A 110,617-nucleotide genomic window follows, 5' to 3' on the forward strand; every position below is an offset into this window, starting at 1 on the left:
ACAACTCCGAAACCACCTTGGAAACACACTAAGGGATAAGTAATCTTTGCTTCTTTCACTGATTCTAATTTGGACTCTCAAACACATGTCTGAATTATTCCTTACCAAGAGCTTTGTGTAAAAGGTTGTTTTGAAACCCACCTTTATAAATGGAGAGAAGCATTTTCTTAGCTCTTGAGGCGGATTCATCCGTGTTTCTATTCTCCCCCCCCCCCAATTGTCTTTGAATCCCTGATGAGTGATTAAGATAATTGCAGAGTAGATAATAATGGCCCTCTTTAATATTCTCAGCTATACAGTGGTTCCCCTCCTTTCTCCTGGGCCATGTCCAGAAAGTGGTGGTAGGGAATGAGTGGTGGTAGGGGATGAGTGTCCAGACCCCTGGGCTCTCACTTGTGGGGTGCCTCAGGGTCTGTCCTCTCCCCCATGCTTTTCAACATCTACATGAAGCCACTGGGAGAGATCATCAGGGGGTTTGGGCTGGGTGCGGATGATACCCAGCTCTACCTCTCTTTTAAATCAGAACCAGTTAAGGCAGTGAAGGTCCTGTGTGAGTGTCTGGAGGCAGTTGGAGGATGGATGGCAGCTAACAGATTGAGGTTGAATCCTGACAAGACAGAAGTGCTATTCTTGGGGGACAGGGGGTGGGCTGGTGTGGAGGACTCCCTGGTTCTGAATGGAGTAACTGTGCCCCTGAAGGACCAGGTGTGCAACCTGGGAGTCATTTTGGACTCACAGCTGTCCATGGAGGCACAGGACAATTCTGTGTCCAGGGCAGCTGTTTACCACCTCCATCTGGTACTCAGGCTGAGACCCTACCTATCCACAGACTGTCTTGCCAGAGTGGTGCATGCTCTAGTTATCTCCAGCTTGAACTACTGCAACGCACTCTATGTGAGGCTACCTTTGAAGGTGACTCAGAAACTGCAATTACAGTGGTACCTCAGGTTACATACGCTTCAGGTTACAGACTCCACTAACCCAGAAATATTACCTCGGGTTAAGAACTTTGCTTGAGGGTGAGAACAGAAATTGTGCTCCAGCAGCACAGTGGCAGCAGGAGGCCCCATTAGCTAAAGTGGTGCTTCAGGTTAAGAGCAGTTTCAGGTTAAGTACGGACCTCCGGAACGAATTAAGTACTTAACCCGAGGTACCACTGTAATCCAGAATGCAGCAGCTAGACTGGTGACTGGGAGTGGCCGCCAAGACCATATAACACCAGTCCTGAAAGATCTTCATTGGCCCCAAGTACGCTTCCAAGCACAATTCAAAGTGTTGGTGCTGACCTTTAAAGCCCTAAACGGCCTTGGTCCTGTATACCTGAAGGACCATCTCCACCCCCATCGTCCAGCCCGGACACTGAGGTCCAGCGCCGAGGGCCTTCTGGCGGTTCCCTCGCTGCAAGAAGTTAGGTTACAGGGAACCAGGCAGAGGGCCTTCTCGGTAGTGGCGCCTGCCCTGTGGAATGCCCTCCCATCAAATGTCAAGGCAATAAGCAACTATTGTACTTTCAAAAGACAACTGAAGGCAGCCCTGTTTAAGGAAGTTTTTAATGTCTGATGCTGTATTGTTTTTAATATTCGGTTGGAAGCCACCCAGAGTGGCTGGGGAAACCCAGTCAGATGGGCGGGTTATAAATTTATTATTATTATTATTATTATTATTATTATTATTATTATTATTATTGCAAAGAAAAACTTTTTTATCTACTTTCTAATGGAGACCTGATAATCAATGACTCAGTGCTGGAATTCAGAGCATTTTGGGTGCTCAGGACTCCACTGTTGAGTGCCTGAGGCCCCTGTTCCTGCCTCTCTCCATCTGGCCCATCTGTTTGTAATTATGTAAATCATATTTTTCATATTGCAAGCCGCCTTGAGCATTGTTTTAACTGTGGAAAGGCGGCATACATACAAACATAAAATGGGATATAAATGCACGTGTACATATGTACAAATAAAATAAAATAAAATAAAATAAAGGTAAAGGTAAAGGTACCCCTGCCCGTACGGGCCAGTCTTGACAGACTCTAGGGTTGTGCGCCCATCTCACTCAAGAGGCCGGGGGCCAGCGCTGTCCGGAGACACTTCCGGGTCACGTGGCCAGCGTGACATCGCTGCTCTGGCGAGACAGAGCCGCACACGGAAACACCGTTTACCTTCCCGCTAGTAAGCGGTCCCTATTTATCTACTTGCACCCGGGGGTGCTTTCGAACTGCTAGGTTGGCAGGCGCTGGGACCGAACAACGGGAGCGCACCCTGCTGCGGGGATTCGAACTGCTGACCTTTCGATCGGCAAGCTCTAGGCGCTGAGGCTTTTACCCACAGCGCCACCCGCGTCCCTAAAATAAATGTACATACATACAAATAAAATGATGATGGTGATGCTGAAAACAAATTTAGGGTGCATGTGGCCAGTACAATTATGTTAATTTTAGCTAATATTTATACATGTTTGTGTATGTGATCCTTTCTTGGAGCATTGATTTGAAAAGCAGAGTAGAAAAAAATTTCAATTAATAAATAGCTCTCAAAATGACTCTTGGCATGTGAATATTTGGGGGGGGGGAATTGAGGGAAAAGAGCACACAGCAGGGCATGTTGAATTTTTCAGCTTTCAAATTTCAAAAAGGAGGGGTGGTTAAAAAGTTGTAACATGACTTGGGAATTCAAAAGTTATTTTGGTTAAAATAATATAATTGAGTTTTGCTTGTTAAGTAAAATGTGTGTAAAATTGCGTGGAAATCTCTTAGAATAGCAGTGGTGCCCATCTGAGAGGTGCTGGAGCTGAGTTCCTGTGAGTTCCCCCTGAAAAAATTATCTACCAGTGACTGTCAGAATTGAAGCCCAGAAAGTGAGTATCTTCTGGATGTTCTGGAAGCAAGCAAAAGGCACTTTTGATACCACATTTTGCCAGCAAGGCACCCCTCCCACAGCTCCAGGCAATTTTTCATTTTTATTTTTTCATTGTCAAAGGAAGAATACCACACTGAACCACACTTGTGTGGAATGACATCATTCACGGAGCCTACCCCCCACCTCCCACCCTTGGGTAGAACATATTATGAATCATCCTGAACGGACCAGGTGCCTTCTTTGGAACAATGGCCACTGGGGAAACATGGAGATTCTCAAAGGGAAGGAAGACAGAGAGTTCCTTAACAATTTTTTGGCCATCAATTTCAAGGTATTCCCTGATTGTCAGGGATTGGACAGAGGAGGAATTGTGGAGATCGCCAGAGAAGAGGAAGACAGTATAGATTTACCACAGTGGCTTGCGAGAGGTCACAGCTCAGAGGCAGATGAGGGGGAAAGTTGGGAAATAATGGAAGAGGAGGAAGAGGAGGAGGAGGCAGGGTCAGAGCAGCTGGCTGACACGTTATCACTAGGAAGCATTCCAGACCCCCCTTCTCCCAGAACCCAGGGAGCATTGAAAGTAGGAGAGCAAAGGGCTAGGAGACAGATGGCCCTAAGCGGCAACTGTAAGGTGGGTGGTGCTGTTGAAGAATGAGGAAGTAGGAGAGAAGGGGGGTGGAGATTTACTCGGAGCAACACCATTACTCCAAGAGGCTGCACTTCTAAGCCTCACTGTGAATATTTATTAAACAACATTGGTAAGAACTTTCCTTGTCTTATCCATTCCTGGCAATCTACCGTGGGGGGTTGGATCCTCTGACGCCTGACACTGATTTTTGATTAGCGGCTTCCTGAAGGGTCGCTATCACCTACAGCTGGAATTCAGATACCTTTTTAGAAACCTTCTGCAAGATATTTGGCTCCCAGCTGATCAGGGCAGCGTGTGAGAAGCAGGAGGAGGGTTGCTAGATAGGCGATGGAGGCAAGGAGTAAAAGTATTTACTTCTTGTTTCCATTGCCTGATTAAATTTTATTCGTACTGGTGTATCCTTTTGTTGGTCCCTGGGGATAAAGCCCTGGGAACCTCAAAAGGGGGAGCAGCCCCTGCTGCAAGATATCTATGGATGTGACGCGAGACACCACTCACACTCATGTGTGAATCTGCAGTTTGTCCTGCTACAGGCACCCCAATTAAAATCCCAGCAGACCCTTTGAGGAGATCCAGGACTGATATTGTTGTGTCACTTTTCTTCTCTATGTTAGGGTCCACAGGCCCAAACCATGTACCTTAATTTCTTAAGTCCCAATGGAAGCAAGGGTAGAGGCCCTGTTCCTGGCTTCCGGTTCTGGTCTGCCTTAATGGAGGCAACTCCCATGACAGCAGGAGGTCATTGGCGAAGGGAAAGCAAGGATGGTTGAGGGTAATTATTCTTTCAAGTTCCTCCCAGAGACAGGGGAGAACGGGCTTCACTCGCAGTTCATCTCGGTACCTGGCTTTCGCTCCGGCATGGAATGCGGGAGGCAGGGAGGCGCTGAGTGCAAAAGCACTTCACCTGCAAAAACCCTCCTACGCTGCCATTAAAAAGCCGAGGTTCTCCTGTTAATTAGAGCTTAATTTGAACTAAAGTACAGGAGTGTGCTAGAAGAGATGAGATCACAAACTGTGGAACAGAACCAGCTGCAAGGTCATTAAGGTTTGAACCTGAGAGAAGACTTGAGTTGCCTGCCATGGCCTGAGCTTTTGGAATTAATATTGATAGTCATGGTAACATTTCAAGCTTTTAGCACAAAAGATGACATTTTTTTATAACCTATAAATTTCTAAGCTACTAATGGTTGGAACATATTTGCTACTCTTCTTAACTAGAAAAGCACTCCTGTCTTCCCGTTATGCTACAGATCCCAGCACTGACCAGTTCATTAGCAGGCATTGGATATGAAAAAGTTAATAAGCTTTCCTTAACTTTGCTGACAGATGAGGATATTGGAAAAGGTAATTATCTGCTCTGTAATTATCATGATCACTGTTCTCATGTAATTGTACAGAAACCCCCCTGGTCTCAGGAAGACGGAAACAGATGGATTTGCTTCAGGAGTTGATGAAATGCTGCCTTCCATACATAAACACAAATTTCAAAGCAAGCTTTTATAAGCAGCTCCTTGGAAGCATTCTATCAAGCCAATGCTTGATAAGCTGGAATGTGATGTGTGAAACAACAACGTTTGTTTAAACTTTATGGGGTTTTTCAAGGTGGTCTTGGAGCTACTCCTGCTCTGAGTATCTGCACAATGAATATGTCCAGCTGTGGTAAAGACTTGTTGGTAGCGAGATGGACTTCATTATTGCTGCTCCTTCTGCTCCTGCAGTTCCCTGAGATTGTCAGCACAAATGCAGAGAGCAGATTGGGTCAGCAGCCAAAACCTCAAAATGGCTTTAGCATTCTGGAGAATCTTGCCATTGCTGAATTTGCCTCTATTGTTATTCCCGAGTTTCAAAAGTTCCCATATACGACATATCCTAAGCCACAAATGAGACTCCGGTAAGTCAATTTATTGACATTATCAATAGTATCTATATGGCAGAATTTGTATTTCAGTTGAGTATCTTAGTTTGAATATGGCAAAAACTACTCATTATTCTAGGTTGTGTGTGTGTTTGTGTTAGCACAAGTTGTACAAATGGAAGTTAAAAGATTGATTACTGCTGTTCTCTATTAATAGTAACACCTAAGCTATTGTTCCCACTCTTTCTTCAGAAAGGTTGATCTATATGTTTTATGTATTTACATACCCATCAACTGCCCTAGAAAAACTGGAACATTCTGTTTTATTCAATGAGAGCACAGTGGCCATTTTGGGTGCCTTGCTCTTATGCAATTTTGGGCAAAGATCTTGCCTTGGAAAAGTGGTTGGGGGGGGTTGTGATCTCGTGTGGTGCCCCAAACTGTGCATTTTTGGCCACCATACCAGAAGAAAGTGCTTTTTCTGGGTCTGTGATCTCTCACAGAGAGAAGACAGCACCACTTCAAACCAGGCTGTTTCAAAGAAATACAAATAATGAATCAACCATTCTTAAGAGCACATGGCTTCAGACCAATTTCAGTAAGGGTTCAAGCACAGTTTTAGGACTGAGACAGCTTTGGTAACTCTGATGGATGGTCTTCATCAGGAGAGATGCAAGGGGAGTGAGACATCCTTGGCTTTCCTTGTCCTCTTGGCAGCTTTCAACAACTCTGATTATGGTGTTCTTCACGAATCAGAAAGGGTGATGGGATTTGGAGGTTCTGCTCCTAACTGCAGGATCATTGCCATAAAGTAGCAGAGAAGGTGGCGCTGTGGGTTAAGCCACAGAGCCTAGGACTTGCCGATCAGAAGGTTGGCGGTTCAAAACCCTGCGACAGGATGAGCTCCCGATGCTCGGTCCCTGCTCCTGCCAACCAAGCAGTTCGAAAGCACGTCAAAGTGGAAGTAGATAAATAGGTACCGCTCTGGTGGGAAGGTAAACGGTGTTTCCGTGCGCTGCTCTGGTTCGCCAGAAGCAGCTTAGTCATGCTGGCCACATGACCCAGAAGCTGTACGCCGGCTCCCTCGGCCAATAAAGCGAGATGAGTGCCGCAACCCCAGAGTCGGCCACGACTGGACCTAATGGTCAGAGGTCCCTTTACCTTTACCTTTAGCAGAGAAGCAGTTGCTTGACCTCACTGCTATTGAGTTGTCAGTTTACGCAAGGGCGTATTCTGTCTCCTGTGTTGTTCAACAAACATATGAAACTGTCGGGGTGTTCTCCAGGGATTTGCAGCATGGTGTCAAGAGTATGCTGGGGACTGAATATTCTATTTGAATCAGAAGAGAATGTGAAATTGTTGGAAGCAGTGATAGGCTAGTTTTGGGACATTAAACTGAAAATGAATCATGATGAGGCAGGGATTCTTAATGTGAGCAATTCCTGCGTAAGAAAATTCAGTGGACTAGATAAAAATCTTGTAATGGTTCAAAATGTTTTTAGTTATAATTGTTTTACATACAGTGGTACCTCAGGTTAAGTACTTAATTCGTTCTGGAGGTCCGTTCTTAACCTGAAACTGTTCTTAACCTGAAGCACCACTTTAGCTAATGGGGCCTTCTGCTGCCACCATGCCACCGCCGCCCAATTTCTGTTCTCATCCTGAAGCAAAGTTCTTAACCCAAGGTACTATTTCTGGGTTAGTGGAGTCTGTAACCTGAAGCATCTGTAACTTGAAGCATCTGTAACCCGAGGTACCACTGCATATTCTCATTTCATTTTTTTATTATATTGCTACATTAGCATTTGTCGCATGAGCTCTTTGGGAGGAAGGAAGTGGCAAAGGAATAATAATAATAATAATAATAATAATAATAATAATAATAATAATAATAATAATGTGTGAAGTAATGTAATGTTTCTTCTTCAAACAATAACATTAAATTGCTAATGATTTATAATATCTGTGAAACTCAACTTAAATTGCATTTGCATTAAATTAACTCAACGGTCCCATGAAATCCCTCAGTCTACATTGAAATATCTCCGCAGCTATTTGCCAAATTACTACCATCATGTCCTTGTTTTTGTGTTTGCCATGGTTGAGATCAAGAGGAATCCCCGACTCTTACCCAACAGCACAGTATTTGCCACCATCACTAAAAATGCTTACAATGAAATGGGCTCCTGTAAAGGGACTATGGATCTCCTTTTCCTAAGACAGGGGAACCCCCTTAACTACATCTGTGACAAGACATACAAGCTAATGGCCATCATTGGAGGGCTCACCCTTCAGAACTCCAAGCAAATGCCCCACATCTTAAATATCTACAAGATACCACAGGTGTGTCTATCTGTCAGTATGCATAGTATGTGAGAGCTTACCCCCCACCCCCTGCACAATGAAAGATGATAATTTGTATTTGATATACAGTGGTACCTTGGTTTACGAACTTTATCCGTTCCGGAAGTCCGTTCTTAAACCAAACCATTCTTAAACCAAGGCATGCTTTCCCATAGCAACGGGGAACTAAATGTACAAGTGGAACACACTCAACAGGAAGCGGAACATGTTCTGCTTCCAAGGCAAAGTTCACAAACCAAAACACCTACTTACAGGTTTGCAGCGTTCTTAATCCAAGTTGTTCATAAACTAAACTGTTCTTAAACCAAGGTACCACTGTATATGCTTTATATGTACATGTGTGCTCTTTCTCTTTTTTCTTTGCCTCAGCACTTTCCCCACGAAAGCCTGTTCTTTATCGTAGTAATGGAGCAAACAGCAAACTGTGGAAAACATGAATTGCTGTTTGTTCCAAATCAGCAGTAAAAAGCAGGGTTTTGCAGGGAAAGCACTGAGACAAAAGAAAAAAAGAACTTGGACACGACACTTTAAACGTGGACCTAGAAAGTACAGGGCAAAAGGAAGTGTGGCTGAGCCCTCACACACACTTAGCAAACTGCTTCCTCCTCCGACCCTGCTCCAAATCATCCCTTTATATGATCCATATCCAGTGCTCTTTTTCTAGAAAAAGAGGTGCCAAAACTCACCATAAACGCCTCCCTTGTTCTCTTATAATGGCAATGGCACCCACTTGAGAGGTGCCGGAACTGATTTCTGATAGGTTCCGGCTGGGGGAAAAAGCCCTGTTCATATCACATGCACTCATGTTTGACTTCTTACCTGAGTCAGAAAACAGAAACAAGTTTGGAGTTTTGAAAAAAAAGTTTAATATGTGCCATAAAAAGGGCGAAACCTGTCCTTTTTTTTCTTCATTAATTTTTGGCTCCAAACTCTCCCCTCCTCAAAAATTTCCTTTGATTTTTTCAAAGTGATCCTGGATCTGATTCATGTTTTTGTGGTTGTTTGTTTGTTTGTTTGCTTGCTTGCTTGTTATTACTACATGGTAAAAGGTAAAGGGACCTTGGACAGTTAAGTCCAGTCGCGAATGACTAGGATTGTGGTGCACAATTCGCTTTACAGGCCGAGGGAGCTGACGTTTGTCCGCAGACATGTGGCCAGCATGACTAAGCCGCTTCTTCTGAAACCAGAGCAGTGCACAGAAATGTCATTTACCTTCCCGCCAGAGTGGTACCTATTTATCTACTTTACTTTGACATGCTTTCGAAGTGCTAGGTTGGCAGGAGCTGGGACCGAACAATGGGAGCTCACCCCATCATGGGGATTCAAACTGCCAACCTTCCGATCGACAAGCCTAAGGCTCAGTGGTTTACACCACAGCGCCACCCACATCCCTTGTTACTACTTAGCCCATTGGTAATCTTCTCTAGATTGTTGTACTGGAGAATTTACAGTCGCTGCTGTATTAGAGGATCAAAAGCAATATTAGCACAACCTTCTATCCTACCATACATTTGTAGAAGTTATTGAAACTGAGCAAACATAAGAGATTGTTTTGGTTTCTTAAAAGGTTATTGTCCTTGTTCTTAGCTTAGTTATAGCTCTTTTGAGCCTGCCTTGAGTGATAAAACACAATTCCCTTCTGTCTATCGGATGATCCCAAATGAAAGTCCTCAGTATGCTGGGATTGTTCAGCTGCTTCAACATTTTGGATGGACCTGGATTGGGCTCATTGTTTCAGATGACGACAGTGGAGAAAAGTTATTGAGGACTCTCATTCCTTGGTTACTCCAGAAAAATATTTGCATTGCTTTTAAGCAAGTTATTCCAACCCTGGAAGGCATCCACAGAGTAACATCTACGAATTTAATTAATAAAGTAAGATCTATTCTTTTATCATCCAAAACCAATGTGATTCTTGTTCATGGGAATTCGCAGTCTATGGAGGTCTTACGGATGGTTCTGCATGTCGATGAAAATGGACCTAAACCAATGGAGAGGGTTTGGGTCGTAACAGCTCTGTGGGATTTTGCATCTGTGTTGGATAGTCGGGCCTTCACACCAAAATCTTTCAATGGAACCTTGTCCTTCTCACTCCACGCTAATGATGTTGCAGGATATAAAGAGTTCCTTGAGATTTTAAATCCTACTAAGACTGTACTTTATGATATTCATCATTTCTGGTCGAGTGCATTTTTGTGCTCATTCCCCACCTATAACATTTATGCAAAAACCTCAAGAATCTGTACTGGGCAAGAGAAGTTGAGGAGCCTTCCACAGATTGTGTTTGAAATGGGAATGTCTGGCCAAGCTTACAGTATCTACAATGCTGTGTATGTTATAGCACATGCTCTCCATGCGATACTTTCATCAAGATTAAAGCAGAAGCTTATGGGGAAAGCTGCCAGACGGAATCTTAACGTCCATCCATGGCAGGTAAGAGTCTCCTTTCTGTCACAACTGTAATGTGTGTACAGTGGTACCTCGGGTTAAGTACTTAATTCATTCCAGAGGTCCGTTCTTAACCTGAAACTGTTCTTAACCTGAAGCACCACTTTAGCTAATGGGGCCTCCTACTGCTGCTGCGCTGCCACTGCACGATTTCAGTTCTCATCCTGAAGCAAAGTTCTCAACCCGAGGTACTATTTCTGGGTTAGCGGAGTCTGTAATCTGAAGCGTATGTAACCTGAAGCGTATGTAACCTGAAGCGTATGTAACCCAAGGTACCGCTGTACTCAAATGCATTTCAATGTCCAGATTAATGTCCTTTGTTGTAGTAGATTTTTGAAACTGATTGGAGGTCGGACTTCTTTTCTCTCTCAATCCTTGGTTTATGATGAGCTGTTTCTTTGAAAGTTTTGAATTTTTCTACAGCAATTTCTCTAACCTGGTGGTGTTTGGACTACAACTTTGATCACCACAAGCCCTTATGACAAATGATAAGAAATTGTGAAAATTGTAATTGAAAACATTTGGAAGGTTGGAGGTAGGGGAAGGAAGCATGTCCACTTTTAACTTAAACACCAGAATCAGTCACATTTTCTGACATCAAGATATGAGATATCTACACCATAGCCTTCACTTTTCCAGGCTCAGTCAATGGGAGATTTGCCAGTCCTATCATTGCCAGTCACTTCTGGGTGATGGGTGGTAGCAAAAAGTAACTCTTTAATTTGTTTTTAAAAATATGTTATTTGCTTTTTGATTGATTGGTGGGTTGGTTGGCTAAGTTAACTGAATGCAACTTTAAGCAAAAGTTGCTTAAAGTTTTGAAATTTCATGCATATCAGTTAATATCTCGACCCTCCTCCACAATAATAGTTGTATACTTGGCTGTTTTCCTGTGTTGTGAAGGCTGAAATTTCAATCCAATGGAGCAGGGTCAGTATATTAACTGATTTGCATGAAATTTCAGATAGAGCTCTATAATCCCTAGTGTACTGAGATAAGACCTTTGGAGCAGGCATTTTTTTTTATAAAGTTTTTTATGAACCTCCCTAACCCGCGTCCCTAATATGCATTGCTGCGTGTTTAAAGTGGATTGGTTGGTAAATGAATTCTGGAGAGTTCTCTAGTAGATCTTATGTGATTGGCTAACATTGGTCACATGGGAGGTATCAAGTGAAAGAGAGACTCCATTTTATGTGAAGCAAGATGATGGTGCTTTCGAATCCACTCCACTGTGAACATTGCTAAGTTGAATAGAGTGTTGGAATGCTTCGTCTTGGCTTGAAAGAAAGAGAGCAAAGCCTCAATTCATGTCTTTCCTTCTCCAATCAAGCTTCACTCCTTTTTGAAGCTCATCCACTTCAACAATAGTGCTGGAGAAGAAATATTTTTTGATGAAAATGGAGACTTGGCAACTGGATATGATATTGTCAACACTGTCACCTTTTCCAATCTGTCCATCCATAGAGTCTGTGTTGGAAGGGTGGACCCACAGGCTCCTGAAGGGAAGAAATTCACCATCAATGGAAGTGCTGTTGTGTGGAACCACAAGTTTAACCAGGTGAAAATTACTATTTTTTCCCAGAGCCTACTGATCTCTTTATAGGTCCAGGACCAAATCTGGCTGTTTCTGATTCCACCAAGGAATGGTTTAAAGGTCATACTGTGCAGATATTTTAAGAATAAGCATCAGAAATCCTTTTAAAAAACCTGCTTGGAACCTCTTTGAACCAGAGATGGTCTGAGTGATATAAAAAAAATAAGCAAGGCTGAAGGATGCTGTTACTTCTGCTAATAAGTGGCTAGCTAGACCATAAGGCTGCTATTGTTGGGAATGTACTCAATCTCTGCACAACCTGAAATAATTATGTGATAACCTTATATGGGGAGAATTCAAAATGCAATGTTTATTGAATACAGCTGAGAAAACAAAGGTAGAGAAGTCTCATTCATAGTCACAAACACACTTACAGCAAATCTACAAGGGATGTGTCCTCTGACAGCAAGCCAGCCAGTCTAGCAATTGGCTAGATCAGGCATCCCCAAACTCGGCGCTCCAGATATTTTGGGACGACAACTCCCATCATCCCTGACCACGGTTCTGTTAGCTAGGGATGGTGGGAGTTGTAATCCAAAAACATCTGGAGGGCCGAGTTTGGGGATGCCTGAGCTAGATGTTACCAGTACAGTCATGTTATCCAATAAGTCCACCAATAGAGTCCATGTGGGAAGGTTAGGCCCACTGCCTTCTGGAGAGAAAAAACCCATCATCAATAGAAATGTGATTGAATGTAATCAAATTTTAACCAAGTGGGGAGGACAATCATTTTCCTGTGCTTTAAGTTTGACGATAGTCCTAAGGCCAAATTGTGGCTGGTCCTGGTTCCAAAACATGCAGAAATCCTAACTAATCCTAATACAGTGGTGCCTCGCAAGACGAAAAGAATCCGTTTCACGATTCTTTTCTTCTAGCGGTTTTTTTGTCTTGCGAAGCAACCCCATTGGCGGCTAAGCGGATTAGCGCTATTAGCGATTTAGCGCTATTAGCGATTTAGCGCTATTAGCGGCTTAGCGGGCTTAGCGGCTAAGCTGTTAAAAGGCTATTAACAGCTTAGCCGCTTTGAAAAAGGGGGGGGAAGCGGGGGGAAATGGCGAGACTCGCAAGATGTTTTCGTCTTGCGAAGCAAGCCCATAGGGAACTTCGTCTTGCGAAGCGCCTCCGCGACGGAAAACCCTTTCGTCTAGCGGGTTTTCCGTCTTGCGAGGCATTCGTCTTGTGGGGCACCACTGTAAAATTAAAGACAACTGATTGAATAGAAAATATGACTGGTGCATAGGATATTAAATTATACAATTATAGCAGGTGGGGAAAACATCTGCCATGCCAGGCAAATGTAGCTTTCCCCTGGTGCCCAATTGGTCTGCAAGAATCTTCTGCCCATTGGCCAAATTTGATTTGCTAAGGGTTGAAATTTAGCCCACAATACTGCTTCACCCAAAATGATGCTTCGTCTGCTTCACATCTGCAGAGATTGGGGGCTGGGAGCTCTGACTGCAACCATTTTGAGCTAAAGCCCATCAGAGTTGCGATACTAAGCAAAGGTGTCCAAGGGTCTGACAGCATTGTATGTTTCATATGAGGTTTGAAGCTGACATGGAAATGGAGATGAAGGAAGCATTTGAGATAGAGAAAGCAATAAGACAAGGAATGTGATGGAACATCTGAGGGATGAAGAATTCTAAGAAATGAGTCAGGATTAGCTGTGACTGTGTGACTGTGCAAAAAGGGATAAAATTCAATATGCAAGCTAAAAGAGAAAGTAGTTTATTTGCATCTGTTTGTATAGGCCTTGTAGGCCTTGCCTTACTGCTTCTGCTCTTAAGAACCTTTGATTCATGACATGGGACAGGTCAAATTAAGAAACCTGCCATTTTAAAGTCAGCTCATCATTGGTCTACAATGTAAATCCATTCTTTCTGGATATTAATAGAACCTACCACAATCCACGTGTGTTGAGAGTTGCCGTCCTGGACACAGTAGGATTTTGCATCAGGGGAAACAGATTTGTTGCCACGATTGTTCCCAGTGCTCTGAAGGAACAGTTTCAAAACTGATGGGTAAGTAGAGATTTCACACTTCCATGAGTCCAGAGTCCAGTAATCTTAAATGGGCTCAAAGGGCTGATTTACACATGCGTGTTCATCACTTACTGCTTACAGCATTACACTATTTATTTGATGTGGATACAGATAATTTCATATCACGTCAGATGTTTCATAGAGTCTATGCACACGTTGAGCTATTTGGACAGTGATCTGTGCTATAGATTTCTCTCTATCTAGTCCAGCGGTTCTCAACCTGTGAGTCCCCAGATGTTGCTGGACTGCAACTTCCATCATCCCTGAGCTCTGGCCTTGCTAGCTAGGGGTGATGGGAGTTGTAGTTCAACAGCATCTGGGGACCCACAGGTTGAGAAAGGCTTCTCTAATCAATAACCAAGTGAAGGCATTTATTCACTTATTTTATTTATTTATTAAAATAACTAAATGTGCTTTCAAATATAATAACTTCAATTCAGAAACAGACTTGGATAAAATCCTGATTTAAAAGGATTACTGGAACAGGAAGAAATTCAACAGGGATTGAAAAGGTAACAGAGATGAGTCCTGAGTGATAGGAGGGGATTCCAAAGAGTAGATGCCAGCACACTAAAGACAATGAGTATTAAAACAATTAGGATTAAATTTTATAATCTCAATTAATTTCCTATTTTGCATGAATGATACAATGTGCCAAATAATATTCTGGGCAGAATGTGTGCTGTTCCTTATTATGAACACCAAATAAATTGAATAATTCAGTGCCACTATCATCCCTGTATTATACCCCAAAAAAATCTAAATTAGGATTATCATGCCAGATCTTCTGTAATGGAATGGAGCATTCCATTCCTCTTTTTCTGGAGGAATAGATCCAAAGTGTATTAAGCAGTTGATGCCCTCTAGTTTTAAGGAGATTCATTTCCACTTTTACATTCTTGAGACTTATAACTTTCAGATGCAGACCACTGCAACAAGTGCCCTGAGGACCAGCATCCAAACAAGGACCACGACCACTGCATTCCTAAGCATATTGTCTATTTAGCTTATGGAGAATCCTTGGGAATAATTCTGGCTTCATTTGCTCTGTTCCTTTCTCTGATCACACTAGTGGTGATGTGGATCTTCATTCAAAACCAGGAGACTCCCATTGTCAAGGCCAACAACTGGAACATCACCTGCACCCTCCTCATTTCCCTATTGCTTTGCTTTCTGTGCTCCTTCCTATTCATTGGAAAGCCTGGGAAGGTGACCTGCCTTCTCCGTCAAACAGTCTTTGGGATGGTCTTCTGTCTTGCTGTTTCTTGTGTCCTGGCAAAAACCATCACTGTGGTTCTGGCCTTCATGGCCACCAAGCCAGGAAACAGGATGAGGAAATGGGTGGGGAAGAGGCTGGCAGTATCAGTCATCATCCTTTGCACTCTTATTCAAACTGGCATCTGTGCACTGTGGTTGGCAACCTCTCCTCCCTTCCCAGAGTTTGACATGCATTCACAGACTACCCAAATCATTGTGCAGTGCAATGAAGGATCAGCCGCCATGTTTTATACTGTCCTGGGCTACATGGGTCTTCTGGCCATCATCAGCTTCACTGTGGCTTTCTTTGCCCGGAAGCTGCCTGATACTTTCAACGAAGCCAAGCTTATCACCTTCAGTATGTTAGTGTTCTGCAGTGTTTGGGTGTCCTTTGTCCCCACCTACTTAAGCACCAAAGGAAAATACATGGTGGCTGTGGAGATCTTCTCCATTTTAGCCTCTAGTGTGGGTTTGCTGGGCTGCATCTTCTTCCCCAAATTGTACATTATTGTCCTGAGGCCTGAACTGAACAGTAGAGATCAGCTTGTAAAGAAAAAGAATCATATCTGAATTTTAAAAAGCTACAAGATAAGGATTCCCCTTATCTCCAGATTGATAGTAATTCAATCTGGTATTCAAATTACTTGCAATAAAGATTAGGGAGGACGAGAAAATAATGGGCATATGGATAGGACAGAGAACATATAAACGTAAAGCCTTTGGGCAGGAATAGAATGCTGGGACTGGAGAGGAGTTTGTGTGTATTAGAACCAGTCAGATATTTTTCCATGAAAGACAGTGGGAGAAATGGGTTGTATGTACAGTGGTACCTCGGGTTAAGTACTTAATTCGTTCTGAAGGTCCGTTCTTAACCTGAAACTGTTCTTAACCTGAAGCACCACTTTAGCTAATGGGGCTTCCCACTGCCGCTGCACCGCCAGAGCACGATTTCTGTTCTCATCCTGAAGCAAAGTTCTTAACCCGAGGTACTATTTCTGGGTTAGCGGAGTCTGTAACCTGAAGCGTATGTAAAAGGTGAATTGTATGTAAAAGGTGAATTGTATGTAAAAGGTGAATTGTATGTAAAACGTGAATTGTATGTAAAACGTGAATTGTATGTAACGTGAATTGTATGTAACCCGAGGTACCATTGTATGTATTATTGATTTATAACTAAAGATTTATGTGGGCTCACAAAGTGACAAGTAACTCTTCTTGATATTTGGGAATATGCTATGCTTATTGAAATTGAAAAAGAGCAGCCAATGGAAAATGAAGAAGAGGAAAATAGAAAAATTAAGGACAAAATGCTAAAATGTGTTAAGTTTTTTGAAATGTATGTAATACTGGGCATCAAATAAGGATGGGAAGTGAAACATCAAGGTAGCAGGGGCAGAAAGTCAACTTTTAAATTTGAATTAATTTCATGTTAATTAGTTTGAATTTTTTTGAAAAACAATTAAAATCAGTTGGCAAAAAAAAGGTTTGCACTGTTATGTTATCTGGGTTGTGAGTGGGATGCATATGTGGTCATTAAGCGACAGTTTTTTTATTATTCCAAATATGTTGTTGGCCCCAAGTTCCCATGTTCCTATAATACCCAACATGCCTTGAATTTGTGCAGTGGCTTTTTCATTAGCAAGCACTGGATATGAAGTTGAGAAATAAGTTTTTGGTGACTTTGTTAAGAGTTGAGTATCTTAGAGAAGGAAATTATCTACCCTGCAATTATCAAAACCACTATCCTCATGTAATTGAGTTGGGATCCCATTGCTATAAGAAAAAGAAAAACACACAGATCAGTCTACCCCAGGAGTTCCTGTCATGCTGCTCTCCATGTATAAAGATAATTTTTCAAACCATTTTTTATACAAAGCTTTTTTGAATGGGTCTATCAAACCTAACTTTGATTGGAATCAGTGACTCTAGAAAGTTGGTGGGTTTGCCCCCGTTCAAATTATTTTTTTTTTATTAATTTCCCAAAATACAAATCAAACCAGATTAAATTAATTTAAGACAGTTTCTTAAAATCAGGTTTCCTGCTCCGGTTCCAAACATATCATCATCACCATTTCCTCGCATAGCTGCATCATTTCTTATTTAAAGTCCAGTTGACATCCTTCAGTTGCCATTAAACCATTCTTCCAGCTGGCTGCTTTTCCCACCTCCGATACATCTTATAGACAAGTAATCCATTTCATGTGTGTAGTCTTTCACATACATTTTTGTTCCAGACCTAGTGTGCTGGGGAGAGTTCATTACCATCTTCCATTATTCTGTTCTTTGCGGTGTTTATCTGGATGATACAAGGTCACATTCCATTTCTACCACCGTTTACTGACTAGCTTACGAGCTGCAGCCATAAATAAATCACAGAATGCATATACAAACTCCCCCATTAGAATCCCACTCTGGAGTTCTTCCTCAGCACACAATTAGAAACAAGATTTTTCTTCAAATTCAGCCTCTTTGCCAGATCTGCTTGGCAGCAGTTCATTCTTTTGTCACTGCAACTCCATCAGGACTCCTAGTCCGGTCCAGGAATATTTTTAAATAAATCCATTCAGCCTCGGTCTGGGGCAGGAGGGGAGGGCATATAAAAACCTTGTTAAATGCCTTGTTGAAGGCTGGTTTAAACCCCTTGTACCATTATCAGGGGGGTCTTGGAGCTCCTCCTGTTCTGTGTATCTGTCACAATGTATGTGCCCAGCTGCGGGCAAGATTTAATGGTGCCCAGGTGGATGTCACTGCTGATGCTCCTATTGCTGCTGCAGATGCCTCAAATTGTCAGCAAGAAGGCCGACAATGGATTGGGTCAGCAGACAAAGGTTCGTGATGACTATGGCATTCCAGAGGACATTTTTGTGGGTGAATTTGTCTCTTTCTTTATTCACGAGTTTAATGAGATCACATATGAGACAACTCCAGATCCAGATATGAGAGCCTAGTAAGTAAACTTTTCTAGCAAATAAGTCCACTGACTGAATTAAAATAACAGTTCAGTAGCTTAGTGTGAATATAACAAAGTTATTCATTGTTTGAGGCTTTGCCTGCAGCAAAATTTTAAGAAATGGGAATTGCAACAAGACCAATGAATTTAAATCCTTGAAGTTCTGTCCTCTATGAATGAAAATCATGACTGGGAATATTGAAACCATTCATACATTTTTCCCCATTCTGCAAAATGTATGATGTGTATAGGTTTTCGTTATTTGCTCGATTATTATACTGTTTTGCTTTCAGAATAATTGTATTGCAAACTAAGTTATGGTAATACGCATGACATAAGATGATGCCTTATATACTGTACCTAGTGAGGTTATCAGCAAATCTAGTTGCTGATTATCAACACTGATTGGCAGCGGGTGTCTAAGGTTTCAGATAGGGGGTATTCCCAGCTCTTCCTGCAGATGCCAGGAATTAAAGGTGGGACCTTCAGCATGCAAACCAGGTGCTCTACCATGGAACTACAGCAATTCCCCAACAGTCAGTGCAATTTATCAATTCTGACTTAATTACTGATGACTTTTGAAGCCAACCTTTCCACAGTACAATCCAGCAGCCTTGCTGTAACATTACAAGGCTTCCAATTCTATTTCCCATTCAGCAAATAATGGCGATTGTGCATGAGATGAAGTCTCTTGAAAATGGCATAATTTTTATATGCATCTGGTACCAAAGTTTCTCCCTTGATGGAGAAGCTGCGCCTTCCACACCTACATTTAAACAGCACAGATGCTACATCACAAGGCTTTGAAATGAAGTTCCCTCATCAGGGAAATTCCTACTAATCTTAGCTTCCTTAAAAGTAATCCACAGCTTTCAGTGAGTTTCAATTCAAAAGGTTCAACTTGGAGAAACAAGTACAGATAATGAGAAATGTTACAGTGTAAAAAAAAAGTGGACACTTTCATGGGATAGTTTCACAGTAACTCTTCTGTTTAATTTGAGGGATTTTCATTGTAGGGGAGATTGATCAGTCAGGCAAGACCCCATCTGTAGTACTGGGAAGTGTCTCCACCCCCATCGTTCAGCCAGGATACTGAGGTCCACCTCCGAGGGCCTTCTGGCAGTCCCCTCACTGCGAGAAGTAAGGTTACAGGGAACCAGACAGTGGGCCTTCTTGGTAGTGGCAACCGCCCTGCAGAATGCCCTCCCAGCAGATGTCAAGGAAATGAACAGCTATCTGAAGCCAGCCTTGTTTAGGGAAGTTTTTAATGTTTGATGTTTTATCGTATTTTTAATATTTTGTTGGAAGCCACCCAGAGTGGCTGGGGAAACCCACCCAGATGGGTGGGGTATAAGAAATTTATTATTATTATTATTATTACTACTACTACTACTACTACTACTACTACTGGCTTACTATTCTACTTAGTATAAGAGCTATGAAGAAGGACAGCTAAAAATGATCTACCAGTCCTTTTCTAATGGCAGAAAGCAGAGAAAGTTTTGTGTGTCTTTCCCCATTCACTCATTTATTATTAGACAGAAGGAAAAATGCTGAGGAAGAGAGCGCTACAGTACTTCAAAGCAGAATACTTCCATTTCACGCAAACACAGCTAAGGAATCACTGTCTTCAAATAAAACACATGAAATCTGAAAAAGAAACACAATGAGGGGATAATATTTAAAAGGCTGAAGATATGTGAGACTTAAGCAGGTAATATCTGCTGCACACCAGTAGTTCTAAAACAGCATCTACTAGAGAATTTAGTTGATTCTATGTATTTTAAATTAATGGATATGTGATATTCCTGAGTCTACATTGAAATGTCATTGCAGCATACTGCCAAATCACTACCACCAAGCTCTCGTCTTTGCGTTTGTCACGAATGAGATTAACAGGAATGCCCACCTCTTACCCAACACAACTATGTCTTCCATCTTTGCTCAAAGTGCTCGCAATCAAATGGGATCATGTTCTGAGACTATGGATGTTCTATTCAAAAGACAAGGGAGTCCCCTGAACTATATCTGCGGCAATACATACAATCTAATGGCCATCATAGGTGGGCTCACCTCTCATAACTCCAGGCAGATGCCCCATATCTTAAATGTCTACAAGATGCCACAGGTGTGTCTGTATGCAACCTACTAAGGGGATTAGTGGAGAAGATATATTTTTCTTGCTATTCATATCCTTCCCATGCTCACAACTGGAGTGGCCAAATGACTCTGCTAATAGCTTTGCACAGATCCTGAGGCATATCATTGCATAGGAAGATGTATCCTTTGCACCCTGGATGTTGTGTACTACTTCATTAAGAGGCAAATCCAGAAGGACTCACCATTAATCCATGTGAATGAACAGGAAGCAAGTTACACTTTTACAGCAGAAACCTGTTTGAGCGGTTTGGCCAGCATAATCTCTTCCTTTTTTTACCAGTTAATTTTTTATTGAATTTCACAATTTTAAAAACAATTTAACCTCAAATTTCATACACATTTAAAAGCTGACTTCCCATCCTTCTTCAATGCTGCCTTTATTCCCAACCTTCTGTGCTGCTTTATTCAGAGTGTGTGACAAAATAGCCAAATTTTTGTTTCTACAATTTGTAAACTGCTTAATCACTGTAAGTGATGTATAGGAGACTCAATACCATGGAAATAAAAATATATGAAAGCTAATCACACTCCAACCAAATCATGACAAGCCTTCAAGGTAGAGATCAGGAAGTAGTTTCCTGCCCATCTTCCAGTCTTCAGAACCAGATTTCCTTCCCCTAAGTTATTCTTTTTAAACTGTACATGGTTCTGTATATAGGATCAATCTTTTATCTTTCTTGACTATTGACTATTGACAGAAATAATTTAAATGGATGAATGAGATTGCTATTGAGTCTAAAAAAATATTATTGTCATTCTTCCTAGCTCAGTTATGGCTCATTTGACCCTGCCCTGAATGACAAAACGCAGTTCCCTTTTGTCTATCAGGTAATCCCTAGTGAAATTCCTCAGTATGTTGGGATTATTCAACTTCTTCATCATTTTGGATGGACCTGGATTGGTCTTATTGTTTCAGATGACGATAGTGGAGAAATGTTATTAAGGATTCTCATGCCTTCCCTGCTGCAGAACAACATTTGCATTGCTCTTAAGGAAATAATTCCAACACTGAAGGGGAGCAGTAGAATTACGATGCAAATTAAGAAGACAATGGAAAGCATAAAATCTAGTCTTTCATCAAGCAAAACCAATGTGATTCTTGTTCACGGGAATTCACGGTCTATGGATGTCTTACGGATGGTTCTGTCATTACAAGAAAATGTTGAAATGAAACCAATAGAGAGGGTTTGGATCATTACAGCTCAGTGGGATTTTGCATCTGTACCCATTATTGATATGTTCACACCCAAATCTTTTAATGGCACATTGTCCTTCACACTCCATGCTACTAATGTGGCAGAATATGAGCAGTTCCTTAAGACTTTAAATCCTAATCAAATGATGCTTTATTTCATCCATTGGTTCTGGTCCACTGCATTCAACTGCTCATTCCCCACTTACAACATTTATCGAATAAATGCAAGAAACTGTACTGGGGAAGAGAAGCTGTGGAGCCTCCCTGGAGCTGTGTTTGAAATGGAAATGTCTGGTCAGAGCTACAGTATCTACAACGCTGTTTATGCTGTAGCACATGCTTTCCATGCCATGTTTTCTTCAAGATCTATGCAGAAGGCAATAGGAGACGGAGGGACATGGAACCTTTCAAATGTTTACCCTTGGCAGGTAGGATTCTCATGTCTCTCGTGTCTCATCTAGTCTAGCATCCAGTTCTCCCAGTGGCCAACCAGTTGCCTATGGGAAGCCCACAAGCAGAATGATTTCATTAGCACTCTCTCCCACTTCATCTGCCTAAAACACTGGAGGGGTGTGTTCACAGGGGTGTGTTCACCCTAAATTACTACGACAATTGGGAGGGGATTGGAAAAGTTTGTCATATTCTCAATTCCTGTTGCATTGGTGGCGCTGTGGTCTAAACCATGGAGCCTTTTGGGCTTGCCAATCGGAAGGTCAGCAGTTCAAATTCGTGTGACAGGCTGAGCTCCAGTTGCTTTGTCCCAGCTCCTGCCAACCTAGCAGTTCGAAAGCAAACCAGCGCAGCTATGGGAGAAACAAGACCCTTTTGTTAATGCTGTGAACCCCTCCATCGTAGCCTCAGGTTGTATATATGTGTAAATAAACCACATATCATAAAGACACCACAGTCTCTACTGTGCCTCATTCCCAAAGGAAAGATGAACCCTTGGTAAGCGCTTGGAACCCCTGGAATCGCACACCGCTCAGAGATTGGGTGTGGGTGCAACAATATGTAGTTTCCTTTTTTAATCCCTCAGGTTACACAAAATTTGAAAAAAACACACAAGCAAATTTGACGCACTGTGTTTTTGCATCTCTTGGGCAGGAAAATGTGGGGTGGACAAGGCTCCGCTTCTGCTGTTCAAGGCGGGTGTCTCACCCTGTCTCATGCGTGGGCTGGCTCTGGGGTGTGTTCAGTGTTGGGCAATGTGTGTGCATGTGGCATTTACTAAAGAGTGGGGTGTGTAAGGGGTTGTAGTGTACAGGGGTCCCCTGCTGCCAAAAAATGAGATGACTATACTTGATGAGTCCTCTATCAATTGTACCACACAGTGATATTCACAACTAAATGAATTAACATTCCAGATACCATCTAGCAGGTGGTTCCACTTTGTAAACGTTGCGCTCTTGTAAGAATCATTGGCTTCATATTTACTTTCTGCCATGAATTACACTCTTTTGCCAGTATTTTCTAGTTCAGCGCATGAAAAACCATAACTCTGTCAAATTACAGCTTCCTGTCAAATATGCAAGGTGGGAAGCATTTTATTAAGGGACGCAAGTGGAGCTGTGGGTTAAACCACAGAGCCTAGGACTTGCTGATCAGATGGTCGGCGGTTCGAATCCCTGCGACAGGGTGAGCTCCCATTCCTCGGTCCCTGCTCCTGCTAACCTAGCAGTTCGAAAGCATGTCAAAGTGCAAGTAGATAAATAGGTACCGCTCCGGCAGGAAGGTAAACAGCGTTTCCGTGCACTGCTCTGGTTCGCCAGAAGCGGCTTAGTCATGCTGGCCACATGACCCGGAAGCTGTACGCCGGCTCCCTCGGCCAATAAAGTGAGATGAGCACCGCAACCCCAGAGTCGGTCACGACTGGACCTAATGTCAGGGGTCCCTTTACCTTTACAAGCATTTTATTATATATAATCTGCATCCATCATACGTGAGTAAGAACATGTTGAGTATGATCTTAGTGTGGCAAAAGGACAAGACAGAGAATTCCAGGGGAACCATAATAACCCTTTCCCCACACTGGCCTGAGTGTATGTTATTTTCTCATCCAATCTAGCTTAACTACTTTCTGAAACAGATCCGCTTCAATAATACTGCTGGGGAAGAAATATTTTTCAATGAAAATGGAAAATTAGTAACCGGATATGATATCATCAACACAGTCATATTTCCCAATCAGTCTATCCACAGAATCCGTGTTGGAAGGATTAACCAACAGGCTTCTGGAGGGAAACAATTCACTGTCAATGAAAGTGCTGTTGTGTGGAATCAGAGGTTTAAGCAGGTGGGAATAACTAGTATCTTCCAATATCTTCCTGCTTTATGGATGGCCCCCAAACCAAGTTCTGCCTAGTCCTGGCTCCACATAGGAGTGGGGTAAATCCATGGCCAGCCCAATACATTTTGGTATCTGAGGCAAACCATGAAATCCACACACACCCCACACACATACACAGCCAGGAGAGCAGTCCAAATCAGGACCCCTGCAAAGCCTAGCTAGGATTGTGGGTTAAAGGTGTCACATCACTGATCTACATCCTAAATTCTTTATTTCTGGGTATTAATAGATCCTACCTAAATCCACATGTGTTGAGAGCTGCCATCCTGGGCACAAAAGGATCGTGAAACAGGGGGAACAGATTTGTTGCTATGATTGTCCCCAGTGTTCTGAGGGAATGATTTCAAACCTGACAGGTAAGTAGAGACTGAATGGGTTTGGAATTATAATGCAGATTTCAGTAAAAGGATCTTCTCAAAAGGGTTTGGGGACAGGCTACTTGAAAGATCACATCCATTCATATGTATCTACCTGAACCTACAGATCTTCTTCAAAGGCCCTGCTCTGCCAAATTAGTACAGTGGTACCTTGGGTTAAGAACTTAATTTGTTCTGGAGGTCCATTCTTAACCTGAAACTGTTCTTAACCTGAGGTACCACTTTAGTTAATGGGGCCTCCTGCTGCCACCATGCCACCAGCGTGAGATTTCTGTTCTCATCCTGAAGCAAGGTTCTTAACCCGAGGTACTATTTCTGGGTTAGCGGAGTCTGTAACCTGAAGTGTCTGTAACCCGAGGTACCACTGTAAAGGTGGGCAATCATCAAAGAGGGGGACTTTTCAAATAGTGGCAGGCTGGCAAGGCAACAACCTCCCAAGGGAGGCTTGTCTAGTGCTATGTTCAACTTTGCACCCAAGGATATTAAATTACTTAGGCTACCTGGAACTTTTTAAAAAATAATAATAATTAAATACATTGTTTAAAATTTTGGGAACTGTTGGAAGTTAGTTTTGATATATTTATGTGGATCTTCTTTATATTGCTACTGCTTTTTTCCCTTTTGGATTTCAATTGTGTGTCTTTTTGTTGTGGGTGATGCAATAAACTTACATTTTAAATGGATCTATACAATGTTCTATCCCCTTTTAAGCATCCAAATTTTGATTAATGGTACAACTTGTTAAATCAGTATTCAAGGGGGATTAAACACCCAATGACATCATCAGCCATCTGTTTACAGCAAAGTTCTGCTTTATAGGTGCCATAAAAAAAATAATTCAAAATCTCTTCAATAGAAATATGTTCACAGACATATTTCATGCAACTATATTAAGTGATAAATGCTATATAAGTTAAGAGGGTGCATAAACATTTTAAACTATTGAAACTCTTTTTTTTCAGATGCAGATCATTGTGACAAGTGCTCTGATGATCAGTATCCTAACAAGAACCAGGATCAGTGCATGCCTAAGCATATAATCTACCTATCATACAGAGAACCCTTGGGAATAATTCTGACTTCATTTGTTCTTTTCCTTTCTCTGATTACTCTTCTGATAATGTGGATCTTCATTCAACAGCAAGAGACTCCCATCGTCAAGGCCAACAACTGGAACATCACCTGCACCCTCCTCACTTCCCTATTGCTATGCTTTCTCTGCTCCTTCCTATTCATTGGAAAGCCTGGGAAGGTGACCTGCCTTCTCCGTCAAACAGTCTTTGGGATTGTCTTCTCCCTGGCTGTTTCTTGTGTGTTGGCGAAAACCCTCACTGTGGTTCTGGCCTTCATGGCCACCAAGCCAGGAAACAGGATGAGGAAATGGATGGGGAAGAGGCTGGCAGTGTCAGTCATCATCCTTTGCACTCTTATTCAAACTGGCATCTGTGCACTGTGGTTGGCAACCTCTCCTCCCTTCCCGGAGTTTGACATGCATTCACAGACTACCCAAATCATTGTGCAGTGCAATGAAGGATCAGCCGCCATGTTTTATACTGTGCTGGGCTACATGGGGCTCCTGGCCATCATCAGCTTCACTGTGGCTTTCTTGGCCAGGAAGCTGCCTGATACTTTCAATGAAGCCAAGCTCATCACCTTCAGCATGCTGGTCTTCTGCAGTGTTTGGCTGTCCTTTGTCCCCACCTACTTGAGCACCAAGGGGAAATACATGGTGGCTGTGGAGATCTTCTGCATTTTAGCCTCTAGTGTGGGATTGCTGGGTTGCATATTCCTCCCAAAGCTCTATATTATTGTACTTAGACCAGAACTGAATGCCAGGGATCAACTAATAAGGAAACAGAATTTTGCCATCTGATTGATTGCATTTTGTAGTTGTTCCAGTTTGGGTAATTATCCATCATGCAATTAGACTTCCTGTCCTTCTGCAATTGTAGTGGGATCCCAAGGCCCTCAGGGAGACAGAAACACAAATCTTATCCACCTCAGGAGTTGATGAATTACCCCTCTTTATTGATAAATAAAAGTGGATGTACCAGGGAATCTGAACACAAAAACACTCTGCTAATTTTGATTCCTGTTGATTAATATTCAGAGGCATATTGCCACCAACACTGGAGGTGGAACAGGACCATCCTGGGTAGTAGTGATTGATAGTTAAACTCCAACTCTTCTCTCACAAGTATGTACAGTTCTGATGTAGGCTAAGTCTTACTACTTTGCTTGTGAGTTTCCTGTAGGTATATGTGTGACCAGTATGAGAATAGGATCATGACTACTTATGCAATTGGTTACAGATAGGTAGCCGTGTTGGTCTGCCATAGTCAAAACAAAACAAAATCCTTCCAGTAGCACCTTAAAGACCAACTAAGTTAGTTCTTGAGAAGGGTGAGGAGCCATTTTTCACCTTCTCACCCCTTGCTTTTTCCTGTAAGACCTATTGCAATCGTTAAGAGTCGTCAACAGGCTCATCACAGCTATCTGCCAATCACCCATTCCCACCACCCTTCTGAGTAATACCCCTCCCCACCTTCTCACTATATAGAAGGATCTGGCAACTTCTGTTTCAGTGTATCTGAAGAAGTGTGCATGCACACGAAAGCTCATACCAAGAACTAACTTAGTTGGTCTTTAAGGTGCTACTGGAAGGAATTTTTTATGCAATTGGTGTGATCCATCAGGGATCTAATGACAACTGTTTAGACACTGCAACATCTTTCTTGAATAATACTGACTTTCATCTTAATGTGAAATTTGATGTGGGGAAAATAGGCTGTTAAAAAACTGAAACCCAGCTATTGAATGAAAATTGTTGTTGCTCCTGCTGCTGTTATTTTGCAATAATTCTGGCCTCTGTTCATGAGCTTTCCTTCTCCAAACTAGCTTCACTCATTTCTGAAAGGCATCCACTTTAACAAAACTGCTGGGAGAAGAAATGTTCTTTTATAACTATGGAGAGTTGGCAACTGGATATGATACCTTCAGCCCAGTCACATTCCCCAAGCAGTCTATCAACAGAGTCCATGTGGGAAAGGTGGATTTGCAGAAACATGAAGGGAATAAATTTATCGTCAAAGGAAGTGCTATGATATGGAATCACAAGTTCATACTGTGCAACTGTCCAGTTTTAACTGGGAAATCACAGATTTGTAGAGTTGGAAGGGATCAAATGAGTCATCTAGTCCAACCCCTTGCAATGCAGGAGTCTTTCACCCAACTTGGGACTTGAACCCTTGACCCTGAGATTACGAGTCTCATGCTCTACCAACTGAGCTATCCCTCAGTGCTCTGAACTGTGGCTCTGGCCCTTCATGGTCACCAAACCAGGAAACAGGATGAGGAAAAGGGTAGGAAGGAGACTAGAAGCCTCAGTCATCTTCCTCTCTATTCAAATTGGCATCTGTGCAGTGTGCAACCTCTGCCCCAACCCAGAGTTTGACATGCACTCCCAGACTACCCAGATCATTGTGCAATCGGTGAAGGATCAGTCCTTATGTTTCTTCTTGTAAGCCATTTCCTATTTCCTGTATTTTCTTTTTCTTCTATTTTGTAATAATCTAATCTAGAGTACCCAATGTTCTACTTCTCCAGATGTTGTTGGAATCCAACACATATAAGCCAAAGCCAGTTGCTACATGCCTGGTATAAGACATTTCTGCACTACTAGGGGTTGGACTAGATGATCCTCAGGATTCCTTCCAACACTGTGATCCTTTGACCTATCATCTTAGAAAGAGGTTTCATAGAACTTCCAATTCATTTCTTCCCATGTCATCTGTTCATACATGTGTATTCAACTGTACAATGATCAGATGCAGAGAATTTTCCATATAGATAGACAGATGCATTCATTTTATGAATAGTTTATTATTTTTTGTTATTTTTTGTTGAATTTATATACCGCCCTATACCCAGAGGTCTCAGGGCGGTTCACAGAACAAAATCCAAATATAAAACCACATAATGTATAATCAAAATAAAGACAACAACCCAATAACCCCCCTCCCAGAAAAGCCAACATTTTATAAGGGCACAGGATGTCATGCAAATCAACCAAAGGCCTGGTTAAAAAGGAACATTTTTGCCTGGCATCTAATGAAGGTGCCTGGTGAACTTCCCTGGGGAGAGCATTCCACAGATGGGGAGCCACTTCAGAGAAGGCCCGTTCTCATGTTGCCACCCTCCAGACCTCTCAAGGAGAAGGCACATGAAGAAGGTGCTCAGAAGATGATCTCGGGGTCTGGGTAGGTTCATATGGAAAGAGGTATTGCAATCCTGAGCCATTAAAGGCTTTATAGGTCAAAACCAGCACTTAGAATTAGGCCAGGAAACTAACTGATAGCCAGTGCAGTCAGACTAAGATTGCTGTAACATGCTCAAACTGTTTTGCTCTGGTGAGCAACCTGATTGCCACAAATCTGCACCAGCTGAAGTTTCTAAACCATCTTCAGAGGCAGCCCTCCATATAACACATTGCAGTAATCTAATACTGCAACAGAGTATTGACAACAGATGGTAGGCTATCCCTGTTCAAATAGGGGTGCAGCTGGGCCACCAGCTGAATCTGATGGAAGCCACTCTGTGCCACTGAGGCCACCCAAGCCTCAAGCAGCAGCAAAGGGTCCAGTAGTATGCCCAAGCTGCGTACCTGCTCCTTCAAAGGGAATGTAACCCCATCGAAAGCAGGACACCTTCCATCCACCTGGTCTTGGGAACCACCCACTAACTGTGCCTCTCACTTATCTGAATGGACTAGATGAGCTTCCATTTCTTGGCTCTCATCTAGTCCATTTCCAAGGCAAGTCAATGGCCCAGCACATCAATTGCCACAGCTACAGATGTAAAGGAGAAGTAGATCTGAGTGTTATCAGCATATTGCTGACAACATACTCCAAAATTCTGGATAACCCCACTCAGCAGTTTCATGTAGATGTTAAACAGTGTAGGGGGCAAAATTAAATCCTGATGAACATCACATTAAAGGATCCACTGGGCTGAAGAGCACTCTTCAAGCATCACTCTCTGGGAATGACAATTCAAGTAGGACCGGAACCACCACAAAGTGGTGCCCCCCCCCCAAATTCGGACAGTTATCTGGGTAGATAAACATTTTGTCAAAACAAAAATGTTTTTAGCAAGCCTCCCTGATGTCAACTGGCAGGGAGTTCCAAAGTGTAAGTGGTCCAGCCTATAACATTTTTATCATATCTGTTTGAAATTTGGCATTTCCAAAGTGGGGCCATTTCTATAAGCTCCAGCATTCTGAAGTAAGCACGACAGAGTGTTTTTTCTTTACTTTTCTAAATGTATGGGGCTCTTGCCCTCCTGTGGTGTCCATCACACCCAAAATTCAAACCCTCACCTTTTCACTGGCAGGCATTGGGTTTGAAGGGAGCTAAATAAGTTTTCCTTAACTTTGCTGATTGTTGAGAATCTAAGAAGGCCTTATTATCTATGGTTTAATTATAATCCCTGCCCTCTTATAATTGTATTGGGATCCCACTGCTGTCGGAAAGAATCCACTTGTGATGGTTCCTCTCCATTTATAAAGACAAGTTTCAAAACAATAGTTTGCATACTGCTGTATGGCTCTGCCACACAGAAGTGTTTAGATCCACATTGCGCTCTGAAATAGCATAGTGTGTTTAACTCTTATGCAGTTTTCAGGATTGTTTAGGAAGTACTCCTGTTCTGTGGTTCTGCCACAATGAATGGGTCTTGCTGGGTGTGTTTGCAGGTAACCAAATGGACACCTCTGCTGCTGCTCCTTTTCCTGCTGCAGCTGCCTCAGACTGTGAGCCAGAATTTAGGCAACATATGTTATCAGCAGAGAAAGGTTCAAAAGAACCTTGGCATTTCAGAGAATATTGTCATTGCTGAATTTGTCTCTTTTGTAATTCATCTTTTCAATGAGATTGAATATAGGAGCCATCCATCACCAGACTTAGAGATGTAGTAAGTACATTTTTATGATACGAAATGAGTCCATAGGACTGAATTAAAATTCTGGTTGAATAGATCACTGTGAATATAGAAAAATTATTCAGCATTTTGTGTCTTGTTTTTTGATATGACTGGTCCTGATATCACAATGCCAGGAGAAAATAGGAGTCACGGTTGATAAAAATGATACTAAATGTATTTGGGAGCATGGAAACAATTCATGCAATCCTTTCTCCAGAAAGTATGAGGGGTAGATGTTTTACTTATCTGTTCAATTTTCACCCAATTTGTTTGCAGTGGTAGCTATTGTATTTTGAGGTGAGTTATGTTCAGTTCAATTTCCCAGCTCTGTCTTGATACTAGTTTCATAACTGAGAATATCTGAAGCTGAGCCTCTCTACATGAAAAGCCAACAGCCTGGGTATTCCATCAGAGGGCTTTCCATTAAATTTCTTATTCCCTAATAACTGAAGTTATTCATGGAGACAAATTCCTACTAAAACTAACTTGAAAATAAATAATAGCTTTCATTGTGTTTCAGTTCAAATAATTTCAACCTGAAGGGAAAAGGCCCAAATGATCAGAAATTATATATTATCTGTTAGGAAAATGAGTTTTCATTGTAAGGAGGTCATTCAGTCATGGGAGTCTTCACCTGTAATCAGAAGCAGTTCAGTCCAGTAACTGGCTTACTATTCCGGTAAGAATAAGAGGCATAAAGGAAAGAATTTAAAATGCATACCTAGGCTTTTGGTAGTGGCAGAGGGAGAAAATATGTGTGATTTCATCCATTCACTTACCAGTACAAATTGGATGATAGATGCATAAACAGCAACACAGAAAAGATTGCATCAGTTTCAGAGAACCGCAATCCTCAAAAAGCATGTGGCTTCACTTAGAAGACCCAGGAGCTGTGGGAAATGAAACCTGACAAAGAAATATAATGAGGTGACAATAATATGTAATAAGCGGAAAATAAGTAACAGTTATAAGGGTATTTCCTACTGTGCTACTTCATGCCAGGTATTTCAATAATAGTTTTTGATGGTCAATAAGGCCAGGGTATGTATATTAATGGGACGTGGGTTAAACCACAAAGCCTAGGGCTTGCCAATCATAAGGTCGGCAGTTCAAATCCCCGCAACGGGGTGAGCTGCCATTGCTCGGTCCCTGCTCCTGCCAACCTAGCAGTTTGAAAGCCCGTCAAAGTGCAAGTAGATAAATAGGTACCGCTCCGGCAGGAAGGTAAACTGTGTTTCCGTGCGCTGCTCTGGTTCACCAGGAGCGGCTTAGTCATGCTGGCCACATGACCTGGAAGCTGTACGCCGGCTCCCTCGGCCAGTATAGTGAGATGAGCGCCGCAACCCAGAGTCATCCGCAACTGGACCTAATGGTCAGGGGTCCCTTTACCTTTACTTTTATGTATATTAAGTCAATGGATATGCAACAACCCTAAATCTACACTGAAATATCATTGCAGCATCCATCCGAACTACTACCACCAAGTGCTGGCCTTTATGTTTGCCATGAATGAGATCAACCAGAATGTCCACCTACTACCCAACAAGACACTGTCTCCCATCTTTGGTCACAATTATCAGAATGAAATGGGAGACTGTAGCGGAACTATGTATCTCCTTTTCCTGAAACAGGGAAGCCCTCTTAACTATATTTGTGGCAAGGCATACAAGCTGATGACCATCATTGGTGGGCTCACCTCTCATAACTCCAAGCAGATGCCCCACATCTTGAATACTTACAAGATGCCACAGGTGTGTCTGCCTTTCTATGTATGTAGGTGCAACCAGTAAGGGAATCAGAGGAGGAGACTCATTTGTGTTACTACTCATGTATTTCCTGCTCCTCAAAATTGATCTGCTTAAAGGGCTTCCTCCTCAAAATTGATCTGGTTATAGGGCTCTGCTCTTAGCTCTGCACAAATGTTTTCGAACTCGGGGAATAACTATACTTTATGAGGAAAAGTGTGCATAGCAACCTGGGTGATAGGGCAAGAGCAGAAGGTCATACCATTAAGCTATGTGGGTGAACAGGAAGATGTTCACACTTTAAATAAACCTGTTTGAATGAGTATGCAAGGAGAATCTCATCAGGATCCAAAACAAACCTGGAACAATTTTTTTGCATTAGTTTTTCCAGACTATTTGGAACAAGTCAGGTTCATGCTGCTGTCCAAATTTACTGGGAATGCCCTGTATAAAAGAGCACTCACTCTCTCACAGGGTTCATAGTCCAGATGCCCATTTTGGAAAATTAAAGGAGATATTTAAAACCCCAAAATCCTGAATCCCTCTTTTCCCAAAATTTCAATCTTTATTTTACAATTAAAATTGGGAAATTTAGAGGATATTACACAAGTCATAGAAGTTTTCACCTCATCCCTTTTCTCCATTAATACTCAGTTTTAAATTCTCTTTGTCCATGTTTAATTAGCCGGTTGGTAATCCTGCGCAGATTGCTGTACTGTAGGGTTTAGAGCCTTAGCATCTTTTGATGCAGGATCAAATATAAAATGAGATCATTCATTATGTTTTTTTGATGTGCTGTAAGCTGCCCAGAATGGCTGGGGAAACCCATCCAGATGGGTGTAAATAAGTATTATTGCTGCTGCCCCTGCTAAATACTGCCAGACTGATGAAGGCAGTAACTTTAAGTAAGGCTGTATTCTTCTCATTTTATATTTCTATTTTCCTTGCCCTTGTGTTTTTTAATACTTTTTTTTTAGTTTGGTATATTGTCTACTGTATTTTAGAATTGTATTAAGTGTTGGGAGGGTCAAACAGATACAGGTATTGATAATAGGAGAAAACAAATGAAAATAAAATGAGCTCAAATGTCTATCCCACTGGGAAAGTAATTTCAGCTGAGGAGCTGTCATAAATGGTTGTACAGTCTAAAAAAGTCACTGCCATTTTTCTTAGCTCAGTTATGCTTCCTTTGACCCTGCATTGAGTGACAAAGTACAGTTCCCTTCCCTCTATCGGATGATCCCCAGTGAAAGTCCTCAGTATGTTGGGATTATTCAGCTCCTTCAGCATTTTGGATGGACCTGGATTGGCCTTGTTGTTTCTGATGATGACACTGGAGAAATATTATTGAGGACTCTCATTCCTCGGATGCACCAGAGCAATATTTGTACTGCTTTTAAGGAGATTATTCCAGCAGTGAAGAATTTATGGGATAAAACGACTGAAACTCAAAGGCTTTTGGAAGAAATAAGTTCAGTTCTCTCATCAACCAAAACTGAAGTGATTCTTGCCCACGGAGCTTCACGGTCTATGGTGGGTTTGCAAAGGATTCTGATATTACAAGAAAGGGAAATGAAGCCAATAGAGAGAGTTTGGATCGTAACAGCTCAGTGGGATTTTTCATCTGTATATGATAGCGGTGCATTTGCACTAAAATCATTCAATGGCACCTTGTCCTTCACACTACACACTCGTGATATGGGGGAGTATGAAGAGTTCCTTCGGACTTTAAATCCTAATCGGTCTAGGCTTTATCTCATCCATTGGTTCTGGTCCAATGTATTTATGTGTTCATTCCCCAAATCTAATTTTTATCAGATGGAAGGAGGTACCAGTATTTGTACTGGGGAAGAGGACTTGGGGAGCCTCTCTGAAATAGTATTTGAAATGAGAATGTCTGGTCAGAGCTACAGTATCTACAATGCAGTTTACTCTGTAGCACATGCTCTCCATGCCATGTTTTCATCAAGATCTAAGCAGAAGGCAATGGGAGATGGAAGTGCATCTAACCTTTTGAATGTGTACCCATGGCAGGTAGGATTCTCATGTCCATCTCTTGCAATCTCTGCACCTGCATCCAATCTACATTCCTGGCTGCTGCACCGGCTACAAAACAGAGACACTGTTAACTGTTTAAACAGTTTTTAATTGTTTTGATTTTTTTCTTCTCCTTGAAGGACATGATGGCTGGGGAGGACGGGGACAACAGCAACAACCTCTCCCTTGCACACTTCCCAGGGTGATGCAAGCAGCTGAAGGGAGGGAGCACGGGGAGGAGGAGGACCAGGGCTGGGCTCTTGGCGGCTACCGATTGTTTTAATGGTTTCTCCTTTGTGTGAAGTTTTGTTGTTGCTGCTGCTGTTTATATTGAAAGAGGGCAGATGTGTCTGGGAAGAGAGAAGCAAGGCTGAACATGGTGGGGGCTCCACCATAGTGGTTCTGTGTAGGTGCAGAGTTGGGGCAGACAACTGAAGCAACATGAGTAGGAAACAACAATTTGACTATGATATTAGGATAGTAATACCATGTCAATAGGGTGAAACGTTGAATTTCAAGGCAATCACATGGCCTCACTGGACAAACTTTCCTTCTCCAATCTAGCTTCATTCCTTTCTGAAAAACGTCCGATTCAACAACACTGCTGGGGAAGAAATATATTTTGATAAAAATGGTGCGTTGGCAGCTGGATATGATATCACCAACACAGTCACATTCCCCAATCGGTCCCTCCATAGAGTCCGTGTTGGAAAGATAGACCCACAAGCTCCCGAAGGAAAGAAGTTCTCCATTAATGGAAGTGCTATTGTGTGGAATCACAAGTATAACCAGGTGGGAAGGACTACTTTACGCAACTGTACTGGGATTGGCCTAGGAACAAATCCTGGCTTGTCCCGGTTCCACACAGGACTGAAGCAAAGCCCACATCCTCTGCCTCTATGCAGATACTTTGGGAGGAATGCACAGCAAACCTAAAATAAAAATAAAAAAAATGCATAAACCCCTTCAAAAGAAATGACCTGCACACCTTTTAAAAACCACAAATCTGCAATTTTGACCAATGACTAGATATTTCAATTCTGAGAACAACAGACTGTCAGACTCATCAGTAACTGCTATATAGATGTTAACAGATCCAATACTGTTAGCACAGATGGAGAACTTCTGCCACCACATCAAGGAAAAGAACAGCATCACTTAGCTTTAATGAATGAAGCCCTTCTGTACATACCATCATTAAACACTGTAGCTGTAACCTTAGAAACAACATCATTTCATTTTTACCGTAGCTCTTTCAGTGTGCGTCCATCGTTTTTTATTTTCTTGGTAGCGGACCAAGTGGTTTCTCCTTATACGTGTGTACCAGGGGTGAGAAACAGAATCTGACCTGTGGGCCTGATCTTGCACTCACCCTAGGTGGGTCACAGCTTCTCAGCTGACAACCACCTGAAATCACCATGTTGTCTATTGTCCCAGTTTTTTTCTTTACAGAGTAGTTTAAACTCAAACTGCACCACAAAGGAACTGATCTCAGTGCAACTTGAAGTCACTAAAAAAGCTCGTTTCCACTTGGGAGCTCTGACTGAGAGCTACCAAGTTGACCCAATCATAGGAGCCAACTCCTAGGGGCTGAGGTCCCTTCGTGCCCCCCTCCAATAAAATATGGACATTGCCATTCAAATGGTGTATGTGCGCACCATTGCACCTGCATCTTTACCTGCCCCACACCTGATGTAGCACATGAGATCAGCTGTGCTGTGAGTGGGCATAACTTGGGGGAGATGGTCTTGCAAGCCAAATTAGGCTCCCTGCTGGACCTAGTTAGATGTGCAGGGCAAAGATTACAAACCACTGGTCTACTTCCTAATTTCTTTCTATCTGGATATTATTAGAGCCTACCCCAATCCACATGTGTTGAGAGTTGTCAACCTGGACACAGCAGGATCTTGCAACAGGGGAAACAGATTTGCTGTTATGATTGTCCTCAATGTTCTGAAGGAATGATTTCAAACAAGACAGGTAAGTAGAACACAGTTACAAGGGGGTGGCAGTCCATATGTTTGTAACAAATAATTCCTTAAGGGCCTGGTTTATATATATGCATCATTTATTGCCAACTGCATTCCATTATGACCTGGGTGAATGGGCCACGGTAAATATAAAACCTGTAGATGAATTTTCATAACACATTCAAACATTGTTCAGCAATCTGGTGTATAGTATTTTCCTCCAACCAACATCTATTAAAGAAATATATATTGCATTGCTTCTAATATACTATTTTCTAGTGATTTAACCAGTGCTTTTTTCAGGGGGGGATGCAGGGGTACACATACCCCTAAACATTTTGTGTATCTTTGTACTTTGGTCCATTTACTGTATTTATTTTCCCCGATATGAACTATAAAATGGTGATTTTCTGGAGTCAAAATGAGAGTACACCTAAACACTTTTTTGGGGGGGAAAGCACTGGATTTAGCAATAAGAATCAGCATTCAAAACATACATTTTAAATATTCAATTCCTAATACAAATGTATACTTGGAGAACAAATTACTTCAAGTGGTGCCAAAATGATAATGAGTTCCATTCTCTTCCCCCAAGAAACATTTGTTTACAGCCATATTTCATGCAATAATATTCAGTGGGAGATGCCTTCTAGGTTAAGAGGACACATCTTCATTTTTTTTACTGTTGAGACTTATAATTTTTAGATGCAGACCATTGTAAGAAGTGCCCTGAGGATCAGCATCCAAACAAGGACCACGACCACTGCATCTCTAAACAAATTGTCTACCTATCCTATGGAGAGCCCTTGGGAATAATTCTGACTTCATTTGCTCTGTCCCTTTCTCTGATCACACTAGTGGTGATGTGGATCTTCATTCAAAACCAGGAGACTCCCATTGTCAAGGCCAACAACTGGAACATCACCTGCACCCTCCTCATTTCCCTATTGCTTTGCTTTCTGTGCTCCTTCCTATTCATTGGGCAGCCTGGGAAGATAACCTGCCTTCTCCGTCAAACAGTGTTTGGGATTGTCTTCTCCCTGGCTGTTTCTTGTGTGCTGGCAAAAACCCTCACTGTGGTTCTTGCCTTCATGGCCACCAAGCCAGGAAACAGGATGAGGAAATGGGTGGGGAAGAGGCTGGCAGTATCAGTCATCATCCTTTGCACCCTTATTCAAACTGGCATCTGTGCACTGTGGTTGGCAACCTCTCCTTCCTTCCCAGAGTTTGACATGCATTCACAGACTACCCAAATCATTGTGCAGTGCAATGAAGGATCAGCCCCCATGTTTTATACTGTCCTGGGCTACATGGGTCTTCTGGCCATCACCAGCTTCACTGTGGCTTTCTTTGCCCGGAAGCTGCCTGATACTTTCAATGAAGCCAAGCTCATCACCTTCAGCATGTTAGTATTCTGCAGCGTTTGGATATCTTTTGTCCCCACCTACCTGAGCACAAAGGGGAAATATATGGTGGCTGTGGAGATCTTCTCCATTTTGGCCTCTAGTGCTGGGTTGCTGGGTTGCATCTTCTTCCCCAAATTTTATATTATTGTTCTGAGACCTGAGCTGAACACCAGGGATCAGCTCATAAGGAAAAAGAATGATAACATCTGAATTAATTTCTCCTTCCATCTTATAATTTATTTCCTACCCTTTCCTCCTATGTTGCATTCTTTTTTAAGGATATAAATCCACAGACAATGATGTCTCTACTTTTATTTTGGTAAAATAATAGGCTCTCCTGTTACACAGGCTCCTATTATAACACACTTTTAGAGTTGTTCCACAAAGCTATTTTGTACCTGCAAAAGTTTGAAGGCCACCCCCCTGCTTCATTTGTTACCAGATCATATCCCTTAACTTCCTCCTGAAATCCCATAACTTTTTACATTACAAATGTTCTGGTTTATTTTTGTCCAATTTTTGTTACACTTTAGCCCATACGGATAGCAGTAATGTAGTAGCATTGGGGAAGACCCACAAACCAAACTAAAACAAAATAAAGCTGCCATTAATGCACTATTGTTATGTTGAGACATGTTTGCATCTACATTAATCTTTGTAAAATCCTTGGGTGTGTACACATGGAATGATAATTGACAAAGGCATCTCTTTTTGTCAAGTCCTTTTCCTTCTGCTCTTTCCATATTGATTTACACATAAGAACTGCATTTCACAAATTTAACCATGTTGGGAGGGCAGTCAAAATATGCTCCTTGGAAAACTTGTAGAAGTAGAATTGGAGGGGGGGAATCCAAAAAAGCTAAATACACTTTCCTTTGTTAGGCATGAGTGGATTTTTTTTTATTTATTTAAAAAAGTGAAAGAAAAAAGAAGTTTAAAATGAATTGTTTTTCGTCCAATCTATATGAAATTTGGAAGGTCTCTTGGTCCAGGTTTGGGTATTATTTAAATATCTCCAATAGGGGCAAGAAGTGAAATGTTATCTGTTTTGATCTTAGAGGTGACCGAAGGTCAAAGATGGAAATCCTTGAAATACCAAAACAACGAAGGGCTTTCACTTTGGCCCATTGTCAGGCCCTCCTTTCGGCAATTCAGGAAGGCCGTTATAGGAAGATACCACACGAGGAGAGGAAATGGCCATGTGGCTCTGGGCAGCAGGAAACAAGGGAACATGCCCTTCTTCAGTGCCAGTATTATATAGACATTTGAGCCAGGTTTATCCAGCCCATCCTATATAAGTTCCCCGGGCATTCAGAACAACACAACATCTACCAGGACGAAAGCCCAGAAGTCACATATTCAGTCGCCAGATTTTGCGCTGCCATGATAGATATTCGCCGAAGGATCGCCTATGCTAGAAATCAGTCCTCAATTGAAGGCCCATATTGTTAGATCCACACTTCTGAAGCACCACCCCACACAGATGTTTTAACTGGTCTCTTTTAACTTTTATTATCAGATTTTACTTATCCATTATTTATGCTTCATCAAGTATTCTATGTATATGTTTTAATCTATGTTTGGTTCTTGCTCCCCCGTATTTAATAATTATCTGCTTAGATTCATACTGTTATGCTATTTATTTAGATGTTTTGCTTATGCTGGTCTGTGACCGTAATAAAGTAAATTCATTCATTAAAAAATAAAAATAAAAATGGTATGACTCAGTAGGACAGTTTACTATATTCCTTGAATTTGTCACACAGTGTCCTTTTGGATTACAGTACCTACTGGGCACTATATTAGCATCATTGAATGTGAATTTGCAATAATTTGTAGTTTGAAAAATGCCACACTTTTATAGGGACATGGAGGGACAGATGGACACTATCTAACATATGAATTATTGCACCAGGAAAATCTAATCAGGTGGCTTCCAAGTGTGGCTACCTTGAGAAGATGATGCACCAGGGTTCCTGGTTTATTCTATTTCTAATAATAATAATAATAATAATAATAATAATAATAATTTATTTATTTATTTATACCCTGCCCATCTGGCTGGGTTTCCCCAGCCACTCTGGGCGGCTTCCAACAGAACACTAAAATGCAATAACCTATTAAACATTAAAAGCTTCCCTAAACAGGGCTGCCTTCAGATGTCTTCTAAAAGTGACACATGAGAAATTACTCTATAAGGGTGGGAATTGAAGATGGCCACTTTCGTACATGAAGACCTTCTCATGTGAATATCCAATTGGACTACAATTTGTATGGCGCGGTTAAGTAATGACTTTCTAAACTGCAGTAAGTTAAAGCTGTATTCAAACTGAAACAATGTCCTGTAAAATCATAGTACCATAGAATCTTGGAGTTAGAAGGGACCCAAGAGTCATCTAGTCCAACTCTAGTCCTGCAATGCAGGAGTCTCAGCTAAAGCATCCATGACAGAAGGCCACCCAACCTCTACTTAAAAAGCTCCAGTAAAGGAGAGTCCACAACCTCCCAAGGGAGACTGTTCCACCATCGAATAGCTCTTACTGTCAGGAATTTTTCCATATGTTTAGTCAGAATCTCCTTTCTTATAACTTGAACCCATTGGTTTGAGTCCTACCTTCCAGAGCAGGAGAAAACGAGTTTTCTCCATCTTCCATTGACAGCCCTTTAGATATTTGAAGATGGCTATCATATCTCCTCCCAGTTTCCTCTTTTCCAGGCTAAACATACTGAGCTCCTTCAACCATTCCTCTTAAGGTTTGATTCAAATAGTAAAGGAAGAACAGCAGAAGGGAGCATTGAAAAGAGGAGGACATAAGGATTATTAGAAAGTCACTGAATCCAACCTCATTTCATACTACATCATTACATTTTGAAAACTCAAACTCAGATTTGCTCCGTTGATGTATTTGGTGATTCATTCATATTTGTTCAATTCCTCATATCAAAGTGAAGAAGATTCTTTTAAAAAACTATTTAAAGATATGTATTTCAGGTGTCAAGAATCTAGCATATACAAAGCATAAAGGAACTGTATGTTTAGTGGATTGTATTTGAAATACTTCCCCAATTGTCTTCATCCATTTCAAACACAGTTTTAGGCAGCCCCCCCCCCAAAAAAGTGTCTTGAGTATATCATACTTTGTAAGTGAACAGGAAAAAGCACTGCACCAGAATTATTGGATAAAAAAACTGAACTCATATGGATTTATGTTTTCAGTAAAATTATGAAACCCTGGAACTGCATTTCTGAGGAGAGCAAAGGACAAAGTACCGCTGAGGGATTTTGCTGAAAATTTATTCCAAGTTAAAATCACTTTTAATTTTAATTAAATTAAATTTTATTTTTGAATTTTATGTTTTTGCTCTTAATTCTGACTAGCCATGAGGTGTTGACGAGAAGCAGAGTTCAGTTATAGTGATTTTGATTATTACAGGGCCGATAATCCCCAATACAGATTGCTCTTGGTTGAATTTGTGCCAGAGGGGAGATTACTTTTGAAGATACAGTTTGTTCAGGTTTCTAGTTATCTGTACCCCTTGGTATCCGAATTTAGAGCAGCAGACTTTTATTTTTGTGCATTTGCAAAATAAGCTATGGCAAACTATGGCTACCCTATGGTTAGCTAACTATCAACTAGCTAGCTAACTAGATAAATGTGCTTGTTCTGAGACTTGAGAATCTTAGCAAAACAGATCACCCACCCTGTAATTTTTATAATTATTGATCAGCATCACTACTTCTAAATGTCACATGGGAAATCAAAGATGAAGGCACAACAACATAGTCAATATAGGTGCCTGTCCTATCAGCTTACATGAATCCGGTTGTGGATTTGACGCACATACATAGTTCCATGCAGCCAGGTTTCCCTGTAACTTCAGCCAAGACTGAAATTGTGACTACAGGCAAACATGATGGCTTCCTGTTGCAGTTCAGCACAAGAATGGTTAGCGTTCCACCTGCTTTTCCTGCTGTTGATGCTGCATTGTTCTTCTAGCAAGTATTTGAACTCCTCCACAAGCAGATTGAGACAAACAATTCAAACCAATTCACTCGGTCCTCCAGCAGACATGATCATTGGTGAATTCATATCCATTATGCAAGGAAACTTCAGAATACATGAATTTACAGAAAAACCCAAAACCTCTTCGTTTACTGCTAAGTAAGTAGTTATTTATTTATTTATTTATTTATTTATTTATTTATTGGAGAATTGTCTGCTGGGCCCACTGATCATTCTTGATGAAATAAACGACTGCATCAGCTTCTCCTGTAAGCCTTATGTCCCACCACTCGAGTTAGCAGAAATAAGGCCATTATCAGTCTCAGGCACCACGTGTGGCTCATCAAATCATCTGCACCACAGTGTTAAAAATGTTTTTGGAAGTTGGCATGAGGGTAGGATATTCATTCTTGTGAGAAGAATCTAGAAGTGCTTATTCCTAGTCCTTCCATTAAAAGTCAGACTTGCTTGAAATGCCACTCTACTCCCCCTCCCCACAGTGCACTGGGGTGTTTCTGTCTACGTATAAGGATAGATGCTGTATGGCAGGTCTGCCACTCTGAAGTGGCTCTCCCTACAAACTGATATTCTTTTAAATGATACCCAAAAGTTGACCTTTTTGTTCAGAATGCAGAAATTTATAGGTTACCACAATATTCTTCATCAACTGCCAAGTAAGTAGTTCATTATTTATTGAAATGTTTTCTAACCCAGCTGAAGTTCTTAAGCTTCTTCAAACCCATGGAAGTTTCAATCCCTCCCTCTGCCAAAATTTGCGCCTCGAGGCCCCCAGGACCCACCTCCAAAAATAACTTCACTCGGACACTAATTTTAGTTTTAAGTTTTGGGGCAAATTCTGGGCACAACTTTATTGAATTACAATCACGTGAGCAGTATTGGCTTAGGCATTGACTCCCGATTATAACTGACTCCACCTCTCTGGGTGGCAGTCCAATGGGGTCGATGCGGACCAACCAAAGCTCACCCCGGGGTTCCTGTGGTCCTGGCATGGCCCTAGCACCTCAAGCAGGCTTCAGATGAGATCCAGGACCCCCAGCTTCCTTTAACAGAATGCCCAGTTCCTGGAGGGACAGGTTATAGCCACACCTCACCTCCCCACAATCCAACTGAGACAATGCCTAACCGCCACCTTACAAGTTGTGACGATTGCTAAGGGGTAGGCAACAACCAAGTGGCTAGAGCCAATTTGAAAAATGGGGGAAATTCCTACCCAGCCCCTGTTCCAAAACAAGCGACCCAAACCAAAGCAAGGCCAGACAAAACTACCTAATTCTAGGGAGGGAGGGCCAGTGTTCGGCAGCGAGAGGCAAGTGCCCCTCCTGTGTAACGCTGCCGCCTTTTAAAGCCCCTGGGATCACGCTACCCTCTGGGGATTGGCTAAAACAGCCTGGCGTGATCCAGGGGCTATGGCCAGGGCTTAGCTACTCCCCCACACACACCAATTAACCCCTAGGAGGGAAGTCCCAGAAGCCCGCACGCAACCAGGTCCTCTAATAGCAGGATCCCATTTACTTGCAAGTAAGCTCTGCACAGTTCCCTGGGCTTCACTTCCCCCCAACATGCATGGGCTTTTAACCTGACAGTGCAACCCTATGCATATCTATCTGATGTAATCACCACTAAGTAGCATTTAAGGTAAAGGGACTGCTGACCATTAGGTCTAGTCATGGCCAACTCTGGGGTTGTGGCGCTCATCTCGCTTTATTGGCCGAGGGAGCCGGCGTACAGCCGGTGTCATGTAGCCAGCATGACTAAGCCACTTCTGGCGAACCAGAGCAGCACACGGAAACGCCGTTTACCTTCCCGACAGAGCGGAACCTATTTATCTACTTGCACTTTGACATGCTTTTGAGCTGCTAGGTTGGCAAGAGCAGGGACCGAGCAACGGCAGCTCACCCCGTCGCGGGGATTTGAACCGCCGACCTTCTGATCGGCAAGTCCTAGGCTCTGTGGTTTAACCCACAGCACCACCCCAGGTAAATGGCTGCAACCGGATTGCAGCATAAAACAGATTTGCGTGAAAGCCAGTTCCATCAAGGACAATGGGATGTTTCTTCTCCAATACTTGGGATCAAGGACAGCTTTCATTAACACAAGTTTACATGCAAGGAAAGAATTTCCAATGGAAGCTTGTGTGATCACAACCTGTAATCCTGTACATAATTATTGGGGAGTCAAATCTCATTGAATAAAAAAAGAAGAGGAAGGTTTTGCTTCCAAATTTGTTTTTTAAAAGAGAGGCATGCAGCAGCATCAGAGCTACAGGTAGGACTTTCCATCTGGCAGGAGGACAGAGCTTAGCTGGTTTCCACAAATGGATCATCATCTTCCAAAGCACAACTCTGAGCCTAGGTGACACAGACCTTGCATTTCCCAGAAACAATGCGCCCTTGTCAGGTGCTAATGGCTTGGGCTTGCATTAAAGGAGCAGTTTAAAACACCAATCATACAGAAAGTAGTGAGGGGGAAAGACAGTAAAGAAAGAAAGGGGGAGAGTATGAAAGAACATCCCACTCCTACAGTCTCATCTTTATATCTGTCTTAGACTCAGATTCAAGGGACACTAAAAAAGGCCTTGTGGCCCGCAGGTTAGACCCTTGTATATTGTTTAGTTCTTCTCCAGGTTCAATAGGGAATACATTCCCATGAATATTTCATGTTTCAGAAATGGAAGGAAGGTGGTGGATGATGAAACTAAACAAGGGGTAGGCATGGACACGGTATATAAGAACCTAGTTAAATGGGGACACCAATAGAGCCTGACTGAACTTGGCAGGTTAAGAACTTCTGGTTCTGGGATTCCCATATTGAAACCCACCAATTCATTAATACCACAACAATGGATCACTTGGAACCCACCATTCACATACATTGAATCAAAACCTATTAGGAGACTGCTGTAGTTTCATTAGTTTGACTCAAATGTTCCTGTCCTGTGGGTTGCAACAATCGAGGAACATAGATTTACAAATCAAAATGCAAAGTGAAACACAGTTGTTTCTCTTCTGTCAGTATTGCAGTCTTTTCTGTCTCATTACAGACCCATCCCGAAAAACTACCAGCATGTTCTTGCCTTCATCTTTGCCATGCAAGAGATCAACAAGAATGCCAAATTCTTATCCAACATCACACTGGGATCAACATTTTATGAGAATGCTTTTAATCCTTTACGAACTTGTCAGAACACTCTTGCTCTTCTTTTCATGGGACAACGAAATCCCCCCAATTACCACTGTAATGAAGAAGATAAATTAATTGCCATCGTTGGAGGGCTCACCTCCCAAAACTCTAATCAGATGGCCAATATATTAAACATCTACAAGATTCCACAGGTATGTGTGTAGACACATAGATACAATCACAAGGGCCAACATACACAGGAAAACCCCAAAAGACATAATCCCATTATGTTTTCTACACTTGTGTCGTACATTAGACTTGGTATGGGTACATGATTATGTTAAAGCCTCCTAGCTATGTGTTGCCAACACTGCCGTCTCAATTTGCATTGGGATTTGGGGGGGGGGGATAAACCCATAATACTAATAATCCAAGCGCTGCTTCTTTCATACCTGGCCATGCCACAAAGCATGTAATCATAGGAGCATCCAGCTTCCTGCTTATAAATTTCTCCTAGCCTGAGAATTAAAAATGCCAGTGGTGTATACTTAGAAAAGTAAGACCAAGTGGTTAACCACCACAATACAGAAGTATGCTTTCTATGAACTAATACAGTAGGTGTTTTTTGGATTCCTGGACTTCCAGTGCTTCCTGCCTAAATGGAGGCAGCCCCCATGCAAGCGAAGATCATTTGCAGAGGAAAGCAAGGATGATTTGAGAGTAACTGTCCTTTCAAGCTTCCCCCAGGGCCCGGGGGGAGTGGGCTTCACTCACAGATCATCTCAATAACTGATTCTCACTCCGGAATGGAATCTGACATGCAAGAGATGCTGAGTGGAAAAGCACCCGACATTTTGGTAACCCCCCGATGCAGCCATTAAGAGCAGAGGTTCTTCTGTATATTAGGAAGGAATTGGCTCTAATTTACAGACATGTGCAGGATGAAGGGCACAAGATTACAAATTGCCAAGAGCAGGCACCCCCAAACTCCAGATGTTTTGGGACTACAGTTCCCATCATCTCTGACCACTGGTCCTGTTAGCTGAGTTTGGGGGTGCCTGGCTAAGAGAATCCGCTACTGGGTTGCATTGTTTCGAACTGGAAAGAAGATCTCATTTGTTCAAGAATATGGTATGTTAGCGGGGAGGGGAACCTTCACCCTTCTTTATCAATATATATTTGCTATATTTGGCAAACCTCCCCCTAAACGACAGCAATTGAGAAAAAGCAAAAAGAGAAAAAGAGAATGGAATTATATTTATGGATTAAAAAAAAATAGAACTGCATGAGAATGTTAGAATGATTTAAAGCATCTAACTCCATTGGACGGTAATTTGGACTATGGTCTTTGATCTGCAGTAGCTCTGTTGGGATACCAGATTGTTAGAGATAGGAATCTGAGTAGAAGGAGAATTGGAAACTCACCCAGGGCTATGGCAGGATGCCAGATGACTCCCACGCTCAGGAATAAACAAAAATGGCGTAATGATGCAGCTTGAATTTCAACAGAAGAAGAGAAAGACTAGAAAAATGGAAGTAGAGATACCATGTAAGACATGATTATAACAATGAAGAAACAAAGAAAATAAACATCTCCCACAGGAAATTAACAGGAAACAAAACTCTTTTTGCAGAAAATCTTTAGCTAACAAATATTTCAACACAAAAGGAGGTCAAGAAATCTGTAGCTGTGGATAAGGGACTAAGATCAGGACTGAATGCAAATGGATTAATTAAAATCTTGGAAGCAGAAAGAAGTAAGAACTTTGCACTCCAAAGCCAAGCACATAAAAAAGCACCCAAAATGTATAATTGGCTGTATTATTGATTTATATTTTAATGGGAATTGGAAATGGATAGTGATAAAATGTGGTTGTCATTGGGTTTTAACAACTGAAAATTAATAACAATTATATTATATATAATTCCTTTCCCTTTAGCTCAGCTATGGCTCCTTGGATCCAGGGCTGAGTGACCAAAGGCGCTTCCCTTCCTTCTTCCAAATGGTCCCCAATGAAGAAGCTCAGTATGATGGCATTGTCTGGCTACTCAGGAAGTTTGGGTGGAACTGGATTGGCCTCCTTGTTTCAGATGATGACAGTGGAGAAACCTTCCTTCGTACTCTGAGACAAAGGCTTTCCCAAAATAATCTTTGCATTTCTTGGACAGTGGTGATCCCACTAGTGACATCATATTTATCTCATGATCTTCTTAATCAAAAATTGAAACCAATTTTGTTTGCTCTCACAAGGAGGGAAATGAATGTGATTCTTGTCTATGGCGACAGTCAGTCTCTAGAGGGTTTGAGATTGGTTTTAGTCTCCTGTGAGGTTTTGTTTATGTACCCAGTGGAGAGGGTGTGGATTACAACATCTCAATGGGATTTCACTGCAGTGCTGGTTGGAGAGAAATTCACTTCAAAATCTTTCAATGGCACCTTCTCATTTACACTCCATTCAAATTCAATTCCAGGGTTTCAGGACTTTCTACAGACTATAAATCCATGGCAGCCAAACCTTTATTTCATCCAGCAGTTCTGGGCCAGTGCATTCCTCTGTTCATTCCCAGATAACAATCTAATTGACACAACTTATGAACCCTGCACTGGGAGGGAGAAGCTGGAGAAACTCACTGGACCTGTGTTTGAAATGGAAATGTCCAGCCAGAGCTACACCATCTACAATGCTGTCCATGCAGTAGCACATGCTCTCCATAGCATGTATTCCTCAAGAGCCAAACAAAACGTACTGGGTGAGAAATGGAGACAGCAGAAAGTTCAGCCCTGGCAGGTACTGTCAACTACTCTCCTCAATGTTAGAAGCACAAGTTATTATTACTGATTCATATGTTTCACAGCTGAGTCCTGGCATGGAGGAGAGGCCTTGGGGATTTTCCCTGGTGAGTTCTATCATTGGGAGGGACTTGATCTCAGTTAAAGACCACTTGCTTTGCATGCTGCACATTCAAAGCTCTTTAAATTAATCCATCCAGGATTCTCCTACTTGGGGATGTGCAAGGGCCAGGAGTATCCTTTGGTATCAAAACTGGGTTGAAACCTCGGATATATGCCCTGTAGCACTGTGGTAATTCAGAGCAGACAGTTCTGGGCTACAGAGAACAATGGTTTGACTTAGCACAAGGCAGTTGCATATGTTAATGGAGAAGGGTTTTGAATTACCCAGAATCTATGCCAAGTAGAAATTATACCAAGTCATGTCTCTTAGTATTGCAACTGGAAAGGCTTACAGCTCAATGGCGGAACATCTGCTTTCATTCAGAATGTCCCATGTTCAACCCCCAGCATCTCAAGATCATGCTTGGAAAGACTCTGAAACCCTAGAGAGCCAATAACAATCAGTGACTGAGCTACTTAGGGCAATGATTTCACTCACTGTAAGGCAGCTTTCAGTGTCCTATAACATACTGATGAATGGTAGTAAAAAGCCAAAGGTCCACTTGTCAAAGGGAAAAGAGAGAGCGTATTAGCAGACAATGTTTGTGTATTTTTTCTCTTGCAATCTAGCTTCACTCCTTCCTGAAGAACATCCACTTCAACAACAGTGCTGGGGAAGAAATCTCTTTGGATGAGAAGGGGCAGCAGGCAGGTGGCTATGATCTCCTCAACTTGGTCACATTTCCCAATGAGTCCTTCCAGAGAGTCCGAGTGGGGAGGGTGGACCCTCAGGCCCCCTCAGGAAAAGAGTTCGCAGTGGATGAAAGTGCCATCGCATGGAATCCCAAGTTCAAGAAGGTGGGTGGGACTATTTTTTTGTTTTGATCATCATCCATCTTTGATCATCATCCATCATCTTTTAGGAGAAGATCAGGAGATCCAGGAAAACAGAGATGGCTACAAAGAAGAAATGTGAGGAGGCAAGCTCTGGTACTCTCTGATGAAATACTGTTTTTGTTACTTTATTCAAATTGGTTGCTCCAGAGCTAGTTTGAAGCTAATTTGGAGCTCAGGTTAAAGAACAAGGTCTTTCTGAGTGAGGAACTGGCAACTGTTTAAAGCTCTTGAAAAGAGACTGTTGTGCTCCAAAATGCCTTGTTGGCAACAATCTTTGTTTGAGACTCAGTCCAGCCATGTGGAGCGCAGATAGGGGGAAAAATCATATACCACCTGAAGTTTGTGGTCACTAATGTTGATGGATGGAGTGCTGGTGATATTCTGTCCCAGTGATATCCTGTTGGTCTCCATCAGGCTGGTGGTGGGGCCAAAATCCATGCAGGCTTGGCCATAATGCGTGGGATGAAAGCATCCAAAAGGCTAAGGAAAGGGCTAATGCTCAGAAGGCTATAGAATGCTGTGCTGTCATATGCCCGATGCAATTGATTGGTGGGTGGGTGGATGGATTGAATTTATATACCACTCTATGCCCGGAAGTCTCAGAGCAGTTCACAGAATAAAATCACCTTGGAGCTCGCAAAGCTGACAGATGCAATATGAGATAAACCTTAAAAATTGGTGAAAGAAGAATGGAATGTTTAAATAATTATTTAGGGGACAACGGCTCAACAAGAAAGACCTGGTTATGTTTAGAATGATACTGCATAGAGAAATGCTCCCTGATACCAAGATGAGGGATTCCTTTGGAATGTAGATAGAGAGAATTGATAAGAATAATGATCTGTTGTGAACTTGACGGAAGTGTACAATAGATGAGCTTTCCTGTTTTAGCTCATCTTCCTTTTTTCTTTTCTTTTCTTTTTCTTTTCTTCTTTTTCCTTTTCTCTTTTCCCATAGTGGTTTATGTTTTATGCCATGTACTTTGATATTTTTTGTAGTTTTGTAGTTTTTTTATTTTTATTATTATTAAGGAATTTTCTTTTGTAATTTTGGTTGTCTATATTTATATGTATTTGTTTAAAGCAAAATAAAGGTATTTTTTTAAAAAAAATCCATCTATAAAACCACAAACTACTTAATCAATATCTAAAAAACTGAATAACCCGCCCTCCAAAAAAACCTACGAAGATGTATTAATACAAGATGTAAGATGTATTAGCAACGTAAGTAACACCTACCTACATTGTATATTTTAATCTTCAAGTTCAAGTACACCAAGTAAAAATTAATTATTATTGAAACTTTAAAAGAGAGTGTCTTGCATAGTTTTTGTGGAAGGAAAAGGGGAATGCGTCAAACGACCAGGGCTATCTTCCACATAACTCTGTAAATGGGAACTAGAGTTTAATTCCCATAAAATGGTTGGTGAAAACTTCCTTGGAGAGCACTGTCAAGGTTGTGTCATCTGCAGAGAACATCAAAATATGTATAGCAACCTTATTAAATATGTTTCATCACCAACAACCAGAATCTGCCTCTTTGTCATAATGGTTCTTCATTCCTTACTCCTGCACACCTAAGAAGGAGAAGAAACATCTGCTGCTGGCTCCTTATTTCAGCTCTCCTCTCCCTCCAGGAGGGAATCAGTATTGGGTTATGAGGAATCAATCTATCAAGAAAGAGAAGGTTGGCACTAGCTTCTCTTTGGCATTCAGACATGTGCTGGGCTGGCCAAATGGTTAAGTGACAGCACAAAGCATCTTTATCAGGGGGCCTGATGCTTGCCCAGGGAGCAAATGCTTGACAGCCATCCTCTGAATTCAGTCCTGTGGCCTTTCTGCTGCAAAGCAGACATAGATGACAATAAAATTTGTGGAGAGAAGCGAGCTTATTCAATTCAAAATCCCTTCCTTGTCATTACCGTTAGATGCTGCCCATTTCCACCTGTGTTGAGAGCTGCCACCCTGGACAGAGTATGTTTCCCCAGCAGGGAAAGCAAATCTGTTGCTATGACTGTGTTCAGTGCCCTAAAGGGAGGATTTCAGTCCAGAAGGGTAAGTGAAGAAACCCAAGTCAACTGGAATTCCCTTCTTCCTCTCCAACACAGACATTCATGTCTTAGTCTTATTATGCCAGCTTATTTTTTGTCACGGATGCCAAGCACATGTGTTTATGTTACTGATACTTATTCTTCTTTAATCTCCCCTCCCCTTTGGACAGCCATTCTAGAGTATATTGTGTGAAATTACGTCCACATGGAAGTAACCACCATTGAAATCAGCATGACATCCATCTGGGTAGAAATGGTTAAAACTGCACTCCGTAGATTTCCTTTTCTCTCTATTGAACCTGCAGTCAACAAATTTGCATCTTCTGTTATTTACAAGTACTGAATTATCTCTTCTATTTTATCCACACAGTTCCAATCCTTAGGAACAGTTATTTCTTGTCAAATATAGATTTGACAAGCTCCATTTTGGAAAGTGTAAAAAAGAAACACTTGGGCTACAAGCCTTGAAATGCAAAGACATGGGGCTGGATGCAGAGACAGACATGTTTAAGAGGCAAAGACAGAAATCAATCAGTATACGCTAACCATGACAAATAAATATGAATAGATTAATTAGTAAAGCTGTGATGCTCAGAGAGGAACCATCACGTATTTGAAAAATTAGGCTTTGGTTCATCAGCTCAGTAATTGGTTCTGTGTACAGCATAACAGACAGTACCAATAATATTAATAAATATCACTTCCAGAAATGCTAAAAGCATGCTTCTCACTTTCAGATGCAGATCAGTGTGAGAAATGCCCCGATGATCACTACCCAAATGCCTTTCAGGACCAATGTATTCCAAAAAAAATAAGCTACCTATCCTATGAGGAGCCCTTGGGGGCAATTCTGGCCTCCTTGGCTCTCGTGCTTTCCCTGGTCACAGTTGTTGTGATGGGGACCTTTGGTCTGCACTGGAACACTCCCATTGTCAAAGCCAACAACTGGGGCATCACCTGCACCTTGCTCTCTTCTCTGCTTCTCTGCTTTCTCTGCTCCTTCTTATTCATTGGCAGGCCTACAAAGGTGACCTGTGTCTTGAGGCAAACCGTGTTTGGCATCGTCTTCTCCATTGCTGTGGCTTGTGTGTTAGCCAAAACCCTCACTGTGGTTTTGGCATTCTTGGTGACCAAGCCTGGGAACAGCCTGAGGAAATGGCTTGGGAAGAGGCTGGCAGGATCCCTTATCACCTTCTGCTCTCTCATTCAAGCTGGCATCTGTCTTGGGTGGCTGGCATCCTCTCCCCCATTCTCAGAGTTTGACCTGCACTCCCAGGAGGGGCAAATCATAGTGCAGTGCAATGAAGGCTCCGACATCATGTTCCATCTTATTCTCGGCTACATGGGTCTTTTGGCCATTGTGAGCTTCTCTGTGGCTTTCTTTGCCAGGAAGTTGCCTGATACTTTCAATGAAGCCAAGTTGATTACCTTCAGCATGCTGGTCTTCTGCAGTGTTTGGCTGTCCTTTGTCCCCACTTATCTGAGCACCAAAGGGAAATACATGGTGGCTGTGGAGATCTTCTCCATCTTGGCCTCTACTGCTGGCTTACTGGGTTGCATCTTCCTCCCTAAAATTGTCATCATTTTATTTAGGCCTCAGATGAACAGTAAAGAGAGGTTAGTAAGGAAGTAGGTGTGGCGTAGTCAGGTAAAGGGAGGGCAGGAGGGAGGGAGGGGGAAGCAGTGTCTCGTTCCCTTGATCCTCTCCTGACTGTATAGAGTCCAAGAAACCTCTAATGCAACATTTGATCATGAGAATTGATTCAAGCCCAAATCTAGGTCAGGCCTTCCTCAGGTCAGTTTCTGGCTAATGTGTTGAATGTCCCTTCATTTTTAAATGCAAATACTTTTTTTCCTTATGTTTATATATTTGTACATTAAATTCATGTTACCCTAATCACAACATCCAACTGTTTTATGTGGGTTCTGTGATTGTACTAATATTTCAGATTTACAGTACAATTGTGCTTACCTATAAAAAACCGGTTATATTTGGGGAGTGAACAGTGAAAAATAGAATACCAGAAATTTTGCATGAAATATATTGAAGACATATGGATTTATGGACTCAACAATGTCCTGAAATCCAGGCACCTTGTTGCTGTGGAGCGTGAAGGCCAGTGTTCCATTTAGGGATTTTGCTGTGAATTTTCCTGCAGTAAAAGTAACTGTAACATCCCACTGGGCTCTTATATTCCATACCTTCTCCACTGGATGTATAACCTTCTCCTAAATTCCTAGAAGTTTTCTCAGACCCTCCATAGACTGAACATCCCCATACACAAGAACCACATTGATTTTGTCCAAGGAGAAGGGTTTCAGCAAAGGGCTTAATATTAAATGTTGGAATTCTGTGTGTCATAGCATTGCAAATGTCCCTCTTGAACAGCTTTGGTTTTTAGTGTTTTAAGAAACATTTCACCACTATCATCATCTGATATGATGAGGCCAATCCAATTCCATCCAAAATATTCCAGGAGCTGAACAATGCCATCAAACTGTGGGTTTTCATTTGGAACCATTCAAAAGAGGGAAGGGAACTGAGTTTTATCACCCAACACTGGGTCAATAGAAACATAAGTCAGCTAAAAGAGAGAGAAAACACAGAAATATTGGGAAGTTGATTATTATATATGTAAAAAGTCTAGCCCTCTCAAACTTCTGCATCCAATCATTGCATAACTCAATTATTTATTAAAGCCATCCCTCATATTCATGTTATTTATTTGCATTCACAATCAGAAAGGTAGAAACCTTACTAAAATATTTGTTCTATTTTATGTCTCTTATCTTTGTTGTTTCCTTTTTCCAAAGCCATAATTATATAGTTTGTCCTTCATCCAATTGAATCGCCAACTGATATTATAGGCCAAATTTTATAATTTTAGGACAACTACCCTAAATGGAGTCAAAAAAGAGATGGAAAACAATTACTCTTTGGCTGGGGTAAAGCTCAGCTTGGGAGAAGGTGGGTAAGGGAGAGTTTTGGTACTCTTGCATTTAAAGCAATGATGGGCTGTTTATGGGACCCTACTCAGTTGCCCAAGTAGACTCTCTGAATATTACAAGTTGTGATAGGGACACACGTTTTTTGTTGGTATCCTTCTGTATTGAGAGACACTGGAAGACTGCACCACTAGTCAGCTCCAGAATATGGAGACTCACACCTGTGGAAATTTGTAAGTATTCAAGATGTTGGCCAACTGGATGGTGTTCTGAGAGGTCAGATCACCAATGGTGCCCATAAGCTTCTTCTCCCTGGCACAGTTGTCATTGAGGGGATTCCCTTCTTCTGTGACGAGTAGATGAAAAATAGACCAAACCACTCTTTCTGGATTAAAAGCATTCTCCTGTATGTTTGAGCCCAGAGAAATGTTGGGGAGCAAGTTGTCACTTCTGTTGATTTCATGAATGGCAAATACAAAGGCTGATAGTGTTTAGAGAATATCCTGCAATGAAATGTTAATGTAATTTAGATCCCCACAATCTTCTGTAAGAGAAATGTGCATTTAATTTTCATGTGCATTTAATTTTCATGAAAACACAGCTGCCAGTCCAAATCCACCAGGTATTACTCAGAAAGGACAGAGAAATTTTTACCTATCCTTTAGCTATAAAGGTTCCAAACTGAAGTTTGGGTTTGATTACTCATCAGAGCTCCATCTGACACAAGTACCCTTCACTCTCATGGCCCCTATTTTTCTCACATATATTAATTTGATAGAATCTTTATAGGCTAACTATAACTCAGCAGAAAGTATTGCATTGAATCCAGCTATTAGCTATTCTCTGCAGGGCCTCCAGCTAGTGACAGCACATCTAGAATAAGCTGAGCACAATCACAGTAATTTTGATAATTGCAGTTCAGATAATCACATTCCTTGAAGTTCTCAAGTCCCTGCACCATCAGAGGAAATGCTCTTAAAGGCTCCCAACACAGCCAAAGTCTGCTCTTCATGCAGAAATGAAAGGGTTTAATAAGCCTTGTGAGAATCAAAGTGCGAAGGTCTCTGAACAGATTACTACTAATATCAACTTCTGGGAGTAACTTCTTACAAAGGTTGCTGGGTGACCTGCACCCCTATAAAATATCAATAAAATGAAATAAATAAAATAAAATAAAATAAAATTGTTATTTTATTTACATATATGGATATTGGTACCTTTGTTTTCCACTGCCCCTCCATGGAACTTAAAGTGGCATTTTCCTCCCAATATGATCCTCATACCAATCCTTCGATGCAGGCTTGACTGAGAAGCTGAAAAAAGCAACAGCAACCCTGACCTTGTTTGCCTGCTGTGTACCACCTATTGAAGCTGGACTGGGAGGGGGTGAACCCCCTTCCCTTCCCTTCCCTTCCCTTCCCTTCCCTTCCCTTCCCTTCCCTTCCCTTCCCTTCCCTTCCCTTCCCCTTATTTCAGCTGAACTTCCCTCAAGATCCACATCTTGCAGGATTGGCTAACCCATGACATGAGGTGAGGTGAGCTATCTGTCAAGACATAAAGCTCTCTGTCCCTCAATGCAGTTTGCATTATTTCAGCTACTGCAATGGAAGACCTGGTTCTTTTACTTTAAGAAAATTGCCTCTATGCCTGGAAGCACTCCATAAAGTTATCATTGTTGCAGACTCCAGTCACATTTAAAGTAGCCTTTTCAAATACACAAAATAAGCTTCTATCCATTCAGACAGGGGTCCAAATAGACACCTTTCCCAAATTCAAACCTTTCCCCGCTTAATGCCCAAGGATGGCCAGTGATAAGTACCCATCTCCTGGAACGCAGTAAAATAACTTCTACCTTCCCAGTAGACAACCCAATATTTCCTCTGGATGAAAATGGTGGTGGTGGGGGAATCATATAAAAGGTCCTTTTGTGATCTAATTGTTTGAAAACGTTTAAAGAAAGAATACCAAACTGTAGCCTTTTTTATTTTAAATAGACCATTTTCATAACAACAAATTTTAATAAAGCATACTTTAATAAAATAGATACATTCATTTTTATGCTTGGATGGCTTTTATTTTTAATGTCTCTCTCTCTCTCTCTCTCTCTCTCTCTGTGTGTGTGTGTGTGTGTGTGTGTATTGTAGTTATCATGTGAGATGACCACTGAGTTTAAAACACATTAGAAAACCTGAGGAAATAAATTTGCTTCATTCGCTGCCTTTCCCATTTTTTCCTCATGGCATTTTATGTCCTTCAAGAAATAAAAGAATTTGAAGGTTTAAGCATCATCTCTTTTTTTCTTTCCTATCTGTTCTCTGGTGTTCAGATCAGGTCTCATTAAGATGCCCAGGAGATGGGCATTGAAGAAGAGCCGAGAGAAAACATTAAGGGAAAACTAATTACGGAATTGGCAAATTGGTTAGAAGTAAAGGAAGAGGAGGTCGCCTACACGATAGAAAACGCCTTTAGGATTAAAACAAGAACATACCAGAATAAGCTTAAGAAACCCATTGGAGACTGTTTGGTAATGTTTAATTCAATGGGAATGAGAAATTTGATACTTAAAACGAGCTACCATAAAAAATTAATAATAGGCGGTAGACCAATAATTGTCCTGAAAGAGATCCCGGTCAGACTACTGCGTAAGAGGGAGGGATATAGACACATAACAGGCACCCTGAGAAGGAATAACATCCAATTTAGATGGGAATTCCCTGAGGGAATTGCATTTTTCTTCAAAGACAAGAGATTTAGACTGACCAGTCCCTTAGACATAGAGAAGTTCCTGAGAAGATACGAGAAGGAGCTTAGTAAAAAAGAGATTGGAGTAATAGATAGAAAGGACGCTAAAGAGGGTGGAAATGAGGGAGGGGGAAGGGAGAGGTTGCTGAAAAGGGGGGGGAGGGTGAGGGCGAGGAAGAAGAGGGGGAAAGTAGCGTGCAAGAAGAAGAATCAGAGGAAGAGGAGGAAAGAAAGAACTGAAAGTAGACACAAACGTATTGCTTTATCTTAATAATGTCATTAACTTTTTTAACCTGGAATGTTAACGGTCTAAATGAGAAACTAAAAAGAAATAAAATAGAGAAAGTTCTGAGAAATAAAAAATGTGACGTGGTCTGCTGCCAAGAAACCCACGTGGCCAAAAAACACAAGCGTATACTGATTAATAAGAGGCTGGGAATGGAGTTTATTAACTCAGCGGTGAACAAAAAGAGAGGGTTGGTCATCTACGCTAAAGAGAAACTGGAACCCAAAATAATATGTAGAGATGAGGACGCGAGGATCCTTGGGATCCAAATTACCCATCAAGGGGAAAGACTTAATGTTGTATCGGTATATGCCCCCAATACAAATAAAGCTGAGTTTTTCAAAAAACTGGAACAAATACTATTAGAACTAGAAAATCATAATCTAATCTTACTAGGCGATCTGAATGGAGTCCCTGACCCCAAACTAGATAGAAGTGAAAAAAGAAAGAGAGGGAAACAGGGGAAACTCCCCAAAACATTTGATGACCTTCAAGAAAACCTAGACTTAATTGATATTTGGAGATTCAAAAACTCAACAGGAAAACAGTTTACATATTTCTCTGGAGTTCACCAGAGCTGGGGCAGAATCGACCAAATCTGGGTCTCCAGAGAGCTTTCGTTAAGACCGGGGAGATGCATAATAGAGCCCAGAACACTATCGGATCACAACTCAATCCTCCTGGAAATAAAGTACCCACCATCAGGTATATACCGATGGAGAATGAACGATTATGTATTGGAACAGGATGAGATTGTAGATCAAGCAAAGAATACTTTAAAAGAGTATTTCGACCTAAACCTCCATAAAGAAACCAAAATCAATGTGGTCTGGGACGCTAGTAAAGCAGTCCTCAGAGGTTTCTTGATTCAACAAAACAAATACAGGAAGAATCTAAGAGAAGAAAAGAAGAAAGAGCTAACTAAACAATTAAAAGAAATAGAGGACAAATTAATAACAAACCCGGGGGATGAAAGGCTTAAACAAATTCATAAATTATTACAAACTCAATACTCAACAATGCTGAATCAGGAGATAGAATGGGGTATAAAGAGGATGAAACAGAAGTTCTTTGAATCAGCAAACAAAACTGGCAAGCTCTTAGCGTGGCAACTAAGGAAAAAGAAAAAGCAAATGGTGATTAATAAAATTAAACTTGAAGATCAAACAATAGAGGACCCTAGTGAGATAAAGGGCAAGTTTCTTCAATATTATGAAAACTTGTATAAAAAGAAAGAGGGAGAAGACATAAGTGAGATTGAAAGATACCTGGAAGGGAATGGGAATGAAGAACTGTCAGGGGAAGAAAAGGCATCCCTCAACGAACCAGTAACAGCAGATGAGATTAGAGACGCAATAAAGAAATTGAAACCCGGAAAAACCCCCGGCCCAGATGGCCTCTCCCAAAAATACTACAAATCCCTAGAGGAACAACTAATTCCGGTACTCTGTAATGTAATTAACAACATCCTCCAAGGAGGGGAAATGCCTGACTCCTGGAGAGAGGCATATATCACTCTAATACCTAAAGGAGACTCAGATACGCTTAATATAAAAAATTACAGACCAATTTCGTTGCTTAACAATGACTACAAGATCTTTGCAGGAATAATGGCAAATAGATTAAAAAAATATTTGAACAGAACAATACACAAGGATCAAGCCGGATTCCTGCCTGGTAGGCAGATAAAGGATAACGTGAGGCATGTAATTAATATAATCGAATATCTGGATCTCAAGACCGACATCCCAGCTGCCTTAATTTTTGTTGACGCCGAAAAGGCGTTCGATAACGTATCTTGGCAATTTCTTCTTAAATGTATGGAGAGGGCAGGAATAAGAGGGCCATTTCTAGAAGGTATTAGAGCGATCTACTCAAACCAAAAAGCGAAACTTATCATTAATAGTAACCTAACAGACTCATTTACGATTACAAAAGGTACAAGGCAAGGATGCCCATTATCACCCCTGCTATTTATTATGGTTTTGGAGGTCATATTAAATAAGATCAGAGGAACAACAGAAGTAAGAGGGATTAAGATAGGTAGAAAAGAATATAAAGTAAAGGCTTATGCGGATGACCTAGTAATATCAATAGAAGAACCTCAAGAAAGGATAAATATGGTTATGGATTTAATGGAGGAGTATGGGAGGTTATCTGGGTTTAGACTAAACAAAACCAAAACAAAAATGTTGGTAAAGAACTTAGACGAACAATCAAAAAGCAAAATTGAACTGGAATCAGGGATTAAGATATCAAAAAAGGTTAAGTACTTGGGTATCTGGGTATCAACTAAAAACATAAACCTGGTGGAGGATAATTATAACAAAATCTGGACAGAATGTAAAAGAGATCTTGACAGTTGGAGTAGATTACACCTCTCGTGGGAGGGGAGGATGGCTGCCATTAAGATGAACATCTTACCAAAAATGATATTCCTATTCCAAAACATCCCAGTAATCAGAGGCACAACAATGTTTAAAGACTGGCAGAGGACCCTCTCTAGATTTATCTGGCAGGGTAAAAGGGCCAGAATCAAATATAAGTTGCTCACTGATAGAAGAGACAGAGGTGGTTTTGCGGTCCCAAATCTACAACTATATTATGAGGCGGCGTCCCTCTGTTGGGTTAAGGAGTGGATAACCCTGGAAAATACCGACCTGTTGGATTTGGAAGGTTTTGATGCGAGGTTTGGGTGGCACGCATACCTCTGGCACGACAAGGGGAGAGTACACAAGGGTTTTTCTAACCACATCATAAGAGGAGCGTTGCTAGAGGTATGGAATAGATGTAAGAACCTGATAGAAAAAGACACCCCATTATGGCTGTCACCTATTGATATTCTAGCAATTAAAAAATTAAATATGGAAGGTAAAAGGTGGACATACGCCGAGCTTTTGAAAAGAGATGAGAAAGGATGGGAAATAAGACCTTATGAGGAGTTAAAAGATAAACTAGAGGGGTGGATACATTTCCACCAAATTAACTCTTTATGGAACGAGCATAAAAAAGCCGGAATGAGTAAGAACAAGTCCAAATTCCATCTAGAAATAATAGAAGGGAAGTCCAAAACCCTAACCAAAATGTATAACCAACTATTAGACTGGGACACCAAGGATGAGGAAATAAAGGAGGTCATGATTAAGTGGGCCATAGACTTAGGATACCCTCTAGACTATGAGAAATGGAAAAAACTATGGAGCAAGGATATGAATTTTTCAGCATGTGTCGGTCTCCGAGAAAACATGGAAAAGATGATGTACCGCTGGTACATCACCCCAACAAAACTAGCTAAAATGTATAAAACTGGAGATAAGACCTGTTGGAAATGCAAAAAGAAAGAGGGAGATTTCATTCATATGTGGTGGTCCTGTGATGAAGTTAAAAAATTCTGGGGCGCTGTTTACGACGAATTGAAAAAGATCTTAAAGTACACGTTCCCCAAGAAACCTGAGGCGTTCCTTTTGGGAATGGTGGGGAATGAGATTGACAAAAATGATCAAACCCTATTTCAGTATGCGACAGTTGCTGCTAGGATACTGCTAGCGCAGAATTGGAAAAAACCCAGCATACCTACAATTAAGGACTGGCAAATTAAGTTAACTGAATATATTGAATTGGCAATAATGACCCAGAAGATAAGGCAACAGAAAAACGTTAAATTTATCAATGATTGGAACAAGTTTGTTACATATATAGAGACAATGTCAGGAAATATTAAAATTACAATAGATATACAATAGGTATATAATAGGTATAATATAAAAACCGTGAGGTAAAACATACGAGTTAACAAAAGATACTGCGGTACATATGGTAGAGATAGAGGTCACGTCGTGGTGGAGGGAAGTCAAACAAAATAATAGACTGTATATTGATTTTTGTATCTGTTTATTTTTCTCTGTTTATTTTTTTTTTTCTCTGTTTTGTTTTATCAATATGGTATATGTGCTTTTAAGATGTTGGAATATAATAAAAATTTATTTAAAAAAAAAAAAAAAAAAAAAAAAAAAAAAAGATCAGGTCTCATTAAAATAATATAGCACTTGGGAAGGAAGATACAACCTAATAAACCAGAACTAGAGACTAAGATGGAGAAGATCTCCACAGCCACCATGTATTTCCCTTTGGTGCTCAGGTAGGATGGAACAAAAGACACCCAAACACTGCAGAAGACCAACATGCTGAAGGTAATCAACTTGGCTTCATTGAAAGCATCAGGTAACTTCCTGGCCAAGTAAGCCACAGTGAAGCTGATGATGGCCAAAAGACCCATGTAGCTCAGGACAAAGTAAAACATCGTATCTGAGCCTTCGTTGCATTGCACTATTATTTGTCCCATCTGGGAGTGTGTGTCCAACTCAAGGAATGGAGGAGAGGTTACCAGCCATACAACACAGAGGCCAATTTGAATAAGGGAACAGAGAATGATGACTGACATTGCCAGTCTCTTCCCGACCCATTTCCTCATCTTGTTTCCAGGCTTAGTAGCAATGAATGCTAGAACCACAGTGATGGTCTTGCCCAACACACAAGAAACTGCAATGGAAAATATGGTTCCAAAAACTGCTTGCCGGAGAAGGCAGGTCACTTTCTGAGGTTGGCCAATGAAGAGGAAGGAGCACAGAAAGGAAAGAAGCAGAGAGGAGAGCAGGATACATGTGATGCTCCAGTTGTTGGCTTTGACAATGGGTGTGTTGTGGTGCTGAATGAAGCTCCCCATCACCACAACCGTGATAATGGAAAAGAAAAGGGCAAAAGATGCCAAAACTGCCCCCAAAGGTTCTCCATAGGATAAGAAGGTGACAGTTCTGGGGATGCATTGATTCTTTTCCTCATTTGGATATTGATCTTCTGGGCACTTCTCACATTGGTCCGCATCTGAAATTAATGTTTTAACGTTCCAAATTTTATCAAATACGCAAATATTTTTCAGCTTTATCTGAGATATTTTACTCTTCATTGTGCCACTCATAACATGCCATTGACCTTCAATGGTCAAACGTTGTTCAGCATCACTGAAGAATCATGTGATAAAACTGAATATAAGGTAGCTGAACTGAGCTCCTTCAATATTTCCATTAGGGATAAGATAAACTCATATTTGCAATCTCTGTTTTAAATCATCTCATTCCAATACAACGGATTCCCAAAGAAATCTGCCATTCCAGAATGAAGCAAGATTTACTGGCATTGACAAGGTTCAGTGTGCCTTTCTGCATGTCTGCTGTGATCACAGTGAAACAGCATCAAGGGCTTAAAGGTATTTATGGTGAAATACTCCAGGTGTTGCTCCTATATTATTTTGGTTACAGACCCTTCTCATTATGGTTGTTGGATTTCATGGGGATCCTGAGTGGGGGGCCCTCAAGGCCAGAGAGGACCCTGCCACTTAAATAATGTGCCATGGGGCAAGTAACAGCACCACTTCTTGGCGCCATACGTAATATAGCCTACAGTCCTTTTGTGGCCTACACCAATCCAAGATGAATATCTATCCTGGAGCAGGAGTGTGGAAGTTTTGGTCCTCCAGATGTCATTGGACTAAAACTGATTTTAGCCCCCAGCCAAGGATGAAGTCACTGTAGTTGAGCAACATCTCTAGTGGTGGGTTCCCCTCCCCAATTATAGAGGAAAGAATGTGGGAATTAGTGTAGGCTGAAATGCAGAGCATTTGCCATTCCCTGGCGCCCCCCCCCCCCATCCCCACACGAAACATAGCTTCATTATTCACATCCTTACCAATATGAACAGAAATCCTTCCTTCAGGACACTGAGCGCAACCGTAGCAACATACTTGTTGCCCCTGCTGGACGATTCTGCTGTATCCAGGGTGGCAGCTTTCAACACATTTGGCACGAGGTGTCTTCTAGTGGTAACCACAAGTTATAATGGTTATGGTGGAAATAACCTGGTTTTCTCCACATCCCTTCTGTATAGAATGCAGTGTTTGAAGGAGTGTGGGATGCCATCCCAGTTATTTTCATGAGCATTAGTGTGGGTTGATTAGTCCATCCTCATAAACATAATTGGGATAGCATCCCACACTCCTTCAAGTAGCCAACAGTTACAGTGTTACTATCACGTGGACCAAAGCTCAGAATGAGCTCAGACTTGCAAGAGAGATTATGTATGTATGAATGAATGAATGAATGAATGAATTAATGAATGAAGCTTCCTTTGGCTATGTCTGAAGCAAGAGGAAGACACACAAGTGGTAGGTCCTCTGTGTGCAGAAAGCATTATACTGTCAATTCCTATACCATTGGCAGTATATCAATGTAAGAATTTTACAGCTGGATAATATTAGACCCATGCACTCTAGTCAAATGTTATTTCAATTCCCAGATGACTACAGGTCTCATTTTGTACAAGCAACACACAGTGGGAAAGGAAAGAAGATGCAATTTCACTCCCATTCCACAGATATGGAGGGAATAGGGGTCTTGTTTGATACCAGTGGTTGTAAGCTCTGCTGCTATATTATTCAGTACTAGTAATAGCACAGGAAAGGGTAAAGAACTGGGTACATTTGCAGAGTTTCTGTTTATAGTCAATCCATATCATTTATGTAGTTATTTATTCTTTAGCCATAAAAATGATGCTTTACCTGATTAAACTTGTGATTCCACACAATGTTTCTTCCATTGATTATGAACCTTTTGCCTCCAGGATGCTTCGGGTCCATCCTTCCAACAAGGAGTCTGCGGAAGGATTTATTGTGGAACATGACCCAGTTGACAATATCATATCCAGCTGCTACATCCCCATTCTCATCAAAAAATATTTCTTCCCCAGCACTATTGTTAAAGCGGACATTTCTCAGAAATGGGCGAAGCTAGAGGAGAGGGGGGGGGGTTAGAAAACAGGTCCCAGAGTCTGCAGTAGGGATAGAACATTCCTGAGTAACAGGGCACTGGTTTGCATTCAGAAGACCGAGGGATCGGCAAATCTGTCCATTGTGGTTTCTATTTCTTTCTCTTTTTTAATCTGAAATTTTCCCCGAAGTCCTCATGAGTACCCACCAGCATTTTAGTGCAAATCTCCCAATAATCACACTTTTGCATGCAATTTTGCTAACTGGACACATTTTTGCAAAATAAAAATGTTCCTGATATAATGCATCTTGTATTTTCACTAATATATACATATATACACATATAGATATGCACACATTACTCTTGTATATACGTTACATTTTTGTACATTTTACTTAGTTGGAAAACTGCATTGCACCATGTTTAGAAGTGCAAATGTCGAAGGATGGCAGTGTTTTGGTTTTCACAGAGTTCAGAGAAAGTATGAATTAGGTAGGCTCACCTTTAAATGCGAATTGAATTGAATTTATCCTCCATCCCTAATAGCATGCCAAGTTCAATCCCTGGCATCTTCAGGTGGGGTTGGGAAAGTCTCCCATCTGAAACCTTGAAGAGCCACTGTTGGCCAGAATGGACAGTATTCACTCATTCTAGATGGACTAATGGCATGACTCAGTAGGACAGCTTACTATATTCCTTGTATTTGCCATATAGTATCCTTTTGGATTACAGTACCTACTTGCCACTATATTAACATCATTGAATGTGAATTTGCAATAATTTGTAGTTTGAAAAATGCCACACTTTAAAAAATCTACAAAAAGGGACATATGGACACTATCGAACATATGAGTGCACCAGGAAAATCTACTCAAGCGGCTTCCAAGTGTGACTACCTTGAGAAGATGATGCACCAGGGTTCCTGGTTTATTCTATTTCACATGAGAAATTACTCTATAAGGGTGGGCATTGAAGATGGCCACATTCATACATGAAGACCTTCCCATGTGAATATCCAAGTGGACTACAATTTGTATGGCGAGGTTAAGTAATGACTGTTTCTAAACTGCAGGAAGTTAAAGCTGTTTTCAAGCAGAAACAATACCATGTAAAATCATAGCATCATAGACTCTTAGAGTTGGAAGGAACCCAAGAGTCATTTAGTCTCCACTAAAGAATCCATAACAGAAGGCCATCCAACCTCTGTTTAAAAATATGCAATAAAGGAGAGTCCAGAACCTCCCAAGGAAGACTGTTCCACTGTCAAATAGCTCTTACTGTCAGGAAGTTTTTCTGTGTGTTTAGTTTGAATCTCCTTTCTTGTAACTTTAAGCTACAGTATGGGGTCAAGGCCTACCCTCCAGAGCAAGAGAAAACAAACCTGCTCCATCTTCCATGTGGCAGCCTTTTAGATATTTGAAGATGGCTATCATATCTCCTACCATTTTCCTCTTTTCCAGGCTAAACATACCTAGTTCCTTCAACCTTTCCTCATACGGTTTGATTCAAATAGTAAAAGAAGAAAAGCAGAAGGGAGCATTGAAAAGAGGAGGACATACGAGGAGCCCATCATTAGTTTTTGAATTTGATACACTGGGGCTGTGTCAATACTGCACAACCAAACATTTCAGATTTGAGATAAGTGAAGATCATGGTATAACATCCTGTCAAAATGGAAAGGTCGCTGCTCCTTTAGAGTATTGAAGAATTTTACAAAATCTCCAAATTATTAAAAATCCTTTTTCATACCATTCCCTGTTGAATATTCCTCAATGTATCAGTGAACTTAGTTTTGTTTTTGGATGCAGTAACAAAAAAATGCGGATGGAAAACTGCTGCAAAATGATGTTACAGGCCTTTGGCTATGGCACAAATTATTAGAAAGTCGCTGAATCCAACCTCATTTCATACTACGTCATTGCATTTTGAAAGTGCGAACTCAGTTTTGCTCCATTGATGTATTTACTGATTCATTCATTTTTGTTCAATTCCTCATATCAAAGTGAAGAAGATTCTTTTAAAAAACTATTTAAATATATGTTTTTCAGGCGTCAGAAATCTGTATATTATAATATACAAAGCATAAAGGAGCTGTATGTTTTGTGGATTGTATTTGAAATACTTCCCCAATTGCCTTCATCACTGAGGGAGTGGAGAGGCTCATACGCAGCTATTGGGTGGCATCTGAGTCCTAAAGCTCACACATAATTCATTGCATTTGATTGGTAATAAACATAAGCCATATGTTACCTGCCATGGTTGAACATTCAGAAGATCTCCTATAGCTTTGTGTTTAGTTTTTGATGAGTACATGGCATGGAGAGCATGTGCTACAACGTGGACAGAGTTGTAGATACTGTAGCTCTGGCCAGACATTTCCATTTCAAACACAGCTCCAGGGAGGCCCCCCAACTTTTCCTTTCCAGTGCAGTTTGTCATATATACATAATACTTTGGGAGTGAGCAGGCAAACGCACTGCACCAGAATTCCTGGATGAAATAAATTGAAGACTCATATGGATTTATGTTCGCAATAAAATCATGAAACCCTGGAACTACGTTTTTGTGGAGTGCGAAGGACAAAGTACCATTGAGGGATTTTGCTGGAAATTTATTCCAAGTTAAAATAGCTGTGAAATCCCACTGAGATGTTATGAGCCAAACCTTCTCCATTGGTCGCAGATGAACAAATTCACTGTAATCTAAGACTATTTGTAAACCAGCCATAGAGTGAGCATCTCCGTAAACAACTATGACACTGATGTTATTTAACTGGAGCACAAAACTTATCCTTTCATTGTATTTTTTACGGTTTTCGGGTGTGTGACTTATCACTATTGGAACTGATTGTATTACAGCAACACAAATACCACTCTGAGAGAGCTTTGGTCTCATAGTCTGAATAAATGTTTCTCCGCTGTCATCATCTGAGGTGAGAAGGCCAATCCAGTTCCATTCAAAATAATTCAGTAGCTGGACAATCCCATCATATTGGGGGTTTTCATTTGGAGCCATCCGGAAGAAAGAAGGAAACTGGGTTTTATCACTCATCACAGGGTCAAAGGAGCCATAAGTTAGCTAATAACAATAAGAATATAGGTATGGTTAAAACTGCAAAACTATATGCTGTCTTTGAACAAACAAAAAGTACAGCTTGAATTTGCATGATTTTATATTCCAGCAAATATCATTGGTGCAATCTAGGTTCACACACAAAGTAGATTATGAGCAGGAAGCTGGAGAAACACAATAACTCAAGCCTAGAAAAAAGTGACTAGGGATAGCTAAGGTCCTCTTCTTCCAAGAAACCTATAGGAATTATGAGATGTGTTCTAGAGGACCCCACTCAGAGGATCCATTAGAGTTCTTGGCCCTTTAATTTCTGAGACGACCACAAGAGGGGTGTTGGATGGGAACATGCACAGGTCAATTGCATCTATACTACAACTCTGCATAAAAAATTGAAGACATACCTGTGGAATTTTGTAGGTATTTAAGATGCTGGCTATCTGTATTGAGCTTTGGGAGGTGAGCCCACCAATAATAGCCATTAACTTCTTCTCCCTGCCACATTTGTAATTGTAGGGATCTCTATGTCCTGTGAAGAGAAGATCCAGAGTGGCCCAATAGGTAAACATGGAATGAAATGCGTTGTCATAGATATCTGATACCAGTGTGGTGTTTGGTAAGAGGCGATTATTCTTGTTGACCTCTTGAATGGCAAAAACACAGGCAAGGACATGCTGGTAGTTTTTTGGCATTAACCTGGAATGAGATTTCCACAGGTCATTAAATTTAAACTACTTACAGATACAAAAGAGAGAGGTGGCGTCTCCCTGCCTGATTTGAAATTGTATTATGAAGCTTCTTGCCCTTGTTGGTTAAGGGACTGGATTTTGTTGGAGAACACCAATCTATTAGATCTGGAAGGATTTGGTAACAGATTCGGATGGCAAGCATATTTATGGTATGATAAGGTAAAAGTTCATAAAGGATTTGGGAACCATGTATTTCCAAAGTCATTGTATGAGGTGTGGGATAGATATAAGAATTTATCAGAACATAAGACACCATGGTGGCTATCGCCTCTCAAGGCAATGAGTGTGAAAAAATATGAGTAAAAAATGGGCCACCTATGAGCAATTAGTGAAGGAGATGGATAAGCAACGGAAATTAAAACCATACGAGGAGGTTAAAGGTTTTGTGAATGACTGGTTGCATTATCGTCAAATTAATGAAATGTTTAAAGATGGTAAAAAGAAAAATGGATTTGGATATATAAAATTGAGATTTGAATTAGAATTATGAAATAATAAAGTTAAAATATTACCTAAAATGTATAAATTATTATTGGAATGGCTTTTGAAAGATGAAGAAGTTAAATCAGTTATTGGGCAAAAGATATTGGCCAAAATATACAGTTAGAAGATTGGGAAAAATTATGGAAAGTGGGAATAAATATTGTTAAGCAAAACATTATTGCTGATCTGATTTAAATAACTCAAGAGATTTACCAATTGATCCTAATTTACCTTCTCCCTGCCTTACTCTACAGACCTGAGATTACTCAGTGTGTTTTGCCTGCTCCAGCAGAGTAAATAAGCTAGAAGCCTGCAGAATTAATGTATGTCCCTCCGTGTAGATGCAAGATTAGCCCTCCCATGATCTTTGATTGCTGTATTTTTTGTAGATGGTGGCTGAATGTGGGGAGAGATGCTACCCATGTGTGTGATGTGATATGAAATCTCAACTGTGATCTTTTAAAGGCCCATTCAGAAATGTAAATCATCAACTGATGCTGCAGGCAGTGAAAGATGAAGAACATTGTCTGAATTCTACACTTGAAAGCTTTATACTCGAGGTTTAGTTCAGAGCAGGGCAGAATTTTTAAAAAAAAGACAGAACAACTTACCAAGACATTGGGTTGGACTCTGGCTTAGCCTTATAGTTGAACAGAAACATTTCAGCAAGTCGCACAGAAACAAATTCCCCAATGACAATATTATCTCTGGAGTTAGAAAAACTGTTTTGAACTTTTTCTTGTGCACTGTAAGTAGAGTTCAAACTCTGGCTGCACGCAGGAGTCAAGAGGAGGAGAAGCAGAAGGAGCAGTAGCAAAACAATTCTGAATGCCAGCAAATGTCTTCCCCACTCCCAGCTGTGTACCTGCATTTTCCCCTACACATCGCTCTTGCAATCAACAACTGTCTTTATAGGAACTGCAGGAACCCATCCACAAAGGACTAAGATCCCTGTACCAATATACAGATGACACAGACCTTTGCTAGGAACTTCCTAGATCTGTGGAGGATTTTTCACCATCAAACCAATGAATAAACAAATTCCAACCTGGGCTTTGGGTCTAAGGGATGAAGTCACAAAGTTCTATTTAACATCACACTGCCTGCCTCAGATTAATTCCTCTTCCCTCTGTAGCATGCCCTGATCTGGCAAGACTCTTTATACAATGTGTAATGTATAGCAAAGTGTAAGCTACTGTGCTGAATCTTATGTTTTTCTTCTTAATTCTGACTAGCCATAAAGTGTTAATGAGAAGCAGAGTTCAGTTATAGTGATTTTGATTATTATAGGGCTCATAATCACCTTTCCCAAGGGTGTAAGTCCCTACACAACTAAAGAAAACACATTTCAGGGATCTGAACATACTAGTTAGGACCTGCTTTCCACTGAGGGAGTGACAGGTCTTAGTTAACTCTAATGCAACCATGATGCATGCTGGGTAAGGGGCCTAACTTTCTGAATAGATCATGAGTGGCCTATGCGTTGTGGGAAGAAAGATGCCAAAAAAGGAAAGGCCCATAGAAAACTAGTCTAGGACCTTACAAAGTAATCCTAATCCAAGTTAGGCAGCAGTGGGGTGTAACAGAGTAATTTATGCTTCTTCTTTCACCTTAATATCCAGTCCAGTCACTTCCCCATTCTGCCTCTAGGAGTCCAAGTGCCCTGATGTTCCAGGGTCAGTCGCAGAATTACAAACGCCATCCTGGCTTCTGAGTTGATCCTGGAATGTCCCTATTTCCCCCACCAGAACCCCAGCTGAGGAGCTCAGGGAGAAGCGGGAGTCAGTGCTTATCCTGAGCAACAACAGCAGCTATGGCTGCAAGGGAGCATCCCATGGCCTCTCCATGGCTGCTCCTTCCAGTCTCCTCCCTTGGCTAGCTGATAGCAGATTCTGGAGAGTGGGTGAGAAGGAGGAGAGCCTGCAGCCTCAGACACTCAGCCCCGTGTGATGTGCCGGCTCTGAGAAGCAGGCAAAGGGAGGGGCTCCAGGGGGGACCTGAGGCAGGGGACTTAAACTGGATCCTAGCCCCATTCCTTGTGGTTGGGAAGTAATATAACTTTACCCTGACTTAGGTTACACCAGCTTACTTCACACCAGCTTCTTGTGCATAAAATGGCTCCCTCAAATCTCCTTGGATGCAAATGCAAGATAAGCATTTTCAGTGGCTACACCAAGGTTTTGGAATTGCCTCCCTCAGGAGCCATACTTCCCCCCACACCTCTTCTGACATTCCTTTATCAGATGTGCCTTCCTTTCTCCATTTTTTATTAAAAGATTTCCAAAGGGAAAATGTGAGAAAAGAAAAAAGAAAAAGAACTCTCATTGTGTTGTTGGTGTTTTGATGTTTATTGCACACTTTCATTTATAACATCGTACTTTGTCTTTTGATGACATTTCTTGTCCTAAGCCATTTAGTTGCAAAGAGGAATGCAAATGTCCTTAACAAACAGAAGAACTACTCATAAATCATGAATGCAGATGTAAAGCTATAAAGGTCTCTAGAGCAGGCATAGGCAAACTCGGCCCTGGCTATGATCCCTGGCTAACAGGAACAGTGGTCAGGGATGATGGGAATTGTAGTCCCAAAACATCTGGAGGGCCGAGTTTGCCTATGCCGGCTCTAGAGTATTGAAGGTGTAACATAAATAAGGACTCCATGTTGACACTGGTCTTCTGCTTTCATTGCACATCAACTAAGCCAGCAACAACCTTGGGTGAAAGGAAAGGAGCCAGTTTAGGAAAACTTCTAACAGTTAGGAGCGTTCTACTCTCGTGTAGGACCCTGCAAGAGACACATGCCCGACTGGCATGTTCTCTCCCTCCTGGTCGGTTGTTCAGGAGCTTCAAAAGCTTTCTTCATCCCAAACACCACAGCGACTGATACAGGAAGGCATTAGCATGCTTAGGATCCGCAGAGTATTCACAGTTTGCATAACAGAACTCAGTAGCACAGCATTTTGGCTAATCTACCTTTATTTACATATAATACACTAGGAGCATTCTGACTTAGCTCCTTCTGTTTCTCATCAGACAGCAAAGAGAGAAAGAACAAAGGACAATAGTCCCACATCACGGAACACAGTAACACAAACATCCTGTCTCCATCACTTCCTACACTGTGGAATGAAAACATACATTGTCATGTGATAGACAATGATCTCATGACTGCAGACATGGAGCGGGAATCTCAACATCTAACATGATTAGCCAGTATCTCCTTACATTGGAACATCATGTTTCCCAATTCACTCCTTCTCAGGAGGAGGTCAAGTTCCCGCCTCAAGCACTGTTTGTCTTCCTTACTAAGTGCTCTCTGGTATTTAGGTCAGGCCTTAGGAAAAGTATATATAACTTAGGAGAAAAAATGAAGCCCAACAAACTAGCACTAGAAATCAAGATGGAGAAGACCTCCACGGCCACCATGTATTTCCCTTTGGTGCTCAGGTAGGTGGGCACAAAGGACACCCAAACACTGCAAAACACCAACATGCTGAAGGTGATGAGCTTGGCTTCGTTAAAGGTATCAGGCAGCTTCCTTGCTACGAAGGCCACAGTGAAGCTGGTGATGGCTAGGAGACCCATGTAACCCAGAACAATATAGAACATGACATCGGAGCCTTCGCTGCATTTCACTATTATCTGACCAACCTGAGAATGTGTGTCCAGTTCTGGGAAAGGAGGAAAGGTGCTCAGCCACACTACACTAATGACCGTTTGAATGAGAGAACAGAGAATGACGACTGAAACGGCCAGCTTTTTCCCAACCCATTTCCTCATCTTGTTCCCTGGTTTTGTGGCCATGAAGGCCAGAACCACAATGATTGTTTTGGCCAACACACAAGAAACAGCCATGGAAAAGACGATGCCAAACGTTGTTTGCCTCACAAGGCAGGTCACCTTCCCGGGCATGCCGATAAATAAGAAGGAGCAGAGAAAACAGAGCAACAGGGAGATGAGGAGGGTGCAAGTGATGTTCCAGTTGTTGGATTTGACAATAGGAGTACTGCAGTGCAGAATGAAGGCTGCCATCACTGCAATTGTGAAAACCGAAAGGCAAAGAGCCAGGGAAACCAGAACTCTTCCCAAGGGCTCCTCATAGGATAGGTAGCTGATGCTTTTGGGAATACATTTGTCCTGGCTGTTGTTTGGATACTGATCTTCTGGGCAGTCCTCACATTGGTCTGCATCTGAAAGTAATGGAATCCAGTTTGTTGAGTCTTCAGCATGTGCAACAGTTGTTCTCTCAGGGCGTTATATGTCAAAGAGGATTGACAAAAACCAATTCAATATTTGTCTTTGTCTTTAACATTATTTTATTTTTTCTTGTTTTTGCACAACACAGAACTAATAATAATAATAATAAATGTTATTAAAAGATTTTTAACTTGTAAATTTTATTAACTTACTTGTACCAAATTTTATTAACTTACTTGTACCAAACCCCATCCACAGTTTAAATGATTGAAAGAAAATACAAGTTCCATACTTCAATTGTCTTCTCTTTTCACAGCAAAGTGCAGAGACCAGCTCATTGGCTGGTTATGGAGATGATTTACATCAGGCATAGGCAAACTCCAGCCCTCCAGATGTTTGGGACTACAATTCCCATCATCCATAGCTAATAGGATCAGGGATTATCAGAATTGTAGTCCCAAGCAACTGGAAGGCCGGAGTTTGCCTATACATTGTGCTGTGCTATCAAACTTAATGGACATGTAACAGAATGATTGATGGCAACTCTTAAGCTTTGTGCTAATTTTTGAAGCAAAGCTTCAAAATCAAAAACATTTCTTTTCTTTTTTGCCACATAGCTCTATTTTTCTTCACTTACCCATCTGGATTGAAATCCTCCCACTTGGGCATGGTACACAGTCATAGCAACAGATTTGCTCCCCCTGCTTGGGAAACATGCTTTGTCCAGGATAGCAGTGCTCCACACATGAGGAACTGGGCGGGGTCTAATAGGAACCAGAAGAAAAGGCATTCAGAATGGAAATGGAACTTCTTTTTTAACACTAGTCTAAGTCTTACTATCATCTTTATGGCACTCTAACAAAGCACATTCTCAGGAGTCAGCATTTGGGTGCATTGTGGGGTATATGCCAAGGTCTTAGTGTAGCGGTTGTCAGCCCATGTACTGCCTTTCCTCCAAAGCAACCTAGTTTCAACACACACCAACTTCTCTACCCTTTTTCAATATCCAAGGAAGCAAGAGACATTATCATAGAGCAAGGACACAAGGCAGGGCCAGTAGAAGGTGTGGCTGGGAGGGTGGTGACCTGGGAAGAGTCTCAAAGACCCAATAGAAATGCTTGAACTTCTGGTTTTAGGTGTGCTCACCACAGGGTGCAACCCCCTGGAAACCATGGGAGGCAGTGGGGTGCTGTGAAATATTTCGTAGCAAAAGTCTGAGCAAGCCAAGGAGCCTTTGAGAGAGCAGTGGATGTGCAGTGGGGAGCTGTTTGCATTCCAATGGTCCCACATTTAATATTGAGCATCTGCTGGTTGGGTCATTTCTCCTGTGAGAGCACTGTTGAATCCTCCTGCTTCAGGGGTGAGGAAGAGGTCTGGATATGTTAATAAATTTACCTCCGCCATCTTGTGAGTCTCCAGGCTATTCTCACAAAATAGATATCAGTGGATGTAAAGAAGGAGAAGGTGGAGATCATTCTCACCTGATTTAACTTGTGATTCCACACAACAGCGCTGCCATTCATGGTGAGCTCCTTCCCTGAAGGACTCAGGGGGTCCACCCATCCAACTTGGGCTCTCTGGAAAGACTCGTTGGGGAAAGTTACCAAGCTGATGAGATCATATCCAGCTGCCAAGCCCCCATTCACATCAAAATAGATTTCTTCCCCAGCACTATTGTTAAAGTGGACGTTTCTCAGAAAAGGGTGAAGCTAGAATGGGAGAGAAATGTTGAGCAGACAATGGGAAATGGATTAATGTTTTTTTTTCTCTCAAATGAGCCCAAGTTGTGTCAAATAACTGCATTCCTCAGGTATGTGTTTCTGAAGCATTTCAAAGCAGTGTTATTGTTTTCTAAGAAAAGAAGAGGAGCCCTGCAGTATCAGACCAAAGGCATGTCTAGTCCAGTACCCAGGGAGAGTGAAAGCTCAGGCCTGAGGGTGCTAGTGGGGACAGAGAAACAACTTACTATCAGCATAGTCATCATTTGCAATCATCATTCTCTCACATGATTTATAACGCTCGGAAGTGTGTCTGATACATAGGCCCAAAAACACCCTTTTGGGCTCCAACATCTACAGCTCTGGTGTCAGCTGAACCAGGAGTTGTAGGTATCGCAAAGCCAATAGGAAGACCCTTTCAAAACCTCTTTAGCACAATACCAACAAACATGAATCTGAAATGGTCTGCCCTTGCCAGATATTCAAATCTCCTCCATCAAAAGAGATTTAGAAGATGAATAAAATAAGTAGTCCAAGAATGGCATATAGCCAATAATTCTTGTTGTTGTTTAGTCGTGTCCGACTCTTCGTGACCCCCATGGACCAGAGCACACCAGGCACTCCTGTCTTCCACTGCCTCCAAGAGTTTGATCAAACTCATGTTGGTAGCTTGAGAACACTGTCCAACCATGTCGTCCTCTGTTGTCCCCTTCTCCTTGTGCCCTCAATCTTTCCCAACATCAGGGTCTTTTCCAGGGAGTTTTCTCTTCTCATGAGGTGGCCAAAGTACCGAAGTCAATACTAGAAGCTTCCAATTGGTCTCTGCAGCTCAGCAGCAGATCTCTGGACTTCAGGGTAGAACTATGTGCCAGGTCATGCTTCCAAAGACCCCTGCTTTCACTAGAGAATACAGTAACAGGCTGGGATCCAAAGCATGTGAAGCATGTTATCCAGGGGTGACAATCCTAGGAACCCACCTCATTTGGGGGCCAAAATAATTTTGGGTGTGGGAGCCAAAATTGGGGGGCAGTGGATGCCAGCTCCTCCTCCTCCTTCTCGTCCTCCTCCTGCCCTGGATGGGAAGGCGGTGGAATGCAGCCCCTGACCAATGGTGGCAGCAGGAGAATGAAGAAGAGGAGGACAAGCTCCAGAGAGGAGATGCAAGCCAACCATTGAAGCCGCACTGTCACCACCTGGCTCCTCTCAACAACCTGACCTCATGCTGTGATGTCACACATGCATCATCCACACCCCACACCCATCTCCCTCACCAATTGGCACATCTGGTGTGATTTGTGTCTGAACTGTAGGTCTTCCTCTGCTCAGTGGCAGTACTAACATGGCTATTACCAACTACAAACCTAACCTTGGTGCTGTCGACGGTGACCCTTTGCTGGCGGAGGAGCTTAACCTCTTCTTTGCTCGCTTCGAGAAGGAGCCACCTGAGACGCCGGTATTACAGCCACCAGCCCATAGGGGCCCCTCATTCACGGTAGAGGAACATGAGGTGAGACAGGTATTGAGGATGGCGAATCCGAGGAAGGCGGCTGGACCTGATGGCATCACTGGAAAGGTGTTGAAGGGCTGTGCGGATCAGCTGGCGAGGGTCTTTACTAAGATCTTCAATAAGTCCTTACACCAGTCTATTGTCCCACCCTGCCTGAAGTCGTCAACTATTGTCCCTCTGCCTAAAAAATCCACAATCAGTAGTTTGAATGACTACAGACCAGTTGCACTGACTCCAATCATCATGAAGTGTTTTGAGAAACTGGTGCGCCGTCACATTATTTCCTGTCTTCCATCAACTTTTGACAACTACCAGTTTGCATACAGGGCAAATAGATCCACAGAAGACGCTATCACCACCACTCTCCATGCTGCTCTGTCCCATCTGGAGCAGCCGGGGAGTTATGTGAGGCTGCTGTTTGTGGATTTTAGCTCTGCTTTTAACACTATCCTCCCCCATAGACTGGTGTCCAAGCTAGAGGCGATTGGACTCTCCAACTCCACCTGTCTCTGGGTTTTGGATTTTTTGTCAGAACGTTCTCAGAGGGTTAGAGTAGGGTCACATATGTCCACAGCCCTTAGCCTTAACACCGGCTCACCACAGGGTTGTGTGTTGAGTCCCCTGCTCTATGCTCTCTATACGTATGACTGTACAGCCATCTATTCCAGCAACAAAATCATCAAGTTTGCTGATGACACTACGGTGGTAGGGCTCATTTCAGGAGGGGATGAGTCCGCCTATCGGGACGAGGTGGAGCGGCTCTGTGTTTGGTGTGGAGAGAACAATCTGGCTCTTAATACGGCTAAGACCAAGGAATTGGTGGTGGATTACAGGGGGAAAAAGGCGGACATTCAGCCCTTGTATATCAACGGGGAACGGGTGGAGAGGGTGGCGGAATTCAGGTTTTTGGGAGTAACTATCGATCAGGGCATGACTTGGAGCGCAAATACCACTGCTCTGGTGAAGAAGGCCCAGCAGAGAATTTATTTCCTCAGACTTTTAAAGAAGAACAATCTGAGTGAGAGACTGCTGGTGTCCTTCTACCGAGGCTCCATAGAGAGCATTCTTACATACTGTATTTGTGCTTGGTTCTCCAGTTGTACAGCTAGGGAGAGGAAGGTGCTCCAGAAGGTCATAACCACAGCCCAAAGGATTATTGGTCATCCTCTCCCATCTTTGGAAGAACTGTACGGTTCCCGTTGTCTTAGGAAAGCAAACAACATCCTGCAGGATTCATCTCACCCGGGACACAGTCTGTTTGCACTACTGCCTTCTGGCAGGAGATATAGAAACATCAAGTCAAGGACAAATAGACTGAAAAACAGTTTCTATCCAAGAGCTGTGGCCTTTTTGAATGCTGTAACTCGATAGTGTGACCTGGGAGTTTGATGGGTGTTGGTGTGGGTGTGGCTGGAATGTGGTTTGTTTGGTTGTTGTTGTTGTTTTGCTTTTGTTGTTTTTAAGGGATGGCATCCAATTTCGTTGCACTTGTGCAATGTTGCACTTGTGTAATGACAATAAAGAATCTATTCTATTCTATTCTATTCTAAGCACCAGGAAATGTTGTGGAGGCCGTATGAAACAAGAAACAATAATAACAGAAAACTGTGTTTCTGTGTTACTTTATTATGTCTTCTAATTTAATTGAGGAATCTGTAGCTACCTGCCAGGCCCCGACTTCAAGGATTCCCCTTGCTTTATGCTTGGCTCTTGAGGAATACATGGCATGAAGAGCATGGGCTACAGCATACACAGCATTGTAGATACTGTAGCTCTGGCCAGACATTTGCATTTCAAACACAGCTCTGGAGAGATTCTCCAGCCTCTCCTCCCCTGTGCAGTTCCCGCTGTTTGGATAATACAGGCTATATCTTGGGAATGAACAGAAAAAAGCAGTGCACCAGAACTCCTTTAGAAAATAAAATGTAGACTGGAGAGGATTGATGGTCTCAAGAAAGTCCTGAAATCCTGGCACCTCCATGGTGTGGAGGGCGAATGACAGTGAGCCGTTGAATGATTTTTTGATTATTTTCTCCCCAGTCTGAACAGCCATAAAATCCCACTGAGCCGTAGTGATCCACACCCTTTCTAGAGGGTGCATTAAAAAGATTTCATTGGAATATAAAATCAACCGCAAACCTTCCAGAGACTGATTGTCTCCATAGACCAAAATCACATTGATTCCTGGCAATACAAGAGTTTTCAGAACTGGTATCAATCTTTGTTGGATTGTCTCATCTGGTAATAGCCGTGTCACTGGAGGGATCACTACTGTCCAAGCTGGGCAAAGATTGTTCTGCAAAAGCTTTGGTCTCAAGTATCGAAGGAAAGTTTCTCCACTGTCATCACTGGAAACAAGGAGGCCAATCCAGTTCCATCCAAAATACATGAGTAGCTGAACAATGCCATCATACTGAGGATCTTCATTTGGGGCCAAACGGTACATAGAAGAGAAGTGAGTTTTCTCACTCAGCACTGGATCAAAGGAGCTGTAGCTGAGCTAATAGGAAAGATAGAACACTTTTAGAGTTCCAGCAGCCAAGCTCTTAATAATGAGATAGTGGAAGATCTTAGAGGGCAAATAGTACTTATGTTGTTCATCTTCATCCTACATGCTGGCAATAGTTCTTCCCAATCAAGTGTTAAGCCACAATATTTTACTCCAGCAGGAGCATCAAGACAATTTGAAAGCCTAACTCCGCACAGAATGCATTGCAACAGTCAAATCTTGGGGTCAAGTCTTTGCAGTCAGGCTACCAGTGACCAAGAACTTCGGTAGCTAAGAAACCAGCCACAGCTGGGAAAAGACACTCCCAAAGATAGATCAAGATGGATCAAGGAACGCCTTCAGGCTAGAACCCTGTTCTTTCAGAAGCAGAGGAACCCCAACCAGGCAGGCAAATGACCAGCCTCTCAGGCACAGCCACCCACAGTCTGTCCACTGTCCCAGGATTCAAACTCAGTTTCTTAACTCTCATCCAATCCATGACTGCATCCAGACATCCTTCCAGACCATACTCTGCCTCTTCTGACTCAGATGTTATAGAGAAACAGAGCTACTTATCGTTTGCGTACTTATGATGCTTTGACCCAACACTCTTAATGACTGCTCCCAATGGCTTCATGTAGATTAAGACAGCAATGCAGCCAGCGCAGATCAAAATAGACTTGGCAAAACCTGCTTTCAGAGTGGTGGATGAAGCATACATGAGAGGATGGGTTGCTCTTTATATCCCTCCTTCTTGCTGTATCTGCCTACTTATACACATACCTGTGGGATCTTGTAGATATTTAAGATGTTGGATGTCTGAATGGAGTTTTGGGATGTAAGACACCCAATGACAGCCAGCACTTTCTTTCTCCTGACACAGTTGTAATTGGGGTAGTGCACTTTTCCTATGAAGAGTAGATCCTGAGTAGCCCCAGAAGTTCTCACGGCACTGAAATAATTATCAAGAACCTTTGCTGTCAGCGAGGTGTTGGGTAACAATTCAGGATTTTTGTTGACCTCATTCATGGCAAAAACAAACGCAAGGACATGTTGGTAGTTTTTGGGAATAATGCTGTCAATGAGATGGTCATACAATCTTTTATTCTCACAACAGAGAGGCAGCCTGGGTTATGATTTCTACGTCTAAGTAAATTGGATATTTTCTCACAAAGTATCATATTGTTCTCACTAATGGTACAAAGGCTATATTTTAAGACATGATGAGTAGAAAGATGGAAATAGCAGCACCAGGAATTCCTAGTGCTGAGCAATGGCTAAGGGGGAAGTCCTAACTAAATCCCTGCCCTTCCGTGAAGTCCAGTCAGGCTGCCATTATGTTCCTGCTTACCTATAACTAAAGAAAAGGTAAAGGGAAACCTAACCCCACTGAACAAAGAGGAACTTCTTTTCAGTAAATAGGACTTGGCTGTCAGTGTTCCTGTGTAAAACATCACCTCTTTTCCTATCCTATGGGATAGTTGTTAAGATGCAACACAATTTTGAGCTTTACACAGGCAGCATATGCATATGCAGAAAATGATCCCTGGATCACTCTGTCATTCACCCTCCGGCAGCAAAATGTATGGGGCCAGCAAAGCCCATAGGAATGATTTTCTAGCTGCTGCCGACAAATCATGTTCATGAAAAGATACTCGCAGAGACTTCAGGAATTTCTAGTGCTGAACAATGGCTCAAGAGAAGGTCATCATTTAATCCCTGCCCTTCTATAGGACTTGGCTATCAGGGTTCCCAGATACAGTGTGTTTTTTGCTTATCACAGACAGCATGGAATTTAAAGACAGTTACAATGACTAAGGCACCCAGTTAAGGCTGTGACAGCAGCAGCATTTTCTATATGTAGAAAATGATGATGATTGGATCACCTTACCCTTTACCCTCAGGCAGCAAAATGTATTGGGCCAGCACTGCCCAGAGGAACAATTTTCTAGCTGCTGCCCATATATCAGCTTAAAAAAATCAAAAGAGACTAGCAGAGACATCACTGAGAATGTTCCCCTTAAGAGGAGAAGGGGGCAATGAAAGAAGAGTCAGTCCAAGCAGCTGATTGTAACTAGCAATCTTTGTGGTGAAGCAGAGGGTTTTCATGTGATCAATGACGGCATAAATATATAAAAATGATATTACTTACTACCCCAGAGGACGAGAATATGGATGTTTTCTAAAGTCGCTTAAAGGAAAATTAGCAAGGCCAATGGATACAAATTCAGCAATTAAGATCTCATCTGCAGAACCTTCTGAGCTCAGCTGGTGGCTTATAGAATATTGCAGATACAACAGCAGTAGCAAGATCACCTGAAGCACTGATAAATCCTGCTCCAAGCCACAGCCCCACACTTGCATGATGTCCTTCTCCACTCACTGTGACCCCCAGCAGCAATTTTCGACTTCTGAGACAAGTTACACAAAGCTTCACTCTAGAAGTTATTCACTAGTGCACCAATTCCACCATGGGGCGTTTGGGTGGAAGGACCTACAATCAAAGTCTGGGCTGACAGAGTTGTTCTTGTCTGTTGCCATGAGTCTAATACTACCTGGCTGAATTATACACACATCATGGTTACGCTGTTTTTGATATTGGTGTAAAAAGTGGAAATAAACGAGGCACTAGTTTAATGCAGCTTCCCAAAGTGACCTTGCTAATTACTGTCATTTCAGTAATTACAGGGTAATGCACCTTTTCCACCAAAGTCCACAAGTATGAGCACAAGCAAAGAAAAATAATTTGTTTCCATGCCAGAGCTACAATTTGTGTCGTTCCTTTGCTTCATCCAAGCACATTCCTTCCTATAGGGTCCCAATGCTTCATCGTCTAACCACAGCCACCCACCAACCAGACCCCTCTGGTTACTTCATAACAGCATTATGATATCACCCATTTTAGCTTCAATTCTTTTCCTAATGATCCCTATCATGGAATTTGCCTTTTCTACGGCTGCTTCACACTGACTCCATATCTTCATCGAGCAATCCATTATGACTCCAAGGTCACATACCTGGTCTGTCACCTCCAATTCACACCCCTGAGCATATATATGGAATTTATATTTTTTTGCCCCAATTTGCATCATGATACAATCAAGGAAAGTCATAGTACAGTGGTACCTCGGGTTAAGAACTTAATTTGTTCTGGAGGTCCGCTCTTAACCTGAAACTGTTCTTAACCTGAGGTACCTCTTTAGCTAATGGGACCTCCCGCTGCCACTATGCTGCCGCCATGCGATTTCTGTTTTCATCCTGAAGCAAAGTTCTTAACCCACGGTACTATATCTGAGTTAGCGGAGTCTGTAACCTGAAGCGTCTGTAACCGGAGGTACCACTGTACCACTCCACTGTGCCTTGGTCAGACCACAAATGGCAGGGTGACTCAAACCCATGCCACTGGAGTAGGGAATGTCTTTCAGTCCAAAGACTCTGCAAAGTATCGTGGTTAACATCTGAGTGAGGCCAAAGCTTAAAAAGTATACAGACAATAGAAACAGATTTAGTAAATGTATTTTAATGCTCTCTTGCCGAATTAACAGACACATATAAACAGATCATGAGCCTGCCTCATGTAGTGGACAAGGAATCATAGACTTAGAATCATAGAATCATAGAATCATAGAGTTGGAAGAGACCACAAGGGCCATCGAGTCCAACCCCCTGCCAAGCAGGAAACACCATCAGAGCACTCCTGACATATGGTTGTCAAGCCTCTGCTTAAAGACCTCCAAAGAAGGAGACTCCACCACACTCCTTGGCAGCAAATTCCACTGTCGAACAGCTCTTACTGTCAGGAAGTTCTTCCTAATGTTTAGGTGGAATCTTCTTTCTTGTAGTTTGGATCCATTGCTCCGTGTCCGCTTCTCTGGAGCAGCAGAAAACAACCTTTCTCCCTCCTCTATGTGACATCCTTTTATATATTTGAACATGGCTATCATATCACCCCTTAACCTCCTCTTCTCCAGGCTAAACATGCCCAGCTCCCTTAGCCGTTCCTCATAAGGCATCATTTCCAGGCCTTTGACCATTTTGGTTGCCCTCCTCTGGACACGTTCCAGTTTGTCAGTGTCCTTCTTGAACTGTGGTGCCCAGAACTGGACACAGTACTCCAGGTGAGACACAGTACTCCAGGTGACTTAGAATCCTAGAGGTTTGGAGTTGGAAGGGATTCCATTTGTCATCTAGTTCAACCTGTTGCAAGGCAGGAATCTCAAATAAAGGAGCCATGACAGATGGCCATCCAATCTGTGCTTGAAGGAAGGAGAGTCCACCATCTTCCAAGCGAGTTTGATCTACCAGGCACAACGAGTTGGGCCCAACATGGGGGGGGGGGCATATTTTGAGGAATAATTCTGTGTGAGTGTATATTCCTTGGCAAAGGAAAAGTTAAGCACATGTTGAGAGTAGCATGCAATTGTCTCCATGCAAAAGATCTCACCTCTCCAAGAAACGATGTGTTAGAGGGTCATCTGTGGGGTAGCCACACATAGGGATTCCCATTAAACATGTCACAGAATCCTACAAACATCTTATGATATTGTTTTGTTGCTTCCAACTTTAAAAAAAAACCACACAGTTTGAAAAACGTTGTGGGTTTTCATATGAAAGCAAAACATCTGTGGGGTACCTTACTTTTAAGAAGTCCTATAGCATTTGCCCCTATTCATTAACAGAATTTGGAGCTTACTCGCAGTTTTTTCTCTGAGAAGATAAATGAGTGTCTTTTTCCTGGCTTTTATGGAGTTGGGTTGAAGGAACATATTGGAAGGGTCTGGAAAAGGTAGCTTAGCTTTTGGAGTATTATCATTTCACTCACGGCTATTTCATCTGAGAGGGTGAAATTGGTTTTACTCCATCTCTTCAGTTCTTGGATGAATTTCTGCCAGAGGGGAGAGTACTTTTGAAGATATACCAGTAGTTTGTGGAGGTTTCTAGTTATTTGTACCCCTTGGTAAGCGACTGCATTAGCTTCTGTCTTTTCTTCTCCTTTAAGCCTTCTAGGTTACAGACACTGGAGAGACCTGTAAGTAGTAAACGTGAGCCAATGGTATCAAATTTTATGGGAAACGGCCTTGTTAGAAAAGCTAACCAATAAACTGAAACTGACACTGGGACAAATAGAAGAGGATGCCTTCACCCCAGTATGGCTCCCCTTTATCACATACACAGCCCAACAAGGCAATGACTAGAATCCACCGACAGCATTCAAATCCATCTGGCTTCCCTGATACAAAGGCAAACAAACCGCACTGCAGCCAACCACAGACAAGGCACCACACCCTCTCCCCCATAATACATCTTACTACCAAGGAATTGTAATAAACAATTAGAAAGAGAACCTACCCAGTTGATGCTGACACAAAGCCCTGCAGGTACACTTGGCAAAGGAATATGTCTCCCCACCCCACCCCTGCTCTCCGCCCTCTTCTTCCCCAACCTTATACTGTACTCAACTCTAATGTCTCACAACAAATGTAACTGCTTTCTAAGAAAGACTGTACAACCTGGGGGGAAAGACAAGGCATGTACTTTTGTAAACCAATAAAATCTTTATTATTATTTTTAAAAAAAAAGACATCTGAAGGCAGCCCTATATCAGGAGGTATTTAACGCTTGATGTTTTATGTTTTAAGATATGCTGAAATCCGCGCAGAGTGGCTGGGGAAACCCAGCCAGATGGGTAGGATATAAATAATTAATTTGTTGTTGTTGTTGTTGTTGTTGTTGTTGTTGTTGTTGTTGTTACTAGTTGAGGATATTTCACCCCTACCATTGCAAGAATCTGCTGATGTTTCAGAAAGGAGGGGGCGGATATTGCTCATTACTTATTCCGCTCCAGCCTGACTTCAAAGGGAGTCTGAGTGTTATCTGTGTATAGATAAGGTCGCTGCTCATGCAGCTGTAACACTCAGTGCAGTCCAGCGTCTCCATTTAGTCTGTAGTTAGTTTGTATAATAGCTGTAGAGAATAAAAGAAGTTATTCTACAGAAGCTGTCGTTCGTGTGGTTCATGCTCTGCTGTGCTCCGCTGACTACTGCAAGTGAGTTTGGTGCTCACAGCTCTGAGTTGTGAGTTCACAGCACTTAGACCTGCTTCCTGCATGGAAGGTCTCTGGAAGTGCTTTCCAGCTCACCTGGCCCAGTCGGGGCTGAAGAGGTTGAGCCCAGTTGGTGGCACTGGCTCAAAGGCGAAGCTGACACTAGTTTCAGTAGACAAAACTGAGCTGTTTGCACATTCAAGTACATAGAGATGCTGCGTCCAATGGAGTGCTCACTACAGCAGCAAGAGACTATCAGAATGAATAACACCAAGTATTTTCATATTATTTTACACTTCCCAATCATTTCAGTGCTTCCTGCAGAATGTTCTTGTTGACGGGACTTAGTATATGAGATCTGTGTGTCTCCTGTTCACTCATCCCTAGCGACATCTCAATCCACCATCTACAGTGACCATATGATGTCCCACCACCTCCCATTGGGCTGCCTCTGATGGCATTGGGCATCACACCTGTGTGTTAAGTTTGGAGTCATGAAATGAAAAGATGTAGATGACATAAAAATAGGTAGTGTGCATGGAATACATCACTCTTCTTCAACCTTGTGTCTCCAGAGGTTGTTGAACTACAACTACTTTCATTCTCAGCAAGCATGGGCAATAGCCAGAGATGATAGGAGCTGAAGTCCAATATTATCGAGAGACCCAATGCAAAAGATGCTTTGACTTCTATGGGGAGAGACAAGAACCACATGTGTGAGGGTATCTGAGGGAAGCAGAAGGAGGGAAGGGTTGCCTGGCATGCTCTTATTCTTATTCTTGTTCTTATTCTTATTCTTATTCATTATTCTATACCTCCCTTCATCTGAGAATCACAGGGCAGTTGACAATATAAACAATGAAGGAGTGCGTAAACATCTAGCTTACAATGAGGGGATATAGCTCAGTAGCAGAGCTCAGCTTTCCATGCATAAGGACACAATTTAATTGCTAACACCTCCAGTTCAAAGAGCCCCAGTTGAATGAGAGAAAAACACGTTGAAGGGCAAGAGAGAATTTTTGCTACTCAGGGTAGACTGTAGTTAGATAGAAGGGCTAATGGTTTGAATCAAAGGAAGGGATATGTACATCCACAATCCTCTTTCTACACCCTGCACAAGTTTCACATTATATCAATTCAGAACGTGGTTGGGAGGCAGTGTAACTTTACCCTGACTTAACTTACACCGGCTTACTTCACACCAGCTTCTTGTGCATAGAATGGCTCCCTCAAATCTCCTTGGATGCAAATGCAAGATAAGCATTTTCAGTGGCTACACCAAGGTTTTTGGAATTGCCTCCCTCAGGTGCCATACTTTCCCCCACACCTCTTCTGGCTTTCCTTTATCAGATGTGCCTTCCTTTCTCCATTTTTTAATTGATATTTTATTAAAAGATTTTCAAAGGGAAAATGTGGTAATAGAAAAAGAACTCTCATGGTATTGTTGGTGTTTTGATGTTTATTGCACACTTTCATTTATCACATTATACTTTGCCTTTTGATGACATTTCTTGTCCTAAGTCATTTAGTTGCGAAAGAGGAATGCAAATTTCCTTAACAAACAGATGAAGTAGTCATAAATCTTGAATGCAGATGTAAAGCTATAACGGTCTCTAGAACAGGCATAGGCAAACTCAGCCCTCCAGATGTTTTGGGACTACAACTCCCATGATCCCTGGCTAACAGAATCAGTGGTCCGGGATGATGAGAATTGTACTCCCAAAACATCTGGAGGGCCGAGTTTGCCTATGCCTGCTCTAGAGTATTGAAGATGTAACATAAATAAGGACTCCATGTTGACACTAGTCTTCTGCTTTCATTGCACATCAACTAAGCCACCAACAACCTTGGGTGAAAAAAAGGAGCCAGTTTAGGAAGGCTTCTCAATGTTAGGAGCGCCCTACTCTCATGTAGGACCCTGCCAGAGACACATGCCCGACTGACATGTTCTCTCCCTCCTAGTTGGTTATTCGGGAGCTTCAGAAGCTTTCTTCATCCCAAAGATCACAGCGACTGATACCAAAAGGCATTAGCACACTTAGGGATACGTAGAGTATTCACAGTTTGCGTAACAGTAGCACAGCATTTTGGCTAGTCTACTTTTTTTACATTTAATACACTAGGGACATTCTAACTTAGCTCCTTCCACTTTCTCATCAGACAGCAAAGAGAAAAAGAACAAAGGACAATAGTCCCACATCACGGAACACAGTAACACAAACATCCTGTCTCCATCACTTCCTACACTGTGGAATGAAAACATACATTGTCATGTGATAGAGAACGATCTCATGACTGCAGACATGGAGCGGGAATCTCAACATCTACCATGATTAGCCAGTATCTCCTTACATTGGGACATCATGTTTCCCAATTCACTCCTTCTCAGGAGGAGGTCAAGTTCCTGCCTCAAGCACTGTTTGTCTTCCTTACTAAGTGCTCTCTGGTATTTAGGTCAGGCCTTAGGAAAAGTATGTATAACTTAGGAGAAAAAATGAAGCCCAACAAACTAGCACTAGAAATCAAGATGGAGAAGACCTCCACGGCCACCATGTATTTCCCTTTGGTGCTCAGGTAGGTGGGCACAAAGGACACCCAAACACTGCAAAACACCAACATGCTGAAGGTGATGAGCTTGGCTTCGTTGAAGGTATCAGGCAGCTTCCTTGCTAGGAAGGCCACAGTGAAGCTGGTGATGGCTAGGAGACCCATGTAACCCAGAACAATATAGAACATGACATCGGAGCCTTCGCTGCATTTCACTATTATCTGACCAACCTGAGAATGTGTGTCCAGTTCTGGGAAAGGAGGAAAGGTGCTCAGCCACACTACACTAATGACCGTTTGAATGAGAGAACAGAGAATGACGACTGAAACGGCTAGCTTCTTCCCAACCCATTTCCTCATCTTGTTCCCTGGTTTTGTGGCCATGAAGGCCAGAACCACAATGATTGTTTTGGCCAACACACAAGAAACAGCCATGGAAAAGACGATGCCAAACGTTGTTTGCCTCACAAGGCAGGTCACCTTCCCGGGCATGCCGATAAATAAGAAGGAGCAGAGAAAACAGAGCAACAGGGAGATGAGGAGGGTGCAAGTGATGTTCCAGTTGTTGGATTTGACAATAGGAGTATTGCAGTGCAGAATGAAGGCTGCCATCACTGCAATTGTGAAAACCGAAAGGCAAAGAGCCAGGGAAACCAGAACTCTTCCCAAGGGCTCCTCATAGGATAGGTAGCTGATGCTTTTGGGAATACATTTGTCCTGGCTGTTGTTTGGATACTGATCTTCTGGGCAGTCCTCACATTGGTCTGCATCTGAAAGTAATGGAATCCAGTTTGTTGAGTCTTCAGCATGTGCAACGGTTGTTCTCTCAGGGCGTTATATGTCAAAGAGGATTGGCAAAAACCAATTCAATATTTGTCTTTGTCTTTAACGTTTTTTATTTTTTCTTGTTTTTTGCACAACACAGAACTAATAATAATAATAATAAATGTTATTAAAAGATTTTTAACTTGTAAATTTTATTAACTTACTTGTACCAAACCCAATCCCAATTCAAGTTCCATACTCCAGTCTTCTCTTTTCGCAGCAAAGTGCAGAGAACAGCTCATTGGCTGGTTATGGAGATCATTTACATCAGGCATAGGCAAACTCCGGCCCTTCAGATGTTTGGGACTACAATTCCCATCATCCCTAGCTAATAGGACCAGTGGTCAGGGATGATGGGAATTGTAGTCCCAAACATCTGGAGGGCTGGAGTTTGTCTATACATTCTGCTCTGCTAACAAACTTAATGGACATGTACCAGAATGATTCAAAGGTGTTTTTCTTTTTCTGCCCATGGCAACCCTTAAGCTTTGTGCTAATTTTTGAAGCAAAGCTTCAAAACCCAAAAAAGTTTCTTTTCTTTTTTGCCACATAGCTCTATTTTTCTTCACTTACCCATCTGGATTGAAATCCTCCCACTTGGGCATGGTACACAGTCATAGCAACAGATTTGCTCCCCCTGCTTGGGAAACATGCTTTGTCCAGGATAGCAGTGCTCCACACATGAGGAACTGGGCGGGGTCTAATAGGAACCAGAAGAAAAGGCATTCAGAATAGAATCGGAACTTCTTTTTTAACACTAGTCTAAGTCTTACTATCATCTTTATGGCACTCTAACAAAGCACATTCTCAGGAGTCAGCATTTGGGTGCATTGTGGGGTATATGCCAAGGTCTTAGCATAGCGGTTGTCAGCCCATGTACTGCCTTTCCTCCAAAGCAACCTAGTTTCAACACACACCAACTTCTCTACCCTTATCCAATATCCAAGGAAGCAAGAGGCATTATCATAGAGCAAGGACACAAGGCAGGGCCAGTAGAAGGTGTGGCTGGGAGGGTGGGGGCCTGGGAAGAGTCTCAAAGACCCAATAGAAATGCTTGAACTTCTGGTTTCAGGTGTGCTCACCACTGGGTGCAACCCCCTGGAAACCATGAGAGGCAGTGGGGTGCTGTGAAATATTTCGTAGCAAAAGTCTGAGCAAGCCAAGGAGCCTTTGAGAGAGCAGTGGATGCGTAGCAGGGAGCTGTTTGCATTCCAATGGTCCCACATTTAATATTGAGCATCTGCTGGTTGGGTCATTTCTCCTGTGAGAGCACTGTTGAATCCTCCTGCTTCAGGGGTGAGGAAGAGGTCTGGATATGTTAATAAATTTACCTCCGCCATCTTGTGAGTCTCCAGGCTATTCTCACAAAATGAATATCAGTGAATGTAAAGGAGGAGAAGGTGGAGATCATTCTCACCTGATGAAACTTGTGATTCCACACAACAGCGCTGCCATTCATGGTGAGCTCCTTCCCTGAAGGACTCAGGGGGTCCACCCATCCAACTTGGGCTCTCTGGAAAGACTCGTTGGGGAAAGTTACCAAGCTGATGAGATCATATCCAGCTGCCAAGCCCCCATTCACATCAAAATAGATTTCTTCCCCAGCACTATTGTTAAAGTGGACGTTTCTCAGAAAAGGGTGAAGCTAGAATCAAAGAGAAATATTGAGCAGACAATGGGAAATGGATTAATGTTTTTTTCTCTCAAATGAGCCCAAGTTGTGTAAAATAACTGCATTCCTCAGGTGTGTGTTTCTGAAGTATTTGAAGGTAGTGCTATTGTTTCATAAGAAAAGAAAAGGATCCTTGCTGTATCAGACCAAAGGCATGTCTAGTTCCAGGGAGAGTGAAAGCTCAGGCCTGAGGGTGCTAGTGGGGACAGAGAAACAACTTACTAGCAGCATAGTCATCATTTGCAATCATCTTTCTCTCACATAATTTATAATGCTCGAAAGTGTGTCTGACACAAAGGCCCAAACACACCCTTTGGGGCTCCCACATCTTCAGCTCTGGTGTCAGCTGAACCAGGAGTTGTGGGTATCGCAAAGCCAATAGGAAGACCCTTTCAAAACCTCTTTACCACAATATCATTGCCACCAAACATGAACCTGCAATGGTCTGTTCTTGTCAGATATTCAAATCTCCTCCATCAAAAGAGATTTAGAAGATGAATAAAATAAGTAGTCCAAGAAAGGCATATAGCCAATATTTCTTGTTGTTGTTTAGTTGTTTAGTTGTGTCCGACTCTTTGTGACCCCATGGACCAGAGCACACCAGGCACTACTGGCTTCCACTGCCTGCCGCAGTTTGGTCTAACTCATGTTGGTAGCTTCAAGAAGACTGTCCAAACATCTCGTCCTCTGTCATCTCCTTCTCCTTGTGCCCTCAATCTTCACGGTCTTTTCCAAGAACATCACGGTCTTTTCCAAGAAGTCTTCTCTTCTCATGAGGTGGCCAAAGTATTGGAGCCAATACTAGACGCTTCCAATTGGTCTCTGCAGCTCAGCAGCAGATCTCCGGACTTCAGGGCAGAACTATGTGCCAGGTCATGCTTCCAAAGACCCCTGCTTTCACTGGAGAATACAGTAACAGGCTGGGATCCAAAGCATGTGAAGCATGTTATCCAGGAGTGACAATCCTAGGGACCCACCTCGTTTGGGGGCCAAAATAATTTTGGGTGTGGGAGCCAAAATTGGGCAGAAGTGGATGCCAGCTCTTCCTCCTCCTCCTCCTCCTTCTCCTGCCCTGGATGGGAAGGAGGTGGAAAGCAGCCCCTGACCAATGGGGGCAGAAGGAGAATGAAGAAGAGGAGGCAAAGCCCCAGAGAGGAGATGCATGTCAACCATTGAAGCCGCACTGTCACCATTGAAGCCGCACTGTCTCAACAACCTGACCTCATGACGTGATGTCACACATGCATCATACACACCCCACACCCGTCTCCCTCACCAATTGGCACATCTGGTGTGATTTGTGTCTGGTCTTCCTCTGCTCAGTGGCAGTACTAACATGGGTAAGAACCAGGAAACGTTGTGGAGGCCATATGAAACATGAAACAATAATAACAGAAAACTGTGTTTCTGTGTTACTTTATTATGTCTTCTAATTTAATTGAGGGATCTGTAGCTACCTGCCAGGCCCCGACTTCAAGGATTCCCCTTGCTTTATGCTTGGCTCTTGAGGAATACATGGCATGAAGAGCATGGGCTACAGCATACACAGCATTGTAGATACTGTAGCTCTGGCCAGACATTTGCATTTCAAACACAGCTCTGGGGAGACTCTCCAGCCTCTCCTCCCCTGTGCAGTTACCTCTGTTTGGATAATATAGGCTATATCTTGGGAATGAACAGAAAAAAGCAGTGCACCAGAACTCCTTTAGAAAATAAAATGTAGACTGGAGAGGATTGATGGTCTCAAGAAAGTCCTGAAATCCTGGCACCTCCATGGTGTGGAGGGTGAATGACAGTGAGCTGTTGAATGATTTTTTAATTATTTTCTCCTCAATCTTAACAGCCATAAAATCCCACTGAGCCGTAGTGATCCACACCCTTTCTAGAGGGTGCATTAAAAAGATTTCATTGGAATATAAAATCAACCGCAAACCTTCCAGAGACTGATTGTCTCCATAGACCAAAATCACATTGATTCCTGGCAATTCAAGAGTTTTCAGAACTGCTATCAATCTTTGTTGGCTTATCTCATCTGGTAATAGCTGCGTCACTGGTGGAATCACTACTGTCCAAGCTGGGCAAAGATTGTTCTGCAAAAGCTTTGGTCTCAAGTATCGAAGGAAAGTTTCTCCACTGTCATCATTGGAAACAAGGAAGCCAATCCAGTTCCATCCAAAATACATGAGTAGCTGAACAATGCCATCATATTGGGGACCTTCATCTGGGGCCAAACGGTACATAGAAGAGAAGTGAGTTTTCTCACTCAGCACTGGATCAAAGGAGCTGTAGCTGAGCTAATGGGAAAGAGAGAACACTTTTAGAGTTCCAGCAGCCAAGATCTTAATAATGAGATACTGGAAGATCTTAGGGGGCAAATAGTACTTGCGGGAAAATTCAATAATAATAAAATAATGGCACAAGTCCCGCAACACAAAGACTCCTTTGGAATTGAATGGCCAGTGGATTATGCATATGGTGAAAAATGAGAATAGAAGATGCCCTTCACAATGCAAAACTTTTTGGTTAACGTAAACTGTGCCTCACCTTCAATGATAGTAGTCTGCAATAAACATTAAAATGAATTTGCTGTTCTCTTGTAAGTATTGATTAAACACCAGCTTCTGGGTTAGAGTGAACTATTTATCATGCTATCTGATTTATGTTGTCCATCATCATCCTACATGCCGGCAATAGTTCTTCCCAATCAAGTGTTAAGCCACAATATTTTACTCCAGCAGGAACATCATGACAATTTGCATTGCAACAGTCAAATCTTGGGGTTACTAGAACATGAGTCTCTGCAGTCAGGCTACCTGTGGCCATGAACATCTGTAGCTAAGAAACCAGCCACAGCTGGGAAAAAGCACTCATAAAGATGGATCCAGATGGATCCAGGAACACCCTCAGGCTAGAACCCTGTTCTTTCAGAAGGAAGGCAAACCCAACCAGGCAGGCAAATGACCAGCCTCTCAGGCACAGCCACCCACAGTCTGTCCACTTTCCCATGATTCAAACTCAGTTTCTTAACTCTCATCCAATCCATTACTGCATCCAGACATCCTTCCAGACCCTACTCTGCCTCTTCTGACTCAGATGTTATAGAGCTACTTATCGTCTGCATATTTATGACGCTTGGACCCAACACTCTTAATGACTGCTCCCAATAACTTCATGTAGATTAAGACAGCAATGCAGCCAGCGCAGAGCAAAATAGACTTGGCAAAACCTGCTTTCAGACTGGTGGATGAAGCATACAGGAGAGGATGGGTTGCTCTTTATATCCCTCCTCCTTGCTGTATCTGCCTACTTCTACACATACCTGTGGAATCTTGTAGGTATTTAAGATGTTGGACGTCTGAATGGAGTTTTGGGATGTGAGACACCCAATGACAGCCAGCACTTTCTTTCTCCTGACACAGTTGTAATTGGGGTAGTGCACTTTTCCTAGGAATAGTAGGTCCAGAGTAGCCCCGGAAGTTCTCACGGCACTGAAATAATTATCAAGAACCTTTGCTGTCAGCGAGGTGTTGGGTAACAATTCAGGATTTTTGTTGACCTCATTCATGGCAAAAACAAACGCAAGGACATGTTGGTAGTTTTTAGGAATAATGCTGTCAATGAGATGGTCATACAATCTTTTATTCTCACAACAGAGAGGCAGCCTGGGTTATGATTTCTACGTCTAAGTAAATCACCTCTTTTCCTATCCTATGGGATAGTTGTTACAATACAACACAATTTTGAGCTTTACGCAGGCATCATATGCATATGCAGAAAATGATCCCTGGATCACTCTGTCATTCACCCTTGGGCAGCAAAATGTATTGGGCCAGCAAAGCCCATAGGAATGATTTTCTAGCTGCTGCCGACAAATCATGTTCATGAAAAGATACTCGCAGAGACTTCAGGAATTTCTAGTGCGGAACAATGGCTCAAGAGAAAATCATCATTTAATCCCTGCCCTTCTGTGAAGTCCACTCAGCCTGCAATTATATTCCTGCTTACTTACAACTAAACAATTTATTTTCATTAAATAGGACTTGGCTATCAGGGGTCCCAGATACAATGCGTTTTTTGCTTAACACAGACAGCATGGAATTTAAAGACAGTTACAATGACTAAGGCACCCAGTTAAGGCTGGGACAGCAGCAGCATTTTCTATATGTAGAAAATGATGATGATTGGATCACCTTACCCTTTACCCTCAGGCAGCAAAATGTATTGGGCCAGCACTGCCCAGAGGAACAATTTTCTAGCTGCTGCCCATATATCAGCTTAAAAAAATCAAAAGAGACTAGCAGAGACATCACTGAGAATGTTCCCCTTAAGAGGAGAAGGGGGCAATGAAAGAAGAGTCAGTCCAAGCAGCTGGTTGTAACTAGCAATCTTTGTGGTGAAGCAGAGGGTTTTCATGTGATCAATGACGGCATAAATATATAAAAATGATATTACTTACTACCCCAGAGGACGAGAATATGGATGTTTTCTAAAGTCGCTTAAAGGAAAATTAACAAGGCCAATGGATACAAATTCAGCAATTAAGATCTCATCTGCAGAACCTTCTGAGCTCAGATGGTGGCTTATAGAATATTGCAGATACAACAGCAGTAGCAAGATCACCTGAAGCACAGATAAATCCTGCTCCAAGCCACAGCCCCACACTTGCATGGTGTCCTTCTCCACTCACGGTCACCACCACCAGCAATTTTCGTCTTCTGACACAAGTTACACAAAGCTTCACTCTAGAAGTTCTTCACTAGTGCCCCAATTCCACCATGGGGCGTTTGGGTGGAAGGACCTACAATCAAAGTCTGGGCTGACAGAGTTGTTCTTGTCTGTTGCCATGAGTCTAATACTCCCTGACTGAATTATAGGCACATCATGGTTACGCTGTTTTTGATATTTGTGTAAAAAGTGGAAATAAACGAGGCACTAGTTTAATGCAGCTGCCCAAAGTGACCTTGCTAATTACTGTCATTTCAGTAATTACAGGGCAATGCATCTTTTCCACCAAAGTCCACAAGTATGAGCACAAGCAAAGAAAAATGATTTGTTTCCATGCCAGAGCTACAATTTGTGTGGGTCCTTTGCTTCATCCAAGCACATTCCTTCCTATAGGGTCCCAATGCTTCATCGTCTAACCACAGCCACCCACCAACCAGACCCCTCTGATTACTTCATAACAGCATTATGATATCACCCATTTTAGCTTCAATTCCTTTCCTAATGATCCCTAGCACGGAATTTGCCTTTTCTATGGCTGCTTCACACTGACTCCATATCTTCATCGAGCAATCCATTGTGACTCCAAGGTCACATACCTGGTCTGTCACCTCCAATTCACACCCCTGAGCATATATATGGAATTTATTTATTTTTGCCCCAATTTGCATCATGATACAATCAAGGGAAGTCATAGTACAGTGGTACCTCGGGTTAAGAACTTAATTCGTTCTGGAGGTCTGCTCTTTGTTTAAAAAAATAATAATAATTTTTATTAACCGGCCAATCAAATCAAATCACATCACATAAATTCCGAATTACAAAGCCGAATTTTGAATTTTGTTGAGGGAACCCATATTTCAAGATCCGAAGGGGGATTCTGATCATCTTCTTGCCACTGCGTTAATGTCCAAATCAGCCCAAACAAAGTTCATAATTCTATCCAGTCTTATCTTGCTGTTTCCACATCACATCTTGTTCATATATTTTCTCTTTTTTCTTTCTGATCTCTTCTGATAGTCTCCTTAAGTCGATAAACACCAATAATAATCCTGTGTGAATTTTTCCGTTCTTCCAATCCTCAAATCGAGATGGTTTCCATATATCATCGCCTTCATAGATAACAGCGCTCTTTCCATCATTAATTACAGAACTGTCGTTCTTAAGTCCCACTGAGGAGTTTCACCCACAATATAAAAACAGCTCTATTTCTCAATTTCTCCTCTCAGACTTAAGTCCTCCGACAGAACTTCCCAATATGGCGACGAAATTTTTAACTGCGTCATTCCAAAGCCCTTATACATTCCACGCTCTTCTTAAAACATGCTTTGGTTCAAAAGTTTATCTCCACACAGCCTTAAATCCACAGCTTAAGTCCTTAAAACGACATTTCTGACTTATGGGGGGGGGTTCTTGTTTAATCACATAAAGGAAAGAAAGGAAAGTTTTTTTTTTCCCTCCCCCATCAGTCCCTTTGCCATACCGAGTCTTAGCGTATCTTCTCATGATTAATACTTGTTCCTCCGACTCGTCTTGTTTTATCAGAGATCTCTTCTGTTAGCAATCTTTACTCCCCCTTCTTCCTTGAAATATGTGCATTCGCTTCATCCAAATTGTTTCTTTTGAAGTTCTTGCAGCTGGTGGCGCGGATCAGAGACGGCGTCCAGGAGCGCCAAAATCCCACAGGAGGGCATTGTGCCTAGTGCCCCTATCCCCACAAATTCGGGGGTGGTATAGGGCACAGCAGGCAAGGGCAGTCCCCCACCACAATCCTGGGGGGTAGGGAGGCTATTTACTCCCATCACAGCCTCCAATTTACCTCGTGTGGGTCGGAGAGATGTTATTGTCAGCTGAAACAGTTCTTAACCTGAGGTACCACTTTAGCTAATGGGGCCTACTGCTGCCGCCGCGCCACTACTGTGCGAATTCTGTTCTCATCCTGAAGCAAAGTTCTTAACCTGAGGTACTATTTCTGGGTTAGCGGAGTCTGTAACCTGAAGCGTCTGCAACCAGAGGTACCACTGTACCACTCCACTGTGCCTTGGTCAGACCACAACTGGCAGGGTGACTCAAACCCATGCCACTGGAGTGGGGAATGTCCTTCAGTACAAAGACTCTGCAAATTATCACGGTTAACATCTGAGTGAGGCAAAAAGAGAATACGGACAATAGAAACAGATTTAGTAAATGTATTTTAATCCTCTCTTGCCTAATTAACAGACAAATGCTTCATATAAACAGATCATGAGCCTGCCTCATGTAGTGGACAGGGAATCATAGACTTAGAATCCTAGAGGTTTGGAGTTGGAAGGGATTCCATGCGTCATCTAGTTCAACCTGCTACAAGGCAGGAATCTCAAATAAAGGAGCCATGACAGATCGCCATCCAATCTGTGCCTGAAGAAAGGAGAGTCCACCATATTCCAAGGGAGTTTGATCCACCAGGCACAACGAGTTGGGCCCAACATGGGGGGGGGGGCATCTTTTGAGGAATAATTCTGTGTGAGTGTATATTCCTTGGCAAAGGAAAAGGTAAGCACATGTTGAGAGCAGCATGCCATTGTCTCCGTGCAAAGGTCTCACCACCTCTCAGGGAAACTATGTGTTAGAGGGTCATCTGTGGGGTAGCCGCACATAGGGATTCCCATTAAACATGTCACAGAATCCTACAACCATCTTATGATATTGTTTTGTTGATTCCAATTTTTAAAAAAACCACACAGTTTGAAAAAGGTTGTGGGTTTTCATATGAAAGCAAAACATCTGTGGGGTACCTTACTTTTAAGAAGTCCTATGGCATTTGTCCCTATTCATTAACAAAATTTGGAGCTTATTTGCAGCTTTTTCTGTGAGAAGATGAGTGTCTTTTTCTGCCATGTATGGAGTTGGGTTGAAGGAACACATATTGGAAGGGTCTGGAAAAGGTAGCTTAGCTTTTGGAGTACAGTGGTACCTCAGGTTAAGAACTTAATTCATTCCGGAGGTCCATTCTTAACCTGAAACTGTTCTTAACCTGAAGCACCACTTTAGTTAATGGGGTCTCCCGTTGTTGCGCCGCCACCACCTTGCGATTTCTGTTCTCATCCTGAAGCAAAGTTCTTAACCTGAGGTACTATTTCTGGGTTAGCGGAGTCTGTAACCTGAAGCATCTGTAACCCGAAGTGTATGTAACCTGAGGTACCACTGTATTATCATTTTACTCATGACTATTTCATCTGAGAGGGTGAAATTGGTTTTACTCCATTTCTTCAGTTCTTGGATGAATTTCTGCCAGAGGGGAGAGTACTTTTGAAGATATACCAGTACAGTGGTACCTCGGGTTAAGTACTTAATTCGTTCCGGAGGTCCACTCTTAACCTGAAACTGTTCTTAACCTGAAGCACCACTTTAGCTAATGGGGCCTTCTGCTGCTGCTGCGCCGCTGGAGCACGATTTCTGTTCTCATCCTGAAGCAAAGTTCTTAACCTGAGGTGCTATTTCTGGGTTAGCAGAGTCTGTAACCTGAAGCGTATGTAACCTGAAGCGTCTGTAACCCAAGGTACCCTGTAGTTTGTGGAGGTTTCTAGTTCTTCTTGGATGAATTTCTGCCAGAGGGGAGAGTATTTTTGAAGATATACCGGTAGTTTGTGGTGGTTTCTAGTTATTTGTACCCCTTGGTAAGCGACTGCATTAGCTTCTGTCTTTTTTCTCTTTTAAGCCTTCTAGGATACAGACACTGGAGAGACCTGTAAGTAGTAAATGTGAGCCAATGATATCAAATTGTACGGGAAACGGCCTTGCTAGAAAAGCTAGAGACCTTGCTAGAATCCACCGACAGCATTCAAATCAATCTGGCTTCCCTGATACAAAGGCAAACAAACCGCACTGCAGCCAACCACAGACAAGCCACCACACCCTCTCCCCCATAATACATCTTACTACCAAGGAATTGTAATAAACAATTAGAAAGAGAACCTACCCAGTTGATGCTGACACAAAGCCCTGCAGGTACACTATACAAAAGAATATCAGTCTCCCCACCCCACCCCTGCTCTCCCCCCTCTTCTTCCCCAACCTTATACCGTACTCAACACTAATGCCTCACAACAAATATAACTGCTTTGTAAGAAAGACTGTACATCCTGGGGGAAAAGACAAGGCATGTACTTTTGTAAACCAATAAAATCTTTATTATTATTATTTTTAAAAGACATCTGAAGGCAGCCCTATATCAGGAGGTAAACGCTTGATGTTTTATGTTTCAAGGTATGCTGAAAGCCGCACAGAGTGGCTGGGGAAACCCAGCCAGATGGGTAGGGTATAAATAATAAAATTCTTATTCTTATTCTTATTCTTATTACTAGTTTCAGTAGAGAAAACTGAGCTGTTTGCACATTCAAGTACATAGAGATGCTGCGTCCAATGGAGTGCTCACTACAGCAGCAAGAGACTATCAGAATGAATAACACCAAGTATTTTCATATTATTTTACACTTCCCAATCATTTCAGTGCTTCCTGCAGAATGTTCTTGTTGACGGGACTTAGTATATGAGATCTGTGTGTCTCCTGTTCACTCATCCCTAGCGACATCTCAATCCACCATCTACAGTGACCATATGATGTCCCACCACCTCCCATTGGGCTGCCTCTGATGGCATTGGGCATCACACCTGTATGTTTGGATTGGAGTCATGAAACGAAAAGATGTAGATGACATAAAAATAGGTAGTGTACATGGAATAGATCACTCTTCTTCAACCATGTGTCTCCAGAGGTTGTTGAACTACAACTACTTTCATTCTCAGCAAGCATGGGCAATAGCCAGAGATGATAGGAGCTGAAGTCCAATATTATCGAGAGACCCAATGCAAAAGATGCTTTGGCTTCTATGGGGAGAGACAAGAACCACATGTGTGAGGGTATCTGATGGAAGCAGAAGGAGGGAAGGGTTGCCTGGCATGCTCTTATTCTTATTCTTATTATTCTATACCGCACTTCATCTGAGAATCACAGGGCAGTTGACAATATAAACAACAAAGGAGTGCGTAACCATCTAGCTTACAATGAGGGGATATAGCTCAGTAGCAGAGCTCAGCTTTCCATGCATAAGGACACAATTTAATTGCTAACACCTCCAGTTCAAAGAGCCCCAGTTGAATGAGAGAAAAACACTTTGAAGGGCAAGAGAGAATTTTTGCTACTCAGGGTAGACTGTAGTTAGATAGAAGGGCTAATGGTTTGAATCAAAGGAAGGGATATGTACATCCACAATCCTCTTTCTATACCCTGCACAAGTTTCACATCATATCAATTCAGAAACTTATACCAACTGTCCAAGGCACTGCTTCACAAGGGAGGAGATCTTGGGCTATAGTGGGATGACACTGATATAGCACTTTGCTTGTTCTGAGACTTGAGGACTCTAGCAAAACAGATCCCACACCCTGTAATTTTTTATAATTATCGATCAGCATCACTACTTCTAAATGTCACATGGGAAATCACACGCCAGGCACAATAACAGCCACAGAAACAGCCCTTTCCAAAGGGCTGTGAGGACCCTGTGTTGTAGTCTATATAGGCACCTGTCCTATCAGCTTACATGAATCCAGTTAGGGAGGTGGATTTGGGGCTGGTGCATAGCTCCTTGCAGCCAAGTTTCCCTATAACTTTAGCCGAGACTGAAATGCTGTTGATAATTAAATGTAAACATGATGACCTCCAGCTGCAGTTCAGCACAAAAATGGTTAGCGCTCCACCTGCTTTTCCTGCTGTTGATGCTGCATTGTTCTTCTAGCAAGTATTTGAACTCCTCCACAAGCAGATTGAGACAACAAATTCAAACCAATTCACTCGGTCCTCCAGCAGACATGATCATTGGTGAATTTATATCCATTACGCAAGGAAACTTCAGAATGCATGAATTTACGGAAAAACCCAAAATCTCTTCGTTTACTACTTAGTAAGTAGTCATTTATTTATTTATTGGAGAATTCTCTACTTGGCCCTCTGATCATTCTTGATGAAATAAACGACTGCATCAGCTTCTCCTGTAATACTTCTAGGATACATTCAGGCTTATGTCCCACCAATTATGTCCCCGTCCCCCCACATAACGGATCACATGACACAGTGCATGCACACCATTTGAATCGCAATGCTTTTGAGGGGAGAGGCTTTCTCCAATATTTGGGGATGTCCCTCAGTGGCGTAGCGTGGGGGGTGCAGGGGGGGCCGGCCGCACCGGGCGCAACATCTGGGGGTTAGGGTTAGGGGGCGCAAATCCACGGGTTAGGGGGCGCAAATCCACGGGTTAGGGGGCGCAAATTACTTGCCTTGCCCCGGGTGCTGACAACCCACGCTACGCCACTGGGGTCCCTTCAGCCCCTAGGAGTTGGATCCTATGCCTGTAATCCCATTCATGCTTATTGGGGAAGCAAAATGCATTGAATAAAAAAAGAAAAGGAGGGATTTGCTCCCCAATAACTTTTTTAAAAGGCATGCAGCAGGGTAAGGAAAGATTGGAGTGAGCTGAGCTGGTTTGCAAAGAGACCCAGAGCAAATGGATCATCCTATCCCAACAAAATAAATGGAGCCTGGGTGAGACAGACCCTGCGTTCCCCAGAAACAATCTGCTCTGTCATTTGCTAATGGCTTGGAGTTGCATTAAATCAGCAATTTAGAAAACTCAGCATGCAGAAAGCAGGGAGGGGGGAATACTGCAGATTTTGCTCATCTGCTGTTTCTCTGTCTATTCCTGGAGCTCACTACTGGCAGTCCAAATGTAGCAGGGAGAGAGAGGGAAAGAGAAAGAAAGACCATCCCAGTCCTACCCTCCCATCTCTCTTCCTCTCTTACGCTGTGATTCAAGGACTGGTAAAAAGCCCTTGTGTTTTGGAGCACACTGGTATACTCAATGGTTGTTCTACAGGTTGAATGGAGAACACATTCCCATGAATACTTCATGGTTCAGAAATGGAAGGGAGGTGGTGGACAAAGCAGCAGAACAAGAGGTAGGCATGGACATTGTGTTTAAGAGAGAGGCAAAAGGGGTTAACAGAAGAACTTCACAGCTTTTTATTTCTGGGTTTCCCATATCCAAACCCACCAATTCATCCACAGCACGACAATGAATCCCTTTGAATTCACCATTTACATAAATCTAATCAAAATATATAAGGAGACTGCTCTAGTTTCATTAGTTTGAATATAATGTTCCCTTCCTATGGGTTGCAACATTCAAGGTACATAGAACACAAATCAAAACTGAAACACAGTTGTTTCTCTTCCGCCAGTGTTGCAGTCATTCTTTGTCTCATTGCAGTGCGATCCCGAAAAACTACCAGCATGTTCTTGCCTTCATCTTTGCCATGCAAGAGATCAACAAGAATGCCAAATTCTTACCCAACATCACACTGGGATCAACATTTTATGAGAATGCTTTTAATCCTTCGCTAACGTGTTGGAAAACTCTTGCTCTTCTTTCCATGGGACAACGAATTATCCCCAATTACCACTGTAATGGGGAAGATAAATTAATTGCTGTCGTTGGAGGGCTCACCTCCCAAAACTCCCTTCAGATTGCCAATATATTAAACACCTACAAGATTCCACAGGTATGTGTGTAGATACATAGATACAACCACAAGGGCAGACATACACAGAAAACCCCAAAAAGCATCCAGGTTAGCTTTCAATACCATTACATCATGTTTTCTACACTTGTGTCCTACATTAGACTTGGTATGGGTACATGATTATGTTAAAGCCTCCTAGCTATGTGTTGCCAACACTGCCGTCTCAATTTGCATTGGGATTTGGGAAGGGGGGATAAACCCATAATACTAATAATCCAAGCTCTGGTTCTTCCAAACCTGGCCATGCCACAAATCATGTAATCATAGGAGCATCCAGCTTCCTGCTTAGAAACTTCTCCTAGTTTGAGACTTAATAATGCCAGGGCTGTATACTTAGAAAAGTAAGACCAGATGGTTAACCACCACAATAACAAAGTCTTTTTAATATGAACAAATGGATGGTTTTCAGATTCCTAAAAATAGAATGCCTTTCCCTTTAGCTCAGCTATGGCTCCTTGGATCCAGGGCTGAGTGACCAAAGGCACTTCCCTTCCTTCTTCCAAATGGTCCCCAATGAAGAAGCTCAGTATGATGGCATTGTTTGGCTACTCAGGAGGTTTGGGTGGAACTGGATTGGCCTCCTTGTTTCAGATGATGACAGCGGAGAAACCTTCCTTCGTACTCTCAGACCAAGGCTTTCCCAGAATAATCTTTGCATTTCTTGGACACTAGTGATCCCACTAGTGACATTTTTTTTACCTAAGGAGCTACTTCTAAAAAAATTGAATCCCCTTATGTTTGCTCTCACAAGGAGGGAAATGAATGTGATTCTTGTGTATGGAGACAATCAGTCTCTAGAGGCTTTGAGACTGGTTTTAATCTCCCTTGAGGTTTTCTCTATGTACCCAGTGGAGAGGGTGTGGATTACAACAACTCAATGGGATTTCACTGCAGTTCTGGTTGGAGGCAAATTCCCTTCCATATCCTTCAATGGCACCTTGTCATTTACACTCCATTCAAATCCAGTTCCAGGGTTTCAGGACTTTCTACAGACCATAAATCCATGGCAGCCAAATCTTTATTTCATCCAGCAATTCTGGGCCAGTGCATTTCTCTGTTCATTCCCAGTTCACAATCTAATTGACACAACTCAGGAACCCTGCACTGGGAGGGAGAAGCTGGAGAAACTCACTGGACCCGTGTTTGAAATGGAAATGTCCAGCCAGAGCTACACCATCTACAATGCGGTCCATGCAGTAGCACATGCTCTCCATAGCATGTATTCCTCAAGAACCAAACAGAAAGTACTGGGTGAGAAATGGAGACAGCAGAAAGTTCAGCCCTGGCAGGTACTGTCAACTACTCTCCTCAATGTTAGAAGCACAGGAGTTATTATTACTGTTCATATGTTTCACAGCTGAGCCCTGGCATGGAGGAGAGGCCTTGGGGATTTTCAGTGGTGAGCTCTATCATTGGGAGGGACTTTATCTCAGTGAAAGGCCACATGCTTTGCATGCTGCACATTCAAAGCTCTTTAATCCATCCCAGGATTCTCCTACTTGGGGATGCGCAAGGGGCAGGAGTGTCCTCTGGTATTAGAAATGGGTTGAAACCTCAGATGTATGCCGTATAGAACTATGGCAATTCAGAGTAGACAGTTCTGGGCTACAGAGAACAATGGTTTGACTCAGCACAAGACAGTTTCATATGGTAATGGGGAGGGTTTTTTGAAGTACCCAGTATATATGATAAAATGTAGTAAGTACCTGGTTCCTATGCCAAGTTAAAAACATACCAAGTCATGTCTCTTAATATTGAAACTGGAAAGGCTTACAGCTGAATGGCAGAACATCTGCTTTCATTCAAAAAGTCCCATGTTCAACCCCCAGCATCTCAAGATCATACTGGGAAAGACTCTGAAACCCTAGAGAGCCAATAACAATCAGTGACTGAGCTATTTAGGGCAATGATTTCACTCACTGTAAGGCAGCTTTCAGTGTCCTATAACATACTGATGAATGGTAGTAAAAAGCCAAAGGTCCACTTGTCAAATGGAAAAGAGAGAGTGTATTAGCCTACAAGGTCTGTGTCTTTTTCCTCTTGCAATCTAGCTTCATTTCTTCCTGAAGAACATCCACTTCAACAACAGTGCTGGGGAAGAAATCTCTTTGGATGAGAAGGGGCAGCAGGCAGGTGGCTATGATCTCCTCAACTTGGTCACATATCCCAATGAGTCCTTCCAGAGAGTCCGAGTGGGGAGGGTGGACCCTCAGGCCCCCCCAGGAAAAGAGTTCACAGTGGATGGAAGTGCCATCGCATGGAATCCCAAGTTCAAGAAGGTGGGTTTGGCCATTTCTTTGTTTTGATCATCATCCATCATCATCATCTTTTATGAGAAGATCAGGAGATCCAGGAAAACAGAGATGGCTACAAAGGAGAAGTGTGAGGAGGCAAGCTCTGGTACTCACTGATGAAATACTATCTTTGTTACTTTGTTCAAATTTGTTGATCCAGAGTTAGTCTGAAGCTAATTTGGAGCTCAGGGTTAAGAACAAGGTATTTCTGAGTAAGGAATCTGCAAGTGTTTAAAGCTCTTGAAAAGGGATTGTGGTGCTCCAAAATGCGTTGTTGGCAACAATCTCCGCCAGACGAACCCCAAGTACAAAAAGAAATCATCTACCACCTGAAATGTGTGGTCACTAATGTTGATGGATCGAGTGCTGGTGATATCCTCTCCCAGGATGCTGGTCTCCAGGCTGATGGTGAGGCCAAACTCCATGCAGGCTTGGCCATAATTTTGGGGATGAAAGCATCCAAAATGCTAAGGAAAGAGCTAATGCTCAGAAGGCTATTGAACGCTGTGCTGTCATATGCCTGATGCAATTGATGGATTGATCAAATTTATATAGCACCTGGATAGCTCAGTTGGTTAGACCATGGTGCTGATAACGCCAAGGTTGCAGGTTCGATCCCTGTATGGACCAGCTGCATATTCCTGCATTGCAGGGGGTTGGACTAGATGATCCTCAGGGTCCCTTCCAACTCTACAGTGCTATGATGAACCCTATACCCGGAGGTCTCAGGATGGTTCCCATAATAAGATCAACATATAAAACCACAAAATACATATTCAAAATAAACCCAACAACCCAATAGCCCCCCCCAAAAAAACACACATCACATTTTGAAAGGGCATAGTCATGGCAGTTTGTACAGTTATGGCAGTCTAAACAACTAGAGCAGCAGGAATGTTCTGTTGTGCTGCTGTCAGTCTGTCACAGTATTTATCATAGATTAGAATAGAATCATAGAATCATAGAGTTGGAAGAGACCACAAGGGCCATCGAGTCCAACCCCCTGCCAAGCAGGAAACACCATCAGAGCACTCCTGACATATGGTTGTCAAGCCTCTGCTTAAAGACCTCCAAAGAAGGAGACTCCACCACACTCCTTGGCAGCAAATTCCACTGTCAAACAGCTCTTACTGTCAGGAAGTTCTACCTAATGTTTAGGTGGAATCTTCTTTCTTGTAGTTTGGATCCATTGCTCCATGTCCGCTTCTCTGGAGCAGCAGAAAACAACCTTTCTCCCTCCTCTATAAGACATCCTTTTATATATTTGAACATGGCTATCATATCACCCCTTAACCTCCTCTTCTCCAGGCGGTTAAAATCTATCTAAGATGTATTAGCAATGTGAGTAACACCTACCTGCATTGTATATTTTATTCTGCAAGTTCAAGTACACTTGGTAAAAAATAATTCTTATTTGAACTTTAAAAGAGAGTGTCTTGTGTAGTTTTTATAGGAGAAAAGGGGGAACTAAATAACGGGTCAAACAGCCAGGGCTATCTTCCGCAAAACTCCTTAAATGGGAATTAGAGTTTAATGCCCACCACATGGTTTATGAGAACTTCCTTGGAGACCACTCTCAAGGTTGTGTCGTCTGCAGATAACATGCAAAATATGTGTAGCAACCATATTAAATATCTTTCATCACCAACAACCAGAACTTGCCTTTCTTTGACTAACTCATAATTCCCTACTCCTGCACACCTAAGAAGGAGAAGAAGCATCTGCTGCTGGCTCCTTCTTTGAGCTCTTCTCTCCCTCCAGGAGGGAAGCAGCATTGGCTTATGAGGAATCAATTTATCAAGAAGGAGAAGGGTGGACATAGATGACAATATGATTTCAGTAGAGAAGCAAGCTAATTCCATTCAAAATCTCTTGCGTGTCATTACCATTAGATGCTGCCCATTTCCACCTGTGTTGAGAGTTGCCACCCTGGACAGAGTATGTTTGCCCAGCAGGAAAAGCAAATCTGTTGCTATGACTGTGTTCAGTGCCCTAAAGGGATGATTTCAGTCCAGAAGGGTAAGTGAAGAAACCTGATAAAAAAATTCCTTCCAGTAGCACCTTAGAGACCAACTAAGTTAGTTACAGTGGTACGTCGGGTTACATATGCTTCAGGTTACAGACTCCACTAACCCAGAAATAATAGCTCGGGTTAAGAATTTTGCTTCAGGATGAGAACAGAAATCATGCTCCGGCGGTCCAGCAGCAGCAGGAGGCCCCAATAGCTAAAGTGGTGCTTCAGGTTAAGAACAGTTTCAGGTTAAGAACGGACCTCCGGAACAAATTAAGTACTTAACCCAAGGTACCACTGTATTGGTATGAGCTTTCGTGAAGAAACCCGACTCAACTGGAATTCCAATCTTCCTCTCCAATATTCATGTCTTAGTCTTATTGTGTCTGCTTATTTTCTGTCATGGATGCCACGCAAATGTGTTTATGTTACTGATACATATTCTTCTTTAATCTCCCCTCCCCTTTTGACAGCCATTCTAGAGTATATTGTGTGAAATTACGTCCACATAGGAGTAACCACCATTGAAATCAGCATTAAATACATCTCGGTAGAAACTCTGTAGATTCCCTTTTGTCAGCATTGAACCTGCAGCAAAGAAATTTGCATCTTCTGTTACTTACAAGTAGAGTTAGACATGTTTAATAGGAAAAGACTGAAATCAATCAGTATACTCTAACCATGACAAATAAATATGAATGGATTGATTAGTACAGCTGAGATGCTCATGGAGGAACCATCACTTAGTTGTGAAAGTAGACTTTGCTTCATCAGCTCAGTAATATGTTTTGTGTACAGCATAACAGACGGTGTCAATAATATTAATAAGTATCGCTTCAAGAAATGCTAAAAGCATGCTTCTCACTTTCAGATGCAGATCAGTGTGAGAAATGCCCCAATGATCACTACCCAAATGCCTTTCACAACCAATGTATTCCCAAAAAAATAAGCTACCTATCCTATGAGGAGCCCTTGGGGGCAATTCTGGCCTCCTTGGCTCTCCTGCTTTCTCTGGTCACAATTGTTGTGATGGGGACCTTCGGTCTGCACTGGAACACTCCCATTGTCAAAGCCAACAACTGGGGCATCACCTGCACCTTGCTCTCTTCTCTGCTTCTCTGCTTTCTCTGCTCCTTCTTATTCATTGGCAGGCCTACAAAGGTGACCTGTGTCTTGAGGCAAACCGTCTTTGGCATCGTCTTCTCCATTGCTGTGGCTTGTGTGTTAGCCAAAACCCTCACTGTGGTTTTGGCATTCATGGTGACCAAGCCTGGGAACAGCCTGAGGAAATGGCTTGGGAAGAGGCTGGCAGGATCCCTTATCACCTTCTGCTCTCTCATTCAAGCTGGCATCTGTCTTGGGTGGCTGGCATCCTCTCCCCCATTCCCAGAGTTTGACCTACACTCCCAGGATGGGCAGATCATAGTGCAGTGCAATGAAGGCTCCGACATCATGTTCCACCTTATTCTCGGCTACATGGGTCTTTTGGCCATTGTGAGCTTCTCTGTGGCTTTCTTTGCCAGGAAGTTGCCTGATACTTTCAATGAAGCCAAGTTGATTACCTTCAGCATGCTGGTCTTCTGCAGTGTTTGGCTGTCCTTTGTCCCCACTTATCTGAGCACCAAAGGGAAATACATGGTGGCTGTGGAGATCTTCTCCATCTTGGCCTCTACTGCTGGCTTACTGGGTTGCATCTTCCTCCCCAAAATCTACATCATTATATTTAGACCTGAGATGAACAGTAGAGAGAGGTTAGTAAGGAAGAAGGATGACCATAGTTGAGAGGGTAAAAGAGATGGCGTTAGCCAGGGACCTTATGTTCTGGCAAGGAGATGTTATTTCCTTTGCTTTTATTTTGATCATCATTTCTTTGTTTGTATGTTCCATCTTCTCTGCCCTCCAAGGAGTACATAACTCTCCCTCTCTTGCTATTTCTCAAAAACTCTCTGAAAAAGCTTAGATTGAGAGATGCCATCCTCCCCATGGCTGAATGGGGATTTCAACCCTAGTTTCCCAGGGCCTTGAACAACACACTCATCGCTACACATTAAGCTGGGGGCATGGGGTAGTTATGCTTCTTTTGTAAACTTTGCTAAATATCTGCATTTTTGTCCTCGATTTCTATACCCTCAAAAGACACACACATGCCAAGTAAGGAAAATTAACCCTCTGCTCACCTGCTGCTGAGCAGAATGTGCAATGCTGTCACTTACTGTGATCTACTTCTCCAGGGTGTTGTCTGTGTGGAGAAACATGAGAATTGATTCAGGCCCAAATCCAGGTCAGGCCTTCCTCAGGTCAGGTTGTGGCTAATGTTTTCAATATCCGTTAATTTTTAAAAGCAATCCTTATTTTCCTTTTGGTTATATATTTTTTCATTAAATTCACGTTACAGTAATCACAACATTCAGATATTGTATGTGAGTTCCATGATTGTACCAATATTCTAGGTATACAGCACAGTTAAGAGGACAGTTGTGTGCTCTTAAGAGATCTCTGGCATATTAGAGAGGGAGGTTTGGAAGAGAAATTCTTACTCTCTCTTTGCAGAGTTGGAACAATGGGGATTGCTCCAAGCACCTTAACATTTGGTTTGATTTGCATCTGCCCTCATTCAGCTTTAAACAGATATTCCCCATAAAAATACTGAGGCTAGAATAAATCACAGACACTTAACTTTGCAAATAAGTGACAATTTTACTCAACAAATGTCCATCCACTGGATAGTAAAAGTAAAAAAAAAACAACTTCCCAATGATTTAAAAAGAGGAAAAAATAGCATTTCTTCACAAATGGAATCACACAATCCTTTTGCTAGGTTTTAGAGAGAAACTTCGTTCACATGGCTTTTCTTCAGCTGAGAGCAATAGCTCGGCTAACAGCTTCTTCCAGGAAGACAGAGGGAGGGAGGAACCAAATGGTTTGAAGCTTCAGGACCTGCAATACTTAGACTTAATGAAATCCATTAGTTTGATCCCCCACCCACCCCTATGTTCCTTAACATCTACATGAAGCCATTGAGCAGGTTCTTCAGGACTATTGGAGTAAATTTGTCAACAATATACTGGTGAAACACAGCTCTCTACTTTTCCTCTACATCTGCAGGTGTGGTTGTGGATGTCTTGCCTCACTAGTGGACTAGTTTGGAGCCAATAAACTGAAGCTCAATCCAAATATGACTGACAACTGTTAGTGAACAGTTGCCCAAACCAGATGGGTGAGAGGTGGCCTGCTCTTGATTGGGCTCCACTCCCTCTGAAGGAGCAGGGGTACTTCTCGATCCATTGCTGCCATTTGAGGCTCAGGTGGCCTTGATGGCATGGAGTGCCTTCCATCACCTTTGGCTGGGGGTCCAGCTGCAGCCCTAAATGGACAAGGTTATCCTAACTTTATCAGCCTGGATAAGTCAGTTGCTTAGACTGTGGTGCTGATAGCACCAAGGTTGCAGGTTTGATCCCCATGGTCACAGTCCGGGTTACAGGCAGTTGGAGTCCCGGCTTGGTACGCCGGGACTGGGGTAGAGGTCAGGAAGCAGGAAGCAGCAGTCCAGGGGTCAGGAAGCCAAGAGTCCAGGCCAAACTCAGGAAGTCCCCAGTCCTGTGAGGCCCTAGCAGTTACAGGACCTGGCTCCTGCATGCACTCCTGACACCCGTGTAGGATCCAGGTGGTTGGACTAGATGATCCTCAGGGTCCCTTCCAACTTCACAATTCTATGATTCTATTAAAGTTATTTTTCCTATGCTCCTGGAACCTCTAGGTTGGATTATGGCAATATGTTATACCTAGGGCTTCCTCGAAAGACATTCAGAATCTTCAGCTAGTGCAGAATTTCATGACTAGGTTCTTTACTGGGGCAAGACTTTTTAAGCATATGCGGTAACACCAATCCTGGCCCAACTGCACTAGTTGCAGATTACTTCCCAGGTACAATTCAAAGTTCTGGTTTGGACCTGTAAAGCCATGAAGGGCTCAGGACTACAGAACCTGAAGGACCTCTCTACTTCTTTAAACCAATTCAGAGGCTGTGATCATCACCACCCAAGGCCCTTTTTTTGTGCCTCAGAGAGTGGCAACACAATAGTGGGCTTTTTCTGTGGTGGCTCCCCACTTGTGGAATTCTCTATCCAGGGAAGCTCACCTGGCAACTTCATTACATATTGCTGCATGCCATCCCATTCCCCTAGCATTGTGAGATTCCAAGGATTCCAAACGTGTTTCCTTTGGAATGAAGTACAGCAGAGACTGTGGTGTCTTTATTATATATGGTTTATTTACACATATAAACAACCTGGAGGGGTTCAGAGCATTAACACCCCAAGAAGGCCTTCTTTCTCTCATAGCCGCACACTTGGTTTCAAACAGAAATCAAGCACCGCTTTGCCTCTCTGCCTTCCCAGCATGCAACTTTGCTTCCAGTCTCCAGCTCACATAACTCTCAACTCTGTGTTTGTCTTTCTAACTACCCTAGAGTTGAAAGAGGGAGGCCCACACCTTTGCTGTCTCACACAGAGCCATTCCCTTTGTTTCCTTAATAACCCATTACCTAATCTGACTTTAGAAAATACGAATCCTTGCTTCAATTTTAACTCTTGCTGGACCTAGGAATTAGGAATGAGATGTGTCTTAGCTTACAGACTACCTGCTCAAACACATGAAATGTAAATAGGTGGAAGGTCCCAGGACAGTAGTATCCATGGAATAGATCTTTTCTTCACTACTCTTCATCCCAGCAAGCCATGGGCAGTGACAGAGATGATGGGAGTTACAGCCCAATACTATCAGGGGACCCAATGCAAACTATGTTTATGCTTCTGTGGGGAGAGACAGGAATCACATGTAGGACAGCATCTGATGGAGGTTGAAGAATGACAGGGCTACCTGGGAAGCTGTTTTGAGGAAGACTTTAAACGTATGGCTTAGAGTGAATGGCTCTTGCTCACTAGCAGAGCTCAGCTGAGATACATAAGGGATAAAGTTTTCAAAAGCCCAAGTTGCATGGGGGAAACCTCCCTTTGATACACACGGAGCACGATTGACAGTAATTGGAGTGAAAGGGATGATGGTCTGGATCAGAAGAAGGGATATAGACCTTCACAACCCTCTTTCTATACCCTGGCCAAGACTCAAATTGAATCAATTCAGAAAGTTATACCATACATGAGAGGCACTGCTTCACAAGGAGCAGATCTTGGGCTATAGTGGGATGACACTGACATAGCACTTTGCTTGTACTGTGACTTGAGGACTTTAGCAAACAGATCCCACACCCTGTAATTTTTTATAATTATCGATCAGCATCACTACTTCTAAATGCCACATGGAAATCACACGCCAGGCACAATAACAGCACAGAACAGCCCCATTCCAAATGTGAGGACCTGTGTTGTAGTCTATATAGGCACCTGTCCTATCAACTTACATGAATCCACTTAGGGAGGTGGATTTGGGGCTGGTGCATAGCTCCTTGCAGCCAAGTTTCCCTATAACTTTAGCCAAGACTGAAATGCTGTTGATAACTAAATGTAAACATGATGACCTCCAGCTGCAGTTCAGCACAAAAATGGTTAGCGCTCCACCTGCTTTTCTGCTGTTGGAGCTGCATTGTTCTTCTAGCAAGTATTTGAACTCCTCCACAAGCAGATTGCGACAACCAATTCAAACACCTTCAT

General features: G+C 42.2%; 8 protein-coding genes across 8 annotated transcripts; 5 read left to right on the forward strand and 3 right to left on the reverse strand.

The window, feature by feature from the left end:
• The first annotated feature begins 7,609 nt into the window (after positions 1 to 7,609).
• Positions 7,610 to 15,655, forward strand: LOC114583270 (vomeronasal type-2 receptor 26-like). The gene is made up of 5 exons (XM_077916979.1): positions 7,610 to 7,702; positions 9,311 to 10,156; positions 11,502 to 11,729; positions 13,660 to 13,786; positions 14,727 to 15,655. The coding sequence occupies exons 1-5, from the start codon at positions 7,625 to 7,627 to the stop codon at positions 15,632 to 15,634; spliced, it is 2,187 nt and encodes a 728-aa protein (XP_077773105.1). The 5' UTR covers positions 7,610 to 7,624; the 3' UTR covers positions 15,635 to 15,655.
• A 4,346-nt stretch (positions 15,656 to 20,001) lies between these two features.
• Positions 20,002 to 25,966, forward strand: LOC114583269 (vomeronasal type-2 receptor 26-like). The gene is made up of 5 exons (XM_028704605.2): positions 20,002 to 20,142; positions 20,940 to 21,797; positions 23,435 to 23,662; positions 23,946 to 24,072; positions 25,056 to 25,966. Exons 1-5 carry the CDS (start codon positions 20,065 to 20,067, stop codon positions 25,964 to 25,966), a joined length of 2,202 nt encoding a protein of 733 aa, XP_028560438.2. The 5' UTR covers positions 20,002 to 20,064.
• Positions 25,967 to 31,562: 5,596 nt separating this feature from the next.
• On the forward strand, positions 31,563 to 37,440 carry LOC114583268 (vomeronasal type-2 receptor 26-like). The gene is made up of 5 exons (XM_028704604.2): positions 31,563 to 31,823; positions 32,991 to 33,851; positions 34,419 to 34,646; positions 35,708 to 35,834; positions 36,530 to 37,440. Exons 1-5 carry the CDS (start codon positions 31,569 to 31,571, stop codon positions 37,438 to 37,440), a joined length of 2,382 nt encoding a protein of 793 aa, XP_028560437.2. The 5' UTR covers positions 31,563 to 31,568.
• A 3,864-nt stretch (positions 37,441 to 41,304) lies between these two features.
• On the forward strand, positions 41,305 to 51,848 carry LOC114582276 (vomeronasal type-2 receptor 26-like). The gene is made up of 6 exons (XM_028703183.2): positions 41,305 to 41,343; positions 44,267 to 44,587; positions 46,316 to 47,164; positions 47,899 to 48,126; positions 50,093 to 50,219; positions 50,953 to 51,848. The coding sequence occupies exons 1-6, from the start codon at positions 41,329 to 41,331 to the stop codon at positions 51,846 to 51,848; spliced, it is 2,436 nt and encodes an 811-aa protein (XP_028559016.2). The 5' UTR covers positions 41,305 to 41,328.
• Positions 51,849 to 55,439: 3,591 nt separating this feature from the next.
• Positions 55,440 to 67,969, reverse strand: LOC114583267 (vomeronasal type-2 receptor 26-like). The gene is made up of 7 exons (XM_077918110.1): positions 67,920 to 67,969; positions 66,481 to 66,772; positions 65,258 to 66,085; positions 62,800 to 63,027; positions 61,932 to 62,058; positions 60,227 to 61,070; positions 55,440 to 55,506 (listed from the first exon to the last, which is right to left on the reverse strand). Exons 1-7 carry the CDS (start codon positions 67,967 to 67,969, stop codon positions 55,440 to 55,442), a joined length of 2,436 nt encoding a protein of 811 aa, XP_077774236.1.
• Positions 67,970 to 70,589: 2,620 nt separating this feature from the next.
• LOC114583266 (vomeronasal type-2 receptor 26-like) lies at positions 70,590 to 80,213 on the reverse strand. The gene is made up of 6 exons (XM_077918111.1): positions 80,098 to 80,213; positions 78,001 to 78,292; positions 76,393 to 77,229; positions 72,986 to 73,213; positions 72,142 to 72,268; positions 70,590 to 71,497 (listed from the first exon to the last, which is right to left on the reverse strand). The coding sequence occupies exons 1-6, from the start codon at positions 80,211 to 80,213 to the stop codon at positions 70,590 to 70,592; spliced, it is 2,508 nt and encodes an 835-aa protein (XP_077774237.1).
• Positions 80,214 to 85,669: 5,456 nt separating this feature from the next.
• LOC144325305 (vomeronasal type-2 receptor 26-like) lies at positions 85,670 to 93,149 on the reverse strand. Its single transcript, XM_077918112.1, has 7 exons — positions 93,107 to 93,149; positions 92,500 to 92,578; positions 91,624 to 91,915; positions 89,762 to 90,598; positions 88,050 to 88,277; positions 87,206 to 87,332; positions 85,670 to 86,577 (listed from the first exon to the last, which is right to left on the reverse strand). Exons 1-7 carry the CDS (start codon positions 93,147 to 93,149, stop codon positions 85,670 to 85,672), a joined length of 2,514 nt encoding a protein of 837 aa, XP_077774238.1.
• Positions 93,150 to 98,906: 5,757 nt separating this feature from the next.
• On the forward strand, positions 98,907 to 106,730 carry LOC114583265 (vomeronasal type-2 receptor 26-like). Its single transcript, XM_077917989.1, has 6 exons — positions 98,907 to 98,968; positions 100,331 to 100,622; positions 101,084 to 101,932; positions 102,695 to 102,922; positions 104,830 to 104,956; positions 105,820 to 106,730. Exons 1-6 carry the CDS (start codon positions 98,922 to 98,924, stop codon positions 106,728 to 106,730), a joined length of 2,454 nt encoding a protein of 817 aa, XP_077774115.1. The 5' UTR covers positions 98,907 to 98,921.
• The last annotated feature ends 3,887 nt before the right edge of the window (positions 106,731 to 110,617 follow it).

This window comes from Podarcis muralis, chromosome 13 (genome assembly GCF_964188315.1).
Source record: "Podarcis muralis chromosome 13, rPodMur119.hap1.1, whole genome shotgun sequence".
In the NCBI taxonomy this organism is placed as follows: Eukaryota; Metazoa; Chordata; class Lepidosauria; order Squamata; family Lacertidae; genus Podarcis; species Podarcis muralis.

Coding starts and splice junctions, on each gene's coding strand:
- LOC114583270 (XM_077916979.1), top strand. CDS start 7,625: ATGGCCATCATTGGAGGGCTCACCCTTCAGAACTCCAAGCAAATGCCC. Junction 7,703..9,310: donor ATATCTACAAGATACCACAG/GTGTGTCTATCT, acceptor CCTTGTTCTTAG/CTTAGTTATAGCTCTTTTGA. Junction 11,730..13,659: donor GGAACCACAAGTTTAACCAG/GTGAAAATTACT, acceptor GGATATTAATAG/AACCTACCACAATCCACGTG.
- LOC114583269 (XM_028704605.2), top strand. CDS start 20,065: ATGGCCATCATAGGTGGGCTCACCTCTCATAACTCCAGGCAGATGCCC. Junction 23,663..23,945: donor GGAATCAGAGGTTTAAGCAG/GTGGGAATAACT, acceptor GGGTATTAATAG/ATCCTACCTAAATCCACATG. Junction 24,073..25,055: donor AATGATTTCAAACCTGACAG/GTAAGTAGAGAC, acceptor CTTTTTTTTCAG/ATGCAGATCATTGTGACAAG.
- LOC114583268 (XM_028704604.2), top strand. CDS start 31,569: ATGTTTGCCATGAATGAGATCAACCAGAATGTCCACCTACTACCCAAC. Junction 31,824..32,990: donor ATACTTACAAGATGCCACAG/GTGTGTCTGCCT, acceptor CATTTTTCTTAG/CTCAGTTATGCTTCCTTTGA. Junction 34,647..35,707: donor GGAATCACAAGTATAACCAG/GTGGGAAGGACT, acceptor GGATATTATTAG/AGCCTACCCCAATCCACATG.
- LOC114582276 (XM_028703183.2), top strand. Junction 44,588..46,315: donor ACATCTACAAGATTCCACAG/GTATGTGTGTAG, acceptor CTTTCCCTTTAG/CTCAGCTATGGCTCCTTGGA. Junction 48,127..50,092: donor GGAATCCCAAGTTCAAGAAG/GTGGGTGGGACT, acceptor CATTACCGTTAG/ATGCTGCCCATTTCCACCTG.
- LOC114583267 (XM_077918110.1), bottom strand. CDS start 67,969: ATGTTTCTGTTCAACTATAAGGCTAAGCCAGAGTCCAACCCAATGTCT. Junction 66,773..67,919: donor GAGTCCAACCCAATGTCTTG/GTAAGTTGTTCT, acceptor ATCTCATTCCAG/GTTAATGCCAAAAAACTACC. Junction 63,028..65,257: donor TGAATGTTCAACCATGGCAG/GTAACATATGGC, acceptor CCTCTCCTCTAG/CTTCGCCCATTTCTGAGAAA.
- LOC114583266 (XM_077918111.1), bottom strand. CDS start 80,213: ATGGATTGCTCGATGAAGATATGGAGTCAGTGTGAAGCAGCCGTAGAA. Junction 78,293..80,097: donor ATGGGTGATATCATAATGCT/GTTATGAAGTAA, acceptor TCTCATTGACAG/CATTATTCCCAAAAACTACC. Junction 71,498..72,141: donor GAGGATTTCAATCCAGATGG/GTAAGTGAAGAA, acceptor CATTACTTTCAG/ATGCAGACCAATGTGAGGAC.
- LOC144325305 (XM_077918112.1), bottom strand. CDS start 93,149: ATGGCAACAGACAAGAACAACTCTGTCAGCCCAGACTTTGATT. Junction 92,579..93,106: donor TGTCAGCCCAGACTTTGATT/GTAGGTCCTTCC, acceptor GATTTTTTTAAG/CTGATATATGGGCAGCAGCT. Junction 86,578..87,205: donor GAGGATTTCAATCCAGATGG/GTAAGTGAAGAA, acceptor CATTACTTTCAG/ATGCAGACCAATGTGAGGAC.
- LOC114583265 (XM_077917989.1), top strand. CDS start 98,922: ATGCATGAATTTACGGAAAAACCCAAAATCTCTTCGTTTACTACTTA. Junction 98,969..100,330: donor ATCTCTTCGTTTACTACTTA/GTAAGTAGTCAT, acceptor GTCTCATTGCAG/TGCGATCCCGAAAAACTACC. Junction 104,957..105,819: donor GATGATTTCAGTCCAGAAGG/GTAAGTGAAGAA, acceptor TCTCACTTTCAG/ATGCAGATCAGTGTGAGAAA.